The following is a 144179-nucleotide window of genomic DNA, read 5'->3' on the forward strand; positions in this document are numbered from 1 at the left end:
TAAGACCCATCTCTGCCGTCAGGCATGGGGGAACTGAGACATCTCCCCCGGGCCTATACAGTTTATACATGGTATGTTTGTGTGTATGTTTGCTTTTAATAATGGGGTTTTTAGTGTTTTTTAAATTATTAGATTTGTTCTTACATTGTCTTTGTTATTGTTGTGAGCCGCCCCGAGTCTATGGAGAGGGGCGGCATACAAATCTAAATAATAATAATAATAATAATAATAATAATAATAATAATAATAATAATAATAATGTTAAGTCAATGGGGAAGCCAGCAGGAAGTCGAAAGCCACATTCATGTGAATTTGTGCTTCAGATGACTTATTCGATATCCTTCATTACTGCATTACTGTATAAGTCAGCACAGCCGTATCACATAACACTTAATAACTGCACCGAGTTGCCCATCTCAATTTTGGTGGGCGAGGACTGCCCCATAATCATTGTGAGAATCAGTTCCCATTCATGGCCACACTTCTTAGCGTTTTTATTCAGCCTGAATCCTGAATCTGAGAGTTGTTCACAGCATCTGGAGAGCTGTGTCCCTGCCATAACAAAATGAGGAAAATGCTAAATTGTAGTGCAAGACTATTGAAAATGCCTGTGAATGTAGTAGCTCCTTTCTTTAACCCTGATGTCCCTTTCAGGACTTTTTAGACCCAAATTGAGACCTTGTAAAAAAAATTCCCTGCATATCTGAAACTTGAAATTCCATAACTTTGTCTCATTTGAGGGGTTCTTTCTAAGGGCGGTGGGGTTTTTTTTTGGGGGGGGGGGGTGTTTTGTTTTTGCTGGGCAAGACCCGGAGACCCGGAGTATAAAAAGACCCGGAGTATAAAAAGGTTGGATCTAGCTACTGTTCAAATTAGTAGGCAAAGGGCAAAGGCTTTCAAAAAATTGAAAATTGGAAGCCTTATATAGATTCGACACAAAAATATGTAACCCTTCCCTGGTGCAGAGCTGAAAGGATTGGATACTGTAGCCTAGAGGTTAATTCTCTGCCTTACAAGGCAAAGGTTGCAGGTTCAAGTCCCAGTGAGTGTATGGCTAGCTGATGAGGCCAAAATAAGGCTGAAATAGATCTATCCTAGTTTCCCTTAATTTTCAAATTCAGCAAAAAACATGTGACACATACAGATAGAATTGTCAGCTATCAATAAAATTAATTGCCTTGGAAATGGCCCTGGGTTAGGCTGAGAGGCAAATAAGGAGCTGTGATGTTCCTTCAATACACCAGGGTGATTCGACACAAAATTATGTAACCCTTCCCTGGTGCAGAGCTGAAGGGATTGGATACTGTAGCCTAGAGGTTAATTCTCTGCCTTACAAGGCAAAGGTTGCAGGTTCAAGTCCCAGTGAGGGTATGACTAGCTGATGAGGCCAAAATAAGGCCAAAATAGATCTATCCTAGTCTCTCTTAATTTTCAAATTCAGCCAAAAACATGTGACATCATTTTTTTCATTTCAATTTCCATTTCATTGTGTTCAGTAATGTTCTAATTAGTATGCCAATGCCAAAGATGGTGAAAAAAGTCTGATTTTGCAGCCTAATCTAGATAAAAATGAACATAATTGCACAGAAAGGGAGGCGGTGTGCTTTTATGAGCAAAATAAACAAATAAGCATTCCTCTTTTCACTTCATTTTTCATTTCATTGTGTTCAGAAATGTTCAAATTAGTATACCAGTGAAAAAGGTATTCAAAAAGACCATTCCAGTAGCTAGAACCAAACTTTTTATACTCCGGGTCGAAAAGGACCCGGAGGGTAACAAGTGTATAGTAAATGCAAAGAGAACAGCAGGGTTAATGCCTTAAAATAAAGCAGCTGCATCTTCAGCTAGAATATGGAAGGCTGACTGAGGCTCAGCACAAGAGATAACCAGAGAACAATGAACAGTGACAGTAGGCAACAATTCAAGGTGGGAGAGAGATTCTAGGTCTATATTGTTCTCTGGAGATAGAGCCATAGTGGTTCACTTGCTTTCTCTTCTCTTCCAGTATATCATCTCTGGATCCGTAGCTGTGGCAGCTGCTCGGAATCCCAAGATCCCACTGGTAAATAACCCATTTGACATATGTTAATGGCTTAATTGGAAACACTCCATTTCTGGAATCCTGGCCCTGATCTCTACCTTCTTCAGGAAAGGTTGAAAAAGTCTCTCATCTGAAGCTCTGGGCTGCTCTAACCCACTGGTTGGCCAAAAAGAAGCTTGTTGGATTTCTGATATTCCTGGATCACCAACATCAAATGGAGCATCATGAGGATTCTATCTTGTTGTTTAAGAGCGTTTCTGCTCCAAATTCTTGTCTCGAGTTCCCTTTTTGGAACCTCCGGGTGTTTTGTGGGTATCATTATGCCAGTTTTTGGCAAAGAGGTTGTTTGTCCCAATCAGTGTTTCTCAACCTTGGCAACTTGAAGATATTTGGACTTCAACTCCCAGAATTCCCCAGCCAGCGAATGCTGGCTGTGGAATTCTGGGAGTTGAAGTCCAAATATCTTCAAGTTGCCAAGGTTGGGAAACACTGCCTTAGATCTTCCCCCCGACCAATGAATGCTTTAGTTTGATTGTTGAATGAATGATATTGATGGTTTTTGGATTAGAATTTTAAAGACTTTTTTTTTTAATGTATTCATTGGATTGCTATTATTGTTTCTTGTTTTTCTGTACATGCTGTGAGCTGCGTCAAATCCAATTAAATAAATAAAATAAATAAATGTGAGCCGGTCCTTCGCTGTTTCCAGGGTGGCTTCACGGGCCAGAGCCAAGCATCTCGTGGGCCGCATCAGGCCCATGGGCCTTGAGTTTGACACCCCTGGTGTAGAGTAAAAGTCTCACCTTTTCAGTCTGAAGCAAATTCAGAATTCAAAGCTAGCTGAATCTCTTGGTGCGTGTGCCTGTTCTTACATGTTTATTAATTTATTTTATCTCTCTCCTAGGTGAAAGGCGCGCTGTCAATGAATGTGATAAGTGCTGTAACAGCTGGTATTGGTATCGTAATCCTGGGTATCACACTGCCAACTGTTAGATTTCATTTCATGTACTTCTGCAGCGAACCTTTGGAAGTGTGTCTTGAAACTATTGTAAGTGTGCAACCTTTCAGAATTTCATCTAAAAAGTTGGCTTCAGTAGGACAGAGAAGGCAAATGGTGACCTCTAGCTGGACATGCAAATCTTTGGAGGACAGGGTGGGGTCAAAAAAAATCTCAGAGTTTTTTAACCATGGAATTGAGGGGCAGAAATGTTGTCTTGGAGTTTCAAAAGTTTTGCCCGCTCTAATTTTCTTTCTCCCAGTCTTTTTCCAAACAGCTTCAAGAGTAGGGTGTTCAAGGCATGGCCAAGAATTAAAATAGTAGCTGTATCAGTGCAGCCAAAGTTGTGCCCGTTTTTTATGTGGGACATAAAAAATCTCGCCAGAGATTTAATTGCACTGTTGCGTCTGGCATTTCTTTTCTCTTTTTTTGACCAAATGTTACCTTTTTTTGTTCCACAAAAGTGTGTTTTGCAGTTTTTGTTGTGTAGACTGTGAGCAAACTAGATACTTGGAACCGGGTCCCATCTTGACTAGGTGCTAGCTATGCTGCCCAGGAGGCATTAGTCAGCTCCATCAGGTAGAACCAGTATTGGGCTGCTGCCCCCATGGGGTGGGGTGGGGGAATGCAGCGGCGGTAGTACGTTTATGCACTATTGATTGAATACTTAATAGTTTTTTAATTGTTCTTCCTTCTCCAGTACTTCAGTATTATCCCTAATTACTTTTAAAATAGGAAATAATTAAACAGTATGTTTTTACCCATAAACACTTTAATCACTTTAATGACTATCTAGAAGTGAACTTTTATAGCAATCAAAGAAATTTGAACTACTTGCCTAATCTGTTATCATACCGAACTTTGCGGGTTCAGTACAAAACCTTAAAATGTGACTGTGCTCTTCAACAAATAACGCTGTCTATCATTTGTCCTTTTTGTATCTATTCAAATAATGTGACTTAATCAATTGAAAAAGAGTCCAAGCACCTATTTGAACATTTATCTTGGTCGGTAAGCCATTCCCACCCAATCACATGAACTTATAAATGTTATCTCACTGCTCTCAACTTAAAAAAACAACAACCCCAAAACGCCACCCTCCTTTTTGGCCAAGCAAGACAGAGCTTATATACCAGTGATGGCAAACCTTCTTTTCCTCGGATGCCGAAAGAGCGTCAGTGCATGCTATTTTATTTTATTTTATTATTTATTTATTCATTTGTCCAATACACAAGTACATAGGAAGAAAATAGACATGTGATAATATAAAAAGGGTGAAAGTGGGCTTAGAGGAGAGGATATATGAAAGGAAGAGAATATATAAGATAGGTGAAAGAAAGGAAAGACAATTGGACAGGGGACGAAAGGCACACCAGTGCATTTATGTACGCCCCTTACTGGCCTCTTAGGAACCTGAAGAGGTCAATCGTGGAGAGTCTAAGGGAGAAGTGTTGGGGGTTAGGGGTTGACACAATTGAGTCTGGTAATGAGTTCCATGCTTCGATAACTCGATTGTTGAAATCATATTTTTTACAGTGAAGTTTGGTGCAGTTCGTTTTGAGTTTTAATTTGTTGTGTGCTCCTGTGCTGTTGCGGTTGAAGCTGAAGTAGTCATTGACTGGTAGGACATTGCAGCATATGATCTTGTGGGTAATACTCAAATCGTGTTTTAGACGCCGTAGTTCTAGGCTTTCTAGGCCCAGGATTGTTAGTCTATTTTCATAGGATATTCTGTTTCGAGTGGAGGAGTGAAGGGCTCTTCTGATGAAATATCTTTGGACATTTTCAAGGGTGTTGATGTCTGAGATGTGGTATGGGTTCCAGACAGATGAGCAGTAGTCTAAGATGGGTCTGGCAAAAGTTTTGTAGGCTCTTGTGAGTAGAGTGAGATTGCCTGAGCAGAAGTTGCGTAGGATCAGGTTAACATCTCTAGAGGCGTTTTTGGCGATATTGTTGCAGTGGGCTTTAGCACTTAGGTCATTCGATATTAGTATTCCAAGGTCTTTTACAGAATGTGGGTTAGCAGTGAGTGATTGTTTATTCAGTTCGTATGTGCAGTTAGGATTCTTTTTGCCAATGTGGAGGGTAGAGCATATAAAAGTGCCCAAACCCTGGGGAGGACAAAAACAGCTTCCCCTGCCCCCTAGAGGCCCTCTGGAAGCTGGAAAAAGCCTATTTCCCAATTTCTGCTGGACCCAGTTGCCTCGTGTTTCGCCCTCCCCAGGCTCCAAAGACTTCCCTGGATCTGGGAAAGGGTAAAAACGGCCTCCCTCGAAGGCCCTCTGGAAGCAAAAATCACCCTCCCAGAGTCTCTGTGCAAACCAAAAATCAGCTGGCCAGCACACACATGCACCTTGGAGCTGAGCTAGGGCAACGGCTCGCATGCCAGCAGATATGGCTCCGCGTGCTACCTGTGGCACCCGTGCCACAAGTTCACCATCACTGCTATATAAAGTATCTAATCTGTTCTGTCGGGCTCTCTGGTGGAATCCTCCCAAAAATTCACAGGTACAAATTTCAGACACACACGTTTAAAAATTCAAAACAATGTTCTTTATAATGAAAATTCACTTAAACTAAGCCCTCTTTTGGTATAGCAAAGAGTACTCGTCTCCAAACAAACTGGTAATTTATACAAGTCCCTTATCAGTCCTGTGATACTTAGCTTGCAGCTGTGAGGCAATTTAAAGTCCTTCTTTCACAAAGTGAAACACACATTGCTCTGGTTTAGGTTCAAAGCTGGGAAAAATCAGCACACGAAAAGTCAAAGTCAGTAAAGCAGTCACGAAACACAACGATCACAATGGCCAAACCCACAGGCTGCTATTTACAGCAGCCTCACTAATGACCACAGCCCCACCCAACCACAGGTGGCCTCATTTTCTTTGATAATAATCTCTCAGTTGTTGTTGCCTATGCATCGCTCTCCGCATGCGTGGCTGTATCATTAACTCTTGTTCTGAATCCAAGGAGGAGCTAGATAATTGATCTCCTTCTGAGCTGTCTGCCACACTCTCCTCCTCCCTGTCACTCATGTCTTCTTGGTCAGAGGAGCCTTCATCAGCAGATTCCACCGGGGGCAAAACAGGCCTGCAGCATGTGGATGTCTCCCCCACATCCACAGTCCTTGGGGCAGGAGCTGGGCCAGAGCTAACCACAACATAATCTAGACCATTTTCCTTCCTTTAGAATTGGAGATAAATATGCCTCTCTATATATATATATACATAAAAATGAATCTGTTACTTTTCTGCTTCATTGATAGCATATAGTGGAAGGAATTTTGGCTATTCTTCTTGTGTTCACCATCGTGGAGTTTTGCATCGCCATCTCTCTCTCGTCTTTTGGCTGCAAGATGCTTTGCCGAAATACCTTCACAGAAACGGTAAGATTCCAAAAGAAGGAGGTTAGTTAATCCAAGGAAACAGATTTGGAAACATGGCTGGCCAAGAAACTTAGATTCTAGTTCATACCTTATACTGAGTGTGCTGTAAAAGAAACAAAGCAATAATTTGGCTTCGCACATGATGCTATGTTGCAAATCCTGAGTTTAAAAAAATAGTGGTGGTCAATTCTAATATTGTGATAAACCTAAAGGAAACAAACCACTTTCCATATCACAGTGAGCCCAACCTTCATCTTGAATTGGCAGAGAAGGAGATATTAGGACATGCTTGGAGTTGCCTCAAACCACAAGATGGGCAGCAAATCAGTAGTGGGATTCACACTTTTTTTTACTACCAGTTCTGTGGGCGTGGCTCAGTGGGCGTGGTGGAGCTTGGTGGGAATGGCAGGGGAAGGATAGTGTAAAATCTCCGTTCCCTCCCCACTCCAGGGGAAGGTTAGTACAAAATCCCCATTTCTTCCTGATCAGCTGGGACTCAGGAGGCAGAGAATAATAGATGTGGGTGAGGCCAGTCAGAGGTGGTATTTACCGGTTCTCCAAAGTACTCAAAATTTCCATTACTGGTTCTCCAGAACTGGTCACTTACAAAAAGATATTGACAAAATTGAATGGGTCCAAAGACGGGCTACAAGAATGGTGGAAGGTCTTAAGCATAAAACGTATCAGGAAAGACTTCATGAACTCCATCTGTATAGTCTGGAGGACAGAAGGGAAAGGGGGCACATGATCAAACATTTAAATATGTTAAAGGGTTAAATAAGGTTCAGGAGGGAAGTGTTTTTAATAGGAAAGTACAAAATCCCCATTTCTTCCTGATGAGCTGGGACTCAGGAGGCAGAGAATAATAGATGTGGGTGAGGCCAGTCAGAGGTGGTATTTACCGGTTCTCCGAACTACTCAAAATTTCCGTTACTAGTTCTCCAAAACTGGTCAGAATCTGCCGAAACCCACCTCTGCAGCAAATGTGTTTAATAATAATAATAATAATAATAATAATAATAATAATAATAATAATAATAATAATAACAACAACAACAAAAAACAATAACAACAACAAAAACAATAACAACAAAAACAATAACAACAACAACAACAACAACAACATGTGGTGAGACCACATTTGGAATACTGTGTTCAGTTTTGGAGACCTCACCTACAAAAAGATATTGATAAAATTGAATGGGTCCAAAGACGGGCTTCAAAAATGGTGGAAGGTCTTAAGCCTAAAACGTATCAGGAAAGACTTAATGAACTCAATCTGTATAGTCTGGAGGACAGAAGGGAAAGGGGGGACATGATCGAAACATTTAAATAGGGTTAAATAAGGTTCAGGAGGGAAGTGTTTTTAATAGGAAAGTACAAAATCCCCATTTCTTCCTGATGAGCTGGGACTCAGGAGGCAGAGAATAATAGATGTGGGTGAGGCCAGTCAGAGGTGGTATTTACCGGTTCTCCGAACTACTCAAAATTTCCGTTACTAGTTCTCCAAAACTGGTCAGAACCTGCCGAAACCCACCTCTGCAGCAAATGTGTTTAATAATAATAATAATAATAATAATAATAATAATAATAATAACAACAACAACAACAACAACAACAACAAAAACAATAACAAAAACAATAACAACAAAAACAATAACAATAACAAAAACAACAACATGTGGTGAGACCACATTTGGAATACTGTGTTCAGTTTTGGAGACCTCACCTACAAAAAGATATTGATAAAATTGAACGGGTCCAAAGACGGGCTTCAAAAATGGTGGAAGGTCTTAAACATAAAACGTATCAGGAAAGACTTCATGAACTCAATCTGTATAGTCTGGATGATAGAAGGGAAAGGGGGGACACGATCAAAACATTTCAATATGCTAAAGAGTTAAATAAGGTTCAGGAGGGAAGTGTTTTTAATAGGAAAGTGAACCCAAGAACAAGGGGGCACAATCTGAGGTTAGTTGGGGGAAAGATCAGAAGCAACTATAAGGGCAGACTAGATGGACCCTGAGGTCTTTTTCTTCCGTCAATCTTCTATGTTTCTATGTTTCTAACAACAACACAATAGGTACCACCTAATCTACACATGGCCCAGGCAACACTTCATATAGAATCCCTGAAATATGTGAGAGCATATAAAGCATTTATTTCTGGGACTTAGGAGGCAGCATCAACCATGCAAAACCAGAAAAGGATGCAGCTGCTTTAAAGAGAGGCAGCAATGTCTTTATGCTCCATTGAGAATCCAGATTCCTCTTGGGAATGGAGTCAGACATTATTCCAGCCCTTATTTGAAACAAGGAAAGACAGATAAATTCAACAGGAAGTTGGTAGGCTGAGAATTTCTATTCTGAGCTACAAAATGAGAAATGCATGCAAACAAGTGGCTTAAAATCTCATTATATGTTTCTTTAGGTTGTGGTCATTTATCAGAATGAGACTCCTGCCGGCACTGAACATCTACCCATTGACTGCAAACAGCCAGAATTCCCATGAGTTGCTTTCCCTCCATGGCAGCTATTCCTGGAGTGTATTGGCTCTTGCAAAATTAAAGCCTTAAGCTTGTTAAGGAATTACGTGGAACTTTTTACTCAGGGGAACATTAAAATATTTAATGGACTAAGCGAGGCACCATGTCAAAAAGGTCTTGAGGAAGTGAATGTTCTTTGTTGCTGGTTATAATATTTCTGCATGTGAAGGTTGGCACCTCTAGCAAGATATGTTTTTCTGTTGGAAAATGCACTGTTGGTGGGTTTATTCAGTGAAGGGCTACCAAAATGTTTACTACCACACTGTGGGCATGGCTTATGCAGGACGCCCTGCATTTTCTTTCAACATCTTTCAGTGCAAATTGGATGCTCTGGGGTGGAGCTCCATTTTTGTTACCCCACTGTGTTTCCCCCCTTCCGGGCAGCTGGCCACCCCTGGTTTTATTACATGTTATGGATAAATTACAGTTTCCACATTATAATGGTGGTATCACAGACCAAGCAAAGGCCAAAGGTCAGCTCAACAGAGATTAGCAACCATCAACTGCTTGCAACACATTCCAGAAATTGATTTGTGAGATGTAACTGTGTCCCTGGGAATTGTTCGAATAAAAGGTTGAGTCCGGAGCCATATATACTGCTCAAAAAAATAAAGGGAACACTTAAACAACCCAATATATCGTAACTCCAAGTAAATCAAACTTCTGTGAAATCAAACTGTCCACTTAGGAAGCAACACTGATTAACAATTTCATATGTTGTCAGCACATTCAACTTTGTACAGAACAAAGTATTGAATGAGAATATTTCATCCATTCAGATCTAGGATGTGTTTTTTGAGTGTTCCCTTTATTTTTTTGAGCAGCGTATATAGTCCCCTGAAAATTAAAAAGGCAAATTTATAGCCATAATTTAAATTTTTAACCAATTTATTCCAGTGGTTATAATACCAGGCTAAAAACCAAGCAATTGAAAGTTCTCGTCCCACTTTATAAAGAAAAGCAAGTTGGGTTGACTTTAGGCCAGTCCTCTCTCGGCTCAAATCATTTTGTTGTAGTGGGGAAAGTAGGAAGATAATGTTTGCTGCATTTAATTATTTATAAAAACAATAAAGACAGGATATAATATACATCAGCAGACTTGCATCCTGCCCCTCGACTTTTCATCAGGCTGCCTTTTACCAATCTAGTTCAGCTCACTTATCATTTGAGGCATTCCAGACTAATAAACTTGCTGAACTTGTTATGGCTTGCTGTTTTTATTTTTCTCTATATTCCAGAGCAATAAAGAGGGCTGTGGTGTGTGTGTGGGTGTGTGTGTGTTTGCCTCATTCTTTGTGATACAGTACTCTGTTCTCTCTCATTTTGCTGACCCTTGTGCTTTGCAGCAAAGGAGAGTTTGTGCTGCAAGCAAAGGGCGGTCATTTTCCGTAAAAATAACAATGTTTATTTTTACGTGAAGACCTCCCTTTGAAGGAGCTGGGGAATCCCTCCCATGAAGAGATTCCAGGGGCGGAGCCTTGACATCACCGGCAGGTTGCTAAGGATGCCAAGGTGATCACTTCCTGGATTCCATGGAATCCAGGAAGTGATCACCTTGGCGTCCTTAGCAACCTGCCGGTGACGTCAAAGCTCCGAACGCCGAACATGACCCGGAACTTTGCTCGAAGTTTCAAAAAAATTTGGGTTCGTGTTCGGCATACCGAACACCGCAAAATTCAGTACGGACCTGAATTGTGCGGGTTCGGTTCGCCCATCACTACTCTTTTTCCATCCCTTTCTCCTCCCCCCCTTGTGTGTGTGTATGTGTGTATACACACTCTTGAACCATTTCCAAAAACAGGTGAGGGCTGGGTTTTCTCTCTCTCTTATTCTTTGGGTGCTTTTTATCATATGCTTTAAATCAAGGGTCATTTCTCTCTCTTTTGTTTCTCTCTCTTTCCTCTCATTCTCTGCCTCAATCATTTTCTCATTTCTTTTTCTCTCCTTTTTTCCTCTCATTTTTCTCTCTCTCTCTCTCCCTTCCTCTCCTTGTCTCTCTCTCTCTTGCTTTCTTTCTCTCTCTCTCGCTTTCTTTCTCTCTCTCTCTCTTGCTTTTTTTCTCTCTGTCTCACTATCTTTCTCTCTCTCTCTCTTACTCTCTCTCTCTCTTGCTACCTCTCTCTTTTTCTTTCTCTCTCGTACACCACACCAGCATCGGGCAGTAGCCACGGGGCAGCAGCAGGGTGGTTGGCTGCGAGCGGGAGCCCTGACGGCGGCTGGACGTGTTGCTGGATGCCGTACATGGTGGCGCTGCACTGGGCATTGGTGCGGGGTTGCCACCTCCATCCTGGCCGAGCCAGCAGGCCAGTGCCAGCCCTGCAGCGCCAGCATGTATGGTGTCCACCAACACGTCCAGCCACTGCCGTCGGTGCCTCCTCCTGGAGCTCCCACTCGCAGCCGACTGCCCTGCCGCTGCCCCGTGACTACTGCCCGATGCTGCTACTGCCGGTGTGGTGTATGCTGTTGCCAAACACTTGCAACCACCGCCCCATGGCTCCTGCCCGGTGCCGCTGCTGCCGGCCCCCTCCCACCGGGCCCCAAAGCTCACCTGCTGCTGCATCTTTTGGAAGACATCCTTGAAATAAATCTGACTTTAGTGGGGCGTGCTTAATCTAATGGCCTGAATTGTTGGAGTATCTCCATACCGTAAGCATGAATTTGGCATGGCTTATTCTCAGCCAATCTTAGCTTATTCCTTCTCTATATTGTTGCTGTTTTTTTAATTAAACATTGCACAGTCAGCCAGATGCTCAGGGTTTGGCATTTTTGCCAACTTATCGAGTCCTTACCAAGGATCTGGGATGGGCAGATCAGGATGTTTGATGGTGTTACCAGATATCCGTGCAGGAGGGAAGCTGTTCCAAGTAAATGGAATGATTCCCTGATGGCAAATTTGGCAATGCCTACGGTGTTCAAATGGTGCTCCTATTATTTTGGGATTGCAACCAAGGCACCTGTTACTATTGGTATTACCCTTGCTTGCCTTCACCACAGTCATTCTATTTCTATTTGTAGGTCTTTGTATTTTGTTACCTTTTCCAGTTCTTTCTCTTCTGCTGTCTCCAGGCACCACCACATCCACTATCCACAGGTTTTTATTGTCTTCCTTATAGTCTGGAGTGCTATATGGCAGGTGCCCATCTGTTTGAACTTTTAACTCCCAGAGCAATTTAACGTCTTCATTTTCTATGGGTTTAATTTTCTGTTTTTATGGTCTCACCAGTTCTTGCTTACAGGCAAATGATATTTCTTGAAGATCTTCCAATGCATCATTGATGCTACTTTGTCATGCCGCTGCTTGTAGGCAGCTTGTGATGATGATGTTTCAGTCATTCAGCTTGTGATGACGATGATGGTTGGTTGCATGGTCAGCCAGATTATTATTATTTATTATTATTATTATTTATTAGATTTGTATGCCGCCCCTCTCCGTAGACTCGGGGCGGCTCACAGCAATGATAAAAACAATATATAATGACAAATCTAATAGTTAAACTCTAAAATAACAATAATACATTTTATAAAGTCTAAAAAACAAGGAACCACCAATATATAAAAAACATACATACAGTCATATCATACACAGAAAACTCCGTAGGCAGGGGGAGGTGTTTCAGTTCCCCTACCCTTGATGACAGAGGTGGGTTTTAAGGAGTTTACGAAAGGCAAGGAGGGTGGGGGCAGTTCTAATCTCTGGAGGGAGCTGATTCCAGAGGGCCAGAGCCACCACAGAGAAGGCTCTTCCTCTGGGTCCCGCCAACCGACATTGTTTAGTTGACGGGACCCGGAGGAGACCAACTCTGTGGGACCTAACCGGTTGCTGGGATTCGTGTGGCAGAAGGCGGTCTCGTAGATACCCTGGTTTGGTGCCATGAAGGGCTTTATAGGTGATGACCAACACTTTGAATTGTGACTGGAAACTGATCGGCAACCAGTGCAGATGTTTATAAACTGGATTTGGTATTTTTAGCTAGCTGTCCAGTCGGGACCTGGGATAGACAAAAGTTGTTGTTTTGAATGCATCATTGCCACTTGTAAGCTGTTCCCAGGAAAGGATTTTTAAAAAAATGCTTCCTGTATTTGCTCTATTATGAAAGTAAGGCTCTCCTACTATCAATTTGTTTGGCTCTTGATAGAAGCTGCATTGAAGGCATTAATCAGATTCCTATCTATCATTATACGTCTGTAAGCTACCTGCAGTCATCGGAATTGGACGGCTGTCTAAATTTTCTTAATAAATAAACTAGCATTGAAGAAGCTGTTGGTCATACTTTCACCAAACCCTAAACTGGATCTAAACACGATTTGCAAATCACAAAGGTTCAGTTTGTGCAGTGAACAGACCAGGTTGATCTTCAGAGGAGACTTTTCATAATGTTCCTTAATCTCAGGCAAATGCACAGTCACACAGCGTTTAGAACTTCATCTATCTGGTATTGTTGGAGACTCGAACCCCAAAAAAATCTCTTTAAAAAAAACCTCTTAGCTTACCCAGTCATTTCCCCCTTCTGCTTTGCTAAAGGGGAAGTGGGAATAACATGACTGATTATTTTTCTCCCTAAATTTTGTTAGTTAAGCATTATTGTTATTGTGTTCTTTGTCATGCAAAGACAGCCATATAACAATAAACACACACACAAAATTAATTTTTCTGAAAATTTCTTGTTCTCTGAAAAGATTCGCAAACTTTTAGATCAAGAGCTGGGAAAAAAAAGGCCTGACAAGATGAAGGTTCTTCTTGAAATCTCTGAAGTTGGAAAGAACTTTATAAAGTTCTCTCTGGACAACAAAATCAGAACCATTTATTTTGCAAAATGGAAGGAGGGAAGTCAGGGATGGATAGGGGAATAATATCAAGCAGAGCTCTGCAATTATTTCAATTTAATTCAGAAAAAAATGTTTTGGAATATGTAAATGGAAACTATGACTCATCTCTAATTTTTAAAACAGCCCTGACTTTTCCTAGAATTGCATAATAATCAGGGCTGCCTTAAAGGTACCACATTAACATTCTCATGCATCCCAAAGCACATTTTCTGAATCTTTCCCATAATAAGGTACTGCATGAGCCTAAAACAAGGCTTGCTTAGAACTTGAAAGAAATGGGTCACATTTACTTGGCACTTCTGAAGACCACCCGGGAACAGCCACAATAGGACTGTTGATAAAACATGGGATTGTCCTGGAAGCCTGTTCAAATTAGAGAAGCCTGAAGTGCCACCTTTAAGCTCATGTTTTCTAAACTGGAAAGCAGCAACATCTACATTGTGTTTTTGGAACCAATGCCTGTTTTCAAAGTGCTCCTTCTTCCCTCTGGATTTGGCTTATGTCTAGCTATACATTTGGTTGGTTAATCAGTGGCTCGGTGGCTAAGTGGCTAAGATGATGAGCTTGTACAGTGGTACCGCTACTTACGAACTTAATTTGTTCTGTGACCAGGTTCTTAAGTAGAAACATTTGTAAGAAGAAGCAATTTTTCCCATAGGAATCAATGTAAAAGCAAACAATGCATGCGATTGGGGAAACCCCAGGGAGGGTGGAGGCCCTGTTTCCTCCCAGGAGATTCCTAGAGAGGCCCCATGCAGGCTTCTCCCCACCTTTTCCGGCCCTGTTTCCTCCCAGGAGATTCCTAGAGAGGCCCCATGGAGGCTTCTCCCCACCTTTTCCAGCCCTGTTTCCTTCCAGGAGATTCCTACAGAGGCCCCACAGAGGCTTCTCTCCACCTTTTCCAGCCCTGTTTGCTCCCAGAAGATTCCTAGAGAGTCCCCATGGAGGCTTCTCCCTGCCTTTTCCAGCCCTGTTTCCTCCCAGGAGATTCCTATAGAGGCCCCACAGAGGCTTCTCTCCACCTTTTCCAGCCCTGTTTGCTCCCAGAAGATTCCTAGAGAGTCCCCACGGAGGCTTCTCCCTGCCTTTTCCAGCCCTGTTTCCTCCCAGGAGATTCCTAGAGAGGCCCCACGGAGGCTTCTCCCTGCCTTTTCCGGTTACAGTTTCGGAGGCTCGGGTTTATAAGTGGAAAATGGTTTTTGAGAAGAGGTAAAAAAATCTTGAACACCCAGTTCTTATCTAGAAAAGTTTGTAAGTAGAGGCGCTCTTAGGCAGAGGTTCGAATCCCTAGCACTATGCTACGTAACAGGGTGAGCTCCCGTTACTTGTCCCAGCTTCCGAGTTTTCGGAGAGGGGCGGCATATAAATCCAATAAATTGAATTGAATTGAATTCTGCCAACCCAGCAGTTTGAAACCATGTAAAAATGCGAGTAGAAAAATATGGACCTCCTTTGGTGGAAAGGTAGCAGCGTTCTGTGCACCTTTGGCTATTGTCATGCCGGCCACATGACCATGGAGACGTCTTGGGACAGCACTGGCTCTTTGGCTTTGTAATGCCCCCTAGAGTTGGGAACAAGTAGCACACACAGGCAAGGGGTACCTTTACTTATATCTTTACTCAAGAGGAGGAAATGCTCACTTTCTGAGAAATTTGTACAGGACCACTCTGCCCGCAGACATTCAAAGGAGACCAAGCAGAAAAGTCTATTTTTAAAACAACAACAACAACAACAACATTCAGATCAGACAAAATTCCTTGGGATACGTTAGGTTTTTCTCCCTTTCTCTCTTCTGAAGATTTGATTTGACATTTATTTACTTATGCTTATGTATTCATATGTTTACACACTGCTAAAAAAATAAAAATTAAGGGAACTTAAACAAGACAACTATGCCGCTCCGAGTCCTCGGAGAGGAACGGCATAGAAATCCAATAAATAAATTAATAAATTAATAAACATAACTCCAAGTAAATCAAACTTCTGTGACATCAAACTGTCCACTTAGGAAGCCTCACTGATTGACAGTATATTTCACATGCTGTTGTGCAAATGGAATAGTTGTGCAAATGAAATATTCAATGAGAAATATTTCATTCATTCAGATCTAGGATGTGTTATTTGAGTGTTCCCTTTATTTTTTTTTTAGCAGTATATATTTGTATATTTATGCATGTATACATACATATGTATGTATGTATGTATGCATGCATGCATGCATGTATGTATGTATGTATCTCTCTCTCTATCTCTCTATCTCTTTATCTCTCTATCTATCTATCTATCTATCTATCTATCTATCTATCTATCTATCTATCTATCTATCTATCTATCTATCTATCATCTACCTACCATCTTTCTCTCTCATCTATATACCTACCATCTCTCTATCTCTCTATCTCTCTATCTCTCTATCTCTCTATCTCTCTCTCTCTATCTATCTATCTATCTATCTATCTATCTATCTATCTATCTATCTATCTATCTATCTATCTATCTACTGACAGTATATTTCACATGCTACTATCTCTCTGTCATCCATCCATCTACCCACCCACCCACCCACCCACCCACCGATCCACCGATCCATCCATCCATCCATCCATCCATCCATCCATCCATCCATCCATCCATCCATCCATCCATCCATCCATCCATCCATCCATCCATCTATCTATCTGGGTTTATATGCCACCCAAATCCCAGAGGACTCATTTTAATGCTACCAAAGTCCCCAACAAGATTCCTTGTTCTTTAGAGCAAAACAAAAGTTTGGGAGCTTTAAAAAGATGCTGAGCTGCTGCGATGTGTCTTGCAGTTGCAAAGATTATGCTGGCGCAAGCTATTCCCTTAATAGACTCTCGTCAAAGGAAGCGGAGAAGAGGAAGGGTAAGAGACCTCCTTCGAACTTGGCGTTACAGAAGAACCCGCTCTGCTCCCTCGCAGCGATCACTCGCTCGCCAGCCTTTGAGGAAGGAAGGAGCCGAAACGCCAGGCTTTGGACCAAATCCCAAAGTTAGGTGAGTTACCTTGTGTCCTTCTTGGGCTGGCGTCCAGCAACGTTGGGGAGGGGGGGGGGAAGGACGCAGGGTACAAAGCCGAGCGGGAGCGGGTGGGTCAACCTCAGCCGGCTAGCTCCCCTTTTCCTATTCCGAGGGGCTTTCGGGGGAGGACTTTTCACGCTTAGCCCAGCCGATCCTATAAACCCAGCAGCTGAATCCAGGCAATGTAGTAACTTTCTGTAGTCACTGCAGTAAGTTTTTCAGATGAACGCTTTTTGCTTTCCCCCCTTCTCTCCCCCCTTCGGAATCTGCGGCTTTCTAACTCCATTCGGGGGGTTTTTTTGGGTGGGTGGGTGGGTGTTCAATGGATCCTGCGCCCCGAAAGCAGATGGATGAAGTAACGGGGTTGAATTCGCCTTTGCGCAAATGGAATAGAATAGAATTATTTATTGGCCAAGTGTGATTGGACACACAAGGAATTTGTCTTTGGTGCATAGGCTCTCACTGTATATAAAAGAAAAGATGCATTTGTCAAGAATCATGAGGTACAGCACTTAATGATCGTCATAGGGGTCAAATAAGCAATGAAGAAACAATCAATATTAACAAAAAGCTTAGGATACAAGCAACAAGTTACAGTCATACAGTCCTAAGTGGGAGAAAATGGATGATAGGAATGATGAGAAAAAAAATAGTAGAAATAGAAGTGCAGCCTTAGTAAAAAGTTTGACAGTGTTGAGGGAATTATTTGTTCAGTAGAGTAATGTTGTTCGGGGAAAAACTGTTCTTGTGTCATAGAAACATAGAAGTCTGACGGCAGAAAAAGACCTCATGGTCCATCTAGTCTGCCCTTATACTATTTTCTGTATTTTATCTTAGGATGGATATATGTTTATCCCAGGCATGTTTAAATTCAGTTACTGTGGATTTATCTACCACGTCTGCTGGAAGTTTGTTCCAAGGATCTACTACTCTTTCAGTAAAATAATATTTTCTCATGTTGCTTTTGATCTTTCCCCCAACTAACTTCAGATTGTCTTGGTGTGCAGTGCTGTGTAGCAACGTTTTGAGGGTAGGGGTTGAAACAGTTTATGTCCAGGATGCGAGGGGTCCGTAAATATTTTCATAAAACTCTTCGGAGCGCCAATCTGTCCAGCGGTGGTGGGCTGGGGTGATGAGGTCCGGATTAAGGAGATTCAACCTCTGAACTGTTGATGTCAAAGGTGGAGAAAGTCTTGGGGAGTTGCTAAAAAGGGGGAGCAAGCTGCGTTTAATGTTTCCAATATTTTTTAAATTACACATCTATCCATATATCAATACATCTACCTTTGAAAAAAATAAGGTCAATAACATACATAGTTACATAATTCTATCTAATCTCTTATATTTACTTATTTGAACCTCTATCATATCAATAAATTTGTCCGTCTGTAGTCTTCTTTTTCTTTCTCACGCCCCTCTCACTCTCTGTAACTCTTCCATCTACTTTCCTTCCCTTCTTCCCTTCCTTCCTCTCTCCCCTCCATCTCTTCCTTTCTCCAAACTACTTCCTCTTTCTCTTTCTAAACCTTCCCTTGAGTGGTTTCAACTCCATTAATCTTATATTAAATAGATTGATGGTATATTACTAAATAGTTATATTCTTTTCTTTTTCTCTTTTATAATACAGTGATACCTTGTCTTACAAACTTAATTGGTTCCGGGACGAGGTTCTTAAGGTGAAAAGTTTGTAAGATGAAACAATGTTTCCCATAGGAATCAATGGAAAAGCAATGAATGCATGCAAGCCCAAAATTCACCCCTTTTGCCAGCCGAAGCACCCGTTTTTGCGCTGCTGGGTTTACCCTGAGGCTCCCCTCCATGGGAAACCACACCTCCAAACTTCTCTGTGTTTGAGATGCTGCAGGGGAAGCCCAGCATCGCAAAAACGAGCACTTTGCTGGCAACGGAAGTCCGGAGGTGGGGTTTCCCAGCAAAGGGAGCATCAGTGAAATCGCAGCATCGCAAAAACACCGAAGTCCTCGAAACCCCACCTCTGGACTTCTGTGTTTTTGCGATGCTGCGATTTCACTGAGGCTCCCCTCGCTGGGAAACCCCACCTTTGGACTTCCGTTGCCAGCGAAGCACCCGTTTTTGTTCTGCTGGGATTCCCCTGCAGCATCACAAAAACATGGAAGTCCGGAGGTGGGGTTTCCCAGCTGCGGCGGTGGGTTTGTAGGGTGAAAATAGTTTGTAAGAAGAGGCAAAAAAATCTTAAACCCCAGGTTTGTATCTCGAAAACTTTGTAAGACGAGGTATCACTGTACTTAAAAAAACCTGTTTATAATAGTTACATTCTTTTCTCTTTCTCTTTTATAATATTTAAAAAACTGTTTATAATGGTTTTTTAAAATTATTGGTATACACTTTAAAAATAATGCTACCTCCTCATTCTAATTTTGTCATCTGGGTTACTTCATTTCTTTATCACACCTAATCTTTTACTTTTGTGCTCACTTTACTACAGTTTTTAATTATATTCATTTTCTATCCAATTATAAAACTTCACCCAAACATTATAGCATTAGCAATAGCATTTAGACTTATATACCACTTCATAGTATTTTTACAGCCCTCCCTAAGTGGTTTCAGAATCAGCATGTTGCCCCCAACAATCTGGGTCTTCATTTTACCCACCTCAGAAGGATGAAAGGCTGAGTCAACCTTTAATTTATAATATTCAGACTTTTGTCTTTAAGTTTCATTGTCATTCTATTCATCTCCGCACAATCCTATATGTTTTTAAGTACAGTGATATCTTGTCTTACAAACGCCTCGTCATACAAACTTTTCGAGATACAAACCTGGGTTTTAAGATTTGTTTGCCTCTTCTTACAAACTATTTTCATCTTACAAACCCACCGCCGCCGCTGGGATGCCCCGCCTCTGGACTTCCGTTGCCAGCGAAGCACCCGTTTTTGCACTGCTGGGATTCCCCTAAGGCTCCTCTCCATGGGAAACCCCACCTCTGGACTTCCGTGTTTTTGTGATACTGCAGGGGAATCCCAGCAGCACAAAAACGGGCGCTTCTCTGGCAATGGAAGGGGAGCCTCAGATGAAATCACAGCATAACAAAAACACAGAGGTCCGGAGGTGGGGTTTCGAGGACTTCGGTGTTTTTGCGATACTGCGATTTCACTGATGCTTTTGGGCTTGCACGCATTAATCACTTTTCCATTGATTCTTATGGGAAACATTGTTTCATCTTACAAACTTTTCACCTTAAGAACCTCGTTCCGGAACCAATTAAGTTTGTAAGACAAGGTATCACTGTATATCTTCGTCAGATGAATCTTGGATCCTTTCCATTTTTGTGTGTATACAATTCTTGCTGCTGTTATCACAATTAAGTACAGTATGTGTCTTTTTTACTAAAATTGTTTGGAAAAGTGCCCAACAAAAATAGGAATGTGAACACAAGAACAAGGGGACACAATCTGAAGTTAGTTGGGGGAAAGATCAAAAGCAACATGAGAAAATATTATTTTACTGAAAGAGTAGTAGATCCTTGGAACAAACTTCCAGCAGATGTGGTAGATAAATCCACAGTAACTGAATTTAAACATGCCTGGGATAAACATATATCCATCCTAAGATAAAATACAGAAAATAGTATAAGGGCAGACTAGATGGACCATGAGGTCTTTTTCTGCCGTCAGACTTCTATGTTTCTATGTTTCTAAAAAGGTCTCTGGTCTTAATTCTAGCTTTTTGCTTACTTAATTTGGATATTAGTTTTTCTAAACTTTTAAAAAAGGTTTCGTCTAATCTAATTGGAATTGTTTGGAAGAGATATAGCAGCTTTGGTAATATAGACATTTTAACTGTAGCTATTCTTCGTAATAGTGAGATTGGAAGTTTGGTTCATATGTGTCATAATTATCTTCTTTTATATTGGTGCATTTAGCAGATAGGGTTATTCCTAAGTATTCAATTATATCTACAATTTCCAGGTCTAGTTTACTAACTAAGTGTTCTTTATAGTTCATCGTTGTATTCTTAATAATGATTTTGGTTTTAGATTTGTTGATTCTGAATCCTGCTAGAACTCCATATCTATTTAGTTTCTCCATCAATTTTGCTCCTACCTGTTGTTGTGATTCAGCCTGAGGCTCCTCAGGGAACGGCTGGAACTCTGCCGGATCCATGCTCAGAGGGGGAGGACGATGAACAGGAGGGGGAGGACCAGGCAGAAGAGGAAGAGAAGGAGGGAGAGCAGCCTGAGACCCCCGGGGGGGCGCTCTCCCCAGCGAGTAGCCTGGATTCATTAGATGAAGACGCCCAGGCTATCATAGATATGAGGCAGAGATGGGCAGCCCAAAGAAGGGGCCAATTAGCAAGGTATTTCCATCTCTGAATTGGTAACAGCTGGGTTTGGGTGTGGTTCTCCTCAGCAGGGTTGAAAAGGCAGGCCCGCCCTTACTGTATTGTGGAGAGTTATCAATTGGGAGTCCTGTGACCTTGCTTCGATTCTTGGCGTCTCTGATCCTGGTTTGTGGCTTCAAAGGCTGAAGACTTGGGAGAGGCGTGGGTTTTATTACCTCCAGTGTTGTTTTTGCCAGAAAGAATCCTGTTTTATTGCTTGGCCGTCGTGAAACCTCTGTGAAGCTTCATAACGTTCCTGTCTGTAAGAACAGTTTTTGTTACCTGTGTTTGCTTTCAAATATATAAACTGCCTTTGCTTTTTACCAGTGTGTCTGATACTCTTTTTAGTTGGTGTTGGCGTCTGGGGGGACCCAGACAGAACACCTGTAAAGGGTTTTCAACAATAAAAGCAACGTCATTGGCGAAAGCTTGCAATTTAAATTCTTGTCCCTTAGTTTTAAGTCCTGTTTTTCTTTGTTATTGCGAATTTGTCTTAATAAAATTTTGATGCATAAAATAAAGAGCAAACGTGATAAAAGGACATCCCTGACACACTCCTTTGAAAATTTGAAAGCGATGTCTTTTCTACATTCTCTCTCTTTTCCCTTCCTTTCTATGGTCCCCAGCAGTGTTGGGTTTGCTGGCCTAAAGGAGCCGCCATTCTCGCAAAGGCCAGCATGGATTCTAGTCTAAACCTGGGCCCTACCGCTCAGACTGATCTTCCAGGCCCAGTGAAGAAGTTTTTTCGGGGTGAACCTCTCGCTCTGGGGGTGAGTATGGAGAGAAATGGAATGATGGTCTTTTCATTTTGGAAATATCCCCTGGTCTCCTATTCTGTTGCAATATGACCATGAAGATTCTTTGTTATGTACATGTGGAAATTCTTCATTTGTTTTATTGGCCAAGGGTGGTGCAGTGGCCTAGAGGTGGAGCGCTCACCTTACAATCAGGAGGCTGTGAGTTCAATCCTAGCTAGAGGCAGGTCTTTCTCTCTCTGGCCACAGTGAGAATATATTTGCTGAACAAAACTCCGCATTGGCACCTGGTCATTTAAAAACACTGTTAGATGCATTCAGTTGCCCAGACTACACCCTGCAGGGGATTATGGGATTGTTAAATGATGACCTCCGTCCTCTTAAGGGAAGTTGGTCTTGAGGGCTGAAGTATGAGGCCTAGGGCATGGGGGGGGGGTGTCTTTCCTTAATTTTTATCTTCCTTTTTCAAAATCTTAAATATAGATATTGGTATAGGTATAGGTGTTGTGGTTAGCTCTGGCCCAGCTCCTGCCCCAAGGAATGTGGAGGTGGAGGTGGAGGTGGGGGAGACATCCACATGCCGCAGGCCTGTTTTGCTCCCGATGGAATCTGCTGATGAAGCCTCCTCTGACCAAGGCAGCATGAGTGACAGGGAAGAGGGGAGTTTGGCAGACAGCCCAGGAGGAGATCAATCATCTGTATCATCCTTGGATTCTGAACAAGAATTAATGACACATCCACGCATGCATAGAGTGATGCATAGGAGACAACAACTGAAGGATTATTACAAGAGAAAATGAGGCCACCTGTGGTTGGGTGGGGCTCCAGTAATTAGGGCTGCTGGCTGCTATAAATGGCAGCGTGTGGGTTTGGCCGTTGTGAAAGAGTATCTGATCGCAGTTCGTCAGGAATCGTGTGTTGCTGTTTTCTGGACTTTGTTGATTTTTCACGTCTTTGAAACCAAAGCAGAGCAACGTGTGTGTGTGTGTGTGTGTGTGTGTCACTTCGTTGGAAGAAGAAGGGGTGTGACATTTCTTCACAGCTGCTAGGTAAGTACTTAATGACTGCTTAAGGGAAATTGTACAGACTACCCGGTTGTTTTGGGAAGAGTGCTCTTTGCAATACAAAAAGAGTGCTTAGTTTATTTTGAATTTTGTGATAAAGAACATTGTTTTGAATTTTCAAACGTGTGTGTGTCTGCAATTTGTACCGTTGAATTTTCGGGAGGCTCCTATCAGAGACCCGGGCAGAACTTATAGGTATAGGTATAGGTATAGATATAGATATAGATATAGATAGAGATAGAGATAGATAGAGATATAGAGATATAGAGATATAGAAATATAGAGATATAGAGATATAGAGAGATACCTATCTATATCTATATCTATATCTATATCTATATCATTATCAGCAACATATGTTACACTTATCTATAACATATGTTGCTGATAATGAAAAGGAAGGGAGACTACTATAAATCTATTTCAGGCTTATTTGCCTTCATCAGGTATTTGAACCTGGGATTTGAACCTGGGGCATCTGCCTTGTAAGGCAAACACCTTAGCCATTAGACTACAGGCTCATCTCCTTCACCAGCTTCTACCAACATATATACAGTGGCATCCCTACTTAAGTACTTGACCAGGTTCTTAAGCAGAAAAGTTTGTAAGTAGAAACAATTTTTTCCATATGAATCAATGTAAAAGCAAATAATGCGTGCAAACCCACTAGGAAAGAAATAGAAGCTCGGAATTTGGGTGAGAGGAGGAGGAGGAAGAAGAAGAGGAGGAGGACAGTTGTTGCAGAAGGAAGAAGGGGAGGGGAGGGGAATCGAAAAAATCCAAAACTGACCATCACTGATCTTGTGATTTCTTTTTTCCCCCTCTCTCTTTTCAGATCACACAGATATTCATAGGAATCACAGGAATTATTTTGGGGATCCTGCTCAATGTAACGGATGATTTTCTCTTTTTGTATATTATTATACAGACGCCTTATTGGAGTGGAATCTTGGTAAGTTTACAGAATTGTGCAATTAAAACAGATCAACAGCACAACTAGGAATCCCGGTGCATATCCTAAGCAGCCTCAAGGCAAACTGGCCTTAGGTGAAAGGTTCTATAGTTTAACAGCTTGGCTAGTTTCATTTTGTGGCTTATGTCTAGTCTCCCGTCAACTAAACAATGTCATTTGGTGGGACCCAGGGGAAGAGCCTTCTCTGTGGCGGCCCTGACCCTTTGGAACCAACTCCCCCCAGATATCAGAGTTGCCCCCACCCTCCTAGCCTTTCGTAAGCTCCTTAAAACCCACCTCTGTCATCAGGCATGGGGGAATTGACATGTTCCCTCCCCCTAGGCTTATAAAATTTATGCATGGTACGCTAGTATGTATGATTGGTGTTAATTTGTGGTGTTTTTAAAATTAACTTAAATATTAGATTTGTTTTACATTGTACTGTTATTGCTGTGAGCCGCCCCGAGTCTGCGGAGAGGGGCGGCATACAAATCTGATTAAACTCAAACTTAAACTTAAACTCCAAGTTTCAGAAAAATTCTAGAAAACCACTGAACTAAGAGATTGCAAACATTAACGTAGGTAACTACATTGGCTCTCTTTCCTCATTCCCAACTCATTCAGCGGTCATTCCAAATTACAATATGGAGGGACGGCAGACGGTGGACGGACCAATTTTCAAACATTTGGCCATCATAGTCACTCCAAGGTCCCATGATCATGATTCAATTGTTTGGCACCTGGTGTGCATTTTATAATGGCTGTAGCATCATGTAGTCCTGAGATCACCTTTTGCACAATCAGCTTCTCACATGTTAAGTTAATGGGGAAGCCGACGGGAGATCGAAAGTCACATTCTTGTGAATTTGTGCTTCATGTAACTTATTAAATTTATTTATTTATTGGATTTGTATGCCGCCCCTCTCCGCAAACTCGGGGCGGCTAACAACAGTAATAAAAAACAGCATGTAACAATCCAATACTAAACAACTAAAAACCCCTTATTATAAAACCAAACATACATACAAACATACCATGCGTAAATTGTAAGGCCTAGAGGGAAAGAATATCTCAGTTGCCCCATGCCTGATGGCAGAGGTGGGTTTTAAGAAGCTTATGAAAGGCAAGGAGGGTGGGGGCAATTCTAATCTCTGGCGGGAGTTGGTTCCAAATGGCCAGGGCCGCCACAGAGAAGGCTCTTCCCCTGGGTCCCGCCAAATGACATTGTTTAGTTGACGGGACTCGGAGAAGGCCCAGTTAGGTGGGACCTAACTGATCACTGGGATTCGTGCAGCACAAGACGGTCCCTGAGATAATCTGGTCCGGTGCCATGAACCATGATTTCTTTCATTACTGCACTACTGTATAAGTCAGCACAGTCGTGTCACATAACAGTTAATAACTGCACCAAGTTGCCCATCTTAATTTTGTGGGTGAGGACTGCCCCTATAAGCATTCTGAAGATCAGTTCCCATTCATGGTCACACTTCTTAGCGTTTTCATTCAGCTCGAATCCTGAGTCTGAGAGTTGTTCACAACTTCTGCAGAGCTGTGTCCCTGCCATAACAAAATGAGGAAAATGGTGAATGGTAGTGCATGACTATTGAAAATGCCTGTGAATGTAGTAGCTCCTTTCTTTAATGGCTTAAAGCAGCTGCATCTTCCGCGGCTAGAATATGGAACATTGAATTTAAGTTCTGGTTATCGGTTGTGCTGAACCTCAGTCAACGTTGCAGTGACAGTAGGCAACAATTTAAGGTGGGAGAGAGATTATGGGTCTGTCTGTCTGTCTGTCTGTCTATCTATCTATCTTATATCTATCTATCTATCTATCTATCTATCTATCTATCTATCTATCTATCTATCTAACTTCTATCTATCTATTTATCTATCTATCTATCTATCTTCTATCTATCTATCTATCTATCTATCTATCTATCTATCTATCTATCTAACATCTATCTATCTATCTATCTATCTATCTATCTATCTATCTATCTATCTATCTATCTATGTGTCTATCTATGTGTCTGTCTATCTAACTTCTATCTAACATCTATCTAACTTCTATCTATCTATCTATCTATCATCTATCTATCTATCTATCTATCTATCTATCTATCTATCTAATCTATCTATCTATCTATCTATCTATCTATCTATCTATCTATCTATCTATCTATCTATCTATCTATCTATCTATCTATCTATCTAATTTGTATGCCGCCCCTCTCCATAGACTTGGGGCGGCTCACAACAGTAATAGAAAAAAACGATGTAGAATACAAATCTAATAATTAAAACTAAAAACCCATAATTTAAAAAACATGCACACAATATACCATACATAAACAATATAGGCCTGGGGAAGTTATATCAGTTCCCCGATGCCTGATGACAGAGGTGGGTTTTAAGGAGTTTACGAAAGGCAAGGAGGGTGGGGGAAGTTCTAATCTCAGGGGGGAGCTGGTTCCAGAGGGTCGGGGCCACCACAGAGAAGGCTCTTCCCCTGGGACCCGCCAAACGACATTGTTTAGTCGATGGGACCTGGAGAAGGCCAACTCTGTGGGACCTAATCAGTCACTGGAATTCGTGCGGCAGAAGACAGTCCCAGAGATATTCTGGTCCGATGCCATGAAGGGCTTTATAGGTCATAACCTGTAACTATATTGTTCTCTGGAGATAGAGCTGTAGTAATTCACTTGCTTTCTCTTCTCTTCCAGTATATCATCTCTGGATCCGTAGCTGTGGCAGCTGCTCGGAATCCCAAGATCCCGCTGGTAAATAACCCATTTGACATAAGTTAATGGCTTAATTGGAAACACTCCATTTATGGAATCCTGGCCCTGCTCTCTACCTTCTTCAGGAAAGGTTGAAAAAGCCTCTTATCTGAAGCTTTGGGCTGCTCTAACCCACTGGGTGGCCAAACAGAAGCTTGGTGGATTCCTGATGTTTCTGGATCACTAACATCAAATTGAGCTTCATGATCATTATGGCTTGTTGTTTAAGAGCCTTTCCATTCCAAATTCTGGTATTTTATTTTTTAAAAAAAAATTATTTTAATAATGAACAAACAAAACAAAACAAAACATACAGAAAACCTTCAGATATAAAAAAACACAAAATGAATTAGCTTAATACTTTACAATTCTGTTTCCATTGATTCATTCTTTTTCTTAAGCGTTAGTTCAATTATTTTTTCTTTTCTATCCAACTATATAATTTCCCCCAAACTGTGTCTTTATTTTGTTTATTCTGTAATGTGTATGTTAATTTGCTTAATTTAGCACAATCTAGCATTTTCCTAATCACTATTTCTTCATTTGGTATACTTTCCTTTTTTACAAGTTTGTGCAAACACCAACCTTGCAGATGTTAATATATGTGTTATCAAATAGTAATTTTCCTTACTATGCTGTCCTCTAATTATTCCCCAAAGGTACATTTCCGGTTTCATTTCCAATTGATATTTAACATTTCTTTCAACCAGTTTTGAATCCTAGACAAAAAAATTCTGCTTCTGGACATAACCACCAAATATGATAATATGTACCTATGGCAGTTTGTATTTCCAGCACTTATTACTTACCGCATATTTGGATGAATTTTGGCTAAACGTGCTGAAGCATAATGCCACCGATAAAACATCTTATGTAAATTTTATTTCTACAATACCGACAAAATTCTGGTCTTGAGTCCCCTTTTTGGAACCTCCAGGTGTTTTGTGGGTCCTTTTATGCCAGTTTTTGGCAAAGGGGTTGTTTGTCTCAAACTCTGATTGAATATTCTGATGGGATGAGGCTGTAAGGACTTGCCTCTCCTCCTTCCTCAAGAAAGGAGAACTCTTCAAACAGGCATTATTTCAAAAGGAACTTTTATTGCGAGAAATTGATAGCAAGGAAAGCCAGGCAGGATCTGAAGTTCTCGCTAAAAAAACGTTAGATTAAATGTTGCAGACAACCCCTCCCCTATGTTCAGTCAGAGACAAGCACATCAGGCCAGCGTTCCCCGTAAGCTGCGCCCGTGCGCAGGCACGTGCCCCCAAATACCCCCCCGCGCACCCTTTTCCACAGGCGCGCGGCGGTGGCAGCAGCTTCTCCTACTTATCCTCATCTGCACTCCTGGCAAGAGGGATGGAATTGGCCAGGACGTGGCTGCCCCACTGTTTGGGAGGGCGGGGATGGAACAGAGGGGCAGCTGCGATGGGGCTGGCTCAGCAAAAGTGCTCCCAACGAAGGGGCTGTGAGAGGGTTTTCTCCATGCGCTTCAGTAATGCCCGCCCCGCCCCTCTCGCAGCCTCCTCGCTGAGGGCACTTTCATCCCGGACTTTCAGCAAGGGGGCTGTAGTAGAGGCAGGGCAGGCATTCCCGAAGCGCTCGGAGAAAGCGCTCTTGCAGCCCCCTCCCTGACAGAGAGAGAGAGAGGGAGAGAGAAAGTAAGTGAGAAAGAGAGAGAGAAACAGGGGGAGAGAGATAGCAAGAGAGAGAACAAGAGAAAGAAAGAAAGAGAGATAGAAAGAGTGAGAGAGAGAGAAAGCAATAGAGAGAAAGAAAACAAGAAAGAGATAGAAAGAGAGGGAGAGCAAAAGTGAGAAAAAAAAAGAGAAAGAGCAAGAGGGGGAGAGAGAAAAAGAGAGAAATGACTCTTGATTTAAAGCATATGGTAAAAAGCACCCAAATAATAACAGAGAAAAAAACCCCCAGCTGTTTGTGTGTGTGTGTGTGTGTGAACTCTTGAACCATTTCCAATAGCTCACCTGTTATTGGAAATGGTTCAAGAGTTCACATACAAACACACACACACCACACACACAAGGGGGGAGGAGACAGGGATGGAAAAAGAGGAGAAGATAGTAATAATAGTAATAGATTTTGGTTTTGTTTTATTATTAATTTCTTTTAATAAAAAAGGGAATTTTTTTCTTGTTTGTTTATTTATTTACTTACTTACTTACTTACTTACTTACTTACTTACTTACTTACTTACTTACTTACTTACTTATTTATTTATACTTCTATGCTGCCCAGTCCCAAAGGGACTGCCGCTCAGACATTATACCTTTCCGCCCACACCGAAAAAAAATTAGAGGGAACATTGCATCAGGCCCATGGGCCTTAAGTTTGACCTCCCTGGTACAGAGAGTAAAAGTCTCACCTTTTCAGTCTAAAGCAAATTCAGAATTCAAAACTAGCTGTATCTCTTGGCGCGTGTGCCTGTTTTTATTTGTTTATTAATTTATTTTATCTCTCCTAGGTGAAAGGCACGCTGGCAATGAATGTGATAAGTGCTGTAACAGCTGGTATTGGTATCATAGTCTTGAGTATCACAATCGGGGATTCTGTATATCGTTTCATGTACTTCTGCGATCATCCCGGAAATGAACATTTTGAAGATTGTCTTGAAACTACTGTAAGTCTGTGACCTTCCAGAATTTCCTCTAAAAAGTTGGCTTCAGTAGGACAGAGAAGGCAAATGGTGACCTCTAGCTGGACATGCAAATCTCTGGAGGACAGGGTGAGGTCAATAATATATCTCAGAGTTTTTTAACCATGGAATCAAGGGGCAGAAATGTTGTCTTGGGGTTTCAAGAGTTTGGCCCGCTCTAATTTTCTTTCTCCCAATCTTTTTTTCCAAACAGCTTCAAGAGTAGGGTGTTCAAGGTATGGCCAAGAATTAAAATAGTAGCTGTATCAGGGCAGCCAAAGTTCTGCCCAGTTTTTATGTGGGACATAAGAAAGTCTCGCCAGAGATTTAATTGCACTGTTGCGTCTGGCATTTCTTTTCTCTTTTTTGACCAAATGTTACCTTTTTTTTGTTCCACAAAAGTGTGGTTTCCAGTTTTTGTTGTGTAGACTGTGAGCAAACTAGATAGTTGGAACTGGGTCCCATCTTGACTAGGTGCTAGCTATGCTACCCAGGAGGCATTAGTCAAATCCATCAGGTAATAATAATAATAATAATAATAATAATAATAATAATAATAATAATTTATTGGATTTGTATGCCGTCCCTCTCCGTAGACTCGGGGCGGCTAACAACAATGATAAAAACAACATGTGACAATCCAATAATATAACAACTAAAAAACCCTTATTTATAAAAACCAAACATACACACAAACATACCATGCATAACTTGTAATGGCCTAGGGGGAAGGAATATCTCAACTCCCCCATGCCTGGTGGTATAAATGAGTCTTGAGTAGTTTATGAAAGACACGGAGGGTGGGGGCAATTCTAATCTCTGGGGGGAGTTGGTTCCAGAGGTCCGGGGCCGCCACAGAGAAGGCTCTTCCCCTGGGGCCCGCCAGACGACATTGTTTAGTCGACGGGACCCGGAGAAGGTCAACTCTGTGGGACCTTATCGGTCGCTGGGTTTTGTGTGGTAGCAGGCGGTTCCAGAGGTAATCTGGTCCAATGCCATGTAGGGCTTTAAAGGTCATGACCAACACTTTGAATTGTGAATTGTAGAATTGTGAATTGTAGAACTAGTAACGAGCTGCTGCCCCCATGGGGTGGGGTGGGGGAATGCAGCGGCGGTAGTAAGTTTATGCACTATTGATTGAATACTTAAGTCAAATCAGTAAGCAGTAAATATTTTGGCAGTCCATCACTGGGTAGAACAGACTAGGAAATCATCTCTGTAGGAAAGCTACTACTAATTTTATTGAAATGGCTGTAATAATAGAATCTTGCAACATTGATTGGGCTGTTCCCCACCCTCCCAATTCTTATACCGCACTCAGTTAGGAGGGTGTTGGTCTGAGATCCTTATAAATGTTATCTCACTGCTCTCAACTTAAAAAAACAACAACTCCAAAATGCCATCTTCCTTTTTGGCCAGGCAAGATAGAGCCTATATACCAGTGATGGCAAATCTTTTTTTTCCTCGGGTGCCGAAAGAGCATGAGTGCATGCCCACACGCATAAATGAATGCCTGGGGAGGACCAAAACAGTTTCCCCTGCTGCCCGGAGGCCCTCTGGAGCCCAGAAAAGCCTATTTCCCAATTTCTGCTGGGCCCAGTAGCCTCGTGTTTCGCCCTCCCCAGGCTCCAGAGACTTCCCTGGATCCGGGACTTCCCCCATCCCCCCGAAGGCTCTCTGGAAGCAAAAATCACCCTCCCAGAGTCTCTGTGCAAACAAAATATCAGCTGGCCAGCACACACATGCACCTTGGAGCTGAGCTAGGGCAACAGCTCGCATGCCAGCAGATATGACTCTACGTGCTACCTGTGGCACCCGTGCCATAGGTTCACCATCACTGCTATATACAGTATCTAATCTAGGCCATTTTCCTTCCTTTAGAATTGGAGATAAATATGCCTCTCTCTCTATTCATAAAAATGAATCTGTTACTTTTCTGCTTCATTGATAGCATTTAATGGAAGGAATTTTGGCTATTCTCCTTGTGTTCACCATCGTGGAATTTTTCATCGCCATCTCTCTCTCGTCTTTTGGCTGCAAGATGCTTTGCCGAAATACCTTCACAGAAACGGTAAGATTCCAAAAGAAGGAGGTTAGTTAATCCAAGGAAACAGATTTGGAAACATGGCTGGCCAAGAAACTTAGATTCTAGTTCATACGTTGTACTGAGTGCGCTATAAAAGAAATGTTTAATGTGTTTAATAATAATAATAATAATAATAATAATAATAATAATAATAATAACAACAACAATAACAACAACAACAACAACAACAACAACATGTGGTGAGACCACATTTGGAATCCTGTGTTCAGTTCTGGAGACCTCACCTACAAAAAGATATTGACAAAACTGAATGGGTCCAAAGACGGGCTACAAGAATGGTGGAAGATCTTAAGCATAAAATGTATCAGGAAAGACTTAATGAACTCAATCTGTATAGTCTGGAGGACAGAAGGGAAAGGGGGGACATGATCAAACATTTAAATATGTTAAAGGGTTAAATAAGCTTCAGGAGGGAAGTGTTTTTAATAGGAAAGTGAACACAAGAATAAGGGGGCACAATCTGAGGTTAGTTGGGGGAAAGATCAGAAGCAACGTAAAAAAATATTATTTTACTGAAAGACTAGTGCAGCTTGGAACAAACTTCCAGCAGACGTGATTGGTAAATCCACAGTGACTGAATTTAAACATGCCTGGGATCCATCATAGATCCATCCTAAGATTAAAATACAGGAAATACTATAAGGGCAGACTAGATGGACCCTGAGGTCTTTTTCTTCCATCAATCTTCTATGTTTCTATGTTTCTAACAACAACACAATAGGTACCACCTAATCTACACATGGTCCAGGCAACACTGAAATATGTGAAAGCATATAAAGCATTTCTTTCTGGGACTTAGGAGGCAGCATCAGCCATGCAAAACCAGAAAAGGATGCAGCTGCTTTAAAGAGAGACAGCAATGTCTTTATGCTCCATTGAGAATCCAGATTCCTCTTGGGAATGGAATGAGAAATGATTCCAGCCTTTATTTGAAAGAAGGAAAGACAGATAAATTCAACAGGAAGTTGGTAGGCTGAGAATTTCTATTCTGAGCTACAAAATGAGAAATGCATGCAAACAAGTGGCTTAAAATCTCATTATATGTTTCTTTAGGTTGTGGTCATTTATCAGAATGAGACTCCTGCCGGCACTGAACATCTATCCATTGACTGCACACAGCCAGAATTCCCATGAGTTGCTTTCCCTCCATGGCAGCTATTCCGGAGTGTATTGGCTCTTGCAAAATTAAAGCCTTAAGCTTGTTAAGGAATTACGTGGAACTTTTTACTCAGGGGAACATAAAAATATTTAATAATGGACTAAGCGAGGCACCATGTCAAAAAGGTCTTGAGGAAGTGAATGTTCTTTGTTGCTGGTTATAATATTTCTGCATGTGAAGGTTGGCACTTCTAGCAAGATATGTTTTTCTGTTGGAAAATGCACTGTTGGTGGGTTTATTCAGTGAAGGGCTACCAAAATTTTTACTACCACGCTGTGGGCATGGCTTATGCAGGACGCCCTGCATTTTCTTTCAACATCTTTCAGTACAAATTGGGTGCTCTGGGGTGGAGCTCCATTTTTGTTACCCCACTGTGTTTCCCCCCTTCCGGGCAGCTGGCCACCCCTGGTTTTATTACATGTTATGGATAAATTACAGTTCCCACATTATAATGGTGGTATCACAGACCAGGCAAAGGCCAAAGCCAAGCTCAACAGAAATTAGCAAGCATCAACTGCTTGCAACACATTCCAGAAATTGATTTGTGAGAGGTAACTGTGTCTCTGGGAATTGTTCGAATAAAAGGCTGAGTTAGCAGCCGTACATCATCATCATCATCATCATCATCATTTATTAGATTTGTATGCCGTCCCTCTCCGTAGACTTGGGGCGGCTCACAGCAGCAATAAAACAATGTTCAACAAATCTAATAATTTAAAAACCACAAAAAAACCCTTATTAAAAACAAGCATACAAACAAACATACCATGCATAAACTGTATAGGCCCAGGGGAGATGTCTCAATTCCCCCATGCCTGATGGCAAAGGTGGGTTTTGAGGAGTTTACGAAAGGCAAGGAGGGTGGGGGCAGTTCTAATCTACAGGGGGAGCTGGTTCCAGAGGGTTGGGGCCACCACAGAGAAGGCTCTTCCTCTGGGTCCCGCCAAACGACATTGTTTAGTCGACGGGACCCAGAGAAGGCCAACTCTGTGGGACCTAACCGGTCGTACATACTGCTGAAAAAAAATAAAGGGAATACTTAAACAACCCAATATAACTCCAAGTAAATCAAACTTCTGTGAAATCAAACTGTCCACTTAGGAAGCAACACTGATTGACAATTTCCTATGTTGTCAGCACATTCAACTTTGTACAGAACAAAGTTTTCCATGAGAATATTTCATCCATTCAGATCTAGGATGTGTTCTTTGAGTGTTCCCTTTATTTTTGTTTTGAGCAGCGTATATAGTCCCATGAAAATTAAAAAGCCAAATTTATAGCCATAATTTCAATTCTTAACCAATTTATTCCAGTGGTTATAATACCAGGCTAGAAACCAAGTGACTGAAAGTTCTCGTCCCACTTTATAAAGAAAAGCCAGTTGGGTTGACTTTAGGCCAGTTCCTCTCTTGGCTCAAATCGTTTTGTTGTAGTGAGGAAGGTAGGAAGGGAATATTAGCTACATTCGTTGCATTAAATTATTTATAAAAATAATAAAGACAGGATATAATATACATCAAAAGACAGACTTGCGTCCTGCCCCTCGACTTTCCAGCAGGCTGCCTTTTACTAATCCAGTTCGGGTCACTCATCATTTGAGGCATTCCAGACTAATAAACTTGCTGAACTTGTTATGGCTTGCTGTTTTTATTTTTCTCTATATTCCAGAGCAATAAAGAGGGTTGTGGTGTGTGTGTGTGTGTGTGTGTTTGCCTCATTCTTTGTGATACAGTACTCTGTTCTCTCTCATTTTGCTCGCCCTTGTGCTTTGCAGCAAAGGAGAGTTTTTTCTGCAAGCAAAGGGCGGTCCTTTCACGTAAAAATAAACATGTTTATTTTTACGTGAAAGGACCGCCCTTTGGTTACAGCGCTGCTACAGCGTCCTTTTTTGTAAATGTTTATTTTTACGTGAAGACCTCCCTTTGAAGGAGCTGGGGAATCCCTCCCACGAAGAGATTCCGCGGGCGGAGCCTTGACATCACTGGCAGGTTGCTAAGGACGCCAAGGTGATCACTTCCTGGATTCCACCAACATGTCCAGCCGCTGCCGTCGGTGCCTCCTCCTGGAGCTCCCACTCGCAGCCGACCACCCTGCCGCTGCCCCGTGACAACTGCCCGATGCCGCTATTGCCGGCGTGGTGTATGCTGTTGCCAAGCGCTCACAACCACCGCCCCGCGGCTCCTGCCCGGCGCTGCTGCTGCCGGTGCCCTCTCGCTGCCGGCGTCCTCCCACCAGGCTCCAAAGCTCACCTGCTGCCGCATCTTTTGGAAGACATCCTTGAAATAAATCTGACTTTAGTGGGGCGTGCTTAATCTAATGCCCTGAATTGTTGGAGTATCTCCATACCATAAGCATGAATTTGGCATGGCTTATTCTCAGCCAATCCTAGCTTATTCCTTCTCTATATTGTTGTTGTTTTTTTAATCAATCATTGCACAGTCATCCAGATGCTCAGGGTTTGGCATTTTTGCCAACTTATCGAGTCCTTACCAAGGATCTGGGATGAGCAGATCAGGATGTTTGATGGTGTTACCAGATATCCGCGCAGGAGGGAAGCTGTTCCAAGTAAATGGAATGATTCCCTGATGGCAAATTTGGCAATGCCTATGGTGTTCAAATGGTGCTCCTATTATTTTGGGATTGCAACCAAGGCACCTGTTACTATTGGTACTACCCTTGCTTGCCTTCACCACAATCATTCTATTTCTATTTGTAGGTCTTTGTATTTTGATACCTTTTCCAGTTCTTTCTCTTTTGCTGTCTCCAGGCACCGCCACATCCACAATCCACAGGTTTTTATTGTCTTCCTTATAGTCTGGAGTGCTATATGGCAGGTGCCCATCTGTTTGAACTTTTAACTCCCAGAGCAATTTAACGTCTTCATTTTCTATGGGTTTAATTTTCTGTTTTTATGGTCTCACCAGTTCTTGCTTACAGGCAAAATGATATTTCTTGAAGATCTTCCAATGCATCATTGATGCTACTTTGTCATGCCGCTGCTTGTAGTCAGCTTGTGATGATGATGTTTCAGTCATTCAGCTTGTGATGACGATGATGGTTGGTTGCATGGTCAGCCAGATTATTATTATTTATTATTATTATTATTTATTAGATTTGTATGCCGCCCCTCTCCGTAGACTCGGGGCGGCTCACAGCAATGATAAAAACAATATATAATGACAAATCTAATAGTTAAACTCTAAAATAACAATAATACATTTTATAAAGTCTAAAAAACAAGGAACCCCAATATATAAAAAACATACATACAGTCATATCATACACAGAAAACTCCGTAGGCAGGGGGAGGTGTTTCAGTTCCCCCACCCTTGATGACAGAGGTGGGTTTTAAGGAGTTTACGAAAGGCAAGGAGGGTGGGGGCAGTTCTAATCTCTGGAGGGAGCTGATTCCAGAGGGCCGGAGCCACCACAGAGAAGGCTCTTCCTTTGTTTCCCTCCAACCGACATTGTTTAGTTGACGGGACCCAGAGGAGACCAACTCTGTGGGACCCAACCGGTTGCTGGGATTCGTGTGGCAGAAGGCGGTCTTGTAGATACCCTGGTTTGGTGCCATGAAGGGCTTTATAGGTGATGACCAACACTTTGAATTGTGACCGGAAACTGATCGGCAACCAGTGCAGATGTTTATAAACTGGATTTGGTATTTTTAGCTAGCTGTCCAGTCGGGACCTGGGATAGACAAAAGTTGTTGTTTTGAATGCATCATTGCCGCTTGTAAGCTGATCCCAGGAAAGGATTTTTAAAAAAAATGCTTCCTGTATTTGCTCTATTATGAAAATAAGGCTCTCCTACTATCAATTTGTTTGGCTCTTGATAGAAGCTGCATTGAAGGCATTAATCAGATTCCTATCTATCATTATACGTCTGTAAGCTACCTGCAGTCATCGGAATTGGACGGCTGTCTAAATTTTCTTAATAAATAAACTAGCATTGAAGAAGCTGTCGGTCATACTTTCACCAAACCCTAAACTGGATCTAAACACGATTTGCAAATCACAAAGGTTCAGTTTGTGCAGTGAACAGACCAGGTTGATCTTCAGAGGAGACTTTTCATAATGTTCCTTAATCTCAGGCAAATGCACAGTCACACAGCGTTTAGAACTTCATCTATCTGGTATTGTTGGAGGCTCGAACCCCAAAAAAATCTCTTTAAAAAAAACCTCTTAGCTTACCCAGTCATTTCCCCCTTCTGCTTTGCTAAAGGGGAAGTGGGAATAACATAACTGATTTTTTTTCTCCCTAAATTTTGTTAGTTAAGCATTATTGCTACTGTGTTCTTTGTCATGCAAAGACAGCCATATAACAATAAACACACACACAAAATTAATTTTTCTGAAAATTTCTTGTTCTCTGAAATGATTCGCAAACTTTTAGATCAAGAGCTGGGGGAAAAAAGGCCTGACAAGATGAAGGTACTTCTTGAAATCTCTGAAGTTGGAAAGAACTTTATAAAGTTCTCTCTGGACAACAAAATCAGAACCATTTATTTTGCAAAATGGAAGGAGGGAAGTCAGGGATGGATAGGGGAATAATATCAAGCAGAGCTCTGCAATTATTTCAATTTAATTCAGAAAAAAATGTTTTGGAATATGTAAATGGAAACTATGACTCATCTCTAATTTTTAAAGCAGCCCTGACTTTTCCTAGAATTGCATAATAATCAGGGCTGCCTTAAATGTACCACATTAACATTCTCATGCATCCCAAAGCACATTTTCTGAATCTTTCCCATAATAAGGTACTGCATGAGCCTAAAACAAGGCTTGCTTAGAACTTGAAAGAAATGGGTCACATTTACTTGGCACTTCTGAAGACCACCCGGGAACAGCCACAATAGGACTGTTGATAAAACATGGGATTGTCCTGGAAGCCTGTTCAAATTAGAGAAGCCTCAAGTGCCATCTTTAAGCTCATGTTTTCTAAACTGGAAAGCAGCAACATCTACGTTGTGTTTTTGGAACCAATGTCTGTTTTCAAAGTGCTCCTTCTTCCCTCGGGATTTGGCTTATGTCTAGCTATACATTTGGTTGGTTAATCAGTGGCTCAGTGGCTAAGTGGCTAAGATGATGAGCTTGTACAGTGGTACCACTACTTACGAACTTAATTTGTTCTGTGACCAGGTTTTTAAGTAGAAACATTTGTAAGAAGAAGCAATTTTTCCCATAGCAATCAATGTAAAAGCAAATAATGCATGCGATTGGGGAAACCCCAGGGAGGGTGGAGGCCCTGTTTCCTCCCAGGAGATTCCTAGAGAGGCCCCATGCAGGCTTCTCCCCACCTTTTCCGGCCCTGTTTGCTCCCAGAAGATTCCTAGAGAGTCCCCACGGAGGCTTCTCCCTGCCTTTTCCAGCCCTGTTTCCTCCCAGGAGATTCCTACAGAGGCCCCACAGAGGCTTCTCTCCACCTTTTCCAGCCCTGTTTGCTCCCAGAAGATTCCTAGAGAGTCCCCACGGAGGCTTCTCCCTGCCTTTTCCAGCCCTGTTTCCTCCCAGGAGATTCCTAGAGAGGCCCCACGGAGGCTTCTCCCTGCCTTTTCCGGTTACAGTTTCGGAGGCTCGGGTTTATAAGTGGAAAATGGTTTTTGAGAAGAGGTAAAAAAATCTTGAACACCCAGTTCTTATCTAGAAAAGTTTGTAAGTAGAGGCGTTCTTAGGCAGAGGTTCGAATCCCTAGCACTATGCTACGTAACAGGGTGAGCTCCCGTTACTTGTCCCAGCTTCTGCCAACCCAGCAGTTTGAAACCATGTAAAAATGTGAGTAGAAAAATATGGACCTCCTTTGGTGGAAAGGTAGCAGCGTTCTGTGCACCTTTGGCTATTGTCATGCCGGCCACATGACCATGGAGACGTCTTGGGACAGCACTGGCTCTTTGGCTTTGTAATGCCCCCTAGAGTTGGGAACAAGTAGCACACACAGGCAAGGGGTACCTTTACTTATATCTTTACTCAAGAGGAGGAAATGCTCACTTTCTGAGAAATTTGTACAGGACCACTCTGCCCGCAGACATTCAAAGGAGACCAAGCAGAAAAGTCTATTTTTAAAACAACAACAACAACAACAACAACAACAACATTCAGATCAGACAAAATTCCTTGGGATACCTTAGGTTTTTCTCCCTTTCTCTCTTCTGAAGATTTGATTTGACATTTATTTACTTATGCTTATGTATTCATATGTTTACACACGGCTAAAAAAATAAAAATTAAGGGAACTTAAACAAGACAACTATGCCGCTCCGAGTCCTCGGAGAGGAGCGGCATAGAAATCCAATAAATAAATAAATAAATTAATAAATTAATAAACATAACTCCAAGTAAATCAAACTTCTGTAACATCAAACTGTCCACTTAGGAAGACTCACTGATTGACAGTATATTTCACATGCTTTGTGCAAATGGAATAGTTGTGCAAATGAAATATTCAATGAGAAATATTTCATTCATTCAGATCTAGGATGTGTTATTTGAGTGTTCCCTTTATTTTTTTTTTGAGCAGTATATATTTGTATATTTATGCATGTATACATACATATGCATGTAATGTATGTATGCATGCATGCATGCATGCATCTATCTATCTATCTATCTATCTATCTATCTATCTATCTATCTATCTATCTATCTATCTATCTATCTATCTATCTATCTATCTACTGACAGTATATTTCACATGCTACTATCTCTCTCTCTCTCTCTCTCTCTCTCTCTCTCTCTATCTATCTATCTATCTACTGACAATATATTTCACATGCTACTATCTCTCTCTCTCTCTCTCTCTCTCTCTCTCTATCTATCTATCTATCTATCTATCTATCTATCTATCTACTGACAGTATATTTCACATGCTACTATCTCTCTCTCTCTCTCTCTCTCTCTATCTATCTATCTATCTATCTATCTATCTATCTATCTATCTATCTATCTACTGACAGTATATTTCACATGCTACTATCTCTCTGTCATCCATCCATCTACCCACCCACCCACCCACCGATCCATCCATCCATCCATCCATCCATCCATCCATCCATCCATCCATCCATCTATCTGGGTTTATATGCCACCCAAATCCCAGAGGATTCATTTTAATGCTACCAAAGTCCCCAACAAGATTCCTTGTTCTTTAGAGCAAAACAAAAGTTTGGGAGCTTTAAAAAGATGCTGAGCTGCTCCGATGTGTCTTGCAGTTGCAAAGATTATGCTGGCGCAAGCTATTCCCTTAATAGACTCTCGTCAAAGGAAGCGGAGAAGAGGAAGGGTAAGAGACCTCCTTCGAACTTGGCGTTACAGAAGAACCCGCTCTGCTCCCTAGCAGAGATCACTCGCTCGCCTGCCTTTGAGAAAGGAAGGAGCCGAAACGCCAGGCTTTGGACCAAACCCCAAAGTTAGGTGAGTTACCTCGTGTCCTTCTTGGGCTGGCGTCCAGCAACGTCGGAGGGGGGGGGGAAGGACGCAGGGTACAAAGCCAAGCGGGAGCGGGTGGGTCAACCTCAGCCGGCTAGCTCCCCTTTTCCTATTCCGAGGGGCTTTCGGGGGAGGACTTTTCACGCTTAGCCCAGCTGATCCTGTAAATCCAGCAGCTGAATCCAGGCAATGTAGTAACTTTCTGTAGTCACTGCAGTAAGTTTTTCAGATGAACGCTTTTTGCTTCCCCCCTTCTCTCCCCCCTTCGGAATCTGCGCCTTTCCAACTCCATTCGGGGTTTTTTTGGGGAGTGGGTGGGTGTTCAATAGATCCTGCGCCCCGAAAGCAGATGGATGAAATAACGGGGTTGAATTCGCCTTTGCGCCAATGGAATAGAATAGAATTCTTTATTAACCAAGTGTGATTGGATGCACAAGGAATTTGTCTTTGGTGCATAGGCTCTCAGTGTATATAAAAGAAAAGATGCATTTGTCAAGAATCATGAGGTACAGCACTTAATGATTGTCATAGGGGTCAAATAAGCAATGAAGAAACAATCAATATTAACAAAAAGCTTAGGATACAAGCAACAAGTTACAGTCATGCAGTCCTAAGTGGGAGAAAATGGATGATAGGAATGATGAGACAAAAAAATAGTAGAAATAGAAGTGCAGCATTAGTAAAAAGTTTGACAGTGTTGAGGGAATTATTTGTTCAGTAGAGTAATGTTGTTCGGGAAAAAACTGTTCTTGTGTCATAGAAACATAGAAGTCTGACGGCAGAAAAAGACCTCATGGTCCATCTAGTCTGCCCTTATACTATTTTCTGTATTTTATCTTAGGATGGATATATGTTTATCCCAGGCATGTTTAAATTCAGTTACTGTGGATTTATCTACCATGTCTGCTGGAAGTTTGTTCCAAGGATCTACTACTCTTTCAGTAAAATAATATTTTCTCATGTTGCTTTTGATCTTTTCCCCAACTAACTTCAGATTGTCTTGGTGTGCAGTGTTGTGTAGCAACGTTTTGAGGGTAGGGGTTGAAACAGTTTATGTCCAGGATGCGAGGGGTCAGTAAATATTTTCATAAAAGTCTTCGGAGCACCAATCTGTCCAGCGGTGGTGGGGTGGGGAGATGGGGTCCGGATTAAGGAGATTCAACCTCTGAACTGTTGATGTCAGAGGTGGAGAAAGTCTTGGGGAGTTGCTAAAAAGGGGGAGCAAGCTGCGTTTAATGTTTCCAATATTTTTTAAATTCCACATTCATCCATATATCAGTGCATCTACCTTTGGAAAAAAAAGGTCAATAACATACATAGTTACATAATTCTATCTAATCTCTTATATTTACTTATTTGAACCTCTATCATATCAATAAATTTGTCCGTCTGTAGTCTTCTTTTTCTTTCTCACGCCCCTCTCACTCTCTGTAACTCTTCCATCTACTTCCCTTCCCTTCTTCCCTTCCTTCCTCTCTCCCCTCCATCTCCAAACTACTTCCTCTTTCTCTCTCTAAACCTTCCCTTGAGTGGTTTCAACTCCATTAATCTTATATTAAATAGATTGATGGTATATTACTAAATAGTTATATTCTTTTTTTCTCTCTTTTACAATACTTAAAAAAACCTGTTTATAATAGTTATATTCTTTTCTTTTTCTCTTTTATAATATTTAAAAAACTGTTTATGATGGGTTTTTTAATTATTGGTATACACTTTAAAAATAATGCTACCTCCTCATTTTAATTTTGTTATCTGGGTTACTTCATTTCTTTATCACACCTAATCTTTTACTTTTGTGCTCACTTTAGTACTGTTTCTAACTATATTCATTTTCTATCCAATTATAAAACTTCATAGATGAATAGAATAGAATAGAATAGAATTTTTATTGGCCAAGTGTGATTGGACACACAAGGAATTTGTCTTGGTGCAGATGCTCTCAGCGTACATAAAATAAAATATACATTTGTCAAGAATCATGTGGTACGACACTTAATGATTGTCATAGGGGTCAAATAAGCAATGAAGAAGCAATATTAATAAAAATCTTAGGATATACGCAACAAGTTACAGTCATACAGTCAACATGGGAGGAAATGGGTGAAAGGAATGATGAGAAAAACTAGTAGAATAGAAGTGCAGATTTAGTAGAAAGTCTGACAGTGTTGAGGGAATTATTTGTTTAGTAGAGTGATGGCGTTCGGGAAAAAACTGTTCTTGTGTCTAGTTTTCTTGGTGTGCAGTGCTCTGTAGCGACGTTTTGAGGGTAGGAGTTGAAACAATTTGTGTCCAGGATGTGAAGGGTCAGTAAATATTTTCCCCGCCCTCTTTTTGACTCGTGCAGTATACAGGTCCTCAATGGAAGGCAGGTTGGCAGCAATTGTTTTTTCTGCAGTTCATCCAAACATTATAGCATTAGCAATAGCATTTAGAGTTATATACCACTTCATAGTATTTTTACAGCCCTCCCTAAGTGGTTTACAGAATCAGCATGTTGCCTCCAACAATCTGGGTCCTCATTTGACCCACCTCAGAAGGATGAAAGGCTGAGTCAACCTTTAATTATAATATTCAGACTTTTGTCTTTAAGTTTCATTGCCATTCTATTCATCTCCGCATAATCCTAGATGTTTTTAAGTATATCTTCTTCAGATGGAATCTTGGATCCTTTCCATTTTTGTGTGTATAGAATTCTTGCTGCTGTTATCACATGTACAATTAAGTATGTGTCTTTTTTAGTAAAATTGTTTGGCAAAATGCCCAACAAAAGGTCTCTGGTCTTAATTCTAGTTTTTGCTTACTTCATTTGGATATTAGTTTTTCTAATTTTTTAAAAAAGGTTTCGTCTAATCTAATTGGAATTGTTTGGAAGAGATATAGCAGCTTTGGTAATATAGACATTTTAACTGTAGCTATTCTTCCTAATAGTGAGATTGGAAGCTTGGTCCAATTTTCTAATTGTAGTTTTATTTTTGTTCATTAATGTATCATAATTATCTTCTTTGATATTGGTGCATTTAGCAGATAGGGTTATTATTTATTATTTATTTATTAATCAGATTTGTATGCCGCCCCTCTCCACAGACTCGGGGTGGCTCACAGCAATAATAATACAATGTAAACAAATCTAATATTTAAGTTAATTTAAAACCCCAATTTAGAAACCAATCATGCATACCATGCATAAATTTTATAAGCCTAGGGGGAGGGAAAGTGTTAATTCCCCCATGCCTGATGACAGAGGTGGGTTTTAAGGAGCTTACAAAAGGCTAGGAGGGTGGGGGCAACTCTGATATCTGGGGGGAGTTGGTTCCAAAGGGTCGGGGCCGCCACAGAGAAGGCGGCCCCGACTATTCCTAAGTATTCAATTATATCTACAATTTCCAGGTCTAGTTTACCAACTAAGTGTTCTTTATAGTTCAGCATCGTATTCTTAGTAATGATTTTGGTTTTAGATTTGTTGATTCTGAATCCTGCTAGAACTCCATATCTATTTAGTTTCTCCATCAATTTTGCTCCTACCTGTAAAGGGTTTTCAATAATAAAAGCAACGTCATTGGCGAAAGCTTGCAATTTAAATTCTTGTCCCTTAGTTTTAAGTCCTGTTATTTCTTTGTTATTGCGAATTTGTCTTAATAAAATTTTGATGCATAAAATAAAGAGCAAAGGTGAAAAAAGGACATCCCTGACACACTCCTTTGAAAATTTGAAAGCAATTTCTTTTCTACATTCTCTCTCTTTTCCCTTCCGTTCTATGGTCCCCAGCAGTGTTGGGTTTGCTGGCCTAAAGGAGTCGCCATTCTCACAAAGGCCAACATGGATTCTAGTCTAAACCTGGGCCCTACCGCTCAGACTGATCTTCCAGGCCCAGTGAAGAAGTTTTTTCGGGGTGAACCTCTAGCTCTGGGGGTGAGTATGGAGATAAATGGAATGATGGTCTTTTCATTTTGGAAATATCCCCTGGTCTCCTATTCTGTTGCAATAAGACCATGAAGATTCTTTGTTATGTACATGTGGAAATTCTTCATTTGTTTTATTGGCCAAGGGTGGTGCAGTGGCCTAGAGGTGGAGCGCTCACCTTACAATCAGGAGGCTGTGAGTTCAATCCTAGCTAGAGGCAGGTCTTTCTCTCTCTGGCCACAGTGAGAATATATTTGCTGAACAAAACTCCGCATTGGCACCTGGTCATTTAAAAACACTGTTAGATGCATTCAGTTGCCCAGACTACACCCTGCAGGGGATTATGGGATTGTTAAATGATGACCTCCGTCCTCTTAAGGGAAGTTGGTCTTGAGGGCTGAAGTATGAGTCCTAGGGCATGGGGGGGGGGGTCTTTCCTTAATTTTTATCTTCCTTTTTCAAAATCTTAAATATAGATATTGGTATAGGTATAGGTGTTGTGGTTAGCTCTGGCCCAGCTCCTGCCCCAAGGAATGTGGAGGTGGAGGTGGAGGTGGGGGAGACATCCACATGCCGCAGGCCTGTTTTGCTCCCGATGGAATCTGCTGATGAAGCCTCCTCTGACCAAGGCAGCATGAGTGACAGGGAAGAGGGGAGTTTGGCAGACAGCCCAGGAGGAGATCAATCATCTGTATCATCCTTGGATTCTGAACAAGAATTAATGACACATCCACGCATGCATAGAGTGATGCATAGGAGACAACAACTGAAGGATTATTACAAGAGAAAATGAGGCCACCTGTGGTTGGGTGGGGCTCCAGTAATTAGGGCTGCTGGCTGCTATAAATGGCAGCGTGTGGGTTTGGCCGTTGTGAAAGAGTATCTGATCGCAGTTCGTCAGGAATCGTGTGTTGCTGTTTTCTGGACTTTGTTGATTTTTTACGCCTTTGAAACCAAAGCAGAGCAACGTGTGTGTGTGTGTGTGTGTGTGTGTGTGTGTGTCACTTCGTTGGAAGAAGAAGGGGTGTGACGTTTCTTCACAGCTGCTAGGTAAGTACTTAATGACTGCTTAAGGGAAATTGTACAGACTACCCGGTTGTTTTGGGAAGAGTGCTCTTTGCAATACAAAAAGAGTGCTTAGTTTATTTTGAATTTTGTGATAAAGAACATTGTTTTGAATTTTCAAACGTGTGTGTGTCTGCAATTTGTACCGTTGAATTTTCGGGAGGCTCCTATCAGAGACCCGGGCAGAACTTATAGGTATAGGTATAGGTATAGATATAGATATAGATATAGATAGAGATAGAGATAGATAGAGATATAGAGATATAGAGATATAGAAATATAGAGATATAGAGAGATACCTATATCTATCTATATCTATATCTATATCGTTATCAGCAACATATGTTACACTTATCTATAACATATGTTGCTGATAATGAAAAGGAAGGGAGACTACTATAAATCTATTTCAGGCTTATTTGCCTTCATCAGGTATTTGAACCTGGGATTTGAACCTGGGGCATCTGCCTTGTAAGGCAAACACCTTAGCCATTAGACTACAGGCTCATCTCCTTCACCAGCTTCTACCAACATGTATACAGTGGCATCCCTACTTAAGAACTTGACCAGGTTCTTAAGTAGAAAGGTTTGTAATTAGAAACATTTTTTCCATATGAATCAATGTAAAAGCAAATAATTAGGAAAGAAATAAAAGCTCGGAATTTGGGTGAGAGGATGAGGAGGAAGAGGAGGAGGAGGACAGTCGTTGCAGAAGGAAGAAGGAGAGATGAGGGGAATCGAAAAAATCCAAAGCTGACCATCACTGAAATTGTGATTTCTTTTTTTTTTCCCTCTCTCTTTTCAGATCACACAGATATTCATAGGAATCACAGGAATTATTTTGGGGATCCTGCTCAATGTAACCGATGATTTTCTCTTTTTGTATATTATTATACAGACGCCTTATTGGAGTGGAATCTTGGTAATTTTACAGAATGGTGTATTAAAACAGATCAACAGCACAACTAGGGATCCCGGTGCATATCCTAAGCAGCCTGAAGGCAAACTGGCCTTAGGTGAAAGGTTCTATAGTTTAGCAGCTTGGCTAGTTTCATTTTGTGGCTTATGTCTAGTCTCCCGTCAACTAAACAATGTCGTTTGGTGGGACCCAGGGGAAGAGCCTTCTCTGTGGCGGCCCCGACCCTTTGGAACCAACTCCCCCCAGATATCAGAGTTGCCCCCACCCTCCTAGCCTTTCGTAAGCTCCTTAAAACCCACCTCTGTCATCAGGCATGGGGGAATTGACATGTTCCCTCCCCCTAGGCTTATAAAATTTATGCATGGTACGCTAGTATGTATGATTGGTTTTAATTTGTGGTGTTTTTTAACTTAAATATTAGATTTGTTTTACATTGTATTGTTATTGCTGTGAGCCACCCCGAGTCTGCGGAGAGGGGCGGCATACAAATCTGATTAAACTTAAACTTAAACTCCAAGTTTCAGAAAAATTCTAGAAAACCACTGAACTAAGAGATTGCAAACATTAACGCAGGTAACTACATTGGCTCTCTTTCCTCATTCCCAACTCATTCAGCGGTCATTGCAAATTACAATATGGAGGGACGGCAGACGGTGGACGGACCAATTTTCAAACATTTGGCCATCATAGTCACTCCAAGGTCCCATGATCATGATTCAATTGTTTGGCACCTGGTGTGCATTTTATAATGGCTGTAGCATCATGTAGTCCTGAGATCACCTATTGCACAATCAGCTTCTCACATGTTAAGTTAATGGGGAAGCCGACGGGAGATCAAAAGTCACATTCTTGTGAATTTGTGCTTCAGGTGACATATTAAATTTATTTATTTATTGGATTTGTATGCCGCCCCTCTCCGCAGACTCGGGGTGGCTAACAACAGTGATAAAAAACAGCATGTAACAATCCAATACTAAACAACTAAAAAAACCTTATTATAAAACCAAACATACATACAAACATACCATGCATAAATTGTAAGGCCTTGGGGGAAAGAATATCTCAGTTCCCCCATGCCTGACAGCAGAAGTGGGTTTTAAGAAGCTTACGAAAGGCGAGGAGGGTGGGGGCAATTCTAATTTCTGGCGGGAGTTGGTTCCAAAGGGCCGGGACCGCCACAGAGAAGGCTCTTCCCCTGGGTCCTGCCAAACGACATTGTTTAGTTGATGGGACAAGGAGAAGGCCCACTCTGTGGGACCTAAGTGGTCGCTGGGATTCGTGCAGCAGAAGGTGGTCCCTGAGATAATCTGGTCCGGTGCCATGAACCATTGTAAATGATTTCTTTCATTACTGCACTACTGTATAAGTCAGCACAGTCATGTCACATAGCACTTAATAACTGCACCAAGTTGCCCATCTCAATTTTGGTGGGTGAGGACTGCCCCTATAAGCATTGTGAATATCAGTTCCCATTCATGACTCGGGGCGGCTCACAACAGTAATAGAAAAAACATTGTAGAATACAAATCTAACAATTAAAACTAAAAACCCATAATTTAAAAAACATGCACACAATATACCATACATAAACAATATAGGCCTGGGGAAGTTATATCAGTTCCCCCATGCCTGACGACAGAGGTGGGTTTTAAGGAGTTTACAAAAGGCAAGGAGGGTGGGGGAGGGGAGCTGGTTCCAGAGGGTCGGGGCCACCACAGAGAAGGCTCTTCCCCTGGGACCCGCCAAACAACATTGTTTAGTCAATGGGACCCGGAGAAGGCCAACTCTGTGAGACCTAATCGGTCACTGGGATTCGTGCAGCAGAAGGCGGTCCCGGAGATATTCTGGTCCGATGCCATGAAGGGCTTTATAGGTCATAACCTATAACTATGTTGTTCTCTGGAGATAGAGCCGTAGTGGTTCACTTGCTTTTCCTTCTCTTCCAGTACATCATCTCTGGATCCGTAGCTGTGGCAGCTGCTCGGAATCCCAAGATCCCACTGGTAAATAACCCATTTGACATAAGTTAATGGCTTAATTGGAAACACTCCATTTCTGGAATCCTGGCCCTGATCTCTACCTTCTTCAGGAAAGGTTGAAAAAGCCTCTCATCTGAAGCTTTGGGCTGCTCTAACCCACTGGGTGGCCAAACAGAAGCTTGGTGGATTCCTGATGTTTCTGGATCACTAACATCAATTGGAGCTTCATGATCATTATGGCTTGTTGTTTAAGAGCCTTTCCATTCCAAATTCTGGTATTTTTTTAAAAAAAATATTTTTATTTTAATAATGAACAAACAAAACATACAGACAATCTTTCAGATATTAAAAAAACACAAAATGAATTAGCTTAATACTTTACAATTCTGTTTCCATTGATTCATTCTTTTTCTTAAGCGTTAGTTCAATTCTTTTTTCTTTTCTATCCAACTATATAATTTCCCCCAAACTGTGTCTTTATTTTGTTTATTCTGTAATGTGTATGTTAATTTGCTTAATTTAGCACAATCTAGCATTTTCCTAATCACTATTTCTTCATTTGGTATACTTTCCTTTTTTCCAAGTTTGTGCAAACACCAACCTTGCAGATGTTAATATATGTGTTATCAAATAGTAATCTATGCTGTCCTCTAATTATTCCCTAAAGGTACATTTCTGGTTTCATTTCCAATTGATATTTAACATTTCTTTCCACCAGTTTTGAATCCTAGACCAAAATATTTCTGCTTCTGGAGATAACCACCAAATATGATAATATGTACCTATGGCAGTTTGCATTACCAGCACTTATTACTTATGTTTGGATGAATTTTGGCTAAACTGTGCTGGAGCATAATGCCACTGACAAAACATCTTATGTAAATTTTCTTTATACGATACCGACAAAATTCTTGTCTCGAGTTCCCTTTTTGAAACCTCCAGGTGTTTTGTGGGTCCTTTTATGCCAGTTTTGGCAAAGGGGTTGTTTGTCTCAAACTCTGATTGAATATTCTGATGGGATGAGGCTGTAAGGACTTGCCTCTCCTCCTTCCTCAAGAAAGGAGAACTCTTCAAACAGGCATTATTTCAAAAGGAACTTTTTTTGCGAGAAAGTGATAGCAAGGAAAGCCAGGCAGGATCTGAAGTTCTCGCTAAAAAAACGTTAGATTAAACGTTGCAGATAACCCCTCCCCTATGTTCAGTCAGAGACAAGCACATCAGGCCAGCGTTCCCCGTAAGCTGCGCCCGTGCGCAGGCACGCGCCCCCAAATACCCCCCCGCGCACCCTTTTCCACAGGCGCGCAGCGGTGGCAGCGCCTTCTCCTCCTTATCCTCATCTGCACTCCTGGCAAGAGGGATGGAATTGGCCAGCACGTGGCCGCCCCACTCTTTGGGAGGGCGGGGATGGAACAGAGGGGCAGCTGCGATGGGGCTGGCTCAGCAAAAGTGCTCCCAACGAAGGGGCTGTGAGAGGGTTTTCTCCATGCGCTTCAGTAATGCCCGCCCGGCCCCTCTCGCAGCCTCCTCGCTGAGAGCGCTTTCATCCCGGACTTTCAGCAAGGGGGCTGTAGTAGAGGCAGGGCAGGCATTCCCGAAGCGCTCGGAGAAAGCGCTCTCGCAGCCCCCTCCCTGACAGAGAGAGAGAGAGGGAGAGAGAAAGTAAGTGAGAAAGAGAGAGAGAAACGGGGGGAGAGAGATAGCAAGAGAGAGAACAAGAGAAAGAAAGAAAGAGAGATAGAAAGAGTGAGAGAAAGAGAGAGAAAGCAATAGAGAGAAAGAAAACAAGAGAGAAAGAGAGATAGAAAGAGAGGGAGAGCAAAAGTGAGAAAAAAGAGAGAGAGCAAGAGGGGGAGAGAGAAAAAGAGAGAAATGACTCTTGATTTAAAGCATATGGTAAAAAGCACCCAAATAATAACAGAGAAAAAAACCCCCAGCTGTTTGTGTGTGCGTGTGTGTGTGTGTGTGTGAACTCTTGAACCATTTCCAATAGCTCACCTGTTATTGGAAATGGTTCAAGAGTTCACATACAAACACACACACACCACACACACAAGGGGGGGGGAGACAGGGATGGAAAAAGAGGAGAAGATAGTAATAACAGTAATAGATTTTGGTTTTGTTTTATTATTAATTTCTTTTAATAAAAAAGGGAATTTTTCCTTGTTTGTTTATTTATTTATTTACTTACTTATTTACTTATTTACTTATTTATACTTCTATGCTGCCCAGTCCCAAAGGGACTGCCGCTCAGACATTATACCTTTCCGCCCACACTGAAAAAAAATTAGAGGGAACATTGCATCAGGCCCATGGGCCTTAAGTTTGACCTCCCTGGTACAGAGAGTAAAAGTCTCACCTTTTCAGTCTAAAGCAAATTCAGAATTCAAAACTAGCTGTATCTCTTGGCCCGCGTGCCTGTTTTTATATGTTTATTAATTTATTTTATCCCTCCTAGGTGAAAGGCACGCTGGCAATGAATGTGATAAGTGCTGTAACAGCTGGTATTGGTATCATAGTCTTGAGTATCACAATCGCACATTGTGTATATCGTTTCATGTACTACTGCGATCATCCTGGAAACGAACATTTTGAAGAGTGTCTTGAAACTACTGTAAGTCTGTGAGACTGCGACCTTTCAGAATTTCATCTAAAATCTTGGGTTCAGTAGGACAGAGAAGGCAAATGGTGACCTCTAGCTGGACATGCAAATCTCTGGAGGACAGGGTGGGGTCAAAAATATATCTCAGAGTTTTTTAACCATGGAATCAAGGGGCAGAAATGTTGTCTTGGGGTTTCAAGAGTTTGGCCCGCTCTAATTTTCTTTCTCCCAATCTTTTTTTCCAAACAGCTTCAAGAGTAGGGTGTTCAAGGCATGGCCAAGAATTAAAATAGTAGCTGTATCAGGGCAGCCAAAGTTCTGCCCAGTTTTTATGTGGGACATAACAAAGTCTCGTCAGAGATTTAATTGCACTGTTGTGTCTGGCATTTCTTTTCTCTTTTTTTGACCAAATGTTACCTTTTTTTGTTCCGCAAAAGTGTGGTTTGCAGTTTTTGTTGTGTGGACTGTGAGCAAACTAGATGGTTGGAACTGGGTCCCATCTTGACTAGGTCCTAGCTATGCTACCCAGGAGGCATTAGTCAGCTCCATCAGGAAGAACTAGTAATGGGCTGCTGCCCCCATGGGGTGGGGTGGGGGAACGCAGCGGCGGTAGTACGTTTATCCACTATTGATTGAATACTTAATAGGTTTTTTTATTGTTCTTTCTTCTCTAGACTTCAATATGATCCTTGATTACTTTTAAAATAGGAAATAATTAAATAGTATGTTTTTACCCTGGAAGTGAATTTTTATAGCAATTAAAGAAAATTGAGCTACCTGCCTAATCTGTTATCATACCGAATCTCGCGGGTTCAGTATAAAACCTTAAAATGTGACTGTGCTGTTCAACAAATAATGCTGTCTATCACTTGTCCTTTTTGTGTCTATTCAAATAATGTGACTTAATCAACTGAAAAAGAGTCTAGGCACCTATTTGAAAATTTATGTTGGTTGGTAAGCCACTCCCACCCAGTCACATGACCTTTAAGTCACCCCCGGTCACATGATTGTCAAGCCACTCCCACCTGGTCAAATGACGATCAAGCCACACCCACAAAATAAGTCATGTCCACAGTGTGGCAGTAAAAAGTCTGGCAGTCCATCACTGGGTAGAACAGACTAGGAAATCATCTCTGTAGGAAAGCTGCTACTAATTTTATTGAAATGCCTGTAATAATAGAATCTTGCAACATTGATTGGGCTGTCCTCCCCTTCCCAATTCTTATACGACACTCAGTTAGGAGGGTGTTGGCCTGAGATCCTTAAAAAACGTTATCTCACTGCTCTCAACTTAAAAAAAACCCAACAACTCCAAAACGCCATCTTCCTTTTTGGCCAGGCAAGACGAAGCCTATATACCAGTGATGGCAAACCTTTTTTTCTTTGGGTGCCGAAAGAGAATGAGTGCACGCCCACACCCATAAACAAATGCCTGGGGAGGACCAAAACAGCTTCCTCTGCCGCCCAGAGGCCCTTTGGAGCCCAGAAAAGCCTGTTTCCCAATTTCTGCTGGGCCCAGTAGCCTCATGTTTCGCCCTCCCCAGGCTCCAAAGACTTCCCTGGATCTGGGAAAGGCTAAAAGCGGCAACCCCCATCCCCCCAAAGGCTCACTGGAAGCAAAAAACACCCTCCCAGAGTCTATGTGCAAACCAAAAATCAGATGGCCAGCGCACACATGCACCTTGGAGCTGAGCTAGGGCAACGGCTCGCATGCCAGCAGATATGGCTCTGCGTGCCCCCTGTGGCACCTGTGCCATAGGTTCACCATCACTGCTATATACAGTATCTAATCCAGGCCTTCCTTTAGAATTGGAAATAAATATGCCTCTCTATATATATATACATAAAAATGAATCTGTTTCTTTTCTACTTCATTGATAGCATATAATGGAAGCAATTTTGGCTATTCTTCTTGTGTTCACCATCGTGGAGTTTTTCATCGCCATCTCTCTCTCGTCTTTTGGCTGCAAGATGCTTTGCCGAAATACCTTCACAGAAACGGTAAGATTCCAAAGGAAGGAGGTTAGTTAATCCAAGGAAACAGATTTGGAAACATGGCTGACCAAGAAACTTAGATTCTAGTTCATACGTTGTACTGAGTGCGCTATAAAAGAAATGTTTAATGTGTTTAATAATAATAATAATAATAATAATAATAATAATAACAACAACAACAACAACAACAACAACAACAACAACAACATGTGGTGAGACCACATTTGGAATCCTGTGTTCACTTCTGGAGACCTCACCTACAAAAAGATATTGATAAAATTGAATGGGTCCAAAGACGGGCTACAAAAATGGTGGAAGGTCTTAAGCCTAAAACTTATCAGGAAAGACTTAATGAACTCAATCTGTATAGTCTGCATAGACAGAAGGGAAAGGGGGGACATGATCAAACATTTAAATATGTTAAAGGGTTAAATAAGGTTCAGGAGGGAAGTGTTTTTAATAAGAAAGTGAACACAAGAACAAGGGGGCACAATCTGAGGTTAGTTGGGGGAAAGATCAGAAGCAACGTAAAAAAATATCATTTTACTGAAAGAGTAGTGGAGCTTGGAACAAACCTCCAGCAGACGTGATTGGTAAATCCACAGTGACTGAATTTAAACATGCCTGGGATCCATCATAGATCCATCCTAAGATAAAACACAGGAAATACTATAAGGGCAGACTAGATGGACCCTGAGGTCTTTTTCTTCCGTCAATCTTCTATGTTTCTATGTTTCTAACAACAACACAATAGGTACCACCTAATCTACACATGGTCCAGGCAACACTTAATATAGAATCCCTGAAATATGTGAAAGCATATAAAGCATTTCTTTCTGGGACTTAGGGGGCAGCATCAGCCATGCAAAACCAGAAAAGGATGCAGCTGCTTTAAAGAGAGGCAGCAATGTCTTTCTTTCTTTCTTTCTTTCTTTCTTTCTTTTTTTCTTTCTTTCTTTCTTTCTTTATTTCTTTATTTATTATTTAGATTTGTATGCCGCCCCTCTCCGCGGATTCGGGGCGGCTCACAGCAAAATATAACAATCGTAACAAATCCAAATAAATTTAAAATATTTTAAAAAGTTTAAAAAGAACCCCATTTACTAACAAGCACACACACAAACATACCATGCATAAATTGTACATGCCCGGGGGAGGTGTTTCTGTTCCCCCATGCCTGACGGCAAAGGTGGGTTTTAAGAAGTTTACAGAAGGCAGGGAGAGTAGGGGCAGTTCTAATCTCTGGGGGGAGTTGGTTCCAGAGAGTCGGGGCCGCCACAGAGAAGGCTCTTCCCCTGGGGCCCGCCAACTGACATTGTTTAGTTGACGGGACCCGGAGAATGCCCACTCTGTGGGACATAATCGGTCGTTGGGATTCGTACGGCAGAAGGCGGTCTCGGAGATATTCTGGTCCAGTGCCATGAAGGGCTTTAAAGGTCATAACCAACTCTTTGAATTGTGACCGGAAATTGATCGGCAGCCAATGCAGACTGCGGAGTGATGGCGAAACATGGGCATACTTAGGTAAGCCCATGACTGCTCTCGCAGCTGCATTCTGCACGATCTGAAGTTTCCGAACACTTTTCAAAGGTAGCACCATGTAGAGAGCATTACAGTAGTCGAACTTTATGCTCCAGTGAGAATCCAGATTCCTCTTGGGAATGGAATCAGAAATGACAGAAGCATTCAACAGGAAGTTGGTAGGCTGAGAATTTCTATTCTGAGCTACAAAATGAGAAATGCATGCAAACAAGTGGCTTAAAATCTCATTATATGTTTCTTTAGGTCGTGGTCATTTATCAGAACGAGGCTCCTGCCGGCACTGAACATCCACCCATTGACTGCAAACAGCCAGAATTCCCATGAGTTTCTTTCCCTCCATGGCAGCTATTCCGGAGTGTATTGGCTCTTGCAAAATTAAAGCCTTAAGCTTTTTAAGGAATTACATGGAACTTTTTACTCAGGGGAACATAAAAATATTTAATGGACTAAGCAAGGCACCATGTAAAAAAGGCCTTGAGGAAGTAAATGTTCTTTGTTGCTGGTTATAATATTTCTGCATGTGAAGGTTGCCACCTCTTGCAAGTTAAGATTTTTTTGCCTCTTCTTCCAAACTATTTTCACCTTACAAACCCAAGCCGCCGCTGCCAGCGAAGCACCCATTTTTGCGCTGCTGGGATTCCCCTGAAGCTCCCCTCCATGGGAAACACCACCTCCAGACTTCCGTGTTTTTGCGATGCTGCAGGGGAATCCCAGCAACGCAAAAATGGGTGCTTTGCTGACAACGGAAGTCCGGAGGTGGGGTTTCCCAGCGAGGGGAGCCTCAGTGAAATTGCAGCATCACAAAAACACGGAAGTCCGTAGGTGAGATTTCGAGGACTTCCATGTTTTTGCAATGCTGCAATTTCACTGAGGCTCCCCTCGCTGGAAACCCCACCTCCGGAATTCCATTGCCAGCGAAGCACCCGTTTTAGCGCTGCTGGGATACCCCTGCTGGGATTCCCCTGCAGCATCACAAAAACACGGACGTGGGGTTTCCCATGGAGGGGAGCCTCAGGGGAATCCCAGCAGTGCAAAAACGGGTGCTTCAGCTGGAAAAAGGTGAGTTTTGGGCTTGCACGCATTAATCGCTTTTCCATTGATTCCTATGGGAAACATTGTTTCGTCTTACAAACTTTTCACCTTACAAACCTCATCCCGGAACCAATTAAGTTCGCAAGACGAGGTATCACTGTATATATTTTAGTTTTCCTTCTAGCATTTCCTTCTAGCATCTCAAAACTATCATACACTACTATTGCATCCACCACTGCAACCACCCACAAACCACTAAGCACTAAACCACTAACACAAACCACCAACCACTATAACAAACCACTCACTACAAGCCACCCAGCACAAACCATTCTATAACAAACCGCACCCGTGCAAGGGTGTTACTCTTTATATATAGGTTACAGCCAACCAGGTCGCAGCACATTTAGCAAACCCATGATTACATACTGATTATGGCTTACATCAGCCTTCCCTATGGTTACAAAGCATTTACTTGCATTGTAATATTACCTCCAGGAATAAACTTATTTCTGTCAAATTCCATAGCAATAAAGAGGGTTGTGCGATGTGCGTGTTTGTGTGCACCTCATTCTTTGGGATACTCTGTTATCTCTCATTTAACTGGCCCTTGTGCTTTGCAGCAAAGGATAGTTTGAAAGGTACAAACAGCTATCTAGATGTTGCAAAGTTCAAGGCTTGCGCAAGCAATCAATAGAAGCCAAAGTGTGACTTGGAAGAAGGCGAGGAAGACCATCGCCTTCAGAACTTGACTCCCTATACACAGGAGCATTCTACCTCCAGACATTCGAAGGGAAGAAGCAGAAAGGCCTCCATTTAAAAAAAATCAAATCAAATCAGATAATATTGTTTGGAATGCTTTCTTTCTGTTCTCATTTTGCTGGCCCTCGTGTTTTGCAGCAAAGGAGACTTTGGAAGATATTTTAAAACTCTTACAGCATTTTTGGACCTTTGCACAAGTGGATTGTTGCTTTCCTGTCTAATAGAGTGCAGAAAGTCAAAATAGGGAACTCGCTCTCTAATTGTTGTGGTTAGCTCTGGCCCAGCTCCTGCCCCAAGGACTGTGGATGTGGGTGAGACATCCACATGCTGCAGGCCTGTTTTGCTCCCGGTGGAATCTGCTGATGAAGGCTCCTCTGACCAAGAAGACATGAGTGACAGGGAGGAGGAGAGTGTGGCAGACAGCTCAGAAGGAGAGCAATTATCTAGCTCCTCCTTGGATTTGGAAAAAGAGTTAATGATACAGCCACGCATGCGGAGAGCGATGCATAGGCAGCAACAACTGAGAGATTATTATCAAAGAAAATAAGGCCACCTGTGGTTGGGTGGGGCTGTGGTCATTAGTGAGGCTGCTATAAATAGCAGCCTGTGGGTTTGGCCATTGTGGAGGATTATCTGATCGTTGTGTTTCGTGCCTGCTTTGCTGACTTTCACCTTTTGTGTGCTGATTTCCCCCCGCTTTGAAACTAAACCAGGGCAAAGTGTGCTTCACTTTGTGAAAGAAGAAGGACTGTGAATTGCCTCACAGCTGCAAGCTAAGTATCACAGAACTGATAAGGGACTTGTACAAATTACCAGTTTGTTTGGAGACGAGGGCTCTTTGCTATACCAAAAGGGGGCTTAGTTTAAGTGAATTTTCATTATAAAGAACATTGTTTTGAATTTTCAAACCTGTGTGTGTCTGAAATTTGTACCTGTGAATTTTTGGGAGGAGTCTACCAGAGAGCCTGACAGAACACTAATCCTGCTTCAGTTAACAATGGTGTTCTGCAAGGCAGTATTTTAAAGCGCCCCCCACTTTTCTTGCTCTATATATCAACGATTTATGTGATCAACTTAAACACATTTGCATTCTTTTTGCTGATGATGTAAAATTAGTTTAGTTTACTTTATTGTCACTGCATCTGATGCAATGAAATTAAATGTCACTTTCAGTGTGCATTATAACTATAAAAATAAAGCACAAATACACATCCTTCACGTTCTATGCAATTGAATCGAAAGCCCCTGATATTGCATTAATATTGTAGAATTCAATATGGTTACTGCCCAGGGATAGAAGTTTTTTTCAGTCTATTTGTCCTTGTTTTTATTATCCTGTACCGTCTGCCAAATGGTAATATTTCAAAAAAGGGAGCTACAGTATACAGAAAATTCTGTTGTTTTGCAAAGTGATGTCTACTATGCGCCTGAAGGGTCATCTATTTGGCAATTTCAAATTTTGATTAATAAATGCTGCGTCTTACATATTGGTAAAGGTAATTAGAATGTCAAGTATAAGCTAGGTGGCATTGATCTAGCAGATGACCCTCACTTTGTTAAGGACCTAGGTATACTTTTCTCTGATAATGTACACTCAAAAAGCTCACTGTAACAGTATTGCTAAACAGAAGCGAGAGGACCAATATCGGCTTCTTTGAACCTGGCGTTGGAGAAGCCTCCGGGCTCTGCTTCCTCGCAGCTCAGGTTGCTGGCTCGACTCTCACGGGAGACGGGAAAGGAAGGAGGGGGGAAAGCCCGCCTGCCGATGACAATCCGCCTGGGTGAATCACCTCTTCCTTCCCGGGCGGGCCTCAGGCAACGCTCAGCTCCGCGGTTCAGCAACGGCCGGGCCGGACGAGAAGACGGGGGCGCTGCCAAGCCGAACCGAGCCGAGCTTAGCTGGAGCGGATGGGTCAGCCTCAACTCCAAAGGGCAGGGAAGGGCGGGAAGGGAGGCGGCTGGCTCGCTTCTCTTCTTCCTTTCGGAACCGCTGGGGGGGCGGGAATGGGTGGGCAGGGAAAGGGGCTTGCCGGGCTGCAGGAGGTCGCAAGGAGTCGCTGGTTTTGGATCGAATGCTTGCGCGTCTTTCGGCCAGATCCGAGCGGCGCGCGTATTTACGCGCGGAGAGCGCCGTTGCTTTGTGGAGAAGCCCATTTCCTGCTTTTCGCGGCTGAGCAACCCGCACTCGGCGCGGTAGACGGCTGTGTGTGTGTGTTTAGCTTTCACTTGTTGGATCGAACGCCGCAGCAGCCGCGGTTCGGGCGATGTTCTCAAAAATCTGTTGACTTTTAAAAACTGGATTTCTTTCTTTCTTTCTTTCTTTCTTTCTTTCTTTCTTTCTTTCTTTCTTTCTTTCTTTCTTTCTTTCTTTCCTTCCTTCCTTATTTTCTTTCTTTCTTTCGCTTGGGTTTGTTTGGGTCAGCGCGTTTCCGAGCTCCATCGCTGGCGCGACGCAGCCTCTGCTTCGCAAGCAGTTGGATGGAGTAAGAGCGTTGAGGGTGTTGCGTCAAATCCAGTTGAGAGGTCCCACGGAAGCCAAACTGTCGCGGGTTGTGTTTGTGTGTGTGTGTGTGTCTGGATTGAGGAAGTTCAGTCTCTGAAGTGCTGGCGTCTAGGGTGGAGAAGCTCCAGGGCATCTAGATACAGATACAGATGAACAGACTTGGAAGGGACCTTGTAGGTCATCTATTCCAACCCTTCTCCCCCCCCAAGCAGGAGACCCTACACCAGTAATAGCTAACCTTTTTTTATCCTCGGGTCCTGAAAAAGCATGGGCATGCACTTATCACCCATGTGCGAGTGCCCACATCCATAATGTAGTGGGTGGGACATTTTATTCTATTTTTTATTCTATTTTTAAATTTTATGTATGGTGGGACTGGTCTCCGGGTGTCACATGACTTTCGCTGCCAATGACAATTCGTTGTTTTGACAATGACAATAAATTTATTATTATTATTATTATTATTATTATTATTATTATTATTATTATGTCAGTACAACACAGCAAATGAGATCACTATGCTGGATTTTGTATTTCATCACCAGTCGGGCGCTTCCCAAGCACCTAGGGCTGCGTGATGTAGCGGCGAATTATGTTTGCCGATCCCAGTAAAGCGGCCTTTTGCAATTGACAGATGGAGATTTTGTCAGTTGTGATGGTTTTCAACTGTCCGCTGAGATCCTTTGGCACTGTACCACTGGGATTTTATTATTATTATTATTATTATTATTATTATTATTATTATTATTATTATTATTATTATTATTATTCAATGCCTGGGGAGGACAAAAACAGCTTCCCCAGCCCCCAAGGCCATCTGGAGGCCAGAAACAGCCTGTTTTCCTACTTCTGGTGGTCCCAGTAGGCTCATATTTCATCCTCCACAGACTCCTAAGGCTTCCCTGGAGCAGGGGGAGGGTCGGAACGCCCTCCCCCATCCCCTGAAAGCTCTCTGTAAGCCAAAACCGCCCTCCCGGAGCCTCAGTCAAGCCAAAAATCATCTGGCTGGCACACACATGCCCGTTGAGCTTAACATCTTGCTCCAGCCATAGATGTGATTGTGTGATTGCTGTTGAATGAATGTTTTTATATTATGAGGATTTTATTATATTATAGGGGTTTTAATTATCAATTTTAGTGTTAGGTTAGGTTTAACTTTTCATATGTACAGTATTGTATTTGTATCAGTTGGAAGACATCCTTGAAATAAATCTGACTTTAGTGGGGTGTGCTTAATCCAATGTCCTGAATTGTTGCATTGTCTCCATACCATAAACATGAATTTGGCATGAATAGTAAGACTGGCATCTTAGCTTATTCCTTCTCTATATTGTTGTTGTTTCAGGATTTGGCATTTTTGTCAATTTATCGAGTCCTTAACAAGGATCTACTAAACAATGTCGGTTGGCGGGGCCCAGGGGAAGAGCCTTCTCTGTGGCGGCCCCGACCCTCTGGAACCAACTCCCCCCAGAGATTAGAATAGCCCCCACCCTCCTTGCCTTTCGTAAGCTCCTCAAAACCCACCTCTGCCGTCAGGCATGGGGGAATTAAGATAATCTTTCCCCCTAGGCTTCTACAATTTATGCATGGTATGTTTGTATGTATGATTGGTTTTATAACAAGGGTTTTTAGTTGTTGTATTGGATTTTTACATTCTGTTTTTTGACACTGTTGTTAGCCGCCCCGAGTCCACGGAGAGGGGCGGCATACAACTCCAATAAATAAATAAATAAATAAATAAATAAATAAATGAGCAGATAAGGATGTTTGATGGTGTTACCAGATATCCGTGCAGGAGGGAAGCTGTTCCAAGTAAATGGAATGATTCCCTGATGGCAAATTTGGCAATGCGGAGAGGGGCGGCATACAAATCTAATAAATAATAATAATAATAATAATAATAATAATAATAATAATAATAATAAAAATGCCTATGGTGTTCAAATGGTGCTCCTATTATTTTGGGATTGCAACCAAGGCACCTGTTACTATTGGAACTACCCTTGCTTGCCTTCACCACAGTCATTCTATTTCTATTTGTAGGTCTTTGTATTTTGTTACCTTTTCCAGTTCTTTCTCTTCTGCTGTCTCCAGGCACCACCACATCCACTATCCACAGGTTTTTTTTGTCTTCCTTATAGTCTGGAGTGCTATATGGCAGGTGCCCATCTCTTTGAATTTTTAAGTCCCAGAGCAATTTAACTTCTTCATTTTCCATGGGTTTCACTTTCCGTTTTTATGGTCTCACCAGTTCTTGCTTACAGGCAAACGATATTTCTTGCAGATCTTCCAATGCACCATTGTTGCTACGTTGTCATGCTGCTGCTTGTAGTCAGTTTGTGATGATGATGAAGGTTGGTTGCACGGTCAGCCAGATGTTTATAAACTGGATTTGGAATTTTTAGCTACCTATCCAGTCGGGACCTGGGATAGACAAAAGTTGTTGTTTTGAATGCATCATTGCAGCTTGTAACCTGATCCCAGGAAATGTTTTTGTTTTTTAAAAATGCTTCCTGTATTTGCTCTGTTATGAAACCAAGGCTCTCCTGCTATCAATTTGTTTGGCTCTTGATAGAAGCTGCATTGAACGCATTAATTAGATTCCTATCTATCATTATAAGCTACCTGGAGTTATTGGGAGTGAATTGGATGGCTATCTAAATTTTCTTAATGTTGTGATTCAGCCTGAGGCTCCTCAGGGACCGGCTGGATCTCTGCCGGATCCATGCCCAGAGGAGGAGGACAGTGAACAGGAGGGGGAGGACCAGGCAGACGGGGGAGAGGAACATCAGGAAGAGGAGGAGGGAGAGCAGCCTGAGACCCCCGGGGGGGGGGGCTCTCCCCAGCTAGTAGCCTGGATTCATTGGATGAAGACGCACAGGCTATAATAGACATGAGGCAGCGACGAGCAGCTCAAAGACGGGGCCAATTAGAAAGGTATTTCCATCCCTGAATTGGCAACAGCTGGGTTTGGGTGTGGTTCTCCTCAGCAGGGTTGAAAAGGCAGGCCCGCCCTTACAGTCTTGTGGAGAGTTATCAATTGGGAGTCCTGTGACCTTGCTTCGATTCTCGGCGTCTCTGATCTTGGCTTGTGGCCTAGAAGTCTGGAAGACTTGGGGGAGGCGTGGGTTTTATTATCTCCAGCATTGTTTTTGCCAGCAAGAATCCTGTTTTATTGCCTGGCCTTCGTGAAACCTCTGTGAAGCTTCATAGTGTTCCTGTCTGTAAGAACAGTTTTTATTACCTGTGTTTGCTTTGAATGATATAAACTGCCTTTGCTTTTTACCAGTGTGTCTGGATACTCTTTTTGGTTGGTGTTGGCGTCTGGGGGGACCCAGACAGAACACTTAATAAATAAACTAGCTTTGAAAAAGCTGTCGGTCCTACTTTCACCAAACCCTAAACTGGTTTGCAAATCACAAAGGTTCAGTTTGTGCAGTGAACAAACCAGGTTGGTCTTCAGAGGAGACTTTTCTTAATGTTCCTTAATCTCAGACAAATGTACAGTCACACACCGTTTAGAACAAGGGTCTCAAACCCGCGGCCCGTGGGCCAACTGTGGCCCTTGGGACAATAGTTTGCGGCCCCCACTCAATATCAAAATTTAATGTTAGTGCGGCCCGAGTTTGATACGAATGGCACTTTTCAGTGTAGTCTGCAATCACGTGGGCTGCCAGTTTAAGACCCCAGCTGTAGATGGAAGAGTATCTCCTTGCTCTTGTCCCAAAGAGAGGAGAGTCTCGCTGCGAGGATTCCCCAAATCCTCCACCTTCTGCCGCACAAATCCCAGCGACCGGTTAGGTCCCACAGAGTGGGCCTTCTCCGGGTCCCGTCAACAAAACAATGTCATTTGGCGGGGCCCAAGGGAAGAGCCTTCTCTGTGGCGGCCCCGACCCTCTGGAACCAAGTCCCCCCGGAGATTAGAATTGCCCCCACCCTCCTCGCCTTTCGTAAGCTCCTAAAAACCCATCTCTGCCATCAGGCATGGGGGAACTGAGATATTCCTTCCCCCTAAGCCTTTACAATTTATGCATGGTATGCTTGTTTGTATGTATGTATGTTTGGTTTTACGAATAAGGGTTTTTTTTAGATATTTTTAGGATTGGATTTACATTTTGTTTTTGTTGCTGTTGTTAGCCGCCCCGAGTCTGCGAAGAGGGGCGGCATACAAATCCAATAAATAAGCAAGCAAGCAAGCAAGCAAGCAAGCAAGCAAGCAAGCAAGCAAGCAAGCAAGCAAGCAAGCAAGCAAGCAAGCAAGCAAGCAAGCAAGCAAGCAAGCAAGCAAGCAAGCAAGCAAGCAAACAAATACATAAATTAAATTAAATTAAATTAAATTAAATTAAATTAAATTAAATTAAATTAAATTAAATTAAATTAAATTAAATTAAATTAAATTAAATTAAATTAAATTAAATTAAATTAAATTAAATTAAATTAAATTAAATTAAATTAAATTAAATTAAATTAAATTAAATTAAATTAAATTAAATTAAATTAAATTAAATTACTAAACTAAATTAAATTAAATTAAATTAAATTAAAACATAATAAAATAAAACATAATACAATAAAACATAATACAATAAAACATAATAAAATAAAATAAAATAAAATAAAATAACTGCATTTCCACCTTAGGAAAATGTAGCCACTAGGTCCTTGTCCGCTATTGTAGGTGAAAGCAAACGTCGCAAACAAAAGATGAAAGATACTGTGAAATGCATTTCTTCTGGCGCTTCCTGATGCCAAGCCTAAATATTGAGGACTGGGAGATTAATAATGGGGATCATATGTTGTATATTTTGTAAGACACTCTGTTTTATTATCCTCTCTCTTTTATCCTTCCTTTCCACGGTCCCCAGCCTTGCTAACTTTGACGGCCTAAAGGACTCCCCTTCTTGTGAAGCCCAGCATGGATGCTCACCCTGTGGACATGAATGTGGGGTCTCTTCCTTATGTCGCTCAGACCGATTTTCCAGTCCCGCTGAAAAAGTTTTATCGGGGTGAACCTCTGGCACTGGGGGTGAGTATGGAGATGAATGGAATGAATATTCTGTTGCAATAGGACCACGAGGATTCTTTGTTACGTACATATAGAAACATAGAAGACCGACGGCAGAAAAAGACCTCATGGTCCATCTAGTCTGCCCTTATACTATTTCCTGTATTTTATCTTACGATGGATATATGTTTATCCCAGGCATGTTTAAATTCAGTTGCTGTCTTCGGAGAGGGTCGGCATACAAATCTAATAAATTATTATTATTATTATTATTATTATTATTATTATTATTATTATTATTTACCAACCAACCACGTCTGCTGGAAGTTTGTTCCAAGCATCTACTATCCTTTCAGTAAAATAATATTTTCGCACGTTACTTCTAATCTTTCCCCCAACTAACCTCAGATAGTGCCCCCTTGTTCTTGTGTTCACTTTCTTGTTAAAAACTCTTCTCTCCTGAACCTTTTTTTAAAAAATTTATTAAATTTGTATGCCACCCCTCTCCATAGACTCATAGACTAAATTGGTATAATTTAACCCTTTAACATATTTAAATGTTTTGATCACGTCCCCCCCTTTCCCTTCTGTCCTCCAGACCATACAGATTGAGTTCATTAAATCTTTGCTTAAGAACTTCCACCGTTTTTGGATGAAGAATATGAAAATTATTGAACCATTTGTTTTATTCGCCAGCTAATATAACGTCTAAAAACTAAATAAACCTCTCCCACTTAAGAGAAGGTGAGGCCCATAGCATGAGGCCCGGAAAAATAAAATGAACTCCAAAATCCCTTGTATTTATCTTCCTTTTAAAATAGCACTATAAGTGGTTTACAGAGTCAGCACCCCAAACAATCTGGATCCCCTTTCTACTGACCTGGGAAAGATAGAAGCCTGTTAGAATTGATCTCCTGGAAGGAACAGAGGCTCATACGTATACATATACATATGCATATATTTTATTATTTGTCCTTAAAGGCTGCTCAAGTCCTTCCAGATTCCTTTTGGATATACATAAAGGAACATAGTGGCTCAGTGGCTAAGTCGCTGAGCTCGTTGGTCAAAAGGACACCAGTTCAGTGGTTCAAATCTTGTGAGCTCCCATTACTTGTCCCAGCTTCTGCCAACCTAACAGTTCGAAAGCATGTAAAAATGCAAGTAGAAAAATGGAGACCACCTTGGTGGCATTTAGTCATGCCAGCCACCTGACCATGGAGAGGTCTGGCTCTTCGGCTTTGAAACGGAGATGAGCACTGCCCCCTAGAGTCGGGAACAACTAGCAACTAGTAAAAGAGAACTCGTTTCTCTTTTACTAGTATCATGTATATAAATATTATTATATCTTTGTATACCACCAACATGTACTTGACCAAACAATTAAATAAATAAATACATATAATAAATAAATAAATATAATAAATAAATAAACAAACAAACAAACAAATAAAAAATTAATAAATAATAGATAATAGATAATAGATAATAGATAATAGATAATAGATAATAGATAATAGATAATAGATAATAGATAATAGATAATAGATAATAGATAATAGATAATAGATAATAGATAATAGATAATAGATAATAGATAATAGATAATAGATAATAGATAATAGATAATAGATAATAGATAATAGATAATAGATAATAAATGCGAAGGGAATCTTTACCTTTTTATACATATACATATGAAAAAGGCTTGAACATGAGAATGCCTGATGAGTCCCTACAAAGATGAAACTGATTGTGTAGTGCCTCCTACTGGCCAGTGGCTAACATGACATGAAAAAATAGGTTCTCCAGTGATTATTGAACAATACAGCAGTGATAAAACCACTTACCAGTGCTGGGAGATGCTACAAGTTGTAGTTCAGCAACATCTGGAGTTCTATTGGTTCCCTACTCCTGAATATCTCTGACCGTGGGAAGGTTGTAGCAACCGGAATACCTCCGGGACCGCCTTCTGCCGCACGAATCCCAGAGGCCAATCAGGTCCCACAGAGTTGGCCTTCTCCGGGTCCCGTCGACTAAACAGTGCCGTTTGGCGGGACCCAGGGGAAGAGCCTTCTCTGTGGCGGCCCCAGCCCTCTGGAATCAACTCCCCCCGGAGATTCGAACTGCCCCTACTCTTCCCGCTTTCCACAAGATGTTGAAAACCTATCTATGCCGCCAGGCACGGAGGGGGAATAACTATCTTGTCCCCCCAGCACCACCTTTTTTCCTGACTGTAATATATGAGAACGGTATGATTGTGCAGTAATGATCGTTTTTTTAAATATTTAGGGGTTTTAAATTGCTTTTAACTTATATTGGATTTGTACTTTGTATATTGTATTGCTGTTGTTGTGAGCCGGAAAGGGGCGGCATACAAATCTAATAAAACAAAACTGAAACTAAACTAAACCACAGGTGAATTGCATGTATAAATAGATATTCTTTATTTTACTAACATTCAAAAAAAATAATTGCGGGGAGGTGGAGAAAAGGTATAAAATTTACATAGCCTTTGGCCTGCCTCTCGCTTCCCTCCTGTTGCTCTGATTTGTGCTGTGCGAGTTGGAAGTGAAGGTGCTTGATTTATTTTCTCTCTCTCTCTTTGCAGATCATACAAGTATTCATAGGATTGCTGCAAATTATTTTTGGGATGCTGCTCCACATAATTGGTGGAGGGGAAATTTTCTATCTTCTTATATGGATGCCCTATTGGTGTGGAATCTTGGTAATTTTACACCAGGGATGTCCAACTCGATTTCATTGAGGGCCACATCAGGACTGTGGTTGACCTCGGGGTGGGGGGGTAGGTGTGGCCGAGTGGGTGGGCGTGGCCGAGTGGGTGGGTGTGGCCGGCTTGATGCCCCTCCCCAAACTGTTGGCATGTTTCCTCTTTGCACTGGGTAGATTGGGCCGAAGTCATGCTGGGCCAATGTTTCCTCTTCACGTTGGGTAGACCAGGCGAAGCGACACGGATTCTCGGGGGATAGAGCCATAGTGGTTCACATTTATTTATATTTATATTTATATTTATATTTATATTTATATTTATATTTATATTTATATTTATATTTATATTTATATTTATATTTATATTTATATTTATATTTATATTTATATTTATATTTATATTTATATTTATATTTATATTTATATTTATATTTATATTTATATTTATATTTATATTTATATTTATATTTATATTTATATTTATATTTATATTTATATTTATATTTATATTTATATTTATATTTATATTTATATTTATATTTATATTTATATTTGTTTGTTTACTTACTTACTTACTTACTTACTTACTTACTCACTCACTCACTCACTCATTCATTCATTCATTCATTCATTCATTCATTCATTTATTGATTTGATTTGATTTGTATGTCGCCCCTCTCCGCAGACTCGGGGCGGCTCACAACAAAGTGAAACAATTTACAACAAATCTGAATTACAGTTTAGAAATATTTTAAAAACCCCATTTTCTAAACAAACATACAGACAGACATACCATTCATAAATTGTACATGCCCGGGGGAGATGTCTCAGTTCCCCCATGCCTGACGACAAAGGTGGGTCTTAAGGAGCTTACGAAAGGCAAGGAGAGTAGGGGCAGTTCTAATCTCCGGGGGGAGTTGGTTCCAGAGGGTCGGGGCCGCCACAGAGAAGGCTCTTCCCCTGGGGCCCGCCAACCGACATTGTTTTGTTTTCCCTCCAGTACATAATCTCCGGATCCTTAGCTGTGGCAGCTGCTTGGAATCCCAGGATGCCTGTGGTAAATAATCCATGCGAGAAAAAGTGACGACCGTGGCTATAACCAGAAACCCTGCACCTGGAGGATCCCGGTCCAAATAGGGTCGTAACTGGTGCACCAGGCGAACCTGGGCGAACGCCCCCCTCGCCACAGCTGAAAGATGTTTCTCTAATGTGAGCTGTGGATTGAGGAGGACGGCCAAGTTGCGAACCCTCTCTGAGGGGGTCAATGATTCTCCCCCCAGGGTAATGGACGGACAGATGGAATTGTCCCTGGGAGGCAAGACCCACAGCCACTCCATCTTATCTGGGTTGAGTTTGAGTTTGTTGACACCCATCCAGACCCCAACAGCCTCCAGGCACCGGCACATCACTTCCACTGCTTCGTTGACTGGACATGGGGTGGAGATGTATAACTGGGTATCATCATCAGAGAAATCTCAGCTGCATCACAGCCAGCCCCCCCATCTCTCTCTCTCTCTCTGTGTTTGTGTGAATGTTTATTGATTTATTTTGTCTCCTCTAGGTGCAAAGCATGGTGGCCCTGAATGTGTTAAGTACCGTAGCAGCTGGTTTGGGCCTGGCAGCCCTCTTTGTCAGCTTCAGTGTTCTCTTTAGATTCTATTTGCCTTCGGACTGCCATTATTTTGAAAAAGAATTTCAGAAAAAGTGTAATTCAAACCAGGTATGTCCTTTTATACAATAAACATGTGACCTTCCCACATTCATCCGTAAGAAGTTGGTTTTCAACAGGGCAGAGATGGGGAAAATAAATGAATAGTGGACTTTAAGTGGGCATGTATCTCTTTCGGAGGAGATCTAAAAATATCCCAAGTAGAGTTTTAACCACGTCAAGGTTACTACCACAGGACAGTGATGGGGAACTTATGGCACAGGTGGCATGCGGAGCCATATCTGCTGGCACGTGAGCAGTTGCCCTAGCTCAGCTCCAACATGCATGTGTGTGCCGGCCACCTGATTTTTGGCTCACACAGAGGCTCTGGGAGGGCGTTTTTGGCTTCCAGAGAGCCTCTGGGGGGACAGGAGAGGGGTTTTTTAACCTCACCCTGCTCCAGAGAAGCCTTTGGAGCCTGGGGAGGGCAAAACATGAGCCTACTGGGCCCACCAGAAGTTGGGAAACAGGCCATTTCCGGCCTCCAGAGGGCCTCTGTGGGTGGGGGAAGCTGTTTTTGCCTTCCCCAGGCATTGAATTATGGGTGTGGGCACTCACGCTTGTGCAATAGTGCACATCTGTGCTCTCCCACCACCCGAGGAAAAAACAATTTGCCATCACTGCCATAGGACTTCTAGAATTTGGGTATTACAGTGTTCCCTCGATTTCCGCGGGGGATGCGTTCCGAGACCGCCCGCGAAAGTCGAATTTCCGCGAAGTAGAGATGCAGAAGTAAATACACCATTTTTGGCTATGGACAGTATCCCAAGCCTTCCCTTAACACTTTAAAACCCCTAAATTACCATTTCCCATTCCCTTAGCAACCATTTACTCACCATTATTACTGGTACTCACCATTGAGTAAGACACTTAGTGATCCTGATATTTATAAACATAATTACTTATTAACAATAATTATTATTTTTGTTATTTATTTGCAAATTAGTTTGGCGATGACATATGATGTCATTGGGTGGGAAAAACCATGGTATAGGGAAAAAAACGCGAAGTATTTTTTAATTAATATTTTTTCAAAAACCGTGGTATAGGCTGTTCGCAAAGTTCGAACCCGCGAAAATCGAGGGAACACTGTATACTGTTGCCCAATCTTTCCAAAGGATACATACCAGGGCTATCCGTAGAGATGGCCAAGGTTGCAAGGTGGCAATTCTAACAGTACAGTCACCGTTTTGTTACATATTTATGTGTAGTAGAGAAAAAAGAAATACTGGCCCCAAATAGTCTGATTGGGCTCTACTTGTACTTGCTTGGGCTACTTTCAAATGTTACCTCATTGTTTAGAATGCTAAGATGCCGCTGATAATTGAACCATTGGAGAGAAAAATGAAGGCCATGGCCATCACTCTACTAAACAAATAATTCCCTCAACACTGTCAGACTTTCTACTAAATCTGCACTTCTATTCTACTAGTTTTTCTCATCATTCCTATCACCCATTTCCTCCCATGTTGACTGTATGACTGTAACTTGTTGCTTATATCCTAAGATTTTTATTAATATTGCTTCTTCATTGCTTATTTGACCCCTATGACAATCATTAAGTGTTGTACCACATGATTCTTGACAAATGTCACTTTTTCTTTTATGTACGCTGAGAACATATGCACCAAGACAAATTCCTTGTGTGTCCAATCACACTTGGCCAATAAAATTCTATTCTATTCTATTCTATTCTATTCTATTCTATTCTATAACATTCCAAATGTTAACTCATTGCCCCCAATATCTATGGGGCTGCTAGAAAGAAAGAGATGGGGTCAGCCTATTTTCCAAAGTGTGAGAATTCAGGACAAGAAACAATAGACAGAGAAAAGTAACCTAGAACTAAGGGGGAATTTCCTGATAAAACAATTAATCAGGGGGAGACCTTGCCTCCAGAAGTTGTGGATGCGCCAACAGAGGAGGTTTTTAAGAAGAGGTTGGACAACCACTTGTCTGGAATGGTATAGGGATTCCTGCTGGAGCAGAGGTTGGACTAGAATGATGATGGCGAACCTATGGCACGGGTGCCACAGGTGGCACACGGAGCCATATCTGCTGGCACGCGAGCCATTGCCCTAGCTCAGCTCAATGTGCATGTATGTGCCAGCCAGCTGATTTTTGGCTCACATAGAGGCTCTGGGTAGGCATTTTTGGCTTTCAGAGAGCCTCCAGGGGGATGGAGGAGGGTGTTTTTACCTCCCCAGCCTTTGGAGCCTGGGAAGGGCAAAACACAAGCCTACTGGGCCCACCAGAAGTTGAGAAGCAGGCCGTTTCCAGCCTCCAGAGGGCCTCCGGGGGATGGGAGAAGCTGTTTTTACCCTCCCCTGGCATTGAATTATGGGTCTGTGCACTCTCACATGTGCCTGAGGGGAAAAAAGGTTCGCCATCACTGGACTAGAAGATTTCCAAGGTCCCTTCCAACTTTTCTTCTGTTTCGGACCAAAGAAAATAATAATCTACAACACTCCGTGGCCTGCATTGGCTGCCGATCAGTTTCTGGTCACAATTCAAAGTGTTGGTCATGACCTTTAAAGCCCTACATGGCATTGGACCAAAGTACCTCCGGAACCGCCTGCTACTGCACGAATCCCAGCGGCCGATAAGGTCCCACAGAGTTGGCCTTCTCGGGGTCCCGTCAACTAAACAATGTCGTCTGGCGGGCCCCAGGGGAAGAGCCTACTCTGTGGTGGCCCCGGCCCTCTGGAATCAACTCCCCCCGGAGATTAGAACTGTTCCCACCCCCGTTGCCTTCCGTAAACTACTCAAGACCCACCTATACCGCCAGGCATGGGGGATTTGAGACATCTTTCCCCCAGGCTTAATTTAATTTATGTTTGGTATGTATGTGCTGTTTGGTTTTTAATTATGATAGGGTTTTTAGTTATGTTTAATATTAGATTTGTGCCATTATAATATTGTTTTTATCGTTGTTGTGAGCCGCCCCGAGTCTTCGGAGAGGGGCGGCATACAAATCTAATAAATTGAATTGAATTGAATAATACTCAATTCCCTTATGAACTAGGAAATAGTTCCTACCTATGACATCCAGGTCACCTTCCTTACTCTAGAATTGGAGATAAATGTGGCTGTGTGTATAAAATTGGATGTGTTACTTTTCTGCTTCATTGATAGGATATCGGCAGAGGAATACTGATTATTCTTACTCTGTTCACCGCCCTGGAGTTTTGCCTCACCATCTCAGTTGCCTCTTTTGGATGTAAGATGCTTTGCCGAAATTCCCTCCCCGACAAAGTAAGATTTCCAAAGGATGATGGGTAGCTAATCAAGGGAAATGGTTTGAGGAACATGGATTTCTGATATTTGGTTGAATAATATGGAATAGTCGGATTGGAAGGCTTTACATTGGATAGGATGATCTCGCTTGCTTTTGCCTCCTGACCTCAGGCTAGTTTTCACATGCAGTGGTACCTTGGTATTTGGCAGTACAGTGATACCTCGTCTAACGAACTTAATTGGTTCCGGGTCAAGGTTTGTAAGGTGAAAAGTTTATAAGACGAAACAATGTTTCCCATAGGAATCAATGGAAAAGCGATTAATGCGTGCAAGCCCAAAACTCACCCCTTTTGCCAGCCGAAGCCCCCATTTTTGCGCTGCTGGGATTTCCCTGAGGCTCCCCTGCATGGGAAACCCCACCTCCGGACTTCCGTGTTTTTGTGATGCTGCAGGGGAATCCCAGCAGGGGAATCCCAGCAGTGCAAAAACAGGTGCTTCGCTGGCAACGGAAGTCCGGAGGTGGGGTTTCCCATGGAGGGGAGCCTCAGCGAAATTGCAGCATCGCAAAAACACGGAGGTCCTCGAAACCCCACCTCCAGACTTCCGTGTTTTTGCGATGCTGCGATTTTGCTGAGGCTCCCCTCCATGGGAAACCCCACCTCCGGACTTCCGTTGCCAGCGAAGCACCTGTTTTTGTGCTGCTGGGATTCCCCTGCAGCATCGCAAAAACACGGAAGTCTGGAGGTGGGGTTTCCCTTGGAGGGGAGCCTCAGGGGAATCCCAGCAGCACAAAAATGGGTGCTTCGCTGGCAACAGAAGTCCGGAGGTGGGGCATCCCAGTGGCAGCGGTGGGTTTGTGAGGTGGAAATAGTTTGGAAGAAGAGGCAAAAAAATCTTAAACCCCGGGTTTGTATCTCGAAAAGTTTGTATGACGAGGGGTTTGTAAGACGAGGTATCACTGTAATTGGTTTCAGGAGGTGCAATATGTACTAAAAAAGAATTAGTCCTAAACAAACCATGTGACTTATCACCCTTTGTTTTGGATGGGAAGAACTTTCTGTCTGTCCCTTTTCCTATGTCAGTGACCTTCCCAATATGGCCAATTTCCTGTCCTCCCTCTGTGGTAGTCCCCCTCCTTTTGAAGCAACCTTCCCAATATGGCCAATTTCCTGTCCTCCCTCTGTGGTTGTCCCCCTCCTTTTGAAGCAACCTTCCTAAAATGGCTGATTTCCTGTCCATCCTCTGTGGTTGTCACCCTCCTTTTGCAGTGACCTTCCCAGCATGGCCGATTTCCTGTCTGCCCTCTGTGGTTGTCCCCCTCCTTTTGCAGCGACCTTCCCAACATGGCCGACTTCCTGTCTGCCCTCTGTGGTTGTCCCCCTCCTTTTGCAGCGACCTTCCCAACATGGCCGACTTCCTGTCTGCCCTCTGTGGTTGTCCCCCTCCTTTTGCAGTGACCTTCCCAGCATGGCCGACTTCCTGTCCATCCTCTGTGGTTGTCCCCCTCCTTTTGCAGTGACCTTCCCAGCATGGCCGATTTCCTGTCTGCCCTCTGTGGTTGTCCCCCTCCTTTTGCAGCAACCTTCCCAACATGGCCGACTTCCTGTCCATCCTCTGTGGTTGTCCCCCTCCTTTTGCAGTGACCTTCCCAGCATGGCCGATTTCCTGTCTGCCCTCTGTGGTTGTCCCCCTCCTTTTGCAGCAACCTTCCCAACATGGCCGACTTCCTGTCTGCCCTCTGTGGTTGTCCCCCTCCTTTTGCAGCGACCTTCCCAACATGGCCGACTTCCTGTCCATCCTCTGTGGTTGTCTCCCTCCTTTTGCAGCAACCTTTCCAGCATGGCCGACTTCCTGTCCATCCTCTGTGGTTGTCCCCCTCCTTTTGCAGCAACCTTCCCAACATGGCCGACTTCCTGTCCATCCTCTGTGGTTGTCCCCCTCCTTTTGCAGTGACCTTCCCAACATGGCCGATTTCCTGTCCATCCTCTGTGGTTGTCCCCCTCCTTTTGCAGTGACCTTCCCAACATGGCCGACTTCCTGTCCATCCTCTGTGGTCGTCCCCCTCCTTTTGCAGTGACCTTCCCAACATGGCCGACTTCCTGTCCATCCTCTGTGGTTGTCCCCCTCCTTTTGCAGTGACCTTCCCAACATGGCCGATTTCCTGTCTGCCCTCTGTGGTAGTCCCCTTCCTTTTGAAGCAATCTTCCCAAAATGGCCGATTTCCTGTCCATCCTCTGTGGTTCTCCCCCTCCTTTTACAGAGACCTTCTCAGCATGGCCAACTTCCTGTCCATCCTCTGTGGTTGTCACCCTCCTTTTGTAGCGACCTTCCCAACATGGCCGACTTCCTGTCTGTTCTCTGCAGCTGTTCCTCTCTTCCTATCACAGCACATCAAGTACTAAACAAACACTGAATACTGGGACAACATTTTCAGCTCAAAGTGTGTCAAATAGCAAATTCAACAAGTTTTGAAGTAGTTGAGTACTAAGGTAGGGAGGTTCTGAGTTACTCTCCTGCAAGTGTCATGTTTTAGAGACGATCATTAAAAAGATAAAATCTTTATGGAGGTTATTTTGGCATGAGTTGTGATGGGTGCCATTTGGACCCCAGAGGAGAGTGAAAAAAGCTAAGGCCTAGAGAGCTTACAACCACATTTAATTTTGCAGATGAGTGGTGCAATGGCTTAGAGGTGGAGCTCCCGCCTCACAACTCGCCTCACAATCAGGAGGCTGTGAGTTTGATCCTAGGTAGAGGCAGGTACTTCTCTCTCTGGGAACAATGTGAATATATCTGCTAGGGAAAAAAACCTGCTATATTGGTCACAAGAAGGGCATCCGGGCAGCATACACCCAGCTCCATTCTGTTGCCCAGATTCTATTCTGCAAGGCATTGGGGGGGATGTCATTAAAGTATTATTATTATTATTATTATTATTATTATTATTATTATTATTATTATTATTATTATTATTGCAGATCTGACTGTTTTGTTACATGTTAAACACAGGCACTGAATTGCATTATTAAAGAAAAAAGATAAAGCAACATACAGTGGTACCTCTAGATACGAGATGCTCCACATGCGAGTATTCCAAGTTACGAGCCGGGACACGAGCGAAATTTCTGTTCGACACCCGAGCTCAAATTCGGGATACAAGCCGAGCTTCCACTAGATGGCGCAAGAATCTCCTTGCTTCCAGTTATCTCGGCATGAAAAACAAAGTCTAAAGGCATTTGTTCCAGATACGAGTTGATCGACTTACGAGCTCGGGTCTGGAACGAATTAAACTTGTATGTCGAGGTACCACTGTATACTATGGCTTCAAGTAAATGCCATTGGCAACAAAGGTGAAAGATTGATGCTAAAGTTTTCCAAGATGGGGTTCGTTCACATATTGCACTGGGTGTGTATGAAGAATAATTTGGCTTTACCCATACACTCTATTGCAAACCTGCCTTATCAATATATGGTAGTGGGCAGATTCTCATATTGTGTGAAACCTAAGGCAGCAAACCACCTTATAAATCTCAGCTCAAATTCCAGCTGATTGGCAGAAGACAATGTAAGGTTCTTACCACCCAAATAATGAGTGTCTAATCAGCACACGGTCCAGTTAGCACTTCAGACTGAATTCCAGAGAGATGCTTTGAAACCTGTGACACCCAACAGCTCTTGTTAATGCCTTTAAGCAGCTGCATCTTTTTCTGAGTCTTTGGAGGCAGCTCTAACCATCTAAGCAAATCACAGAGTTGGCCTTCCCCGGGTCCCGTCGACGAAAAAATGTCATCTGGCGGGATCCAGGGGAAGAGCCTTCTCTGTGGCAGCCCCAACCCCCTGGAATCAACTCCCCCCGGAGATTAGGATTGCCCCCACCCTCCTTGCCTTTCACAAACTCCTTAAAACTCACCTCTGTCGTCAGGCATGGGGAAATTGATTCCCCTGGGCCGTTTCCGCTTTATGTATGGTTTGTATATGTTAAAGGGTTAAATAAGGTCCAGGAGGGAAGTGTTTTTAATAGGAAAGTGAACACAAGAACAAGGGGACACAATCTGAAGTTGGTTGGGGGAAAGATCAAAAGCAACGTGAGAAAATATTATTTTACTGAAAGAGTAGTAGATCCTTGGAACAAACTTCCAGCAGAGGTGGTTGGTAAATCCACAGTAACTGAATTTAAACATGCCTGGGATAAACATAGATCCATCCTAAGATAAAATACAGAAAGTAGTATAAGGGCAGACTAGATGGATCATGAGGTCTTTTTCTGCCGTCAGTCTTCTATGTTTCTATGTATGAGATGTATGATTGTTTTTTATATTAATGGGTTTTAAATTGTTTCAATTTTGGATTTGTATTGTTTCTGTTGTTGTGAGCCACCCTGACTCTTCGGAGAGGGGTGGCATACAAATCTAATCAATCAATCAATCAATCAATCAATCAATCAATCAAACCAACCAACCAACCAACCAACCAACCAACCAACCAACCAACCAACCAATCACCCACCCACCCACCCACCCAACCAACCAACCAACCAATCAATCAATCAATCAATCAATCAGAAAAGGATTCAGCTGCTTTAAAGAGAGACAGTGCTGTCTTTATGCTTCTGCAAAGATCAATGGAACCAATATCCAAAGGCTGTTGGAAAGCTGAGGAGTTCTGTTTTGAGCTGTGGAATAAGGTTGCATGCACACACACAAAAATGGTCCTAAACTTTTGCTCTTTGTTTCTTTAGGTTGTGGTCATTTATCAGAATGTGTCTCCTGCCAGCGCTGAGCAACATCTTCCCCTGGACTGTAAACTGGCAACAACTCAGCCCTGATAATGCTCCTCTTTCCTAGCAACTATTCTGGGGTACATTCACCTCCTGCATCTTGAAGCCTTAGTTATTATTATTTTTTTAAAAAAAGGAATTGCAGGGAAGTTTTTTAATCAGTGGAACATAAAGGATTTTAATGGACTAAGCAAAAAATCCCATGTAAAAGATCTAGCCAATGTTCTTTGTTGCTGGTTAAAATATCTCCCGGTCAGTGGGTTGGCTGAGCAGTGGTGGCATAGTGGTTAGAGTTCGGTACTGCAGGCTACTTTTGCTACTTCTGCTGCCTGCCGGCTGCCTGCAATTTAGCAGTTCGAATCTCACCAGGCTCGAGGTTGACATGCCCTAGGTTCATCGTCACTGATCTATGGTCAAATATGGACGATTCCACCAAGTACCATATTTTGAGAGAACATGCATTTGCAGTGCACCAGAAATAGAAGACATTGCACATGTGCTACTCAATTGTAAACTATACTCCTCAGTAAGACCTCAGTATTTACAGCCCTTACTTGACAAAATCATACACTGGGACTGTAATAAACAATTATCATATTTTCTTCAGGGTACAAATATATATGTAGTTTCTAGAACCGCTAAGTTTATAGTCAGGGCTGTTCAGATGAGAATACGTTTTATAGAACATATTGGGGTGGCATGCAAAGGAGATGAACTCACTTAAGAATATTTTATATCAGTATCTTAGATTTGTTTAATATAATCCTTTGCACGAGTTATATTCTCATGTTTTACTACTCAATTTTAGCATATTATACTGCATTTTAACTTATTATTTATTCAAATTCCCTCTATTTTAGTCAATTTTATTGCATTTTAACCAGTCACAGTTTTATGATGACCGATGTGGTCCTTTTCCTCGCTTTGATATGGTCGATTGACTAATCAAATAAAGTTGATATTGATATTGACAGGTAGGCAGACAGACATTGATAGACAGAGAGAACATAATTAGAACATCACTGATCTAGTGGTTAGAGTACTAACCAGGCCAGAAACTAGGAGACTATGAGTTCAAGTTTCCTCTTATGAAGGTAATTGTGTAGGTAATTTGGGGGCAGATCCTCCCTCATCCCAACTCACCCCATAGTGTTGTTGTTGTGGAGAAAACAGGAAGAAGGAAGAGTATTAGGTAGGTTTGCTGCATTACGTTATTTATAAAAATAATAAAGGCAGGATATAAGTGGATACCTTGGAAGATAAACTTTCTCTCTACTACTTGACCTTCTATCAGGCTGCCTTCTGCCAGCCCAGCTTATCTTACTCTTTATTTTAGAAGTGAGTGCACCTCCAGACCTTCCAATAAAGTGCTGAACTTGTTGCGTCTTGCTAAAATGTTTATTTTATCTGAATTCCATGGAAATAAAGATGATTGTAATGGTCTGGTAGTTTATACCTGGTTCTCTTTTTCAAAGGGACCTTTTCTTAAAAAACATCTTGGAATGTCAGAAGTACCGCCTTCGATTCTCTGAGTTCAAACTCCTGTTCCTGGGTCACTGGAGAGGCCGATATGTCGTGGGAACATGGAAAAGCCTTATAATAACCCTTTAGCATCCATTTATTCCCAAACAGACTCCATCGTGCACAATTAAATGAACTCGACCTGCTCAGTGGTGGCGTTGGAATTGACCTGAGTCACTGCTCATGGTCACTCATGCCCTCATCACCTCGAGGTTCGACTACTGTAATGCTCTCTACATGGGGCTACCTTTGAAGATTGTTCGGAAACTTCAGGTCGTGCAGAATGCAGCTGCGAGAGCAATCATGGACTTCTCAAAGTATGCCCATGTTACTCCCAACACTCCGCAGTCTGCATTGGTTGCCGATCAGTTTCCGGTCACAATTCAAAGTGTTGGTTATGACCTATAAAGCCCTTCATGGCATCGGACCAGAATATCTCCGGGACCGCCTTCTGCCGCACGAATCCCAGTGGCCGGTTAGGTCCCACAGAGTTGGCCTTCTCTGGGTCCCATCGACTAAACAATGTCGTTTGGCGGGGCCCAGGGGAAGAACCTTCTCTGTGGCGGCCCCGACCCTCTGGAACCAGCTCCCCCCAGAGATTAGGACTGCCCCCACCCTCCTTACCTTTCGTAAACTTCTTAAAACCCACCTCTGCCATCAGACATGGGGCAACTGAGACATCTCCCCCTTGCCTATGTAGCTTTATGTATGATATGCTTGTGTGTATGTTTTTTATATACTGGAGTTTTTAGGCTTTTTAATGTAAAATTGTTATTTTAGATTTTAATATTAGATTTGTTACTATATATTGTTCTTATGATTGCTGTGATCCGCCCCAAGTCTGTGGAGAGGTGCGGCATACAAATCTAATTAATAATAATAATAATAGTAATAATAATAATAATAACCTAGTCAGCTAGAAACCAGAAGAGAGAGTGAGTTGTGGAAAGTAGTAATCGTGAACCACCTCTGAAATTGTTGCCAAGAAAATATCATAGACTTGTCCAGGAATCCAAACTATTGAAATTGACTCAAAGATGTCACCAAAACAAAAATAATAATTAGAATTCCTGTTGACTTAGTATAAGTTGATTTGGGGTTGACACAATTGTTCCTAAGTTGGGGGTGGCAGAGGAAATGGCATTGAAGTATTGGAGGAATGGTCACTATTGAGAGAACAGTCAGCTAAAAGAGGACCTAGTCCAGGAAAGTAGTAAATGTTTCAGAGGAGACCTCTCTAGTTTGATGAAGCAAAGAGAAAGAAGGTGGAAACATTCAGACTTGTTCGATTTTTACTAAGGCTTTACAACAAAAGTACTGACCTACATTCATAGAATTCTATTCTATTCTATTCTACATTGTCTTTTTATATTGTTGTTAGCCGCCCCGAGTCTTCGGAGAGGGGCAGCATACAAATCTAATAAATACAAATACAAATACAAATTCTATTCTATTCTATTCTATTCTATTCTTTCCTATTCTATTCTATTCTACGTGACACTTGAGTCTTAGTGTGATATTCCTTGAAAGAGCGAAGATGTGCCGGATCTCATTGCCTAAAGCAGTCTTGGCAAATTTAAGAGCCGTGGATATGGAATTCTGGGAATTGTAGTCCATGAATCTTAAAATTACCAAGATTGGACACCTCTGAGATAAGCACTCTTTAAACACTCTTTAAACCTCTGGCTTAAACATAACTTAATCATAGCCCATAAAATCATCTGCTACTACGTCCTTCCTGTCAATGACTACTTCAGCTTCAACCACAACAATACACAAGAACATAACAGATACAAACTCAAAGTTTGTATATATAAACAATGTACAGTAGTCTCTTGCTATATCGCGCTTCACCTACTGCGGCTTCACTTCACCGCGGGTTTTCAAGAAACATTAATGAGAAAAATCATTCGCGGATCTTCGCTGGTTCGCAGGTTTCTGAGGAAGTCGATCGGCAGATTTAAACAGCCCGCGGAACTCGATCGGCAGGTTTTTTAAAAAAAATATATATCTAAAATTGTAAATACTGTATTTAAATACTGTATCTAAAATAAATACTGTGTGGGAAGGGTTTATAAACACTTAAAACAATGAAAACTTACCAAACAATTACAATATAAATAGTTAAATAAGTACTATCAGTCGATAAATTCCCCATCGCGGATTTCACCTATCGCGGCTGGGTCTGGAACGTAACACCAGCGATAGGTGAGGGACTACTGTATATAAACAGTGTTATTTCTTTATATACTACCAATATGTACTTGACAAATAAATAAATAAATAAAGAAAGAAAGAAAGAAAGAAAGAGAAAGAAAGAAAGAAGGAAGAAAGAAAGAAAGAAAGAAAGAAAGAAAGAAAGAAAGAAAGAAAGAAAGAGAAGGAATTGAATAGTCAATGTGTGTATGGAGATACAGGTATGGATGTCCACATCGCATTTTCCATTCCTTGGCATATTACATCTCCACCCATCTCCCATGAAGGAAACCAACTTCATAGAATATTGGCCTTATCACTCCTCTTAGAAGCATCACACGAGCACACACACACACAACTTTTATAGATGCACAGGCCGACGAATTCACACGTATAACAATCGTGGCATGGACACACCACTTATGTGAGTGCAATCATTTATTGCTAAAACTACAGTCGGTGGAAGCTCCGGAAAACTTCTCCTTGTTTGAAGAGGGTAGCAGAGGGATTTGAGAGAGATGGCAGATGAGGTTCCCAGGCTGGCATGGAGAGTCTGCGTTGGAAGTGGGTTCACCTTATAAAAAGAGACAAGAGCAAAATAAGCCAGGGACCATGGATCCAGTAATTATTTATATATCGACCATCATCTTTTAATGAATCCATAATCTCTTACAGGGAAGAATCTGGGCAACGCAGTGGAATTAACAGAGTGTTTTAATGGCCAGATGCCTTTCCTGTTGCCAATGTGGAGCTTTGTTCAGCCGATATTTATTTATTTATTTGATTTTTTAATGCTGCCCTTCCCCTTAGACTCTGGGCAGCTTTATTTATTTATTTATTGGATTTGTATGCCGCCCCTCTCCGCAGACTCGGGGCGGCTAACAACAGCAAGAAAACAGCATAATCCAATACTAAAACAGTTAAAAACCCTTATTATGAAACCAAACATGGCGGCAAAGGTAGGTTTTAAGAAGCTTACGAAAGGCAAGGAGGGTGGGGGCAATTCTAATCTCTGGGGGGAGTTGGTTCCAGAGGGTCGGGGCCGCCACAGAGAAGGCTCTTCCCCTGGGTCCTGCCAAGCGACATTGTTTAGTTGACGGTACTTGGAGAAGGCCAACTCTGTGGGACCTTACTGGTCGCTGGGATTCGTGCAGCAGAAGACGGTCCCTGAGATAATCTGGTCCGGTGCCATGAAGGGCTTTATAGGTCATAACCAACACTTTGAATTGTGACCGGAAACTGATCGGCAACCAATGCAGACTGCGGAGTGTTGGTGTAACATGGGCATATTTGGAAAAGCCCATGATAGCTCTCGCAGCTGCATTCTGCACGATCTGAAGTTTCCGAACGCTTTTCAAAGGTAGCCCCATGTTACAACATGCTTACAACACGTTAGCAATAGCACTTTTTTTTAACAGAGCCAGACTATTGCCCCCACAATCCAGGTCCTCATTTGACCCACCTCGGAAAGATGGAAGGCTGAGTCAACCTTGAGCCGGTGATGAGATTTGAACCGCTGACCTGCAGATCTAGCAGTCAGCTTTAGTGGCCTGCAATACTGCACTCTACCTATTGCTCCTTATATACATTCTCAGTGTGCCCAGAGAGAGAAATAGCTGTCTCTAGCTAGCATCAAACTCACAGCCTCCTGGTTGTGAGGCAAGAACACCACCTCTAGGCCACTGCACCAGTCCAATTATTTACACATCTATCCTACTAGCAACTAAAAGAGTAGGTCTGGCACTTACTTATTCAAGCAATCAGTTTTTGGTGTGGGAACTCCTCCGATAATTAACTTATCCACTTGAAACAGCCAGCGACCTGGTTCACCGACATTGGTAGTCTCCTTAATATTGAGAATTTCAGGAGTTCGGGAACCAGGGATGTTGTAGTAATTTACTTTGTCGCCGCTGTCAAAGCCAGCCTGGTGAAGAGGTAGAGAAGGGGAAAGAATGACATCTTTTCTAATTAACACTCCAACTAACTTTCTCATTGGATTTCTAAGTCTGGATATCAACTACTTCAGCTTCAACAGCAACAACACAAGAGCACGCAACAGATTCAAACTTAACATCAACCGCTCCAAACTTGACTGTAAAAAATATGACTTTAACAATCGAGTTGTCGAAGCGTGGAACTCATTGCCAGACTCAGTGGTGTCAGCCCCTAACCCCCAACATTTTCCCCTTAGACTATCCATGATTGACTTCTCCAAGTTCCTAAGAGGCCAGTAAGGGGCGTACATAATTGCACTGATGTGCCTATCGTCCCCTGTCCAATCTTCTTTCCTTATCTCATATATCATACATTTTCTCTCCTTTCCTCCAACCTCTCTTCTTTCTTACTTTCTATCATTATATATATATTACTTAATGTATATTCTCCTTCATATGTATTGTATATTGGACAAAGAATAAATAGATTAAAAAACCCATATAAGGCAGCTTCTAAAAAGGACAGGGGTATTATTATTATTATTATTATTATTATTATTATTATTATTATTATTATTATTATTATTATTATTATAGAAACATAGAAGACTGACGGCAGAAAAAGACCTCATGGTCCATCTAGTCTGCCCTTATACTATTTCCTGTATTTTATCTTACCATGGATATATGTTTATCCCAGGCATGTTTAAATTCAGTTACTGTGGATTTACCAACCACGTCTGCTGGAAGTTTGTTCCAAGGATCTACTACTCTTTCAGTGAAATAATATTTTCTCACGTTGCTTTTGATCTTTCCCCCAACTAACTTCAGATTGTGTCCCCTTATTCTTGTGTTCACTTTCCTATTAAAAACACTTCCCTCCTGAACCTTATTTAACCCTTTAACATATTTAAATGTTTCGATCATGTCCCCCCTTTTCCTTCTGTCCTCCAGACTCTACAGATTGAGTTCATGAAGTCTTTCCTGATACGTTTTATGCTTAAGACCTTCCACCATTCTTGTAGCCCGTCTTTGGACCCGTTCAATTTTGTCAATATCTTTTTGTAGGTGAGGTCTCCAGAACTGAACGCAGTATTCCAAATGGGGTCTCACCAGCGCTCTGTATAGCGGGATCACAATCTCCCTCTTCCTGCTTGTTATACCTCTAGCTATGCAGCCAAGCATCCTACTAGCTTTTCCTACTGCCCGACCACACTGCTCACCCATTTTAAGACTGTCAGAAATTATTATTATTATTATTATTATTATTATTATTATTATTATTATTATTATTATTAATTAGATTTGTATACCGCCCCCCTCCGAAGACTTGGGGCAGCTCACTGTGTTATGATGTGTTAACAGGAGCATAGAATATCTATGGCAGAAAGAAAAGAATAGAGTAGAGTAGAGTAGAGTAGAATAGAATAGAATAGAATAGAATAGAATAGAATAACAGAGTGGGAAGGGACCTTGAAGATCTTCTAGTCCAACCCCCTGTTTAGGCAGGAAACCCAACACTACTTCAAACAAATGGTCATCCAACATCATCTTAAAAACTTCCAACGTTGGAGCATTTACTGGTCCAAACCAGAATCAACCCACTGCAGCTTCTGGCCCTGAAAAACCTTATCCCCATTGCTGTAGATATCCTTCCTATATTTATTTTAGATTTTAAAAAAAGGTTTTTTGAAGCTCACAAGAAGGAAAAAACATAGAAACATAGAAGATTGACGGCAGAAAAAGACCTCATGGTCCATCTAGTCTGCCCTTATACTATTTCTTGTATTTTATCTTAGGATGGATATATGTTTATCCCAGGCATGTTTAAATTCAGTTGCTGTGGATTTACCGACCACGTCTGCTGGAAGTTTGTTCCAAGCATCTTACTACTCAGTAAAATAATATTTTCTCGCGTTACTTCTAATCTTTCCCCCATTTTTTTCAAATACTACTCAATAAGACAAGATTAAAACAATGTTGTTTTAACAAAACAGAACAGCAGCATAAGAATATGAATTGAGAGGGATAACTAAGGCAGTGTTTCCCAACCTTGGCAACTTGGAGATATCTGGACTTCAATTCCCAGAATTCCCCAGCCAGCATTTGCTGGCTGGGGAATTCTGGGAGTTGAAGTCCAAATATCTTCAAGTTGCCAAGGTTGGGAAACACTGAACTAAGGGTTACTTTTTGTATCCGTTTTGATTTAAAGTGAGATTGCATTAATTGGGCAAACGTAATCCTGCATTTCTTGTTGCACCTTCAACTATCCCAAAGCTACCTGAGCGGGGGTTCCTCCAAGTCCTGTATAGATATCTCCATCGTTTCCAGTTCCAGTGGTCCACTGTATATCAGCATAGTTCAGCATGATGAAGGATATTTTTCCATCCGTGGCCAAGACGGCTTGAAATGTGTTGGCCTGCAACAAAAATAGGGTGTAGGAGCCTCTAGGGCTAAAGATGGACTTAAATCTGGGTCTCTTGATGCTCCTTGTCCAACATTTTCACATCTTGGACAGAGGGAAAGACTGACCCAAAGGTATCCATTCTGTGATGGGATGGGTGGGGTGAAGGAGATAGCTGTTCAGCACGTTTACCTCTACACTACATTTACTCTCAATAAATAAGCGGCAACAACTGGAGGGGGAGGAGGTAGTGGCAAGCTCTAGATCACCATTATTTATTTAATTTATTTATTTATTAGATTTGTATGCTGCCCCTCTCCGCAGACTCGGGACGGCTCACAATAATAGCAAAAAAAACAATGTATCACAAATCTAATATTAAAAAGTCTCTAAAAACCCATTAATAAAAACAAGACACACACACAAACATACCATTCATAAATTATATAGGCCAGGGGGAGATGTCTCAGTTCTCCCGTGCCTGACGGCAGAGGTGGGTTTTAAGACGTTTGCGAAAGACAAGGAGGGTGGGGCCAATCCTAATCTCTGGGTGGAGCTGGTTCCAGAGGATCGGGGCCTCCACAGAGAAGGCTCTTCCCCTGGGTCCCACCAGACGACATTGTTTAGTCCAGTGGTCCCCAACGTTTTTTCCACCAGGGACCAGTTTCAGCAAGACAATTTTTCTATGGCCCAGTGGGGGCGGAAAGGGGCGTGGTTGGGGGCGGGATTAAGCATGGGGGTGCTGGTCCTCCCCGCCCCTCTTTCCCGCCATCATCCTGTGGCCGGCAGAACCTGCCTCCCAAGCCCTCTTGCCCAGCGGGAGCTAAGCGCTGGAGAGAGGGGGTCAGGCTGGCCCTCCTGCCTCCCCCCAGCCAAAAGCGCAAAAGCGCCCCGCGCCAGAAGCCAAAAGAGGCTTGAGCCTCTCGGTCCTTCCCGCCCCTCTGTCCCGTCCATCGTCCTGTGGCCGGCAGAACCTGCCTCCCGAGGCCTCTTGCCCGGCGGGAGGCGAAGCGCTGGAGGGAGGGGGTGGCGGCATGAGGGCCGGCAGCTGCTGACTCCACGGACCGGTGCAACATGCCCCGCGGCCCGGTACTGGTCCGCGGCCCGGTGGTTGGGGACCCCTGGTTTAGTCGACGGGACCCGGAGAAGGCCAACTCTGTGGGACCTAACTGGTCGCTGGGATTCGTGCAGCAGAAGGTGGTCCCGGAAATATTCTGGTCCGATGCCATGAAGGGCTTTATAGGTCATAACCAACACTTTGAATTGTGACCAGAAACTGATCGGCAACCAATGCAGACTGCGGAGTGTTGGTGTAACATGATTGCTCTCGCAGCTGCATTCTACACGATCTGAAGTTTCTGAACTCTTTTCAAAGTAGCCCCATGTAGAGAGCATTACAGTAGTCGAACCTCGAGGTGATTCTGCTGCACGAATCCCAGCGACCAGTTAGGTCCCACAGAGTGGGTCTTCTCTGGGTCCCGTCAACTAAACAATGTCGCTTGGCGAGACCCAGGGGAAGAGCCTTCTCTGTGGCAGCCCCGACCCTCTGGAACCAACTCCCCCCAGAGATTAGAATTGCCCCCACCCTCCTTGCCTTTCGTAAGCTGCTTAAATCCCACCTCTGCCGCCAGGCATGGGGGAATTGAGATACTCTTTCCCCCTAGGCCTCTACAATTTTATCCATGGTATGTCTGTATGTATGTTTGGTTTTATAATAAGGGTTTTTAACTACTTTAATATTGGGTTATTATTATATGCTGTTTTATTGCTGTTGTTAGCCGCCCTGAGTCTGCGGAGAGGGGTGGCATACAAATCCAATAAATGAATGAATGAATGAGTGAGTGAGTGAGTGAGTGAGTGAGTGAGTGAGTGAGTGAATGAATGAGTGAATGAATGAATGAATGAATGAATGAGTGAATGGATGAATGATTGAATGAATGAATTAATTAATTAATAAGTGAATGAATGAATGAATGAGTGAATGGATGAATGATTGAATGATTGAATGAATGAATGAATGAATGAATGAATGAATGAGTGAGTGAGTGAGTGAGTGAGTGAGTGAGTGACTGTGATTATTGTGTTAGACCTACCTTATCTGAAGCAGATCCATAGAAGCCTACTTTGTCCCAGGTGGCAATAAACATCCACACGGGTGTGAAAGAAAAATCATTGTGGTACCGACTGAGATCTGCAGCAAACCGACTAAGCAGCGCCGAGTCTTTGGTCTGTCTCGAGAAGATTTTCCCACTGACTCTATTGTCAACATCGGCCCAAAATGGAGCAACGAAGGGTATTCCATTTTCCAGAGGGAAAGCATTGGGAGTGTATTCTGAGACAGACCTCCCGAAAGAGACAACCCCATTGTTGTTGACCTGGAGAAATAAAAAAATAAATAAAAGGAGGTAAGCCGTGTTCATTTGACACATTCAGTATTATTATGAAATTAGGCCATTTCCTAGAATCTCAAAGGACATTAAAAGATAAACTAAACAATCTGGGTTGATATAGGATTTATTTATTTTATTTATTAGATTTGTATGCCGCCCCTCTCCATAGACTCGGGGCGGCTCACAACAATAACAAAGACAATGTAAGAACAAATCTAATAATTTAAAAAAACACTAAAACCCCCATTATTAAAAGCAAGCATACACACAAACAAACAAACATACCATGTATAAACTGTATAGGCCCGGGGGAGATGTCTCAGTTCCCCCATGCCTGACGGAACTTTACAAAAGGCAAGGAGGTTGGGGGCAGTTCTGATCTCCAGGGGGAGCTGGTTCCAGAGGGTTGGGGCCGCCACAGAGAAGGCTCTTCTCCTGGGTCCTGTCAAACGGCATTGTTTAGTCGACGGGACCCGGAGAAGGTCAACTCTGTGGGACCTAACTGGTCGCTGGGATTCGTGCGGCAGAAGACGGTCCCAGAGATATTCTGGTCCGATGCCATGAAGGGCTTTATAGGTCATAACCAACACTTTGAATTGTGACCGGAAATTGATCGGCAACCAATGCAGACTGCGGAGTGTTGGTGTAACATGGGCATACCTAGGGAAGCCCATTATTTTGCTCGCAGCTTCATTCTGCACGATCTGAAGTTTCCGAACACTTTTCAAAGGTAGCCCCATGTAGATAGTATTACAGTAGTCGAACCTCGAGGTGATGACGGCATGAGTGACTGTGAGCAGTGAGTCCCTGTCCGGATGCTATTTCCCTTTCTCTTTGTCTTACACCAAGGGTCTCCAAACTTGGCCAGTGTAAGACTTGTGGACTTCAACTCCCAGAGTTCCCAAGCCAGAAATTAAGAAATTCTGGGAGTTGAAGTCCACAAGTTTTAAAGTTGCCAAGGTTGTAGACCCCTGTCTTACACAAATTATGGTTGGCTGGGGAATTCTGGAAGTTGAAGTCCACAAGTCTTACAGTGGGCAGGTTTAGAGACTATGTCTTTCTCTCTCTCTCTCTCTCTCCCCACCTACCAACACACATATGAATCAAAGTTAACTAAATGGTTAGCAAATGAGAACAAGTGGCAATAGTTCCCATTGTTCCTTAGTAGAAATCATTAAACTAGTATAAGTTCAACCGCAATAACACAAGAGCACGCAACAGATTCAAACTTAATACGAACCGCGCCAAACTTGATTGTAAAAAATATGATTTCAACAATCGAGTTATCAAAGCGTGGAACTCATTACCGGACTCAATTGTGTCAACCCCTAACCCACAACATTTCTCCCTTAGACTCTCCGTGATTGACCTCTCCAGGTTCCTAAGAGGCCAGTAAGGGGCGTAAATAAGTGCACTGGTGTGCCTTTTGTCCCCTGTCCAATTGTCTTTCCTTTCTTTCACCTATCTTATATATTCTCTTCCTTTCATATATCCTCTACTCTAAGTTCACTTTCACCCTCTTTTATATTATCACATGTCTATTTTTCTTCCTATGTATTTGTTTATTGGACAAATGAATAAATAAATATAAATAAATAAATAAAATAAATAAAATAAAGTTCATAGCAGAGAAAAGGAACCCGTGGGTCTCAAGATGCTATAAAATTTTATTTCCCAACATCCTGACTTCCAATTGGCTCTATTGGGGGGTCAACCCTGGGAGCCCTATAACTTTCTCACACTGATTTCTACTGTGCTCATGATGGGGTTTCTGAATGTATTTAGGTGACTGTAGTTTGCTCCTATCCCACCTGTTCATTCTCATAAAGGCATATTAGTAGGCAGGTTTTAATTGTGATTCTTACCTATGTTGAACACTGTTTTAGAAATGAGAGCCATGGGGAGTTTGGGCATCCCTAACTACCTTTGCATATGGTACATCTTGCCTCTCCAGAGAGGTGTAAAGAAATTATGTGTTTCTTAGTTTCTATAAATAAGTACGAGGTTTATATCTGGCAGGTATTACATACAAAAAGGGAGTCGTATGGATTGCCGTAGAAGGAGAATGGATTTTCGATGGAGATCTCTGGAGAATTCCCATCATCATCTACTGGGTTTTCTGAGTCACCTTGGGTTTCTCCATAAGGATAGAGCAATGATGCTAGAATAAAAGAGAACATCACTGATTTATAAAAGCAGTTATGTTCAGACCTTGGCATTTCTCCTCCCCCTCCAAACAGCTGTCTGGAACATTGATTTCTACAAATGTTGCTCATTCTAAGTTAGGGATGTCAAACTCAAGGTCTAGGGACCGGATCCAGCCTGCGGGATCGTGCTGGAAATAGCAAAGGACTGTCCTGTATTGCCTTTACCAGCAAAAACAGAGCTCACAAGGGCTGTGCATGGCCCTCAAGCTCCGTTTTCCCTGGCAGAGGGTGGTAGGAAGCTATCATACCTTAAAATGGAGCTATTGGTTGCGGCACGAATTACATTTGCGCAGAAATGGAAAGAAAAGACAATACCAAAAGATGTAGAAGTATTTTTTTAAAAAAATATAGAATGTGCAGAATTAGATATGATGACAAAACGTTTGAATAGTCAAACTGAAACAGAATTTTATAAAATATGGGATAAAGTATGTGAGTGGTGGAATTTTAAAAACAGTATTAAAAATTAAATAAGTAAGAATGTATAACTATTTGAAGATTTCTAAGATAGAGTGAAAGAGTTTATAGTATGATAAAGTTAGAAGTGTTCTTTTTTCCTGCATTGTTAATATTTTATTTTTTCGAATAAGTATACAATATTTTATAGATAAAGAAATTTAATTAACATGATTAATATAAAAAATATAGAGTTAAATTTAATAAAAATGTAATGTACACGTGTGACATCTCTGTATTGATCTGACAACAGTTAGGGTTTTATATTTTTGTATTAGTTAGACTTCTATGACAAGCGGAGCAATGGTAGCTCCTTAAATGTTTAATGTTGTTTGTCTTTGTTTATCTTTTTGAAAAATAATAAAAATATTTAAAAATAAAATAAAATGGAGCTTGGGAGCTGTTTTCGCTGGCAGAGCACTCGGCTAACACAGTTGCCCTGCCCAACACAAGGGACATCATGCTGACCATGCCTACTCTGTCCACGCTCACCCCAGTCCCTCAAGGTCAAACACAACCCTGATGTGGCCCTGAATGAAATTGAGTTCAACACCCCTGTTTCTAAATTCCACTCCTCACCTCCATTTGGGTTGGATGCCACTCTTCAAAAACCCATCTTTGATTTTGGGATTCTCAACTGCTAACCTAACCCTTTGCAGATTGTTCCATTGATGGCCCACTGCGTGGTATTTAACCACTGATCTCTATTCATGAATGGACTAGTTTATGATTGCTCTTGGCAGGAACTCTGCTGAATACATAGTTTAATTTGGGGAATGGCCAATAAGGGCCAGTAGAAATGTGTTATTAACATAAGATCAGTAGGTCCTCTAACATTTTGCACAGAATAGTCTATGATTTAAAAAAATAATAATTTCACTTTAATAACTGATTACCAATATTCAATCTCATCTGGGTTCTTCTTATAATGGCAATGTGAGTTTAAAATTTTGCCAGGCGATCCCATCACAATAAAACAGAATATGATCATAAGGAAATTTGTACTTGCTCTCAGATGGGTGTGAAAATCTCTTGAGAGCTTACCATCTAACACAGCAAGTCTAGGAAGAAACGTCTGGGCTTACACGAAGGTGTAAGGCTACCTTCTCTAACTTGAATGTCCTCTCGATGTGTAAACTTCCAACTCCTAGAATTCTCTTAACAGCATGGCTGTCGTGAAGTTTCTGAGAGGTATAGTTCATACACCTGGAGGACATGATTAGATTCCTAAGAGGTCAGTAAGGGGCGAGTACAAATGCACTAGAGTGCCTTCCGTCCCCTGTCCTATTGCTCTCCTATATCTCCTATACCTTTCTTCTATTCCTATATCTCTTCTTCTGTTCTTTCATTGATATGTTCTATTACTATATCTTCTTTTCTTTGTTAGATATATTTTACTATGAGTATCTCCTCTATAACCTTCATCATGTACTTTACTATGTGTGTGTGTGTGTGTGTGTGTGTGTGTGTGTGTGTGTGTATATATATATATATATATATATATATATATATATATATATATATATATATGACGGTCTTGGTATATTCGGGTTTCTTCCCGTGTAGGATTTAGAAATTTCTGGTGACGTTTCAACGAGGTCCCACTCGTCATCTTCAGGCTGGTGCTTCTGTCCTTGTTCTAAGTGTTCGCCCTAGAACAAGGACAGAAGCACCAGTCTGAAGATGACGAGTGGGACCTCGTCGAAACGTCGCCAGAAATTTCTAAATCCTACACGGGAAGAAACCCAAATATACCAAGACCGTCATACCTGTACCCGTGAAAATCTATGAAAAAACACACACACATATACGTATATATATTCCCACTAAAACTCTCATTGTGTATTGGACAAAATAAATAAATAAATAAAATAAATGATGTGGGCAAGGTTGATCTGGGAGATTATTTTTGGATGAAGCTAACTGTGATTCTTGTCCTTGGATCAGCCTCCACCTTCTACTTTGCTATTGTTTTAGCACAGCATTGTTTTTGGCCCTAGACAATGATCTAGGCAGATTGATGGATTCAACTAAAACTTACTCTTTGGTCTTTCAGCCAGACAAGGCAACGCCACTCCTGTAAAAAAAAAAGTAGAAACAACACCATCAGATCTGGAGTGTTTTTATTCATGTAGATACTGTACGTGCACACATTCCTTATTCTGTAATTTTAATGAAAATGAGAATGAACATGACTGGAAACCACTTGGATTCAAAAATAGAAACATGGATAAATTTTTGGGAGTTCTAAAGTTCTGTTGTGCAATGTCAAAGGAAGAGCTCAGAATGCAGAAAGTGGAATAATTTTCAGAGGGGTTTGCACATTTATATACAAGCCTATGTACATTTATGTGATTCCTTTTGAACATAACCTTTTAAAAAGAATAGGACTTGTGTTGACGTCACTACTTTCCGTAACAATCCCATTGTCAGAAAGGATTACAACAAAATACACTGATACCTTGTCTTATGAACCCCTCGTCATACAAACTTTTCGAGATACAAACCCGGGGTTTCAGATTTTTTTGCCTCTTCTTCCAAACTATTTTCACCTTACAAACCCAAGCTGCTGCCACTGGGATGCCCCGACTCCGGACTTCTGTTGCCAGCGAAGCACCCGTTTTTGCACTGCTGGGATTCCCCTGAGGCTCCCCTCCATGGGAAACACCACCTCTGGACTTGTGTTTTTGCGATGCTGCAGGGGAATCCCAGCAGCGCAAAAACGGGGCCTTTGCTGGTAACGGAAGTCCAGAGGTGGGGCTTCCCAGTGAGGGGAGCCTCAGCGAAATCACAGCATCACAAAAACACGGAAGTCCGGAGGTGGGGTTTCGAGGACTTCCATGTTTTTGCGATGCTGCAATTTTGCTGAGGCTCCCCTCGCTGGGAAACCCCACCTCTGAACTTCCGTTGCTAGTGAAGCACCCATTTTTGTGCTGCTGAGATTCTACTGCTAGGATTCCCCTGCAGCATCACAAAAACACAGAAGTCCGAAGGTGGGGTTTCCCATGGAGGGGAGCCTCAGGGGAATCCCAGCAGCGCAAAAACTGGCGTTTCGGCTGGCAAAAGGGATGAGTTTTGGGCTTGCATGCATTAATCGCTTTTCCATTGATTCCTATGGGAAACATTGTTTCGTCTTACAAAACTTTCACCTTACAAACCTCGTCCCGGAACCAATTAAGTTCGTAAGACAAGGTATCACTGTACACCCCATCCTATGTACCCTGTTTCCCCGAAAATAAGTCACCCCCGAAAGACATAGGAGAGGTTTCGTAGAATTGCCTAATCCACTGAAAGTAAGATGCAGGAGATGTTTAGTTTTGCAGCATTCCCGAACAGAACTTATATAACACTGCTGTCCATAAATTTCATCCCAAAATGCTGCATCAATCAGATTTAAGACACATCCAAAACGCATCCAACATGCGGCTGTGTGTTTGGATGCATTTTTGCTGCAGCAGGATACAGGATACAATTCATTGAAAAAAAATAAGACATCCCCTGAAAATAAGACGTAGCACATCTTTGGGAGCAAAAATTAATATAAGACGCTGTCTTATTTTCAGGGAAACATGGTAGCTATGTCCTAATCTCTGCTAAAACCTCATTGTAGTCACCAAACCTAAAGTAGCATCGTTCAGGTTTCCTTCTTTGTGTGCCTTCAGACATATTACAATTCCCAAATTACTAGCCAACATGGCCAAGAAATGGCTGCCAAATTCTCCAAGCTATCTAGAAGATGCAGAAAATTAAGTGGCCTGCCCTTTGCAATAAGAATAATCTAAAATTAAATCAAATTAGGTTAAATTAAATAATGTATTAATTTAAATGTATTAGATCCGTAGGAACGTTAGGCTACTTCTAAAACTGAACTCAGCAATTGGTGATTCAGGAAGTTATAAGAATTCAGCTTTTATCTTCATATGTTGTGGGGGTCAGTTCATTCTGTTATGACATCCTATGGGTTGTTGAAGCATTGCATATTCAGATGACCATAGTATTTTATAACTTAGGCCGAGTGTTAACATGTTGTATGACCAACCAGACCACATAGCCACTTGTGTTGTTTCCATTCCATTGTGCTTCATAGTATTAAAACTTAAAAACAATCTAAAGTCTTGCATCCACTTATTAAGGTGGTTAGTCCAATTAAAAACTTTTTTTGATTAACTACATTATACAATTATCATTTTTCAAGAGTCAAAAAACTTGGGTTAAAACTCTTGGGTTTAAACTGAAACTTTCCCATTTTACTTTATTTAGATTTGATGATCATACAATATAACTGTAACTTGTTTCTTATATCCTAAGATTTTTATTAATATTGCTTCTTCATTGCTTATTTGACCCCTATGACAATCATTAAGTGTTGTACCTCATGATTCTTGACAAATGTATATTTTATTTTATGTACGCTGAGAGCATATGCACCAAGACAAATTCCTTGTGTGTCCAATCACACTTGGCTAATAAAATTCTATTCTATTCTATTCTATTCTATTCTATTCTATTCCTATTCTATTCTATTCTATTCTATTTCTATTCTATTCTATTCTATGATGATGACCTGCTTTATGCAGTATGAATTGGTAGATAGACTGAAGTTTTAAATACTATTTAAATGCTTTTTACCTCTAGCATAGTGGGCTACTATTACACAAAAATGATATGAAATCTATCCTTTTGGGAATCAAAATTAGGCTTGATCTACCATTTGCAGGGAAAAAAACAACCCCAACTTTTAAGCTCTTCACTTACCTGCTGCTAGAAGTAGGGAAATATAAAAACTGTCCATCGTGTTACTTGGTTGATCGGATGAAGGTCTGCAAGATTGTTGTGATGCCTTCGTTTTCTTGTACTGCACAACATGTGTTGTGTGTGTGTTTATATATATCTATCTATCTCCATACCCAAAGACCCACATATGCATCTGCCACACCTAGGTTTACAAAGGAACAAAAGTCAACCAAGGAAAAAGGACCTTAACCAAACAAAAATGCTTTGGAGCATTTCAATCCATTGAATGGATTTCATCATCTTTTGTGAGAAGCAGTCAACACCAGAACTGATGGGCACTCCAGCTTCCTGAGTTGAGTCATGGCAGAAGGAAGAAATGTTCACCATTATTAAATATTGAAAACCAAACTTCTGCTAGGCATTGTGGGGCTCTGAATGCCACAAGAAAACACACCTCAGTGGTCAATGTCAAAAGGCTAACCAGGGTCAGACCTGACTTAATTCTTCCATGGAAGGCCACCAGAAAGTCCTAGGACTACAGGCTAAAGAGGGAGGGGGAAACATATCTTCTCTCTCTCTCTCTCTCTCTCTCTCTCTCTATCTATCTCTCTATCTCTCTATCTCTCTATCTCTCTATCTCTATCTATCTATCTATCTATCTATCTCTCTCTCTCTATCTCTCTCTCTCTCTCTCTCTCTCTCTATCTCTCTATCTATCTCTCTATCTATCTATCTATCTATCTATCTATCTATCTATCTAATCTGTCTGTCTATCATCTATCTATCTGTCTGTCTGTCTATCATCTATCTATCTATCTATCTATCTATATGTCTATATGTCTGTCTGTCTGTCTGTCTGTCTGTCTGTCTGTCTGTCTGTCTGTCTGTCTGTCTATCTAGTCTGTCTGTCTGTCTGTCTGTCTGTCTGTCTGTCTGTCTATCTATCTAATCTATCTAGTCTGTCTATCTATCTATCTATCTATCTATCTATCTATCTATCTATCTATCTATCTTCTATCTCTCTCTCCATCCATCCATCCATCCATCCATCTTCTCTCTCTCTCTCTCTCTCTCTCTCTACCTACCTACCCACCCACCCACCCACCCACCCACCCACCCAGATCTCTTCAAGATGCCAAGGTTGGGAAACACTGGCCTAGACACTGTGTCCCCAAGTGAACAATTCTGAAAGTGTGGAGAAAAAAACAAGCTGAAATTCTCTCCCTTTTTGCCTTGAGGAGAGAAAGAATGGAAAATCAGGGGAACAGAGGCCTTGCGTGTATGTGTGTGAGAGACAGTGAAAGATCAAACCTCCACAAGAATCCGTAAATGAAGCAGTATGATTAGGTAACCGTGTGATCCCAGATTTCCCAACTACAAAATATAATCCATGTGGAATGATTATTGATCCACAAATGCGGTGATGTAAAGACCATATGGGCTGACTTCTTAACTCGGCATTTTTATCTGTTGTTTTTAAAAACCCTAAAATTAATCCATCTGTGTTTGTTCTACAAGAAAAGTAAACTTGCTTGCTTTTCTTTATAAACGAAAAGGGGGATTGTTTGGCATTCTGCTGGTTGACAGACATCAACCAGTAATGAAATATTTGCTTTAACGTCTCATTTGATGCCAAAGTCCCGTCTCCAGCTTTATTTCTGTAATCTGAGAAATGAATTTGAATCCTTTGTCCATGAATATAATAACAATTAGTAATTATTGATATATAGATAAAAAGGGTTCACCAACTCCAAAAGGAGTTGGGCAGCTTATAAATGTAATAAATGTAATAAATGTAATAAATTGAATTATATTATATTATAATTATATCATTTGATGCCAAAGTCCCGTCTCCAGCTTTATTTCTGTAATCTGAGAAATGAATTTGAATCCCTTGTCCATGAATATAATAACAATTAGCGATTATTGATATATAGATAAAAAGGGTTCACCAACTCCGAAAGGAGTTGGACGGGTTATAAATGTAATAAATGTAATAAAATATAATAAAATGTAATAAAATGTAATAAAATGTAATAAAATGTAATAAAATATAATTATATTATATTATATTATATTATATTATATTATATTATATTATATTATATTATATTATATTATATTATATTATATTATATTATATTATATTATATTATATTATATTATATTATATTATATTATATTATATTATATTATATTATATTATATTATATTATATTATATTATATTATATTATATTATATTATATTATATTATATTATATTATATTATATTATATTATATTATATTATATTATATTATATTATATTATATTATATTATATTATATTATATTATTATATTATATTATATTATATTATATTATATTATATTATATTATTATATTATATTATATTATATTATATTATATTATATTATATTATATTATATTATATTATATTATATTATATTATATTATAATATTATTATTATAACCTAGAACTAAGTGGCAATTCCTTGACATTGAGGACAATTAACCAGTGGAACGGCTTGCCTCCAGATATTGTGAATGCTCCATCACTGGAGGTTTTTAAGAAGAGATTGGACAACCATGTGTCAGATATAACCTAGGCATTCCTGCCTGAGCAGGAGGTTGGCAATTGCAACCTTCAAGTTCAAGGTTGGAGAATTTCTTCATTAGAGAACTAGAGAATTCATCATTGGCCAGCTGATTGTGCTCCTATAGTGGGGGAAAATATGGAGAGATAGAAGGGGCCAATTTTGGGGGGGAAGTTGGGATTTTTAGTTGAGCAATATTGAAGAAGTTTATGGTTCACCCACTTCTGTAGGAGTCAGTGAAGGGCTACAAAAAAATTTACTACCACACTGTGGGCATGGCTTGCTGGCCATGTGACCAGGTGGGAGTTGCTTGCCGGCCATGTGACAAGGGTGTGGCTTAAAGGTCATGTGACTGGCTTAAAGATGGCCAACTTGACGTCATTCACGTCAAGTGTTTGGGTCAGAGTTAGGGTGCCTGGCCTCTCCTCACCTCAAAGAGATACAATTTCCCTATCTATTTAATATTACTGAACATCCAAAATATACTATTTAATTCCAGGTACTGTATATATGCCATATGTGTACATACATATTACACACAGGCATACAAAAAAGCGGGGGGGAATCAGCAGACAAAGATCAAAGTCAGCAAAGAAGTAACAAAACACAACGATCAGATAATCCTCCACAATGGCCAAACCCACAGGCTGCTCCTTATAGCAGCCTCACTAATTACCACAGCCCCACCCAACCACAGGTGGCCTCATTTTCTTTGATAATAATCTCTCAGTTGTTGTTGCCTATGCATCGCTCTCCGCATGCGTGGCTGTATCATTAACTCTTGTTCTGAATCCAAGGAGGAGCTAGATAATTGCTCTCCTTCTGAGCTGTCTGCCACACTCTCCTCCTCCCTGTCACTCATGTCTTCTTGGTCCGAGGAGCCTTCATCAGCAGATCCCACCGGGGGCAAAACAGGCCTGCAGCATGTGGATGTCTCCCCCACATCCACAGTCCTTGGGGCAGGAGCTGGGCCAGAGCTAACCACAACAGTTTGCATTGAAATTTATTTATTTATTTATTTATTAGATTTGTATGCCGCCCCTCTCCGTAGACTCAGTAAATTACTGCTGTAAGTATCCCCCCCCCTCCTCATAATGCCTTCTCCAGCCCCGTACGCAGCTATTGTGGGGCAAATCTGAACCAACAGCTTGGAAATGACTCGAGAATCAAACATACTTTGGATCAAATCACATTCTCATGTGCAACAGATACTCAAATAAATTGAGCATCGGCAAAAGAGGAAGAGAGCCAGACAGAGTGAGGTAAATTGCTCAAACGTCGCCTTGTGAAAGAGCTGACATGCTGAGGCAGCAAAATGCACAAATAAATAGAAACTGAAGGCTCTTATTAGCGTCTGGGTGAAATTGTGCTAAAACGAGATGAGGGAAAATGATTGTAAGATCCAGCCTGGGACTTCAGCGGGGAGAAGTGAGGGGAAATATCCGCCTCTCATATATTAATTTCATCTGGCCATTTGGAATCCGTGGTTACAAATCTCCAAGCGTCCACAAAGACGATTGCAGGGTTTCCTAATAATGCAACTATCTTCTGGAACAGATGACATCCTTCTCCAAAACGGCACAGGGCAACGGCGTGGTATCTTAAGGGAAATCATTTCTCTCAAAGAAATTGCACATCGTTCCTTTAGCCAATATCCTTTCAACAGAACGATGTAGATGCTGAAGGGGCAACAGGCCCACAGGATGTAATGCCTTTAGAAAGCTGTCAAAAATAAGAGAGAGAGAGAGCAAGCTGAAATTCAAATAAATCCCACTTTGTTGGCAGCAAGCACACATTGCGAAATCTCACACCGTCGTCCTAGGCAAAAAATTAAAAACAAAAAAGTTCCTTTATCCATCCCTTCTGTTTCCATCTACAAAGGCATTTGTAGTGGCAAGAAACCTCATTTTTTTTAAAAAAAATATGTCTTGGGCTTGGCTTTTGGGACTTCTCCGGGTCCCGTCAACTAAACAATGTCGCTTGGCAGGACCCAGGGGAAGAGCCTTCTCTGTGGCGGCCCCGGCCCTCTGGAACCAACTCCCCCCAGAGATTAGAATTGCCACCACCCTCCTTGCCTTTCGTAAGCTGCTTGAAACCCACCTCTGCCACCAGGCATGGGGGAATTGAGATACTCTTTCCCCCTAGGCCTTTACAATTTTATGCATGGTATGTCTGTATGTATATTTGGCTTTTATAATAATTGGTTTTTAACTGTTTTTAGTATTGGATTATTATTATATGCTGTTTTATTGCTGTTGTTAGCCGCCCCGCGTCTGCGGAGAGGGGCGGCATACAAACCCAATAAAATAAGTAAGTAAGTAAGTAAGTAAGTAAGTAAGTAAGTAAGTAAGTAAGTAAGTAAGTAAGTAAGCAAGCAAGCAAGCAAGCAAGCAAGTAAGTAAATAAGTAAATAAGTAAATAAGTAAATAAACAAACAAACAAACAAACAAACAAATAAATAAATAAATAAATAAATGTAAAGTTTACAAATTTTCCAGTTAATGTTTTGACAGCCCAACTTTTCGACTGCTGTTGGAAAAGCCAATCAGGGTTATCTTTTTAACAATGGCAACAGGAGTTTGAAGGTTGAAGACAGTCTGTGGGGCAGAAATGGGTACCTCCTGGTATTCGACTACTGTAACGCTCTCTACATGGGGCTACCTTTGAAAAGTGTTTGGAAACTTCAGATCGTGCAGAATGCAGCTGCGAGAGCAATCATGGGCTTTCCCAAATATGCCCATGTTACACCAACACTCCGCAGTCTGCACTGGTTGCCAATCAGTTTCCGGTTCACAATTCAAAGTGTTGGTTATGACCTATAAAGCCCTTCATGGCATCGGGCCTTCTGCTGCATGAATCCCAGCGACCGATTAGGTCCCACAGAGTGGGCCTTCTCCAGGTCCCGTCGACTAAACAATGTCATTTGGCGAGTCCCAGGGGAAGAGCCTTCTCTGTGGTGGCCCCGACCCTCTGGAACCAGCTCCCCCCGGAGATTAGAACTGCCCCACCCTCCTTGCCTTCCGCAAACTCCTTAAAACCCACCTCTGCCGTCAGGCATGGGGGAACTGAAATATCTTCCCCAGGCCTATACTGTTTATGTATGGTATGTTGTGTGCATGTTTTTTTAAAAATTATGGGTTTTTAGCTTTCTAATTATTGAATTTGTATTATATATTGTTTTCTGTGGCTGTTGTGAGCCGCCCCGAGTCTGCGGAGAGGGGTGGCATACAAATTTAATAAATAAATAAATAAATTTTCGGGTTCTATAGAACCGGTAGCAAACTGCTGGTGATGTCATGGTGACGTCACCAGTCATATTGGTCCTGGTCTGTGGATGCCACCATCTTTTTTTTCTTTTTAATTTTTTTGAATTTGTTTCTTCTTCTGCGCATGCACAGAAGCTGACTTTCGGGAACTGCGGATGTGTTGCCTTCTTGTTTTGTGCTTTTTTTTCATTGGAGTTAAAAACGAATTCAGCACTGTCTTTGCGCACGCACATCTACACAGCACGGGAGGAAGCAAACCAGCGGTGAGGTAAGTTAGAACACACCCTTGCTGTGGGGTAAGCATAAATGTGGGGTGGGGTATCATCAGTATGCGGATGATACCCAGTTGTACATCTCCACCCCATGTCCAGTCAACGAAGCAATGGAAGTGATGTGCTGGTGCCTGGAGGCTGTTGGGGTCTGGATGGGTGTCAACAGACTCAAACTCAACCTGGATAAGACGGAGTGGCTGTGGGTTCTACCTCCCAAGGATAATTCCATCTGTCCATCCATAACCCTGGGAGGGGGAATTATTGACCCCCTCAGAGAGGGTCCGCAATTTGGGCGTCCTCCTCGATCCACAGCTCACATTAGAGAAATATCTTTCAGCTGTGGCAAGGGGGGCGTTTGCCCAGGTTTGCCTGATGCACCAGTTGCAGCCCTATCTGGACCGGGACTCACTGCTCACAGTCACTCATGTCCTCATCACCTCGAGGTTCGACTACTGTAATGCTCTCTACATGGGGCTACCTTTGAAAAGTGTTCGGAAACTTCAGATCGTGCAGAATGCAGCTGCGAGAGCAATCATGGGCTTCCCTAAATATGCCCATATGGCACAGCAACACTCCGCAGTCTGCATTGGTTGCCGATCAATTTCCGGTCACAATTCAAAGTGTTGGTTATGACCTATAAAGCCCTTCATAGCATCGGGCCAGAATATCTCCGGGACTGCCTTCTGCTGCAGTAATCCCAGAGACCGGTTAGGTCCCACAGAGTTGACTTTCTCCGGGTCCCGTTGACTAAACAATGTCGTTTGGCAGGTCCCAGGAGAAGAGCCTTCTCTGTAGCGGCCCCGACCCTCTGGAACCAGCTCCCCCTCGGAGATTAGGATTGCCCCCACCCTCCTTGCCTTTCGCAAACTCCTTAAAACCCACCTCTGCCGTCAGGCATGGGGGAATTGAGATATTTTCCCCCAGGCCTACATAGTTTTATGTATGGTATGCTTGTGTTGTATGTTCTCTTAAATAATGGGTTTTTAGATTTTAAATATTAGATTTGTTCTCTGTATATTGTTTTATTATTGTTCCGAGCCGCCCAGAGTCTGCGGAGAGGGGCGGCATACAAATCTAATAAATAAAATAAATAAAATAAAATAAATAAAAAGGAAAATGATAGACAGCATTATTTGTTGAGGAACACAGTAACATTTTATAGTTTAGTACTGAATGCTCAAGATTCAGTATGATAACAGATTAGGCAAGTACTCAATTTTCTTGAATTGCTATAAAAGGTCTGTTCTGGATAATGATTAAAATAATTAAAATGTTTATGGGAAAAAACATACTGTTTAATTATTTCCTATTTTAAAAGTCATTAAGGATCATACTAAGCAGTGAAGGGCTACCAGAAGTTTTACTACCACACTGTGGGTGTGGCTTATGCAGGACGCCCTGCATTTTCTTTCAACATCTTTCAGTGAAAATTGGGTGTCTGGGGTGGAGCTCCATTTTTGCTACCCCAATGTGTTCCCCCCAATCCGGGCAGTAGTCCACCCCTGATATTAAGGCACTAGAGAAGGAAGGACAATACAAAAATTATTAAGTATTCAATAAATAGAGCATAAACTTCTTAGATCAACTTTTTGATAGTTTATATTACTTCTTTTTTTAATCACAGATTTTAACATTTTAGTATAAAAACATGATTTACCAGAGAAAACTTTTATTTTAATTAACTGTCATTAATTCCTGTGTCCTTGAATAAATATGCCTTTTGCAAGGTTGATCGGCTATTCCTGAGTTCTCATTAATATCTAAGTGTAAATAACATTGATTTAATCTTGTGGTAAAGGTTTAATAAAGATAACAATTCCAAGGAAATAATATTTGAATTAAGATAATTTTGTTTACTGTTCATCGGTAGTAGATATCATCCTTATCTGAACAATTATGTGATAAAATATTTTATGTTGTCTCTCTTTAGCTAAACTCCTCAGTCATAATGGCATATAGAATTTTTATATCTTTCCAGAACAGTAAATTGTTTATTTATTTTAATTAGACATGAGAATGATTGCTCATGTCTTATTCTAATATTAAAATATGCACCTCTAGCATTCTAAGTGTGTTCATCTATAAATAAATGAAGCACAAGTTGTATATTATCTGTTTTCACATTAAAATATACCAAAGGGCATATTTTGATCTTCTACATATTGTTTCTGGGGATGTATAGGGTGTACAATTCCAATTTACTCTCAGCAGCTTAGCTCCCTAGTACACCACGTGGTCATTCCTCTTGGCCACACACATGCACAGGGCAAATTTTTTTGCAATTTTTGGAGACTGCATGCAGTGCTGGAAACTTGGTATTTGCGAACGTGCAGAAGGGGAAAAAAATAAAAATATCCAAAAAATTAAAATAAAAGATGGCAGTGATGTCATCAGCGGGCTACTACTGGTACGGTGCATCGTACTGTACCAATAGTAGCCCATTATTGGAAATAATCTTTGCAAACCCTGTTAGAATGAAAGCCAGGCAGAGAAAAATTAATAAGTTGCACCAGAAAACTCGACCCGAATTTTGGATGCTATGCAACAGAAACATCGCTGCTCTGCTCAAGTGTTGAACAGTGTAGTAGGATGGGTCTGAAAAGCAAGTTTTCCCAGAGATGAACAAAATCTCTTCCTGGAGCCCTTTAAAGATTCTTTACCTTGTGTTTCCTCTAACGCGCACCCAAAAAATAATGTATTAATTTATTTGCACGCAAAATGTATCAAACCTTGTTGCAGGCTGGATTAAAGTTTCTCTCTCAGATATTTGGTATTAGAATGAAATCAGACTAAGAGTAAAGTTTCATTGCTTTTCTCAAGAAAAGCTAGCTACACACACAACAATTGACACCCTCACCCAGGAGCACACAACTGGAGTTGGCAAGGCACTGATTTGGAGAAATCAGGTTCAAATTCCTTTCTTTGCTTGCTTAGTTTTATACAAAGGTTTGTTCCTGGGAAACATAAATCTTGTCCTGTGGCTACAAATCAGCTGAGACTCTTGCAAAATCACTAACTTCCTCCTTCCTCCAGGACTTTATTTATTTATGCACCAAAGACTTGGCCAATAAAAAATTCTTTTCTCTTCTATTGAGGCAATTACCAGAACTTTTGGCTTACTCCCTTTGACTTCCTTTGTGATTTTCTTACCAAAACTGTGCTTTGAGCTCAGGACAAAGTTCACAAACTTATAAAGATAGCTATGCTTTGGCCAGGTGTAGGACATTCGCTCCTCCCATTGGCAACAAAATAAGCTACATATTCCATAAACGAGACAAGCTCTCAACTCAATAAGAGATGTATGTTCTATTCTCTCGACATGGGGCTACCTTTGAAGAATGTTCGGAAACTACAATTTTTTTATTTTTTTATTTATTTTGTCCAATACACAATGAGGGTTTTAGTGAGTATATATCAATATACACATAGTAAAATACATGATGAAGGTTATAGAGGAGATACTCATAGTAAAATATATCTAAGAAAGAATAGAAAAGAAGATATAGGAATAGAATATATAGGAATAGAATATATATATACATACATATACACATACATATACATATACATATACATATACATATACATACATACATACATACATACATACATACATACATATACACATACATATACATACACATATATATAGGAATAGAGTATATCATGAAAGAATAGAAGAAGAGATATAGGAGATATAGGAGAGCAATAGGACAGGGGACGGAAGGCACTCTAGTGCATTTGTACTCGCCCCTTACTGACCTCTTAGGAATCTGGATAGGTCAACTGTAGATAATCTAAGGGTAAAGTGTTGGGGGTTTGGGGATGACACTATGGAGTCCAATAATGAGTTCCACGCTTTGACAACTCGGTTACTGAAGTCATATTTTTTACAGTCAATTTGGGAGCGGTTAATATTAAGTTTAAATCTGTTGTGTGCTCTTGTGTTGTTGTGGTTGAAGCTGAAGTAGTCGCCGACAGGCAGGACGTTGCAGCATATGATCTTGTGGGCAATACCTAGACATGTCCACATCTCTCCAACACTCCATGGTCTGCACTGGCTGCCAATTGGTTTCCAGACTCAATTCAAAGTGTTGGTTATGATCTATAAAGCCCTACATGACACAGGACCAGATAACTTACTGGACCCCCTCCTGCTGCACGAATCCCAGCGACTGGTTAGGTCCCACCGAGTCGGCCTTCTACAGATCCCGTCAACTAGACAATGTCGCTGGGCAGGACCTAGGGGAAGAGCCTTTTCTGTGGGGGCCCCGGCCCTCTGGAATCAACTCCCCCCCAGAGATTTGTGATGCCCCCACCCTCCCCGCTTTCCGTAAGAGTCTAAAGACTCATTTATGGCGCCATGCTTGGGGTCATTAGAATCTAACCCCTGGCCAATGAATATATAGTGGGCTTGTTTGAACGGACATGTGTGTATGCCATTAGGCTTTTTTTTAGTTTTTGAAATGTAATTTTTAATTTTAATTTTAATTAATCATATCTCATGTATACTGTTTTTATATGTTGTAAACTGCCCCGAGTCTGCGGAGAGGGGCAGCATATAAATTTTAATAACAACAACAAATAATAGAAACATAGAAACATAGAAGACTGACGGCAGAAAAAGACCTCATGGTCCATCTAGTCTGCCCTTATACTATTTCCTGTATTTTATCTTAGGATGGATATATGTTTATCCCAGGCATGTTTAAATTCAGTTACTGTTGATTTACCAACCACGTCTGCTGGAAGTTTGTTCCAAGGATCTACTACTCTTTCAGTAAAATAATATTTTCTCATGTTGCCTTTGATCTTTCCCCCAACTAACTTCAGATTGTGTCCCCTTGTTCTCGAGTTCACTTTCCTATTAAAAACACTTCCCTCCTGAACCTTATTTAACCCTTTAATGTATTTAAATGTTTCGATCATGTCCCCCCTTTTCCTTCTGTCCTCCAGATTATACAGATTGAGTTCATGAAGTCTTTCCTGATACGTTTTATGCTTAAGACCTTCCACCATTCTTGTAGCCCGTCTTTGGACCCGTTCAATTTTGTCAATATCTTTTTGTAGGTGAGGTCTCCAGAACTGAACACAGTATTCCAAATGTGGTCTCACCAGTGCTTTATATAAGAAATAAGAAATAAGAAGAAAGAAGAAAGAAGAAATAACAATAACAATATTTAATGTGGCTTTATAAAAAAAATTGGAGGGGGGGAGTTTGCATTTGTGTCAGAAGCACCAAGGTGTTGCTGGGTTGAAAATATTAGCTGGTGACGTCACCATTGCCTAGGGGTGCCAAGTTGGAGATTCCTTGCATGATTCCCACAGGAGCTGGAATAAAGGATGGGAGCTCACAGCAGCACTTGGGTCTCAAATGTGGGTTTGCTAACCTTCATCCCAGTGTCCTGTCCTAACGGCTTAGAAACATAGACACATAGAAGATTGATGGCAGAAAAAGACCTCCTGGTCCATCTAGTCTGCCCTTATACTATTTCCTGTATTTTATCTTAGGATGGATCTATGTTTATCCCAGGCATGTTTAAATTCAGTTACTGTGGATTTACCAACCACGTCTGCTGGAAGTTTGTTCCAAGCATCTACTACTCTTTCAGTAAAATAATATTTTCTCATGTTGCTTTTGATCTTTCCCCCAACTAACTTCAGATTGTGTCCCCTTGTTCTTGGGTTCACTTTCCTATTAAAAACACTTCCCTCCTGAACCTTATTTTAACCCTTTAACGTATTTAATTGTTTCGATCATGTCCCCCCTTTTCCTTCTGTCCTCCAGACTCTACAGATTGAGTTCATGAAGTCTTTCCTGATACGTCTTATGCTTAAGACCTTCCACCATTCTTGTAGCCCGTCTTTGGACCCGTTCAATTTTGCCAATATCTTTTTGTAGGTGAGGTCTCCAGAACTGAACACAGTATATCCAAATGTGGCCTCACCAGCTCTCTATACAGTGGGATCACAATCTCCCTCTTCCTGCTTCTTATACCTCTAGCTTTACAGCCAAGTATTCTACTTGCTTTCCCTACCACCTAACCGCGCTGTTCACCCATTTTGAGACTGTCCGAAATCGCTACCCCTAAATCCTTCTTTTCTGAGGTTAAAACAGAACTGCCAATAACCAAGAACTGCTAAACATGCACCACGGTGGGTTGAACATCCTTATAACCCAATGTGCAATTAAGAATTTTATCAACCAAGTGATGCAACTTCAGGAAGACCCAGAAAGATACAGTGCTCATTTGTCTTAATTTTTTTTGACAGATATTTACATTGCACTCAAGAGTGATTGAGGATGCTTGGGAAAAGCTAACATAACAACTCGTTTTATACTTCTCTGCAAGAATTTCAAGTATTTAAGGCTAATCTGTTTCTACTGAATTACAGCCAGAAAGGAAGTTCTTGAACATCAGTGAAATCCCCTTCAGTTTCAAAGCAATCATAGATGATTAGACTACTGTAAATAGTGGTAAACAATATCAGGTTCCCAAGGAGATCCGATGCTTCAGGAGCAAGTTTAATGTTTAACAAGATTTGCAGGCCACCCAACTTCGGTGGACTCTGGGCAGCTAACAACATATTAAAAAACAATATAAAAATTGCAGTGTCAAAATAAAATATAAAAACAGTCAATAACCAATCATTCATGACCTATAAAGCCCTTCATGGCACTGGACCAGAATATCTCTGGGACTGCCTTCTGCCGCACGAATCCCAGCAACCACTAAGGTCTCACAGAGTTGGCCTTCTCCGGGTCCCGTCAACTAAACAGTGTCATTTGGCGGGACCCAGGGGAAGAGCCTTCTCTGTGGCGGCCCTGACCCTTTGGAACCCACTCCCCCCAGATATCAGAGTTGCCCCCGCCCTCCTTGCCTTTCGTAAGCTCCTTAAAACTCACCTCTGTCGTCAGGCATGGGGGAATTGAGACTTTCCCTTCCTCCTAGGCTTATAAAATTTATGCATGGTATGTCAGTATGTATGGTTGGTTTCTTAAATTGGGGTTTTTTAAATTAACTTAAATATTAGATTTGTTTACATTGTATTATTATTGTTGTTAGCCGCCCCGAGTCTACGGAGAGGGGCGGCATACAAATCTGATAAATAAATAAATAAATAAATAAATAAATAAATAAATAAATAAATAAATAAATAAATAAATAAATAAATAAATAAATAAATAAATAAATAAATAAATAAATAAATAAATAAATAAATAAATAAATAAATAAATAAATAAATAAATAAATAAATAAATAAATAAATAAATAAATAAATAAATTCATGGTCCCAGGCTCACCAGAAAAGCCAGGTCTTAATGGCTTTCCGGAACACCGGTAGGTCAGGGATAGTGTTAATCTCTGGGGACAGTTGGTTCCAAAGGGTTGGAGCTGCCACAGAGAAGGCTCTTCCCCGTGGCCCCACCAACTGACAGCTTTGGCAGATGGGGCTTGGAGAAGGCCAACTCTGTGGGCTCTTATTGGCTGCAGGAAAGTATGAGATAGTAGGCGGTGCCGTAAATAGTCTGGTCCTAAGCCATGGAAGTCTTTAAAGGTGATAATCAACACCAGGGACCAACTGGTAGCCAATGTAGTTCATGGAGAGTTATATGGGAATACCTTGGTTCCCCTATTATGGCTCATGCGGCTGCATTTTGAACCAGCTGCAATCTCCGAATGCTCTTCAAAGGTAGCCTCATGTAGAGCATGTTGCAATAGTCCACATATGAGGTGATGAGGGTGTGAGTGACTGTTCAAAGAGTCTCCTGGTCTAGGTAGAGCTTCAACTGGTGCACAAGATGGACCTGTGCAAAAGTCCCCCTAGCCACAGCTGAGAGATGTTGCTCTAACCTCAGCTGCGGATCTAGGAGGACGCCCAAGTTGTGGACCCTTTCTGAGGGGGTTATTTCTCCCACCCCCAGTACCAAAGATGGACAGATGGTATAGTCTTTGGGGAGCAAAACCCACCGCCACTCAGTCTTGTCGGGGTTGAGCTTAAGCCTGTTGACTCCCATCCAGACCCTTATGACTTCCAGGCACCGGCACATCACAACTTCGCTGAGCTGACACAGGGTAGAAATGTACAGCTGAGTATTGTCAAATACCTGGCATATCCTTATCATAGCAGAATATTTAAATGAACAAACTTTGTTATAGTGTATAATTAAAGTGTAGAAATCTACATTAAAAATATAAAGATAGCTTCTTATCTTTACCCTTGGGGCTAAATAATTGCCTGTGTAATTGACTTTGAAACTGCACTGCAGAAATATTGAATTGTAACTACTTGCAACCGACATATACTATAGGTTCTTGATCCCCTTAGACTGGATCCAGTGACTCACACTCAGTGAAGGGCTACCAACATTTTTACTACCACACTGTGAGCGTGGCTTATGCAGGACACCCTGCATTTTCTTACAACATCTTTCAGTGCAAATTGGGTGCTCTGGGTTGGAGTTCCATTTTCTCCGAACCACCAGTGGCCTGGACTACTGGTATGCCCGAACTGGCCCGAACTAGTAGCATTTCACTCCTGGACTCACTACATTAAGTGAGGTTGAAATGATTATGATTATTATTATTTATTGGATTTGTATGCCGCCCCTCTCCGCAGACTCAGGGCGGCTAACAACAATGATAAAAAAAAAAAACATGTAGCAATCCAATTAATAAAACAACTAAAAACCCTTATAGTAAAACCAAACATACACACAAACATACTATGCATAACTTGTAATGGCCTAGGGGGAAAAAATATCTTAACTCCCCCATGCTTGGCGATAAATGTGGGTTTTGAGTAATTTGCGAAAGACAAGGAGGGTGGGGGCTGTTCTAATCTCTGGAGGGAGTTGATTCCAGAGGGTCAGGGCTGCCAGAGAGAAGGCTCTTCCCCTGGGGCCCGCCAAACAACATTGTTTGGTCGACGGGACCCGGAGAAGGCCAACTCTGTGGGACCTTATCGGCCGCTGGGATTCGTGGGATTATTGGGGTCCTTGCCTCAAACCCTATTCCAAGTATATTGGGTGCTGTTTCTATCATTGATCATTATAAGACAGGGGTCCACAACCCCTCAGTCTGCGAGTGTGCAAGTGAAGCTGCGTTAGTGTAAGTGGTGCATTAGTGTAAATGGTTAGTGTAAATGGTCACCTAACATCAAAACATCATCAAAAAAGCACAACAAAGAATGTTCTTTCTGCGCCAGCTCAAGAAGCTCAAACTGCCCAAGGAGCTGCTGATACAGTTCTACAGAGGAATCATTGAGTCTGTCATCTGCACCTCTATCACTGTCTGGTTTGGTGCTGCAACCCAACAGGACCGACACAGACTTCAGAGGAGAATCAGAACTGCAGAAAAAACAATTGCTGCCAACCTGCCTTCCATTGAGGACCTGTATACTGCACGAGTCAAAAAGAGGGCGGGAAAAATATTTACTGACCCCTCACATCCTGGACACAAATTGTTTAAACTCCTATCCTCAAAACGTCGCTACAGAGCACTGCACACCAAGACAACTAGACACAAGAACAGTTTTTTTCCGAACGCCATCACTCTACTAAACAAATAATTCCCTCAACACTGTCAGACTTTCTACTAAATCTGCACTTCTATTCTACTAGTTTTTTCATCATTCCTATCACCCATTTCCTCCCATGTTGACTGTATGACTGCAACTTGTTGCTTATATCCTAAGATTTTTATTAATATTGCTTCTTCATTGCTTATTTGACCCCTATGACAATCATTAACTGTTGTACCACATGATTCTTGACAAATATATATTTTATTTTATGTACGCTGAGAGCATCTGCACCAAGACAAATTCCTTGTGTGTCCAATCACACTTGGCCAATAAAAATTCTATTCTATTCTATTCTATTCTATTCTATTCTATTCTATTCTATTCTATGTGCACAAAAAACCATCCCCTCTAACTCCCCCCCCCACACACGGGCCGCTTCCCCCACCGATCTGCCGAGCCAGAAAAGTTGGGAAATGCTGTTGTAAGACAAATCCTGCATGGGGCTTTGGCAAGAGCTCTGGCTATTTAGCAACAAAACCCACAAGACATTTTGAAGCGGTTTAAAAATTCCTCTTTTACCCAAGGTCAAACATTGATAAGTGTCAGTTGCAGGCCTTACAGCCTCGTAGTGGATACCATGCACTCCTCAACAAAAGGTTGAGATAACACTGCTATTCAAGTTTGAATAACAGCCATGCAAAGTACGATCGTATATCTTGTGTTGATTAATGACAGCAATAAATCTGCCCCGATCCCTTGCATTTTTCCTCCTCCTCCGCTGCCAGTAACTGCAGCCTTTTGGGTCTCTTCAGTTTTCTGGCAACAACTTTAGTAGCTGTCTTGTTTTTGACCTTCTGGGGGTTTTCCCTTCTCATTCCTGTGAATGCTGCTCCCTATAAAAGAGGAAACAAAGGCAGGGAGGAAGAGGATGAGCACAAATAGGGCTGCTCTTCTTTCCTCAAACCCAGAGAAATCTCCTCCGTGGTGGAAGGTAAGAGTTGCGACAAGACCTTTGTCCTGTGCATTTGTATTCTCCATCATGCAACACGTAGCTTGTATCTGTATGGCAGGATGACCCAAATTCTTCTTTCAACAGGTAGTTAGAATAGAATAGAATAGAATAGAATAGAATAGAATTTTTATTGGCCAAGTGTGATTGGACACACAAGGAATTAGTCTTGGTGCATATGCTCTCAGTGTACATAAAATAAAATATACATTTGTCAAGAATCATATGGTACAACACTTAATGAGTGTCATAGGGGTCAAATAAGCAATGAAGAAGCAATATTAATAAAAATCTTAGGATATAAGCAACAAGTTACAGTCATACAGTCAACATGGGAGGAAATGGGTGAAAGGAATGATGAGAAAAACTAGTAGAATAGAAGTGCAGATTTAGTAGAAAGTCTGACAGTGTTGAGGGAAGTATTTGTTTAGTAGAGTGATGGCGTTCGGAAAAAAACCTGTTCTTGTGTCTAGTTGTCTTGGTGTGCAGTGCTCTGTAGCGACGTTTTGAGGGTAGGAGTGGAAACAATTTGTGTCCAGGATGTGAGGGGTCAGTAAATATTTTCCCCACCCTCTTTTTGACTCGTGCAGTATACAGGTCCTCAATGGAAGGCAGGTTGGCAGCAATTGCTTTTTCTGCAGTTCTGATTATCCTCTGAAGTCGGTGTCGATCCTGTTGGGTTGCAGCACCAAACCAGACAGTTATAGAAACATAGAAACATAGAAGACTGACGGCAGAAAAAGACCTCATGATCCATCTAGTCTGCCCTTATACTATTTCCTGTATTTTTATCTTAGGATGGATATATGTTTAGGAAATGTCATGGATTGAGTAAAATATAGTGAAATTCACTTATAAGTCAAGGACTATCTCTGCCTTCCTCTGCATGGAAGCTTTGTCCTAATAAACTCCTACTCCTTTCTGGCAATTTCCCTCACTGTTAGAAGCTCCAAAATAATAGAAACATAGAAGACTGACGGCAGAAAAAGACCTCACGGTCCATCTAGTCTGCCCTTATACTATTTCCTGTATTTTTTATCTTAGGATGGATCTATGTTTATCCCAGGCACGTTTAAATTCAGTTCCTGTGGATTGACCAACCACGTCTGCTGGAAGTTTGTTCCAAGCATCTACTACTCTTTCAGTAGTTTAATTTAAAATTCTGTTTTTCAGCCACCACCACTCCCGAGATAAATTCCTTTTTGGAAGAATAAGCTGGTATTTTTCTCCTGCACCTCGCCAAACAGGTTTCATTAGATTTTAGTTGTACACAAATAGACGCTAAAGAGTTTCCTTAAACTGAAATAATGGTTATTTTCAATCGCATCAGGAAATAGGCTGCCTGCCACCGAGTCAGACATTGGATCCTGTGCGAGGGGAAAAAATTGTTTGTTTACTTGCTCGGGGATTAGTTTTAGTTTCTAATTGTATAGGAGAAATTGCGTATCTCTTCCTTAACAGTTTGGAAAGATCTGGAGATTTAAAATAATAATAATAATAATAATAATAATAATAATAATAATAATAATAATAATAATAATAATAATAATACTGTCCACAGAGGAAATTGAAATGGAGAAATGCCTTGGGGCCTAGAACTGGTGCTAAATTTTGAACTGTATTTATTTGGAGGTGGGGAATGGGGAGGGGGAGATAACCAATGAAAAATGGGAAAGGCTTGTCTTCTGCCTAATAAATCCCTATAGGTTTAGCACTTAATCAGGAAATCTCTATACCAGTCAATGACCCTAGTTCATTTTCGCATCTTGTTTTAACATTTCTTCTTGTATTTCTTTTTGTGTCCTGCAGCTATGGGGTTGCTAACGCTGTTGCTCCTTTGCTCTTTAATGCTGCACAATGGTGAGTAATCCCCAACCCAAGTCCATCCATGTCTGTCTGTCTGTCTGGTTTCTCCGTCTTCTCTTTCTGTCACAACCAGACCCATGAGAACCAAGGTGTCATCGTGCTGAAAGGGTCAGGACTGGGGCGATCCAGGTTTTGAATGATCCATAATTGCCAAGACTTACCCAATATGTGAAAGCCCACGATAAGATATTAGACTAGGACGGGAGGGATCCTAAAGAGTCATTGTGTGATCTTGGATCTCTCTCTGCCCTCCCCACCCCCCACAATCCCCTGACAGAGTTGTGGTCACTGGGTGATCTTAGACATGCATCTCCTTCTCCCTCCCTCTCTCTCCCTCTTTCCATCCCTCCCTCTCACTCCTTTTCTCTCTTCCTCCCCCTCCCTCTCCCCCTCTCTCCCTCCCTCTGTCCCTCCATCCCACTCCTTCTCTCTCTCTGTCCCTGTATCCCTTCCCATCTTTCTCTCCCTCCCTCCCTCTCCTTCTGTCTCTCTATCCCTCCATCCCTCCCCATCTCTCCCCATCCCTCTGTATCCCTCCTTCTCTCCTCCCTCCCCCTCCCTCTGTCCCTCCTTCCCTCCCCTTCTCTATCTCTCTCCCTCTGTCCCTTCCTCCCCATCTCCCTCCCTCCCCATCCCTCTCTCTCCCTCTCTCCCTCCCCATCTACCTCTCTCCCTCTCCTCTCTCCCTCTCCCTCCCTCTCCCTCCCTCTCCCAGTCCTTCTCTATTTCTCTCCCCTCCCTCCCTCTCTCCCACTTCCTCTGTCCCTCCTTCCCTCTCCTTCTCTATCTCTCTCCTTCTGTCCCTTCCTCCCCATCTCCCTCCCTCCCCATCCCTCTCTCTCCCTCTCTCCCTCCCCTCTCTCCCTCCCTCTCCCTCTCCTCTCTCCATCTCCCTCCCTCTCCCAGTCCTTCTCTCTTTCCCTCTCCCCTCCCTCCCTCTTTCCCCCTTCCTTTGTCCCTCCATCCCTCCCCCACACCTCTCCCTCCCTCCACTCTCCTTCTCTCTCTCTCTCCCTCTCTCCCCTCATTCTGTCCCTCCCTCCCTCTCCTTCTCTATCTCTCTCCCTCTGTCCCTCCCTCCCCATCTCTCTCCCTCTCCTCTCTCCCTCCCCATCTCCCTCCCTCTCCCAGTCCTTCTCGCTTTCCCTCTCCCCTCTCTCCCTCTTTCCCCCTTCCTCTGTCCCTCCATCCCTCCCCCATCTCTCTCCCTCCCTCCACTCACTTTCTCTCTCTCCCTCTCTCTCTCCCCTCATTCTGTCCCTCCCTCCCTCTCCTTCTCTATCTCTCTCTCTCTGTCCCTCCCTCCCCATCTGTCTCCCTCCCTCTCTCAGTCCTTCTCGCTTTCCCTCTCCCCTCTCTCCCTCTTTCCCCCTTCCTCTGTCCCTCCATCCCTCCCCCATCCCTCCCACATCCCTCTCCCTCCCTCCACTCTCCTTCTCTCTCTCCCTCCCTCTCTCCCCTCATTCTGTCCCTCCCTCCCTCTCCTTCTCTATCTCTCTCCCTCTGTCCCTCCCTCCTCATCTCTATCCCTCTCCTCTCTCCCACCCCATCTCCCTTCCTCTCCCAGTCCTTCTCGCTTTCCCTCTCCCCTCTCTCCCTCTTTCCCCCTTCCTCTGTCCCTCCATCCCTCCCCCATCCCTCTCCCTCCCTCCACTCGCTTTCTCTCTCCCCCTCTCTCTCCCCTCATTCTGTCCCTCCCTCCCTCTCCTTCTCTCTCTCTCTCTCTCTGTCCCTCCCTCCCCATCTCCCTCCCTCTCCCAGTCCTTCTCGCTTTCCCTCTCCCCTCTCTCCCTCTTTCCCCCTTCCTCTGTCCCTCCATCCCTCCCCCATCCCTCTCCCTCCCTCCACTCTCCTTCTCTCTCTCTCTCCCTCTCTCCCCTCATTCTGTCCCTCCCTCCCTCCCTCCCTCTCCTTCTCTATCTCTCTCTCTCTGTCCCTCCCTCCTCATCTCTCTCCCTCCCTCTCTCCTTCTCTCTCCCTCTCCCTTCCTCTCCTTCTCTCCCCATCTCCCTCCCTCTCCTTCTCTCTCCCTCTCCCTCCCTCTCCCTCTCCCAGTCCTTCTCTCTCTCCCCCCCCTTTCCGTCCTCCCACCAAATTATCTTTCAAAATTTTTGTTGTGGGAAACACTATGCACTGCCTCAAGTTTCTGAAGTGAAAGTGTGAAAAAAGTAAGGAATAATACGGTAAGATAAATTAAACCTATAAGGACCGTCTCTTCCGTGGTGATAAGGCAAGTGAGAGATTCCTTAAGAATTAATAAGTTCTTCTGCGTCTGCCTCACTTCTTGTCAGCTGCCTGCCTGACAATCCACCCGTGTGCCTTTCGATTTAGCCCGTAGCAGTTTCCAAAATGTCTTCCTCACCCCCCGCCCCTTCCTCCTTCCTCTTCCTTGTTTTATCGCTCTCCTTTCCTGACCTCCGTTTTTCACGCCTCTCTCTCCTTCCCTCAGGCCAAGGATTCTCAAGCTCCCAGGGGAAGCAGTTCATCACGGCTTTCATGGAAAATTTCGAGACCAACAGGCCCTCCGAAACAAGGTTGAAGCTATTTCTCGTCGGCCACGGCAATGACACCAGGGTCTCGGTGACAGTGACCAGGTCGTCCTCCCGCCGAATTTACTCGGTTGCAAGAGATGAAACGGTTCCCGTGGATGTCCCCGTGACTTTGGAAATGAAAGGCACTGGCATTTTTGCCAATTCCATCGTCATTGAGGCTGAGCATGATATCTCAGTGGTCTCCTTCAACCGAAAATTGTATTCCGTGGCAAGCATGACGCTCTACCCGGTCCATGAGCTTGGCGATAACTATTACATCGTCACGCCTCCGGGCACCAAAGCAGACAGTTACCAGAAAGAATTGGCCGTCATAGCTTGGCAGACCCCTACCCAAGTCACCATCGAGCTGCAAAATGAAGTCATCTACAAGAGACAGTCCTACTCGGCAGGGAGCACCCTCATCGTGAAGCTCAAGGCTTTTGAAGTTTTTCAGTTGCAAAGTGACGAAGATATGTCTGGCGCGAGGATCGAGTCCTCAGCTCCCGTGGCAGTCCTAAGCGGCCACGTCTGCGTCCAGCAAAATTATTACTGCGACCACGTGGCGGAGCAACTTCTACCCGTCTCCAAGTGGGGCAAGACCTTCATCGTTCCCCCTGTGCCTCTGCAGACGGGTTTCGATACGATCTTCGTGACAGCTGGTCAAAGCACAAGGGTTGTTTATCAGTCCGGGCAGGATAAAGGCTTTCAAGATATGGTGCCTGGAGAAACCATTCAGTTTCCACTCCATCCCTCTCAAGCCTTTTACATCTCTGCCAATGCTGGGATCCAGGTGCTTTTGTTTTTCACCGGGATCAAGGACAGGAACATAGGATACGATCCGTTTCTCATCAACGTCCCTGATGTCACCAGTTACGGCCAGGCCTACCGAATTGATGCCCTCAAAAAGTTTGACAACCACATCCTTATCGTAGCAAAAAGCTCCGAAACCGTAACCTGGGATAAATCTGTTTTGGCAGACACTCGATGGCAGTTGATCCCTGGCTCGGAGTATTCCTGGGGGGAATATAGCTGGAAAGCTAGTGTTAACCAACACTCAATTTTCCTTGAGAATCCTCAAGCTCCCTTTGGCGTGTTGGCCTACGGAAACAAGAATTATGAAGGCTACGGCTTTGCTCCATCGCCTTACGGCACACTCGGTAACAAACTGCCCTTTGTATAATAATCAGCACTATGACTCGTATTCTAAGATTCTCTCAAAATTGTTTCTTTTGAGTTAGAAAAATTTCTCACCTGAGTGCTAATTCTGTGTCAATGACCTGCCTTCTAATTTTCTCTAAGTTTTCTCCCCAGACATTTATATTTTATTCTGGGTTGCAGCTTTCTTTCTTCCCTTCTTTCTTTCTTTCTTTCTTTCTTTCTTTCTTTCTTTCTTTCTTTCTTTCTTTCTTTCTTTCTTTCTTTAACAACCCTATTGCAAATTTAACAACTGTGGTGATGCACTTAACAAATGTGGCAAGAAGGGTCGTAGAATGGGACAAAACTCACTTAACCAATTTCTCACTTAGCAACATAAAATTTGGGCCCCATTATGGTGGTCTGCCGAGGACTTACCTGTATAGATTTGTCCAAAAAGTCACAAAACTTCAGTTTAAAGTCAGGGGTTTTTTTTCCCCCCAGTACAGGAAGCAAAACTGTACAGAATAGTCATCTGGGACGTATTGCTCAGGCTATTCTCACTGCAAATTTTTTGGGGGGTGGGGTGGGGGGGATATTTATGTATCATGTTGCAAAAGTGACAGGGATTTGCAGAACTTCCAGCAGGGGGGAGAAAAATTTGACCAAACCAACAAAAGTTGAAATCGTTTCCCGAAAGTCAAATACAGCTTTCAGCACATGCAAGGCCATTTCTCAAGCTGTACCACATCACTGTGAAAATGTATTTACTTGTTAAACACACACACACACACACACAAAGCTGTGCTTTCAGAACGATTCCGTAACAAAGAACAGATGGCTGCAATCTTTAGTGGTGTCATCGGTTTACTTTTCAGCCTGCGTACAAAGACCAATGCTTTTCCAAAATCATAGCTTGGTTCCTTAACCCCATCTCAAGTTTCAAGTTTTATTTGATTTATATGCCGCCCGTCTCCGAAAACTCTGGGGCGGCTAACAGCAATCATAGACAGTATACAATAATAATCCAATACTAAAAGCAAATTAAAACCCCTTAATCTATAAAACCAAACATACCATGCATACCATTGTAACTAACGGCCTAGGGGGAGAAGAAATCTTAATTCCCCCATGCCTGGCGGCAGAGGTGGGTTTTAAGTAGCTTACGAAAGGCAAGGAGGGTGGGGGCAATTCTAATCTCTGGGGGGGAGTTGGTTCCAGAGGGCTGGGGCCGCCACAGAGAAGGCTCTTCCCCTGGGTCCCGCCAAGCAGCATTATTTAGTTGACGGGACCCGGAGAAGACCCACTCTGTGGGACCTAACTGGCTGCTGGGATTCGTGCGGCAGAAGGCGGTCCCTGAGATAATCTGGTCCGGTGCCATGAAGGGCTTTATAGGTCATAACCAGCACTTTGAATTGTGACCGGAAACTGATCGGCAACCAATGCAGACTGTGGAGTGTTGGTGTAACATGGGCATATTTAGAGAAGCCCATGATTGCTCTCGCAGCTGCATTCTGCACGATCTGAAGTTTCCGAACACTTTTCAAGGGTAGCCCCATGTAGAGAGCGTTACAGTAGTCGAGCTTCGAGGTGATGAGGGCATGAGTGACTGTGAGCAGTGACTCCTGGTCCAAGTAGGGTCGCAACTGGTGCACCAGGCGAACCTGGCAAGGCTGGACATTTTTGGGTTACTCTGAGAAAATGGGAATGGTTTGGGGAAAATGTGCGAGATTGCAATGGATTGGGTAGCTGGAGTTGGATCCTCTACTCTAGGGGTCACCAACCCTTAGCAACCTTAAGACTTGTGGAGCAAAGCTGGCTGAGGAACTCTGGGAGTTGAAGTCCACAAGTCTTAAAGTTGCCAAGTTTGGAGATCACTAGTCTAGTCAACAGGCCTTGGTTTTTGTATCTTTTCCACTTGACATGTTGGATAGTTTTTAATTTTGTTACTTGTTCAGTGGTAGTACATGTATTTTAGCCCCCTGCTATGTCATTGAACCAATGTTTCTCTATATCAGTGGTTCTCAACCTGGGGGTTGGGACCCCTTTGGGGGTCAATTGATCATTTCACGGGGGTCGCCTGAGACCCTGGGAAAAGACAAATTTCCCCTGGCATTAGGAACTAAAGCTTCTATTCTGGCATCTTGGAACATATTTTTACAATCTGACCAATGAGGCGTTTACAGTGGGGGGCGTCTCTCTGACCTTCCTGCCAATCAGCTCAAAGCTCTGTTGGGAGAATTGGGGCTAGACTTATGGTTGGGGGCCACCACAACACGAGGAACTGTATTAAGGGGTCACAGCCTTAGAAAGGTTGAGAACCACTGATCTATATCAACAATGTTAAGAGGTGTGGGCTTCAACTCCCACAATTCCTCAGTCAATCCTGGGAATTGAAATCTCACACATCTTGAAATTGCTGATGTTGAGAATTAAGGCAAAGGAGTGCAGGGAAACCACACCAAGAGAGCCCCCCCCCCCAATTTGAACCTCAGTTCCTAATATTTGTGTATTTGTATCAAGGCTACAATATAATTTTAACATTATGGTCTCCAGGACTGGAGAAAGAGCCAGTTCACCACCTTCTAAAACTCCAGTCGAGGCCACCTGGAGGGAGGCTATTCCATACAGGAAGCCCCAGAAGAAGGACCAGTTTATGTGGAATCTGACTAGTCAATTGCAAATTTATTTATTTATTCATTCATTCATTCATTCATTCATTCATTCATTTATTAGATTTTGATGCTGCCCTTCTTGAAGCGACTCAGGGCGGTGCCCCACATTGTAAATACAAACAATATACTGTACATGAGAAATCTAATTATTTAAAACATATGGAAAATTAGTAAAAATCTAAAACCCCTTATGCAATCATCCACATTCATCCAAAATTGATCATTCATATCAGCCAGGGACAATCTTGTGACTCATGGTCCCCATGCCCATTGGCAGAGGTAGGTCTTCAAAGCTTTATGAAAGACCAGGAGGGATGGGGCAGTATGTATCTCTGGAGGGAGTTCATTACTGCGGGTCGAGGCCACCACAGAGAAGGCTCTTCCCCTAGGCCAGGGTTACGCAAAGCTGTGGACTTGTGGACTTGTGGACTTCAATTCCCAGAATTCCTGAGCCAATCATGCTAGCTCAAGAATTCTGGGAGTTGAAGTCAACATGTCATAGAAGAGCCAACTTTGCCTACCCCTGGACTAGGTCCTGCCAGATGATATTGTCTGGCCAACGGGATATGGAGCAGGCCAACTCTGTGGGACCTAATTGGCCACTGGGCTGCATGAGGCCGAAGATGGTCCCATAGGTAGTCTGGTCCTAAGTAGTGATGGGTGAACTGAACCTGCATAATTCGGGTCCGTACTGAATTTTGCGGTGTTCGGTATGCTGAACACGAACCCAAAATTTTTCCAAAGTTCAGGGTCATGTTCGGCGTTTGGAGCTTTGACGTCACCAGCAAGTTGCTAAGGACGCCAAGGTGATCACTTCCTGGATTCCATGGAATCCAGGAAGTGATCACCTTAGCGTCCTTAGCAACCTGCCGGTGATGTCAAAGCTCCGCCCCCGGAATCTCTTCATGGGAGGGATTCCCCGTTCGGGTTTGAGTTTGGGTTTGGTTCGGGTTCGGCCGAATTTTGCGCAAAATTCGGCTGAACTTGCCAAACCCGAACACTGTTGGGTTCGCCCATCACTAAGCCATGTATGGTTATCCATATTGTTTCTCTTCCTAAGGAAAGGTACCTTGTTATCCCTAAAGTGGCTGAGATTCCCTCTGCCTGTTTTATTTATTATTTATTTATTTATTGGATTTGTAAGCTGCCCCTCTCCGGAGACTCGGGGCGGCTAACAGCAACAATAAAGCAGTGTACAATAGTAGTCTGATGTTAGAAACAATTAAAAACCCATTAATATAAAAAACCAAACATACATACATACATACCATGCATAGAATTGTAAAGGCTTAGGGGGAAGAGGGTCTCAATTCCCCCATGCCTGATGGCAGAGGTGGGTTTTAAGCAGCTTACAAAAGGCAAGGAGGGTGGGGGCAATTCTAATCTTTGGGGGGAGTTGGTTCCAGAGGGCCGGGGCCGCCACAGAGAAGGCTCTTCCCCTGGGTCCCGCCAAGCAACATTGTTTGGTTGACGGGACCCGGAGAAGGCCAACTCTGTGGGACCTAACTGGTCGCTGGGATTCGTGCAGCAGAAGGCAGTCCCTGAGATAATCTGGTCCAGTGCCATGTAGGGCTTTATAGGTCATAACCAACACTTTGAATTGTGACCGGAAACTGATCGGCAACCAATGCAGACTGCGGAGTGTTGGTGTAACATGGGCATATTTGGGAAAGCTGTTTTGACTGTTTGTTCTGTTTAGCTCCAGTTCCAGACCCAGTTCCTGTCCCGTTTACCTGCCCCGAGAACAGCCACTACCTCTCCTGTGGAAATGCCTGCCCAGCCACCTGTTCTGACCGACAGGCTCCATCCAGATGTAAGAACACCTGCGCAGAGGTCTGCCAATGTGACGAAGGCTTCCTCTTCAGCGGAGAGGAATGTGTCCCCAGGGAGAGCTGCAACTGCACTTACAACGGGGTGACCTACAGAGCGGAAGAGGAGTTTTGGGCCGACGAAAAGTGCCAGTCCCGTTGCAAGTGTGACAACCGATTAGGCAGGACGGTGTGCGTGAGGTCTTCTTGCAAAGGCAAGACCAAATGCATCGTGGTGAACGGTGTCCGCGGCTGTCACGCCACCACGTACAGTACCTGCATTGCCTCTGGGGATCCCCATTACCTCACCTTTGATGGACACAAATACGATTTTATGGGGAGCTGCGGGTACCAGATGGTGGGTGTCTGTTCCAAGAACCCAGCCCTCACCCCGTTTTCGGTCACGGTGGAGAACGACAACCGAGGCTATAAGACAGTTTCTTTTACCAAAGCGGTGACCTTGGAGGCCTACAACACAACCATCAGCCTGAGCAAAGCTGCCGAACATCGGATTGAGGTATGCTGGTTGAACATTGGAGTAGCCCCTGTGTGTGTGTGTGTGTGTGTGTGTGTGTGTGAGAGAGAGAGAGAGAGAGAGAGAGAGAGTGAGAGAGAGGGGGGGGAGAGGGAGAGAGAGAACTTGGTAATTAGGGCCACTTAAAATACTCTGCAAAAGCCACATCCAGTCTGTTGTATGCAATCCTCATTTTTCTATATAACAGTGAGTGCGAACCTATGGCACGGAGCCCTATCTGTTGCCATGTGAGCTGTGGCCCTAGCTCAGCTCCAACGTGCGTGCATGTGGCAACCATCTGATTTTTGGTTCACACAGAAACATAGAAACATAGAAGACTGACGGCAGAAAAAGACCTCATGGTCCATCTAGTCTGCCCTTATACTATTTTCTGTATTTTATCTTAGGATGGATATATGTTTATCCCAGGCATGTTTAAATTCAGTTACTGTGGATTTACCAACCACGTCTGCTGGAAGTTTGTTCCAAGGATCTACTACTCTTTCAGTGAAATAATATTTTCTCACGTTGCTTTTGATCTTTCCCCCAACTAACCTCAGATTGTGTCCCCTTGTTCTTGGGTTCACTTTCCTATTAAAAACACTTCCCTCCTGAGCCTTATTTAAGCCTTTAACATATTTAAATGTTTCGATCATGTCCCCCCTTTTCCTTCTGTCCTCCAGACTATACAGATGGAGTTCATTAAGAGGCTCTGGGAGGGCAGTTTTGGCTTCCAGAGAGCCACCAGGGGATGGAGGAGGGTTTTTTTTACCCTTCCTTAGCTCCAGGAAAGCCTTTGGATCCTGGGGAGGGTGAAACATAAGCCTACTGGGCCCACCAGAAGTTTGGAAAGAGGGCCTCAGGGGGGGGGGAAACCTGTTTTTGACTCCCCAGGCATTGAAATATGGGTGTGGGCACTTGCGCATGCACGATAGCACACGTGCACACTCTTTTGGCACCTGAGGGGAAAAAGATTTGCCATCACTGGGGCAATTAGACCAAGCCCCCCCCCCCCCCCCCCGTTTACGAAGTGTGATGTGTGGTTGTGAATGAATTGGCTGACTGATTTTAATATATATGGGATTTTAGTAGTAATTTTTAATTAATTAGATTTGTTGTCGTATTGTTTTTGTATCTTGTGAGGCGCCCCGAGTCTTCGGAGAAGGGTGGCATACAAATCTAATAAATATGATGATGATGATGATGATGATGATGATGATGATGACGATGATGTCTATATAACACAGCAAACGAGATCACTATGCTGGATTTCGTATTTCATCACCAGTCGGGCGCTTCCCAAGCACCTAGGACTGCGTGATGTAGCGGCGAATTATGTTTGCCGATCCCAGTAAAGCGGCCTTTTGCAATTGACAGATGGAGATTTTGTCAATTCCGATGGTTTTCAAATGTCCACTGAGATCATTTGGCACTGCGCCCAGCGTGCCAAGTACCACTGGGACCACTTTCACTGGCTTATGCCAGTCATTGCATCTCGATTTTTAGATCTTCGTATTTCACTAATTTCTCTAATATTTATTATTATTTATTATTATCTAATTATCTAATTAGATAATAATTTATATAATAATAATAATAATTTATTATATAATAATAATAATAATAATAATAATAATAATAATAATAATAATAATAATAATAATAATAATAATAATAATTATTAGTTCTGTTGGGCTCTCTGGTAGAATCCTCCCAAAAATTCACAGGTACATATTTCAGACACACACACGTTTGAAAATTCAAAACAATGTTCCTTATAGTGAAAATTCACTTAAACTAAGCCCTCTTTTGGTATAGCAAAGAGCACTCATCTCCAAACAAACTGGTAATTTATACAAGTCCCTTATCAGTCCTATGATACTTAGCTTGCAGCTGTGAGGCAATTCAAAGTCCTTCTTTCACAAAGTGAAACACACTTTGCTCTGGTTTAGTTTCAAAGCAGGGAAAAATCAGCACACAAAAGGTCAAAGTCAGTAAAGCAGTCACGAAACACAAGGATCAGATAATCCTCCACAATGGCCAAACCCACAGGCTGCTATTTATAGCAGCCTCACTAATGACCACAACCCCACCCAACCACAGGTGGACTCATTTTCTTTGATAATAATCTCTCAGTTGTTGTTGCCTATGCATCGCTCTCCGCATGCGTGGCTGTATCATTAATTTTTGTTCTGAATCCAAGGAGGTGCTAGATAATTGATCTCCTTCTGAGCTGTCCGCCACACTCTCCTCCTCCCTGTCACTCATGTCTTTTTGGTCAGAGGAGCCTTCTTCAGCAGATTCCACAGGGGGCAAAACAGGCCTGCAGCATGTGGATGTCTCCCCCACATCCACAGTCCTTGGGGCAAGAGCTGGGCCAGAGCTAACCACAACATTATTATTATTATTATTATTATTATTATTATTATCATTATTATTATTATTATTATTATTATTGGATGTAGTGGCTTAAATCATGTTAAGACCACTTAGATAATAATTTATATAATAATAATAATAATAATAATAATAATAATAATAATAATAATAATAATAATATATTATATATTATTATTATTATTATTATTATTATTATTATTATTATTATTATTATTATTTGTTCTTTCGGGCTCTCTGGTAGAATCCTCCCAAAAATTCACAGGTACATATTTCAGAAACACACACTTTTTTTTTTTGCATTTATTAAAACCCCTGGATGGGTGTCTCCTGCTTGTCTTTCAGGTCAATGGCATTTTAGTGGACTTACCCTTTTCTTACGAAAATAAACTAATGGTCTACCGTAGTGGGGCCCATGGCTTCGTTAGAACCGACTTTGATTTGACAGTCACTTTTGACTGGAACAGCTACGCCAGGGTCATTCTTCCCAGCACGTATGACAATTCAGTCTGTGGACTCTGTGGCAACGCCAACCGGAACCCTCATGATGATATCTACATGCAGAATGGACGACAAGCCGGTGATATAACACAATTTGCCAACAGCTGGAAGATGAAGGATGTTCCCGGCTGCACTGAAGGATGCGGCGATACATGCCAAAGTTGCAGTGTGGCTGAGAAACGAACCTACCAGGTTGACCGGTACTGTGGGATCATCACCCAAAGCAATGGACCTTTGGCGCCATGTCACAGGACAATTAGCCCGACAAAGTTCTTTGAAGATTGTGTCTTTGACACCTGCACGTACAAGGGACATCCGGATATTTTTTGCAGTGCCGTCGCTACTTATGCAACAACCTGCCAAGCCCAAAATATACAAATTAAGCCGTGGCGATCCAACTCCTTTTGCAGTATGTATAATTTTATGGTTCTTTTTTCTCTGTGTGGCAAGGATTTCTGTCTAATTAAGTCTTGGGATGGATATTTATTTATTTATTTATTAGATTTGTATGCCGCCCCTTTCCGTAGACTCGGGGCGGCTCACAACATGATAAAAACAGTTCATGACAAATCTAATAATTTACAATTTAAAATATTTTAAAAACCCCATTATTAAGCAGACATACGTACAAACATACCATACATAAACTGTATAGGCCCGGGGGAGATATCTCAGTTCCCCCATGCCTGACGACAAAGGTGGGTTTTAAGGAGTTTACAAAAGGCAAGGAGAGTAGGGGCAGTTCTAATCTCTGGGGGGAGCTAGTTCCAGAGAGTTGGGGCCGCCACAGAGAAGGCTCTTCCCCTGGGTCCCGCCAACCAACATTGTTTAGTTGACGGGACCCGGAGAAGGCCAACTCTGTGGGACCTAATCGGTCGCTGGGATTTGTGCGGCAGAAGGCGGTCTCGGAGATATTCTGGTCCGATGCCATGAAGGGCTTTAAAGGTCATAACCAACACTTTGAATTGTGACCGGAAATTGATCGGCAACCAATGCAGACTGCGGAGTGTTGGTGTAACATGGGCATACCTGGGGAAGCCCATGATTGCTCTCGCAGCTGCATTCTGCACGATCTGAAGTTTCCGAACACTTTTCAAAGGTAGCCCCATGTAGAGAGCATTACAGTAGTCGAACCTCGAGGTGATGAGGGCATGAGTGACTGTGAGCAGTGAGTCCCGGTCCAAATAGGGCCGCAGCTAGTGCACCAGGCGAACCTGGGCAAACGCCCCCCTCGCCACAGCTGAAAGATGGTTCTCTAATGTGAGCTGTGGATCGAGGAGGATGCCCAAGTTGCGGACCCTCTCTGAGGGGGTCAATAATTCCCCCCCCGCAGGGTGATGGACGGACAGGTGGGATTGTCCTTGGGAGGCAAAACTCACAGCCACTCTGTCTTATCAGGATATGCCATTTTGCTCAAGAATATTTAATGTTTTATCATTTTTTATCATTCCAAAGCATGAAACATGAACAATGACACATACATTACAGGAAGATAGAGCCCAACTACATTCTCTATAATCTAAAAAGGCATCTGAAATCAATGAGGCTTTAGTAATATTAATTCCCTTCTTCTTTCCATCAAGTCTCAAGTTTGGGGAGTTATAAATATCCAAACAGGATAATTAACACTTTTAAAAAAACACTGCTGTTTAAACATAAAGCAGTTGCTGTGTCACTTAAATTTCCCATTATACTGGGATCTATTTAATAACCAGAATTTTGGAGAACATTTTTCGTTCCCCATAATCTTATCTCTCATGTTAAAAACTGGTAAATGGACATAGTTGGTTATTTGTATATTTTAATGACTTAATTGAATCACTGAATCATTTTATCCATAGCCCACAGCTAAAATATCTGAAGAAACAGCATATTTAATGTTTTGACGCTACGCAAAAATGCCATAGGAAGCAGCCTTTTTGAAAGATATTTCTTCTAGAATTAGGGATGGAGATAATGGCTTTTTCCCCACTTAGATATTCCCAGTCGATCACATCTTTATCCCATTTGTACTGTTCCAGACACTTAAGGCTTCAATCGATCAGGCAGGTGACGCTGTTCTAAATCTTACTTTAAATAAGCAACATATATTTTTCAGCAAACGTTATTTGGATGCAAGGGAGAAATGCTGTATTTTTTTTTTTTTGCTCTAATTAGTAGCAGAAGAGACATTCCCTTCATTTTCAAGATAGATAGAGGGCTTTCTAAGCACAGAACGGGCAGTGCGGCAATAAGATTGGGATCAATAATAATAATAATAATAATAATAATAATAATAATAATAATAATTTATTGGATTTGTATGCCGCCCCTCTCCGCAGACTCGGGGTGGCTAACAACAATAATAAAAACAACATGTATAATCCAATAATAAAAAACAACTAAAAACCCCTATTGTAAAACCAAACATACACACAAACATACCATGCATAACTTGTAATGGCCTAGGGGGAAGAGCTATCTCAACTCCCCCATGCCTGGTGGTATAAATGAGACTTGAGTAGTTTACGAAAGACAGGGAGGGTGGGGGCAGTTCTAATCTCCGGGGGGAGTTGGTTCCAGAGGGCCGGGGCCGCCACAGAGAAGGCTCTTCCCCTGGGACTCACCAAACAACATTGTTTAGTCGACGGGACCCGGAGAAGGCCAACTCTGTGGGACCCTATCAGTTGCTGGGATTCGTGCGGTACCAGGCAGTTCCGGAGGTAATCTGGTCCATTGCCATGTAGGGCTTTAACACTTTTCATTAGAATTGGATAGACAGTTTTTCTAAATAAATACCAATAAAAAGGATCATAAACACCCCCCCCCCCCAAAAAATAGATGTTTCAAAATTCACGGGAATTTCATATATAGGTCAACTTTCCCCATTTGGAAATCCATGCATAGCATATGGGGATAGGGAGGATAGGGAGCCATCTATTTATTCATTTACAGTATTTTTATCTGATTATTTATGTCCCACCATTTTTTGTTTGTACAACGTGTATGCATAACTCAAGGCAGTGAACATAGCCACCACAACTTCCTCCTTCTTATTTTCCCAACAATACAACCCTGTGATGGGGATTGAACTGGGAGAGAATGACTGCCACTCAGTCAGCTTTCATGGCTAAGGCCGGGCTGGAACTCATGATCTCCTGGGGATTGGTTCAGAGCCAATCAGCTGGCTTTCATGGCTAAGGTGGGACTTGAACCCATGGTCTTCTGGTGGATTGGCTCAAATAACCATCTGTCTGAAGTTGTGTAGGGTTTCCTGCCTAAGCAGGGGGTTGGACTAGAAGACCTCCAAGGTCCCTTCCAACTCTATTATTATTATTATTATTATTATTATTATTATTATTATTATTATTATGTCACCCAGCTGGCTTTCAGGTCTAAACTTGAGATTGGAATGCTCAGTCTCCTAGTGATTGGATCAAACTCACCTAATTGTCTGTCATGGTTGAGCCAGGTCTTGAATTCATGGTCCCTTGCTTTCTAACCTGGTGCCTTAACCTATTAGGGACAGGCCTCAAAAATGTTGGGAAATCCGTATACCTGAGCAACATATGAATGGGTCAACATTAATACATCTTCAGGGCTCCTACAGTCAATACAGTGGTACCTCTGCTTAAGAACTTAATTTGTTCCGTGACCAGGTTCTTAAGTAGAAGCAATTTTTTTCCCCATAAGAATCAATGCAAAAGCAAATAATGCGTGCAAACCCATTAGGAAAGAAATAAAAGCTTGGAATTTGGGTGGGAGGAGAAGGAAGAAGAGGAGGAGGACAGTCGCTGCTGAAGGAAGAAGGTGAGGTGAATCAAAAAATCCAAAACGTTAAGGCTTAAAAAAAAAAAAGAGGGACTCTGAGGCAGCACCTAGAGAAAGGAAAACGCTCCGTTCGCTCTGGGCTGCCCAGAGCGAACGGAGCATTTCTTTTCTCTGGGCGCTGGCAGAGGTTTATTCCCTCTGCAAGTGCCCAGAAAAAGGAAAATGCTTTGTTCGCTCTGGACTGCCAAAGCCTCTTTAAGCGCCACTGAAAGGCTCCTCTGGCAGCCCAGAAAAGCCTGAGATGGCCGGGATTAAAAGGGGAATGGCAGGAAACTGGCCGGGCCTTCATGACGCTCTCAAATTTCCTAGGAAAATTTTCTGGTCTTGGGTTTTTAAGTAGAAAATGGTTCTTAAGTAGAGGCAAAAAAATCTTGGACAGCCGGTTCTTATCTAGAAAAGTTCTTAACTAGAGGCATTCTTAAGTAGAGGTACCACTATACAGTGGAACCCCGACATAAGAGCTGCTCTACTTAAGAGCAACTCGAGATAAGAGCTGGGAGGGGAGAGATATTTTTGTTCTACTTACAAGCCCAAATTCGAGATACAAGCGCCAAGGAGCTGTCTCCTGAAGCCAAACGCTAACTTCCGCGTTCGGCTTCAGGAGACAGCTGCGAAGCGGCGTGCGTGTTTTAAAAGGTTGCAGCCGGCCTGGGGGGCTCAGGGGGGTGCTTGCAGCTTTCTTTCTTGCTCTTTTTCTTTCTCTCTTTTACCTTCCCTTCCTCTATTTCTTCTTTTCTTTCTCCTTCCCACCTACTTCCCTCCCTCCCTCCCTTCACTCATTCCTCTCTTACTCTCCCCTTTCATAAGTTTCCTTGCTTCCTTCCTCTGTTCCTGTCCCTTCCCCCTTTCTTTCTTTCTTTCTTTCTTTCTTGCTCTTTTTCTTTCTCTCTTTTACCTTCCCTTCCTCTATTTCTTCTTTTCTTTCTCCTTCCCACCTTCTTCCCTCCCTCCCTTCACTCATTCCTCTCTTACTCTCCCCTTTCATAAGTTTCCTTGCTTCCTTCCTCTGTTCCTGTCCCTTCCCTCTTTCCTTCCTTCCTTCCCACCCTCCGTCCACTCATTCACCCATTCCTCTCTTGATCGCTTAAAGCCGGTCCCTGGTGCAAAAAGGGTTGGGGACCTCTGTCCTACAGGATTGGGTGGCAGAGAAGTTGAACATATGTAAATTTAAAAGTTTAAGAAAGTTTACAAGTTAAGTGAAAGAAACTTCATTATTCATTTATATGTACATGTACATTTCTTCATTAAAAACATGTCTTTCTGCATAATTTAGACTAACTTTGTGAGTTTTTTGAGGGCTGGAACCAATTAAAATTATTTACATTAATTCCTATGGGGAAAAGTCGTTCGAGATAAGAGCTGCTCGACTTAAGAGCCCAGGTCCGGAACGAATTAAACTCGTATCTCGAGGTACTACTGTATAGTGATCCCTCGATTATCGCGAGGGTTCAGTTCCAAGACCCCTCGCGATAATCGATTTTTCGCGATGTAGGGTTGCGGAAGTAAAAACACCATCTGCGCATGCGCGCCCTTTTTTTCATGGCCGCGCATGCGCAAATGGTGGAGTTTGCGTGGGCGGCGGGGAAGACCCAGGGAAGGTTCCTTCGGCCGCCCAGCAGCTGCTCTGCTCGGTAGTGCAGCAGCAGCGAGCAGACGAAGATCGGGGTTTCCCCGCCGCCCACGCAAAGGGGAAACCCCGATTCGGCTCCTCGCTGCTGCTGTGCTACCGAGCAGAGCAGCTGCTGGGCGGCCGAAGGAACCTTCCCTGGGTCTTCCTCGCTGATGCCCCCGCCCGCCCGCCGCCCGCCAGCAAGAGGGGGAGAGATAGAGAAAGAGAGAGAAGGAAAGAAAGAGATGAGAGAGGGAGGAAGAGAGTGTGAGAGAGGAAGAAGCAAGAGAGAGAAAGAGAGAGAGAAAGAAAGATGAGAAAGGAAGGAAGAGAGTGACGTCATCGGGTGGGAAAAATCGCGAGATAGCGTTTCACGAAGAACGAGATCGTGAAAATCGAGGGATCACTGTACTTGGAATGCTGTATTGACAGCCCATCTCACCATCCATCTCTTCCAGGCTTTTCCTGCCCACCCAACTCCCACTACGAAATATGTGCAAGTGCCTGCCCTTCCACCTGTCACAATCTCGTCAGTTCCAACGTTTGCGATGCTCCATGTGTTGAAAGCTGCACCTGTGACTCTGGATTCATCCTCAACGGGGACGAGTGTGTCCCTGTTAGTGAGTGTGGCTGCGTGCACGAGGGCCGGTACTACAAAAAGGGAGCAGAGTTCTACCCTACCAGTGCTTGTCAGGAGAAGTGCCATTGCGTAGACACTGGTAATGTTGACTGCCGCCAGTTTTCCTGTGGGAGTTACCAGGAGTGCAGGGTGGAGAACGGCGTCCAGGGCTGCTACCCTGTGGGTCACGGGACAGTGATAACATCTGGCGGGATCCATTATACTACCTTTGATGGGAAGACTTTTGATTTCGCTGGCTCCGGCTCTTACCTCTTAACTCAAGTAACGGACGAAGATACTCAGCAGGTGATATTTTCCGTGGTGGTGGAACACAAGAAGGCTGATGATGGATCTTTAATTAACACAACATCAGCTAGTATCTATCTACATGGATATACTATTTTCCTGGAGAGAGGAAAGAAATGGCAAGCTAAGGTAAGTGCCTATCTTATTAATGCTCTCAACGTTCCAGGTAATGCACTCACAGAAAGCAGAACTCCGAGGCAGGTATTATTATTATTATTATTATTATTATTATTATTATTATTATTATTATTATTTATTAGATTTGTATGCCGCCCATAGAAACATAGAAACATAGAAGACTGACGGCAGAAAAAGACCGCATGGTCCATCTAGTCTGCCCTTATACTATTTCCTGTGTTTTATCTTAGGATGGATCTATGTTTATCCCAGGCATGTTTAAATTCAGTTACTGTGGATTTACCAACCACGTCTGCTGGAAGTTTGTTCCAAGGATCTACTACTCTTTCAGTGAAATAATATTTCCTCACGTTGCTTTTGATCTTTCCCCCAACTAACTTCAGATTGTGTTCCCTTGTTCTTGTGTTCACTTTCCTATTAAAAACACTTCCCTCCTGAACCTTATTTAACCCTTTAACATATTTAAATGTTTCGATCATGTCCCCCTTTTCCTTCTGTCCTCCAGACTATACAGATTGAGTTCATGAAGTCTTTCCTGATATGTTTTATGCTTAAGACCTTCCACCATTCTTGTAGCCCGTCTTTGGACCCGTTCAATTTTGTCAATATCTGTTTGTAGAACTGAACATCTCCAAAGATTCGGAGCGGCTCACAACAAGCAATATACAGAGTACAGATCCAATATTAAAAACAGTATTTAAAAACTTTATAATAAAAAACAATCATACAACCCACATAAACCATACATAAATCATAATAGCTGAGGGGTATATTAATTTCCCCATGCCTGGCAACATAGGTGGGTTTTCAGGAGCTTACAAAAGGCAAGGAGGGTGGGGGCAATCATCTGTCATATTGTTCAATTAAGGTGCTGGCTGGTCGCTTGGTTACTCCACTCCACCTCTCCCCATCCACCTGTTGGAATGTCCTTGGTTCTCACAGGGAAAACACTTTGTTTTCACTATAAAACTCCAGCTATCTATTTCCTCCTTCCATTACCTGACCTAGGGGAAGAGCCTTCTCTGTGGGGGGCCCGGCCCTCTGGAATCAGCTCCTGCTGGAGATTCGCACTGCCCCCACCCTCCTTGCCTTCCGAAAGAGTTTACAAACTCATCTTTGTCGCCAGGCCTAGGTGTTCTGTCTGGGTCCCTCCAGAAGCCAACGCCAACCAAAAAGAGTAGGCAGACACACTGGTAAAAAGCAAAGTCAGTTTATATAATTCAAAGCAAACACAGGTAACAGAAACTTGTTCTTACAGACAGGAACACTATGAAGCTTCACAGAGGTTTCACGAAGGCCAGGCAATAAAACAGGATTCTTGCTGGCAAAAACAACGCTGGAGATAACAAAAACCCACGCCTCCCCCAAGTCTTCCAGACTTCTAGGCCACAAGCCAAGATCAGAGACGCTGAGAAGCGAAGCAGGGTCACAGAACTTCCAGTTGATACTAGGGTTATTAGATCTTCCCCCTGACCAATGAATGTATTTGTTGAATGAATTGTTAATGGGAGTTTTTTTAAAAAATTAGAATTTTTAAGGATTGCTTTTTATGTATATTAATTGGATTGTTTACTACTGTCTCTTTTATATGCTGTGAGCTGCCCCAAGTCCTCGGAGAGGGGCGGCATACAAATCCAATTAAACTTGAAACTACTTGGCAATATGTGCCACCTTCTCTATTAATTTCCAGAGGAATTCATGTTAATCTGCCCACGCCTGCAAAATTATAGCAAATAATCAATCCTTTATTCTTGTTTCCTTCTTCAAGGTAGAAGACGAACTTTACAACCTACCGTTTAGCACAGACAATGGAGAATTTTGGATCTACCAAGAAGGGAATAATATTATTGTTCAGTCACCTGAAGGTTTCAAAGTAATTTACGACTCTGCCGACTATGTGGAGGTTTCTGTGCCTAGGCATTACCAAGAGCAGACATCTGGGCTTGGTGGCAACTTCAACAATAACTTGAATGATGATTTCCTGCTGCCTAATGGAACTGTCACCGAAGGTGCTGATGACTTTGGAATCTCCTGGGAAGTCCCCACAGCTGGCAGCATTTGCTCCAAGAAATGTGTGCACAAACTCCCTGCTTTTGACGAGGCTCGAACAGTACCATATGAAGATGACAGATACTGTGGACTCCTCACGCTGGAGACAGGCCCATTCGAAGACTGTCATTCGTTTTTGAGTCCTGCGGAGTTCTTTCACAACTGCCTGTACGACCTGCAAGTTGTCGGCGAGGGGGCTCTGTGTCAAAACCTTCAAGCTTACACGGTTAAATGCCAAGCAGCTGGAGCTAAAATCGGTGACTGGAGAACCGCTGTCTCTTGTCGTAAGTTGATAAAATCGTCTTCCCTTATCAAGGGAAATACAGTGGTACCTCTACTTACGAACTTAATTCGTTCTGTGATCAGGTTCTTAAGTAGAAAGGTTTGTAAGTAGGAGCAATTTTCCCCATAGGAATCAATGTAAAAGCAAATAATGTGCAGAAAAGCATGAGGAAAGAAATAAAACTTTGGAATTTGGGTGGGAGGAGGAGGAGGAGGAAGAAGAGGAGGAGGACAGTCGCTGCCGAAGGAAGAAGGTGAGGGGAGGGGAATCAAAAAAATCCAAAACTTTAAGGCTTAGGAAAAAAAAGAGGGACTCTGTGATCAGATTAGATTAGATTTATTGGATTTATATGCCGCCCCTCTCCGCAAACTCGGGGCGGCTCACAACAATAGCAAAAAACAGTACATAGTGACAAATCCAATGCCCACCAATCCAATTACAATTTTAAGTTAAGAAATTCATAAAACAATCCCAATATATATAAAAAAACAAGCACACAATCAATCAAACAGCAAAACAACATGGGCAAGGGGGAGATGTTTTAGTTCCCCCATGCCTGACGGCAGAGGTGGGTTTTAAGGTGTTTACGAAAGGCAAGGAGGGTGGGGGCAGTCCTAATCTCAGGGGGGAGCTGGTTCCAGAGGATCGGAGCCACCACAGAGAAGGCTCTTCCCTTCAGTCCCGCCAGACGACATTGTTTAGTCGACGGGACCTGAAGAAGGCCAACTCTGTGGGACCTAACCAGTCGCTGGGATTCGTGCAGCAGGAGGCTGTCCCGAAGATATTCTGGTCCGGTGCCATGAAGGGCTTTATAGGTCATAACCAACACTTTGAATTGTGACCGGAAACTGATCGGCAACCAATGCAGACTGCGGAGTGTTGGAGTGATATGGGCATACTTAGAGAGGCCCATAATTGCTCTCGCAGCTGCATTCTTCACGATCTGAAGTTTCCAAACACTTTTCAAAGGTAGCCCCATGTAGAGAGCATGGGCGAGGAGGATCATGTGCCTCCCATACACCCGGTGCGAGGCTGCCTCTCATACACTGCGCCAGAGAGAGAAACCCAGGGAGAATGGCAGGAAACTGGCCGGGCCTTCATGCCGCTCTCAAATTTCCTGGGAAATTTTTCCGGGCTCGGGTTCTTAAGTAGAAAATGGTTCTTAAGAAGAGGCAAAAAAATCTTGAACACCCGGTTCTTATCTAGAAAAGTTCTTAAGTAGAGGTGTTCTTAGGTAGAGGTACCACTGTATTGCAATTCAAGGGTCCCCAACCTCAGGGCTGCAGCCCACTAGTGATCCATGAGCTATTTACAACCAGGCCACAGAAATGGTAGGCAAGTGCGCACATACATGTGTGCATCCCCACTTGCGTGAGAATTGGGCAATCACCTACACGTGTACTCCATTTGCATGACCACATGCACCGACGGTTTTCTCCTCTTCGGCACTGCCAGTGCACCCTTTGAGGCTGTCACAGGCTTGCACATGTCTGGAAGGCACGCACATGCCTGTTGGCGCAAGTTTCAGCTGTTGCACATGCGCAGCAAGCAAAATCTCACATTAAAATAAATGCGCAAGTGAGATTTTGGTGTTTTTCACCAATGTTTTTGCTTCCGCACATGCACAGAAACAAGAAATTGGTGAAAATCACTGAAATCTCGCTTGCACAAGCATCGTCACATGAGATATCACTTGCTGCGCATGCACAGAAGGCAAATCTTGCCTGGGGTGTGCACAGGTGCATTAGGGATGCGCAGCTGCGCATGCATCCCTGCATACAAATCTAAATAATAATGATGATGATGATAATGATAATGATAATGATAATGATAATGATAATGATAATGATAATGATAATGATAATGATAATGATAATGATAATGATAATGATAATGATAATGATAATGATAATGATAATGATAATGATAATGATAATAATAGTTGTTGTTGTTGTTGTTGTTATTATTATTATTATTATTATTATTATTATTATTATTATTATTATTTCCTTACCGGGGCAATGCACCAAATAGTGTAACTTGAAACCTATTACTGACCACATACTTGCCTGCCACTAACGTGGGGAAGCTGGGTAATTTATTGTGATAGAGGAAAACCTGCTTTCATGTTGCTACAGCTTCGTCCTCCTTATATTTTATTTGGTGGCTCAAGGGAAACATTTTGCAAACCTTTTCTCCTTTCACCTCCCCAGCTCTCCTCTGTCCAGATAACAGCCACTATGAGACGTGCGTTAGAGCTTGTGATTCCAGCTGTGCCAGTTTCTTCGCAACAGTGCAGTGCTCTGGGAATTGTTTTGAAGGTTGCGAATGTAATGATGGCTACATGTTTGATGGGGATGCATGCGTACCTCTGGAGAAATGTGGCTGTATGCATAAGGGGCTCTACTTGAAGGTAAGCTGGGGCAGCCTGGTCAGTTCGTTTTGACTCCTGGTGAGCACATGTATAACAAGAGAAGGAGTGGCAGAACCTGCGGGTGGAATTAAGAGGGATCAGCCTCGAATGCCTACATAGCTGTAAGGGGATCCCTTGAATTCCATTGATCTTCAAAACCCAAGCAGGTGTTTAACTGTTATTTGAGAAGATTCTTGTGTATAGGATGGAATTGGACTTTCATATGTGGACCTGATCTTTCAGACCTCACAACAGATTAGGTTTTCTACATGATAACCTATCCCTAACATGGCATATTTTATTTTATTTTATTTTATTTTATTTTATTTTATTTTATTTTATTTTATTTTATTTTATTTTATTTTATTTTATTTTATTTTATTTTATTTTATTTTATTTTATTTTATTTTATTTTATTTTATTTTATTTTATTTTATTTTATTTTATTTTATTTTATTTTATTTTATTTTATTTTATTTTATTTTATTTTATTTTATTTTATTTTATTTTATTTTATTTTATTTTATTTTATTTTATTTTATTTTATTTTATTTTATTTTATTTTATTTTATTTTATTTTATTTTATTTTATTTTATTTTATTTTATTTTATTTTATTTTATTTTATTTTATTTTATTTTATTTTATTTTATTTTATTTTATTTTATTTTATTATTTTATTTTATTTTATTTTATTTTATTTTATTTTATTTTATTTTATTTTATTTTATTTTATTTTATTTTATTTTATTTTATTTTATTTTATTTTATTTTATTTTATTTTATTTTATTTTATTTTATTTTATTTTATTTTATTTTATTTTATTTTATTTTATTTTATTTTATTTTATTTTATTTTATTTTATTTTATTTTATTTTATTTTATTTTATTTTATTTTATTTTATTTTATTTTATTTTATTTTATTTTATTTTATTTTATTTTATTTTATTTTATTTTATTTTATTTTATTTTATTTTATTTTATTTTATTTTATTTTATTTTATTATTTTATTTTATTTTATTTTATTTTATTTTATTTTATTTTATTTTATTTTATTTATTTTATTTTATTTTATTTTATTTTATTTTATTTTATTTTATTTTATTTTATTTTATTTTATTTTATTTTACTTTACTTTACTTTACTTTACTTTACTTTACTTTACTTTATTTTATTTTATCTTATCTTAATTATTTTATATTATTTTATTTTATTTTACTTACCAAGGCCTTATAAAGTGGTTTTAACACTTCACGTGATCTTCTTTGTTTTTTCCCCCATGTCTTCTGGTGGTTTATCCTAACAGGTTGGCGAAAGCAGGTTTTCAACCAACTGCACCAAGAAATGGACTTGTCAGGCTCTGGGTCAACTCACCTTTGAGAAAACAGCATGCCGGGAAGAAGAGACCTGCGTTCTTCACAATGGTGTGCGTGGTTGTGAACGTAAAGAAGGCCAGTGCAAAATTTCCCCAGAGGCCCAACTCGTTTCTTTTGATGGAACTTCAGCAAGATGGAACTTTTGCGGTGGCGTTTACGATGTGTCCTCTGTGTGTGATGAGAGTGACCCCTCCTGGTTCAGGGTGTCTGTGAACATCGGAAAGGACTGTGAAGATAACCCTTCAGTGGTCAAGGCTGTTCACGTTTACTTTGAAGAGGCTGCCATCACTCTGAAAAAGAACAACAGGATATGGGTAAGTGAGAATGCCGGGAAGAGCATCAAGTCAACCAGGAAATTGTACCTAGAGCATCCTTCAAAGCTGCTTTCCTTCTCTGCCTTCATCTTCTATCACCAAGTCTGCTAATTAGCGGAGATGTGCTCCACTTCTGTGTTTCCAATATTTATGTGTTATTCTGTTCCTTCGATTGATTTTGTGATATCTCCAACAACCATGAAACAAACATTAGGGGGGGGGGAAATCTACACTCATGATCAACAATAGACAGAGCAACATTGATTGACGGCAGAAAAGGATCTCATGGTCCATCTAGTCTGCCATTATTATTATTATTATTATTATTATTATTATTATTATTATTATTATTATTATTATTATTATTATTATTATTTATTGGATTTGTATGCCGCCCCTCTCCGCAGACTCGGGGCGGCTAACAACAATGATAAAAAACAACATGTAACAATCCAATTTAATAAAACAACTAAAAACCCTTATTATAAAAACCAAACATACACACAAACATACCATACATAACTTGTAATGGCCTAGGGGAAGGAATATCCTAACTCCCCCATGCCTGGCGACAAAGGTGGGTCTTGAGTAATTTGCGAAAGACAAGGAGGGTGGGGGCCGTTCTAATCTCTGGGGGGAGTTGATTCCAGAGGGTCGGGGCCGCCACAGAGAAAGCTCTTCCCCTGGGGCCCGCCAAACGACATTGTTTGGTCGATGGGATCCGGAGAAGGCCAACTCTGTGGGACCTTATCGGCCGCTGTATTTCCTGTATTTTATCTTAGGATGGATATATGTTTAGGAAATGTCATGGATTGAGTAAAATGTAATGAAATTCACTTATAAGTCAAGGACTATCTCTGCCTTCCTCTGCATGGAAGCTTTGTCCTAATAAACTCCTACTCCTTTCTGGCAATTTTCCTCTCTGTTAGAGGCTCCAAAATAATAGAAACATAGAGGTCTGATGGCAGAAAACGACCTCATGGTCCATCTAGTCTGCCCTTATACTATTTCTTGTATTTTATCTTAGGATGGATATATGTTTATCCCAGGCATGTTTAAATTCAGTTACTGTGGATTTACCAACCACGTCTGCTGGAAGTTTGTTTCAAGCATCTACTACTCTTTCAGTAAAATAATATTTTCTAACGTTGCTTCTGATCTTTCCCCCAACTCACCTCAGATTGTGCCCCCTGGTTCTTGTGTTCAGTTTCCTATTAAAAACACTTCCCTCCTGAACCTTATTTAATCCTTTAACACAGAGGTCCCCAACCTTTTTTGCACCAGGGACCGGCTTTAAGCTAGACCAGTTTTCCATGGCCCAGTGGTGGTGGTGGTGGTGGTGGTGGGAGCTAGCTGTCAGCGGTGCCGTAAAAGGGGCGATCAAGAGAGGAATGGGTGAATGAATGGACGGAGGGTGGGAAGGAAGGAAGGAAAGAGGGAAGGGACAGGAACAGAAGAAGGGTGCAAAGGAAGCAAGGAAAGGTGTGAAAGGGGAGAGTAAGATAGGAAGGAGTGAAAGAAGGGAATGAGGGAGGAAAGAAGGGAGGAAGGAAAAGGAAAGCAAGAAATGGAGGGAGGAAAGGAAGGAAGGAAGGACGGAGGGAAAGAAAGAAAGAAAGAAAGGGGGAAGGGACAGGAACAGAGGAAGGAAGCAAGGAAACTTATGAAAGGGGAGAGTAAGAGAGGAAGGACTGAAGGGAGGGAGGGAGGGAAGAAGGTAGGAAGGAGAAAGAAAAGAAGAAATAGAGGAAGGGAAGGTAAAAGAGAGAAAGAAAAAGAGCAAGAAAGAAAGCAAGAAAGAGAGAAAGAAAGAAAGAAAGAAAGAAAGAAAGAAAGAAAGGCAACTTCAAAGAAAGGCTCACTGAGCATCTCTCACTCTCTCTCTCTTTCTATCCCTCTTTCTTTCTTTCTCTTCCTTTCTCTCTCTCCTCTTCCTTTATCTCCTCTCTCCCTCTCTCTTTCTCTCCCCCCTCTCTCCCCCTTTCCCTCTCTCTTTCTCTCTCTCCCTCTCTTGCTATCTCTCCCCCCTTTCCCTCTCTCTTTCTCTCTCTCCCTATCTTGCTATCTCTCCCCCCTCTCCCTCTCTCTTCCTCCCTCTACCTCTCTTTCTCTCTCTCCCCCTCTCTCTTTCTCTCTCTCTCCCCCTCTTTCTCTCTCTTCTTCTCACTTTCTCTCTCTTGTTTTCTTTCTGTCTCTTTTGCTTTCTCTCTCTCTCACTCTTTCTCTCTTGTTTTCTTTCTCACGCTCTTTCTCTCTCTTGTTCTCTCTCTCTTGCTATCTCTTTCTCTCCCCCCCTTTCTCTCACTCTCTCTTTCTCACTTTCTCTCTATCTTGCTGTCTGTTGCTCTCACTCACTCTCGTTCTCTCTCCGTTCTTCTCAGCAGTGACGCGCGCACGCCCTGCCTGTCTCACCTTTGCCGAGAGCACTTTCGTCCCGGGCTCTCAGCAAGGGGGTTGCAGGAGAGACGGGGCAGGCGTTCTCTCAGCGGAGGCCGGCGAAGGTGATATTCAATGTCGGGGGCGCACGGGCGGTTGTGTGCGCTCCCTATCCCTCTGCTAGCCCACTTGGAATATTCAAAATAAGAAAAGCCTTTGCCGGCGAAGGTTTTTCTTATTTTGAATATTCCGAGTGGGCTAGCAGGAAGATAGGGAGCGCGCACAACCGCCCGTGCGCCCCCGACATTGAATATCACCTTTGCTGGTCAATTTCACCCGGTACAGGGCTCCCAGTAATACCCATCTATCGGCGGCCCTGGCGCTGTGGACCGGCTGAAAAACCCCAACGGCCCGGTCCTGGTCCGCGGACCGGCGGTTGGGGACCTCTGCTTTAACATATTTAAATGTTTCGATCATGTTCCCCCTTTTCCTTCTGTCCTCCAGACTATACAGATTGAGTTCATTAAGTCTTTCCTGATAAGTTTTATGCTTAAGACCTTCCACCATTCTTGTAGCCTGTCTTTGGACCCGTTCAATTTTGTCCATATCTTTTTGTAGGTGTAGATGCATATTTTTGTATGCAAATTTTGCACTGTTCCAATACCTTGAAAAATATATCCCTCTACTCACCCAATAAGCATTTCCATGGGCATTTTATATCAATGATATTTTTCCTTGTATGGATTTTTGGAAAAAGAATAACTCACTTGAGCATTGTTGTTGTCATTCGCAATAGCAATTGTATTTCATTGCCATGTAGATAGAATGGAACAGAACAGAACAAAATAACAGAACATTGAGTAGAGAATGAGGAACTCTGGAATTTGAAGTCCACAAGTCTTAAAGTTGCCAAGATTGGAGACCCCTGTCTTAGTGTAACCCCCTGCTCGGAGGATTAATTAAAAACCAGTTTCTTACAATCCTTTCCCTGTCCTCAGATCACTTTAACGTTTTATTAGTTTACAGGGGGCTGGACTATTTATTTATGAAACAAATTTATATGTCCATCCAAATCACACACAGCTGAGTATGGATAGTTTACAACATTACAAATCACAACATTAAAACCATAACTTCCCCAGTGGCAACATAATCAGAACAGAACAGAATAGAATTCTTTATTGGCTAAGAGTGATTGTGCCCACAAGGAATTTGGTACATATGCTCTTAGTATACATAAAAGAAAAGATACATTTGAGTAGACAATAGAGTAGAGAGTAGAGTAGAGTAGAGCAGAGCAGAACAGAACACAACAGAACACAACACAACAGAGCAGAGCAGAGCAGAACATAAGAATTATATGTCATGGGGTGGGGTTGGGGGGCAACAGGATTTTAGAGATGCTTAGGTGGGGCATGGCCAAAGAAAGGTTGGGAACCACTGCCATATGCCATTGTATAGGACTAGCAAAGACCAACAATTTCTTTAATATAAATCTGGACAGCTTTTGATGAATATTATGACTACAATCAGCTTTTTAAATTTTTTTAACTCTTTGTAACTTTCAGGATTGGACATGTTGTATTCCTGATGGGTTCCTGGGCATCCTCAGAATGGTTTTTTTACATCCCAATATTTTCTGTTTACTAGGTGAACGGACGGTTAGTAAACCTGCCACACCAAGTCTCCAAACGCCTGACTTTAAGCAAAGAACAGAGCGGAATTGTGATTGACCGGGCTTCGGATGTACAAGTTCAATATTTTACTGATGGCGGGGTAACTGTGAAAGTCAAGAATATTCCTCCAGAGAAGTTATGTGGACCATGTGGGAACTTCAATGGAGACCCCACGGATGACCAGAAATTGCCAAATGCGGAATCTGCAAACACTGCTGAGGTTCTCTTTGCTTGGAAGGCCAAGGACTTTTAAAGTGGCAAGGTATAATTCAGGTAGAAATCTTGGTAGGTAGGTAGGTAGGTAGGTAGGTAGGTAGGTAGATAGATAGATAGATAGATAGATAGATAGATAGACGATAGATAGATAGATAGATGATAGATAGATAGAAAGATAGATAGAAAGATAGAAAGATAGAAAGATAGAAAGATAGAACGATAGAAAGATAGAAAGATAGATAGATAGATAGATAGATGATAGATAGATAGATAGATAGATAGATAGATAGATGATAGATAGATAGATATATATATAGAAAGATAGATAGATAGATAGAGATAGATAGATAGATAGATAGAAGATAGATAGATAGATATGGATAGATGATAGATAGATAGATAGATATAGATAGATAGATGATAGATAGATAGATAGATAAATAGATAGATAGAAGATAGGTAGATAGATAGATAGACAGATAGATTAGAGAGAGAGAGAGAGAGAGAGAGAGAGAGAGAGAGATACAGTGGTACCTCTACTTACGAACTTAATTTGTTCTGTGACCAGGTTCTTAAGTAGTAAAGTTTGTAAGAAGAAGCAATTTTCCCCATAGGAATCAATGTAAAAGCAAATAATGTGTGCAATTGGGGAAACCACAGGGAAGGTGGAGGCCCTGTTTCCTCCCAGGAGATTCCTAGAGAGGCCCTGCAGAGGCTTCTCCCCGCCTTTTCCAGCCCTGTTTCTTCCCAGGAGATTCCTAGAGAGGCCCTGCAGAAGCTTCTCCCTACCTTTTCCGGCCCTGTTTCTTCCCAGGAGATTCCCAGAGAGGCCCCATGGAGGCTTCTCCCCACCTTTTTCCAGTTACAGTTTCGGAGGCTCAAGTTTGTAAGTGGAAAATGGTTCTTCAGAAGAGGCAAAAAATGTATATTTATATTTAATTGGATTTGTATGCCACCCCTCTCCGAGGACTCGGGGCAGCTCACAGCATATACAAAAACAGAACAATAATATAAATCCAATTAATACTACATTAAAAACAACCATTAAATTCAATTAAAAGAAAGTAAAATCTTGAACACCCGGTTCTTACCTAGAAAAGATCGTAAGTAAATGTGTTCTTAGGTAGAGGTACCATTGTAATAAAAGTTGATTCTTTAACTTTTATCTTTTCTAATAAAATAACTGAAAACAGATTGGGGAGGGATGGTGGAACCATGAAAAATGTGATGTACAGTTTGCATCTTGATTTACATAAAATAAAATATAGCCTTGGTTCCTGATTTAGTTGAAGGTCAGACTGACAAGGGTGAAAAGCACTTTTTAAAATTTTTTGCCCAGATCTACATAGCAAGAAGATGAAGTAGAGTAATCAGCTGCCTTCCTTGGTCACACAGATATAATGGATGTACAGTATGTGAAATTTGTCAGTTCCCTAGTCAAATTTAAGTTTGCTGCATCTGCTGCAGTGAGTTAAATAAGCCATCTCTTAATTAATTAAGTTTCGCAACCGAGCAAAACCTGTTTTTATTTTGTAATGTCTTGTTTAATGAACCTTAAATTAACAGTCATTCAGCCAACAATTAAAAGTACTAATCAAATTAAGTGCTAGTTGCCACTTGATGAATAATGTACAATAATTATAAGTGGAATAATAGTGTGGCACAAAATAATCATTTATAGGATTACATCAGTTTTTGGCTTTGTTTTTTTTTTTACTCTGTTATGAAATTGCTGTACCTTAAAATGTTAGTCTCCAGTCTTATCTTTTTCTATAATTCTCTCCTATTGCAGATAGATTATGTTTCTACCAAGCAAGCCAGCCAAACTGAAAAGCCAAAATTTACAAGTTATTTAGCCCTCGAAAACTAATTGCTACTTTGGTGTTTCCCTTATTGAATGCCTTCTCCAATGAGTTCCAACTCAGTGCTGCTGATTGATCTATTAAAAAAGGATCATTACTACTAAATAGGCCATCACCATTGAGGAAATCCTAGCTGGTTCTGAGTTCTAATTGATTTGCTTGATTAAGGTGGGTCACTTTAATTGACTCTCAACCTAAATTTGCATATGAATGATGCAAAATAATAATTTAATAATAATAATAATAATAATAATTTATTAGATTTGTATGCCGCCTCTCCCAAGACTCGGAGTGGCTCACAACAGTAATACAAAGTACAAATCCAATGTTAAAAGCAAAAACAGTTTTCAAACCCTTAATTTTAAATAATCATACAACCCAAACAAACCATACATAAAACGGAGCGGCCAAGGGGAATCAATTTCCCCATGCCTGGCGACAAAGGTGGGTTTTTAAGAGTTTGCGAAAGGCAAGGAGGGTGGGGGCAGTCCTAATCTCCGGGGGGAGTTGATTCCACAGGGTTGGGGTTGCCGCAGAGAAGGCTCTTCCCCTGAGTCCTGCCAAATGGCATTGTTTTGTTGACGGGACCCGGAGAAGGCCAACTCTGTGGGACCTAATCGGTCGATGGGATTTGTGCGGCAGAAGGCGCACGAAAAGAAAAAAAATCTTTGGGTTTTACATGATGCACACTTCCCCGTAGACAAAGGTGGGCTTTTGACAGTTTGGACTGGTTTGGGCGAATCGGTAGTTCTGACCACTGGCTGAGCCCGCCCATTCACCCCGGCATTCTACGAGAGGCGCCTAGAAAGCAATGCGTCACATTTTTTTCTCAGCCTACAGTAATGCAAAACTTTAGATATACATTATTTGAATTGTCAGGAGTGCATGTGTAAACTTTGTGTTTCTTTAGACAGATAGTGTAGCTGCAGCAGTGTTTCAAAATTTGATTTGATTGGATTGGATTTGTATGCCGCCCCTCTCCGTAGACTCGGGGCGGCTAACAACAGTAGTAAACAGCATATGACAATCCAATATAAACAGTTAAAAACCCCTATTGTAAAACCAACATACATACAGACATACCATGCATAAAATCGTAAAGGCCTAGGGGGAAAGAGTATCTCAATTCCCCCATGGCTGGGGGCAGAGGTGGGTTTTAAGAAGCTTATGAAAGGCAAGGAGGGTGGGAGCAATTCTAATCTCTGGGGGGAGTTGTTCCAGAGGGTCGGGGCCGCCACAGAGAAGGCGTCTGTAAGTTGTGTACGTTACAAGGCTGGCCCAGAAAGTAATGCACCACATTTTTTTTCTTCAACAATTATATATTGAACACAATAAAACTTACACACAAGAAAGA

General features: G+C 42.0%; 6 protein-coding genes across 15 annotated transcripts in view; 5 read left to right on the top strand and 1 right to left on the bottom strand.

Moving 5' to 3' along the window:
• The window catches only part of LOC139173908 (membrane-spanning 4-domains subfamily A member 4A-like), a 23510-nt gene extending 13281 nt beyond the window's left edge, over positions 1-10229 (top strand). For all 4 annotated transcript variants that reach the window (XM_070763803.1, XM_070763807.1, XM_070763804.1 and 1 more), the window contains exons 4-7: positions 2006-2062; positions 2946-3089; positions 6304-6423; positions 8854-10229. In XM_070763803.1, the coding sequence (XP_070619904.1) occupies positions 2006-2062; positions 2946-3089; positions 6304-6423; positions 8854-8934 (402 nt within the window). In that variant the 3' untranslated portion in view covers positions 8935-10229. The remainder of the gene's footprint in view (positions 1-2005; positions 2063-2945; positions 3090-6303; positions 6424-8853) is intronic.
• A 6458-nt stretch (positions 10230-16687) lies between these two features.
• LOC139173853 (membrane-spanning 4-domains subfamily A member 4A-like) lies at positions 16688-34294 on the top strand. Of its 2 annotated transcripts, none has more exons than XM_070763700.1 (7): positions 16688-16815; positions 21828-21971; positions 23856-23972; positions 26696-26752; positions 29226-29381; positions 31348-31467; positions 32557-34294. In XM_070763700.1, the coding sequence occupies exons 2-7, from the start codon at positions 21879-21881 to the stop codon at positions 32635-32637; spliced, it is 624 nt and encodes a 207-aa protein (XP_070619801.1). In that variant the 5' UTR covers positions 16688-16815; positions 21828-21878; the 3' UTR covers positions 32638-34294. The 2 variants fall into 2 exon arrangements, with proteins under 2 accessions (XP_070619801.1, XP_070619800.1); XM_070763699.1 differs by having other exon boundaries at positions 21831-21971.
• A 5706-nt stretch (positions 34295-40000) lies between these two features.
• Positions 40001-54758, top strand: LOC139173957 (membrane-spanning 4-domains subfamily A member 4A-like). The gene is made up of 7 exons (XM_070763930.1): positions 40001-40071; positions 43858-43998; positions 45860-45976; positions 47920-47976; positions 50408-50563; positions 52433-52552; positions 54332-54758. The coding sequence occupies exons 2-7, from the start codon at positions 43906-43908 to the stop codon at positions 54410-54412; spliced, it is 624 nt and encodes a 207-aa protein (XP_070620031.1). The 5' UTR covers positions 40001-40071; positions 43858-43905; the 3' UTR covers positions 54413-54758.
• A 2839-nt stretch (positions 54759-57597) lies between these two features.
• LOC139173991 (membrane-spanning 4-domains subfamily A member 15-like) lies at positions 57598-77279 on the top strand. Of its 3 annotated transcripts, none has more exons than XM_070763982.1 (7): positions 57598-57794; positions 63251-63411; positions 65999-66115; positions 67118-67174; positions 67679-67837; positions 70961-71080; positions 75798-77279. In XM_070763982.1, exons 2-7 carry the CDS (start codon positions 63301-63303, stop codon positions 75882-75884), a joined length of 651 nt encoding a protein of 216 aa, XP_070620083.1. In that variant the 5' UTR covers positions 57598-57794; positions 63251-63300; the 3' UTR covers positions 75885-77279. The 3 variants fall into 3 exon arrangements, with proteins under 3 accessions (XP_070620083.1, XP_070620086.1, XP_070620084.1); XM_070763983.1 differs by lacking the exon at positions 57598-57794 and adding an exon at positions 60721-61322; XM_070763985.1 differs by lacking the exon at positions 65999-66115 and having other exon boundaries at positions 57607-57794.
• A 2677-nt stretch (positions 77280-79956) lies between these two features.
• LOC139173992 (sushi, nidogen and EGF-like domain-containing protein 1) lies at positions 79957-93856 on the bottom strand. The gene is made up of 7 exons (XM_070763986.1): positions 93700-93856; positions 90986-91021; positions 88312-88442; positions 85985-86266; positions 83769-83906; positions 81302-81477; positions 79957-80127 (listed from the first exon to the last, which is right to left on the bottom strand). Exons 1-7 carry the CDS (start codon positions 93734-93736, stop codon positions 80124-80126), a joined length of 804 nt encoding a protein of 267 aa, XP_070620087.1. The 5' UTR covers positions 93737-93856; the 3' UTR covers positions 79957-80123.
• A 16394-nt stretch (positions 93857-110250) lies between these two features.
• Positions 110251-144179, top strand: part of LOC139173994 (IgGFc-binding protein-like) — an 842349-nt gene continuing 808420 nt past the window's right edge. For 2 of the 4 annotated variants that reach the window (XR_011560280.1, XR_011560282.1), the window contains exons 1-10: positions 110265-110332; positions 112160-112210; positions 114666-115904; positions 120256-120881; positions 123621-124185; positions 129654-130249; positions 132027-132591; positions 134804-135003; positions 136312-136695; positions 140722-141052. Coding sequence is in view for 1 of the 4 variants with exons in the window: in XM_070763988.1 (XP_070620089.1) it covers positions 112162-112210; positions 114666-115904; positions 120256-120881; positions 123621-124185; positions 129654-130249; positions 132027-132591; positions 134804-135003; positions 136312-136695; positions 140722-141000 (4503 nt within the window). In the remaining 3 variants the exon portion in view is untranslated. Of the gene's footprint in view, positions 110333-112159; positions 112211-114665; positions 115905-120255; positions 120882-123620; positions 124186-129653; positions 130250-132026; positions 132592-134803; positions 135004-136311; positions 136696-140721; positions 142709-144179 lie in introns of those variants that run through there. The other 2 variants (XR_011560281.1, XM_070763988.1) reach the window with 2 other exon arrangements.

Source organism: Erythrolamprus reginae, chromosome 11, assembly GCF_031021105.1.
Source record: "Erythrolamprus reginae isolate rEryReg1 chromosome 11, rEryReg1.hap1, whole genome shotgun sequence".
In the NCBI taxonomy this organism is placed as follows: Eukaryota; Metazoa; Chordata; class Lepidosauria; order Squamata; family Dipsadidae; genus Erythrolamprus; species Erythrolamprus reginae.

Bases quoted from the DNA above. Each gene is read 5' to 3' on its own strand.
- LOC139173853 (XM_070763700.1), top strand. From the start codon at position 21,879: ATGGATTCTAGTCTAAACCTGGGCCCTACCGCTCAGACTGATCTTCCA. The intron at 29,382-31,347 runs GTAAGTCTGTGA...CTTCATTGATAG, and splicing joins AAGATTGTCTTGAAACTACT to CATTTAATGGAAGGAATTTT. The intron at 31,468-32,556 runs GTAAGATTCCAA...ATGTTTCTTTAG, and splicing joins GAAATACCTTCACAGAAACG to GTTGTGGTCATTTATCAGAA.
- LOC139173991 (XM_070763982.1), top strand. From the start codon at position 63,301: ATGGATGCTCACCCTGTGGACATGAATGTGGGGTCTCTTCCTTATGTC. The intron at 63,412-65,998 runs GTGAGTATGGAG...CTCTCTTTGCAG, and splicing joins GTGAACCTCTGGCACTGGGG to ATCATACAAGTATTCATAGG. The intron at 66,116-67,117 runs GTAATTTTACAC...TTTTCCCTCCAG, and splicing joins CCTATTGGTGTGGAATCTTG to TACATAATCTCCGGATCCTT.
- LOC139173992 (XM_070763986.1), bottom strand. From the start codon at position 93,736: ATGGACAGTTTTTATATTTCCCTACTTCTAGCAGCAG. The intron at 83,907-85,984 runs GTAGGTCTAACA...TTTTTGTTGCAG, and splicing joins ATGGATCTGCTTCAGATAAG to GCCAACACATTTCAAGCCGT. The intron at 81,478-83,768 runs GTAGCTTTGGGA...CCTCTTCACCAG, and splicing joins TTGGAGGAACCCCCGCTCAG to GCTGGCTTTGACAGCGGCGA.
- LOC139173957 (XM_070763930.1), top strand. From the start codon at position 43,906: ATGGATTCTAGTCTAAACCTGGGCCCTACCGCTCAGACTGATCTTCCA. The intron at 43,999-45,859 runs GTGAGTATGGAG...CTCTCTTTTCAG, and splicing joins GTGAACCTCTAGCTCTGGGG to ATCACACAGATATTCATAGG. The intron at 47,977-50,407 runs GTAAATAACCCA...TATCCCTCCTAG, and splicing joins GGAATCCCAAGATCCCACTG to GTGAAAGGCACGCTGGCAAT.